The sequence below is a fragment of the Oryctolagus cuniculus genome, chromosome 8, assembly GCF_964237555.1.
Source record: "Oryctolagus cuniculus chromosome 8, mOryCun1.1, whole genome shotgun sequence".
Taxonomy (NCBI): domain Eukaryota; kingdom Metazoa; phylum Chordata; class Mammalia; order Lagomorpha; family Leporidae; genus Oryctolagus; species Oryctolagus cuniculus.
Window position 1 is genome coordinate 58,279,109 of NC_091439.1, and position 144,179 is coordinate 58,423,287.

Below are 144,179 nucleotides of genomic sequence, written 5' to 3' on the forward strand. Positions count from 1 at the left end.
TATAAATTTCCAAAGTACGATTTATGGATTACAATGGCTTCCCCCCCCCCATACCGTCACTCCCACCCACAATCCTCCCCTTTCCCACTCCCTCTCCCCTTCCATTCACTTCAAGATTCATTTTCGATTATCTTAATATACAGAAGATCAGCTTAGTATACATTAAGTAAGGATTTCAACAGTTTGCTCCCACACAGAAACATAAAGTGAAAAATAATAGATGATTTTTTTTAAATGATGATGAAATCAGAGCAGACCTATTGTCATGTTTAATCCCAGTGAGAGTCAAGTTGGGAGTTGAAAATTTTTTTTTTTTTTTTTTTTTTACAGAGGATCAGTTTAGTATGCATTAAGTAAAGATTTCAACCGTTTGCACCCCCATAGAAACACAAAGTGAAATATATTGTTTGAGTACTCGTTATAGCATTAAGCCTCAGTGTACAGCACATTAAGGACAGAGATCCTACATGAGGAGTAAGTGCACAGTGACTCCTGTTGTTGACTTTACCAATTGACACTCCTGTCTATGGCATCAGTAATCTCCCTATGCTCCAGTCATGAGTTTCCAAGGCTATGGAAGCCCTCTGAGTTCTCCGACTCTTATCTTGTTTAGACAAGGTCATAGTCAAAGTGGAGGTTCTCTCCTCCCTTCAGAGAAAGGTACCTCCTTCTTTGATGACCTGTTCTTTCCACTGGGATCTCACTCGCAGAGATCTTTTGCCAGAGTGTCTTGGCTTTCCATGCCTGAAATACTCTCATGAGCTTTTCAGCCAGCTCCGAATGCCTTTAGGGCTGATTCTGAGGCCAGAGTGCTATTTAGGACATCTGCCATTCTATGAGTCTGCTGAGTATCTCACTTCCCATGTTGGATCACTCTCCCCTTTATTTATTCTATTGGTTAGTGTTAGCAGGTACTAGACTTGTTTATGTGCTCCCTTTGACTCTTAGTCCTTTCATTATGATCAATTGTGAACAGAAATTGATCACTTGGAATAGTGAGATGGCATTGGTACATGCCACCTTGATGGGATTGAATTGGAATCCCCTGGTATGTTTCTAACTCTACCATTTGGGGCAAGTCAGCTTGAGCATGTCCCAAATTGCACATCTCTTCCCTCTCTTATTCCCACTCTTATGTTTAACAGGGATCACATTTCAGTTAATTTTCAACACTTAAGAATAACTGTGTATTAATTACAGAATTAAACCAGTCATATTAAGTAGAACAGACAAAAAACTACTAAGAGGGATAATGTATTAAGTTGTTCATTAACAGTCAGGGCTATGCTGATCAAGTCACCGTTTCCCATAGTGTCCATTTCACTTCAACAGGTTTCCTTTTTGGTGTTCAGTCAGTTGTCACCAATCAGGGAGAACATATGGTATTTGTCCCTTTGGGACTGGCTTATTTCACTCAGCATGATGTGTTCCAGATTCCTCCATTTTGTTGCAAATGACTGGATTTCGTTGTTTCTTACTGCGGTATAGTATTCTAAAGAGTACATATCCCATAATTTCTTTATCCAGTCTACCGTTGATGGGCATTTAGGTTGGTTCCAGGTCTTAGCTATTGTGAATTGAGCTGCAATAAACATTAGGGTGCAGACCACTTTTTTGTTTGCCAATTTAAATTCCTTTGGGTAAATTCCAAGGAGTGGGATGACTGGGTTGAATGGTAGGGTTATCTTCAGGTTTCTGAGGAATCTCCAGACTGACTTCCATAGTGGCTTGACCAGTTTGCATTCCCACCAACAGTGGGTTAGTGTCCCTTTTTCCCCACATCCTCGCCAGCATCTGTTGTTGGTAGATTTCTGAATGTGAGCCATTCTAACCGGGGTGAGGTGAAACCTCATTGTGGTTTTGATTTGCATTTCCCTGATTGCTAATGACCTTGAACATTTTTTCATGTGCCTGTTGGCCATTTGGGTTTCCTCTTTTGAAAAATGGCTATTGAGGTCCTTGGCCCATCTCTTAATTGGGTTGTTGGTTTTGTTTTTGTGGAGTTTCTTGATCTCTTTGTAGATTCTGGTTATTAACCCTTTATCTGTTGCATAGTTTGCAAATATTTTTTCCCATTCTTTCGGTTGTCTCTTCATTCTCCTGATTGTTTCTTTTTTAAGATTTATTTATTTGATTGAAAGGAGAGTTTGAGAGAGAAAGCTAGAGAGAGATAAAGAGAGAGAGAGAGAGATCTTCCCATCCGCTGGTTCACTCCCCAGATGGCTACAATAACCAGGAATGAGCCAGGTGGAAGCCAGGAGCCAGGAGTTTCTTCCGGATATCCCATGTATGTACAGGGGCCCAAACACTTGGGCAATCTTCTGCTGCTTTCCCAGGCATATAGACAGGGAGCTGGATCCGAAATGAATATCCAGCAAGGACTCAAACGGGAATCCATATGGGATGCCTGAATTGCAGGTGGCGGCTTAACCCACTGTGTCACAAAGCTGGCCCCTAGAGTTTTCACAAATTAATCACATTTGTTTTATATTTTCTATTTAATAATTCATACATCTGTATAATAGGAGTCTGGTTCTGTAATTTTCTTATCTCTCAACATTCTTTTTTTTTTTTTTTTGCTTCTTTGTGCATCTCATAATTTTTTGGTAAAATCTGATTATCTTCTGTAGAATAGTAGAGAATAAGGGAAATAAATTTATGCCCAGAAATGGGCATTTTCTTTTGTTAGACACTTGGTGACATAGTTGAATCAGTGTAGTCAAAGATGAGGTATGTTTGGGGTGTGTTATAATTGTTATCCTCAGTTCTTGACAGACTTCAAATTAACTTGTGTGTAGGGTAGAAGCTGGCTTGCCAGAGTGTTTTCCTCAGCGTCTGTTCTACCACAATTTTTAGATATTCCCTTTTGCACTGTGCCTCTGCAAGTATCTTTGACTCCTGCCCTTCGCCCAGACTACTGTTCCTTGTTAGTCAGTGGCTGTTGTCCTTCTGGTGTTCACTAGTAGTGGGTGTCTCACAGCTCTTTTGGGTCACCTTCTACACCAGGTAGATGCTGCACCCCTATGCAGGGGAACCGGGAACTTCATAATGATCTTGCTTCTCTTCAGGCAGCAGGAGATTTTGAAGGTTGTGGCCGCGGACCTGTCCCTGTTCTTCCCCCAGAGGTGAGGAGTGTTTTCATTCCCCTGTACCAAATGCAATTGGTCTTCATTTGTGGGCTGAGGTCAACCAATTTTGCTGCTGTTCTTCCTCATGTTAACAGCATTTGCACCCTAGACATAGAAGGAGCTTTGTGATGTTTTCTGGAAAAGCTGTTATTTTCTTTCCCAAATCATGAAGGCACTTTTTGCCTTTTCATGATCTTACTTTGTCTTGTGAACCCTACAAGAATCTGCAGAAAAAAGCCCGTAAGTGCATGCCTATTGTGGCCTGTGGGCAACTCCCAGTGATTCTAGACTCAGCATGGCCCATATCAGCCTTTAACAATTTAATTTAGGGCTGGCGCTAATTAGCGGGAAAGCCGCTGCCTGCAGTGCTAGCATCCCATATAGGCGCTGGTTCCAGTACCGCTGCTCCACATCTGATCCAGCTCTCTGCTATGCCCTGGGAAAGCAGTAGAAGATGGCCCAAATCCTTGGGCTCCTGCACCCGTATGGAAGACCAAGAGGAAGATCCTGGCTCCTAGCATCGGATTGGCGCAGCTCTGGCCATTGCAGCTATTTGGGGAGTGAACCAGCGGATGGAAGACCTCTCTCTATATATATCTGCCTCTCCTCTCTCTCTGTGTAACTCTGACTTTCAAATAAATAAATAAATAAATAAACCTTAAAAATATTTAATTAAAATTGGTTACTTCTTGCCATTGGCTTGTTTGGCGTGCAGTGTCAGCCCAAGTCAAACGAGTGGCAGAGTCCTCTCTGTCTTTGTAGGTCCCTGCTGTTCTTTAGATGTGGAACAGTTTGATTGCCCTGTAATCTCAGCTTTCCGATTAGCTCACGATTATCTCTGTGGTGTTTGGTTGTTGTTTTGCTTTGCTGTCAGAGTAGGTACAATGGTCTTTTCAGCTTTTACATCTGAAATGCAAGCCAAAATCCTTTATTTCTATGAGGAGCTATTATTAAATCAATTGTGCAATTTAAAATAAAAGTTATGGAGAATGAACCGAATAACCACTGGTAGAGTTCTGGAAGACAGCTGAAGCAGCACTTTAAACACATCGATAGCTGTTCCTTCCTGCTGCTGGGGGTTGAGGGAAAAGTTTGTTTAGTTACTGTAGGGCTCAGAACACTCTTCATAGCTGTTTACAAACGGTGGTGATTTTGAGCTGAGGAACTATAGTAAATAAATACGCAATCCTGCTTGATGCTGCCAATTACAAATAAATCCAGAGTTGACTATCATATAAATTGCACGGACAGATACCAACTATAATAGGGTTAAGCTGTCAGAGAAAATTACAACCACTTCATAACTAAATTTTCTATTGTAAGATGTATAATGATTCCTCAAATGTGTTAGGAATTGAGAAATTATAGCTCTTTCCTTTTAGTACTTCAGTAAAATGCCTTGAGTTTCTAGGTACAGCTGAAACAAGCAGACACTGTCAAAGAAATTTCAGAGGATGAAAAATGTGTAGTAAACAAACAAAAAATAGAAATTTTAGCACCTCTCTTTAGTAGCTTTATTTCTGAGAATTCCAAGCCAAATTTAAGGAGTCCTGCTTCAATGACTGGCTTGCTTCTCTCTTTCCTCATGACAGCCCTCATTTAAATACATACCCCTCATGAAGTAAACACTTTGACTTCAAAGTTCAAATAAATGTGTTAATTTTTACTTACATTGTCTATCTGGATTCTTTTGAATGGTTTCACTTGGGTGTGAGGTACTCAACTCTTCCCTAGATTAATAATACTATGGAATTCAAACTTGTGTGCTCCCAGGAAAAGTTATAGAATCTTTCCAGGGCCAGCTCTGTGGCACAGGAGGTTAAGCCTCTGCCTGCAGTGCCAGTTTGAGCCCCAGCTCCACTTTCAATACAGCTTTCTTCCAGGGGCTGGGAAAGCAGTCGAAGATGGCCTAAGTCCTTTGTTCCCCACACCCACATGGGAGATCCAGAGGAAGCTTCTGGTCTCCTGGCTTCAGACTGGCCCAGCTCTGTCTGTTGGGGACATTTGGAGAGTGATCCCGCAGATGGAAGAGTCTCTCTATCTATGCCTCTGCCTCTCTACAACCCTGCCTTTCCAATAAGTAAATCTTTTTTTAAACAGAATATTTCCAAGCTATAACATTGCCATTTATCAAATAAGAATGATAGTACTACTATTATATCTATACTTGTTCCAAGGAGACTCATTTGAAAAAATTAGCAAGGTGCCAGACACAACACAGTATATTTAATTTACTTCTGTTGTCATTAATATCACTGCTGCTATCATTAACAGAAGACCACAATGATTAGCATTTCATTTAAAAACAAAGTGTTTCTACTTTTAAACTCAGTAATATCAGGTAACTTGAAATGCCAAATCATCATTTCTCAGTTGATAAATAATCTCAATAATTTTTAAAAAGTAAGATATAATGAAAAGATAAGCTGTGGATTGAGAGAGAATATTTTAAAAACACAAATGCATTTTTTAAAAAAGCCTTTATCCAGAATACACAGAGAAACTATAAAACTCAACAAAAACAGCAAGAAACAAATCCGTTAAAAATGAGAAAACCACCTGAAAATACACCTTGCTAAGCTTCTGAAAGATGCTCAGTATTTTTTGTAACCAGGGAATTACAAATCAAATAATGAAACACCACTATACACCTACTAGAATGAGTAAAATTTGAAACAGTGACAACACAAAATGCTGATGAGAACGCGCAGCAGCAAGAAATGTCTCTCCTTATAGAAAAAAGTCAAAATGGAATAGCTACTTGGAAGACATTTTGGCAGTTTTTCACAAAGCAAACATTATCATACTACATGGTCTAACAATGTGCTCCTAGGTGTTTACCCAATGTATTGAAAACTTGCGTTCACATAAAAACCTGCACAGGAATGTTTACAGCAGCTTTATCTATAATTGTTAAAATTTGGAAGCAACACCAAGATGTCTTCCTGTAGGTGAATGAATAAACCAAAAATGGTACATTCATACAAAGGAATATTATTTGGCAATACAAAGTTAGTATTGCCACTGAAAGACATGGATGAACACAAAATAGACATTATTAAGTGAAATGAGCCAGTCTGCAAAGGCTGCATTTTGCATGATGATTCCAATCGTTTGACATTTTGGAAAGGGCAAAATTATGGAGACAGTAAAAAGATCAGAGGTTACAAGAGATTGATGAGGGCTGAGGGGATAAATCGGTGAAGCATGGAGGATGTTTAGGGCACTGAAACTATTCTGTGTGATACTACAATAGCAAATACACATTAGTGTACCTTTAAAAAATCCACAGAACTGCACAAAACAAGGAGTGAATCTTATGTTAATTTTAGACTTTAGTTAATAATTATTTATCACTCTTTGTTCATATATAAAATATATTAATAATGGAGAGACTGTGCTGATGGGGTAGCAGGAAGAGCTCTCTCTCTGCTCTATTCTGTAAACCTTAAACAGCTTTACAATTTATTTTTACTTTACAATCTATTTTTTTAGTAAGTGGCCATAGCATTGATAAAAAATAGTCATAATATTCTTACTTTTGGCCGGCGCCGCGGCTCACTAGGCTAATCCTCCGCCTAGCGGCGCCGGCACACCGGGTTCTAGTCCCGGTTGGGGCGCTGGATTCTGTCCCGGTTGCCCCTATTCCAGGCCAGCCCTCTGCTGTGGCCAGGGAGTGCAGTGGAGGATGGCCCAGGTGCTTGGGCCCTGCACCCCATGGGAGACCAGGAGAAGCACCTGGCTCCTGGCTCCTGCCATCGGATCAGCGCGGTGCGCTGGCCGCAGCGCGCCAGCCGTGGCGGCCATTGGAGGGTGAACCAACGGCAAAGGAAGACCTTTCTCTCTGTCTCTCTCTCTCACTGTCCACTCTGCCTGTCAAAAAAAAAAAAATTCTTACTTTTTCTACATACTTAATATTTTGTATTTGTCACTTAAAGTCATTTTTATATTCAAGAAATCTGATACATTTTTTTCTGTGATATCAAGCCAGAATATATGAAATCATGACTGTTTGGAAACTATATTAGAATAATTGATAGAAATTAAGTAGGTTTATTTATATTTAATTTGATATATTTAGTTTCACTTTTCAAATTAGGAGCATATTAGCATTTTAAATTTCTCCTATCAAATATCTAGAAAGCTTAAAACTAATTTTGCATGCAATGCATGTTCTAGATGAAGTTTTAAAATATATATAAACAGTTTAATTAAACTTGTAACTGAATCAGGTGATTTCAGTTTAATCTAATAGAGTCAGATTTGTAAATTGAACTTAATAATCCAAAAAAGGAACTTGAAAAATTTTATAAGCATTTTAAAATGTAATTAGTTATAAAAATCCTTCTATGCAAAAATATATTTTGAGCATTATAAAAGCTTACATTTTCAGCTGATTTAGTAGAAATTAAATGACTTTTTTTATCCAAAATCTAGTACAGCCTTTAATACTATAATGTGAAGCTTGAATGTCCAAAAAATTATTACAGTATTTTGTGTTTAGTTAGCTATCTGTCCATAGGAAACATTTTCATTTGGCATCATTAATATTACAGCCTAGTAAAATTTATATTTGGAAACAAAGATTTAGAAATAATGTAAATGGAAAAAAATCTCTTATTGAGAGGAAAAAATGTGTTGTCAATCATAAAAGTTTAAAGTAATCTAAATACTTAAAAGTATAAAAATTGATAAAGGAAGACTCTATAGTAAGAGGGACTACACAGGCAAAGATAACTGAAAATACTTGACCAAACCCAGATCAATAGTCTGGTAGCTAAAAACAACTACAAAAGCTTTTGCCTTAGCTTTCACGTTAGCACTCTGAAAGCCTCTGCACAATTGATCCAGGAAAACTGACAGAAGATTAAATATCTGGCTGTACCACTCTGTCTTAGCCATATCAGACTTGTGCCTTTTACATGTCCCAGTTGCATACATACTAACTACTTTGAGGTCCTTGCTCTGGTAGGTTCCTGTTTCAGCCTTGTCTTTCCCCTAAACAGCCTAGGAAGAATGCTATTTCATCACCCAACCCTGACCAATGGACTGCAAGCTATGGTCCATTAATCTAATTGGATAACTGACAAAATTCTATTTACATAAACCAATCATAATTGAACAAGCATGAATCCTCTTTTGCATTGGTGGACCGGAATGGAAATCAGGAGTATGGATGTAGGATGGGGTTCTAAACTTTCTTTAGAAGACAAGTCTTTTCTTGTTTTGTAGAAGTTCACCAGAGCTGCTGCTATTATATGTTATACAGATTGCTTTCTTGGAAATAACACTCTCCTCTTTGTCATTTCAGCCCAATATTACCTTTGTGGTCAGAAGTAAAATAAGAAAAATGAAGAAAAAGAAATTAAAAATAAAATGGAGGGGCTGGCACTGTGGCTTAATGGTTAAAGCTGCCACTGGTTCATGTCCTGGCTGCTCTATTTCCGATCCAACTCTCTACTATGGCCTGGGAAGTCAGCAAAAGATAGACAAGTCCTTGAGTCCCCGCACCCAGGTAGGAGACCCAGAGGAAGCTCTTGGCTCCCGGCTTCAGATTGGTGCAGCTCTGGCAGTTGCAGCCAACTGGGGAGTGAGCCAGCGGATGGAACACCTCTCTCTCTCTCTCTCTCTCCTTCTCTATGTAATTCTTTTAAATAAATAAATAAATCAAAAAAAAAAAAACAAAAAACAAAAAACAAAAAGTAAAGCAGAGAATGTGGATGGAAGCTCTTCATTTCTCTTCCTTTTAAGAGAAAATAAAAATAAAAGTAATTAATAACAAAACTTACATGGAAAGCACTAATAGGTCATTATAGCATTTAATATTACTATATATTCTGATACAAATTTGATTGCATCCATTTATGTTAAAAAAATTATGCTTTTTCTGAGAAGCCAACAAGATGACGGCAGTGGTGCAGAAGAAGCAGCGGACCTGCTGCAAGTTTACCTACCCGCACATCAACCTCCACCAGCTGCTGGACACGACCTACTAGCAGCTGGTGCAATGTTGCAGTGCCTGGCAACTGCAGAAGGAGATCCGGGGCCTGTCAGAAATGGCTAGCCTCTGAACTGGCAGCGTGCAAGGCCAGCAAGGTGGCGCCACCATGGAGAAACAGGAGATGGTGAAGACGCACCTGCAGGACAGGAGCATCCTGCCTGAGATGGTGGGCAGCACGGTGGGCGTGCACAATGGCAAGAGCTTCAGCCAGGTGGACGTCAAGCCAGAGATGATCGGCCATTAGCTGGGCGTATTCTCCATCACCTACAAGCCTGAGGAGCACCGCCGGCCAGGCTTCGGGGCCGCCCGCTCATCCTGCTTGTATCCCTCAAATTGCCCCAGGCAACAAAGCACGTGTTTCCAACATAAAGGAAAAAATAAATATATTGTATGATGACATGTTAGCAAATCTGATATACATACATTTTAACATATTTCAGTATTAAAATTTGTACATATTTTAAACAAAAATATTTGTACATCAACTCTTTGAATAAAAAATCCTTGATTTATGAATCTGCATGTCAAGAGTACATACTTTGCTCAGCCTCAATCAGATCAGAAAATATAGTAGAAATCAGAAAATAGAAACTAATTTCTCAGTGTAGCCAGGGATACCCCACATACAGGATACAAGGAAAATTAATGACATAATGAATAAAATTGAATTAATTGTTTTATATATTATACTTTGACTCTTACAAAGAAAACAAATCCTGCAATTTTCATGGAACTTTTAGAACTGATTACATATTAGGCTAGAAAGAAATTCATTCATAATTCCCAGATAGAAATTGCACAAATTTTTTATTCCACAATGGAATAAAATTAGATAATAATAGCAAAAGTTAAAATAAAAACAAGAAACCTGAACATTTATCCATTTGTGTCGCTCCCCGTCTTCGTGGAGGAACGACACAGGACCCTGCGCTGTTCTTTCATCTGCTCGGCCCTCCCCGGGTTTGCTGCTGGTTCTTCCCGGGTTGGCTACTATCCCTTCCACCTCCGTGGAAGGGCAGTTCCCCCCGGCCACATTCCCCACTTCCACAGGGGAGCAGCACACCGCCAGCCGGTTCTCTCGGGGGCTGCACAGGTGTTCCCCTTAGATGTTCTCCTTAGATGTTCCTGGTGCATGCCGTCTCTCTCCTCCTTTATAGTCCTCCTCCGCCTATCCTAACTCGGCTGCCCACACGCCGAGTACGCTGCTCTCCTCCAATCAGGAGCAAGTCCTACTGTTTATTGGTTGAACTGGAGGCAGCTGTGCGGAAGCTGTTTACTTCTCTCCCAGCGCCATATTGTGGGAGAGCAGATGCATAGAATAAGTCTTAATTCCAGTAACTCAGTCTAGTCCGGTTTGCTCCCCACAGATCCCCCTTTCTTTTTATTTTTTTGGCGTTGATACGCGCCTGTCTTCGGTGTCCCGCGGCACACACTCTGCTCTACTTGCTAGAGTTGCCACAGGTTCTTACAAGTCCTATCAATCAGGCAAACCGAATCCGGGTCCTCTCTTCGCCATGTTGTGAGGAGGTTTTTAGGCGCTGATGCGTGCCTGTGTTCGGTGACCTGCGGCTCATACTTTGGTCGAGCCGCCTGCTGGCACTTACCGCCTTAATCAGGCAGACCGAATCCAAGCTTCCTAACTGCTGTATTGTGGGGAGGCCTTACTGATGTTAATTCGTGCCTGTCTTCAGTGACCTGCGGCGCATAAGCTGCTAGCTGCCCGCAGGTGCTCATCGCCTCACTTAATCAGGCAGACCGAATCCAAGCTTTCTCATTGCCATGTTGAGGGGAGGCCTTTCTATTTCTCTATTTCTCTATCTCCGGGCATTCCTATTTCTCCCATTTTACTTCTATCTTCCAGCATTCCTATTTCTCTCACTTTACTTCTAAACTTCTGTTTCTCTTATCCCTGAGGCTTCCCGGCGGCGCTCGCCCCGAGGCTGCTTCTCGGCACCTCGCCCCGCGGCAGCTTCACGGCTCTGCACGGCTTCCCGGAGCCTCGCCCCGCCGGCGGGCTCCCGGCTCTGCGAGCACGCTCCGCGGTCTCCACGCACTTCGCGCCCGCACCACGGCCTCGCGCCAGCCCCGCGCTCCCCATCCATTCACGCCCCGTGCTCTCTCCGCACGCGGCGGCTTCCGCGAATGTCTCCGCCACCACCGGCACACTGGCATTCAGTCCAAGTTCCCCGGACTAACCTGGCGAATTTCAACCTGGCGGCCCACGTCTCCGCCTCTGGTTCCAGACCTTCGCCTCTTGCTCCCCGGGGTGACCCAAAGAATTCCAAGGTGGCTTATGTCTCCGCCTTGGCCTGCACTCGCGGCTTCATCCTCCCTAACATTTTTCTCCACCCGGCATGTTTCCTCAAGTTCTCTTCCTTTTTTTCTTTTTTTTTTCTTTTCTTTTTTTTTTTTTTTTTTTTTTTGACAGGCAGAGTGGACAGAGAGAGAGACAGAGAGAAAGGTCTTCCTTTGCCGTTGGTTCACCCTCCAATGGCCGCCACAGCCGGCGCGCTGCGGCCGGCGCACCGCGCTGATCCGATGGCAGGAGCCAGGTGCTTTTCCTGGTCTCCCATGGGGTGCAGGGCCCAAGCACCTGGGCCATCCTCCACTGCACTCCCTGGCCACAGCAGAGAGCTGGCCTGGAAGAGGGGCAACCGGGACAGAATCCGGCGCCCCGACCGGGACTAGAACCCGGTGTGCCGGCGCCGCTAGGCGGAGGATTAGCCTAGTGAGCCGCAGCGCCGGCCCTCAAGTTCTCTTCCAACAACACTCCTCTCATTTCTCCTGGCTTCTCCCCACAGTCCGCATCCGTGTCCAAGCCTCCTCCAGGTTTCACTTTCGCTCTCAATCTCCTAGCCTCCCCACCATAGTCCGCATCCGAGTCTATGAAAGCTTTCACTTTCGCTTTCAATCCTAACTTCTTTCCCACAGTCTGTATCCGAGTCTATGCCTAGGCTTTCAATAGCTTCTTCCGGCACCTTTCTCGTCCGGCTTTCCCCTAGGCTCTTTGCTAGTCTCTCTCTCTGGTATTTTCCACTTCTTTCCGTTTCTTCCCTCCTAAGTTTCCTATCCGAGTCACGGCACCATTATGTCGCTCCCCCTCTTCGTGGAGGAACGACACTGAACCCTGCCTAGGCTTCATATCCGAGTCACGGCACCATTATGTCGCTCCCCGTCTTCGTGGAGGAGCAACACAGGACCCTGCGCTGTTCTTTCGTCTGCTCGGCCCTCCCCGGGTTTGCTGCTGGTTCTTCCCGGGTTGGCTACTGTCCCTTCCACCTCCGTGGAAGGGCGGTTCCCCCTGGCCGCTTTCCCCACTTCCGCAGGGGAGCAGCACACCGCCAGCCGGTTCTCTCGGGGGCTGCACAGGTGTTCCCCTTAGATGTTCTCCTTAGATGTTCCTGGTGCATGCCGTCTCTCTCCTCCTTTATAGTCCTCCTCCGCCTATCCTAACTCGGCTGCCCACACGCCGAGTACGCTGCTCTCCTCCAATCAGGAGCAAGTCCTACTGTTTATTGGTTGAACTGGAGGCAGCTGTGCGGAAGCTGTTTACTTCTCTCCCAGCGCCATATTGTGGGAGAGCAGATGCATAGAATAAGTCTTAATTCCAGTAACTCAGTCTAGTCCGGTTTGCTCCCCACAATTTGGAATTTGGTAACTCTCTGAAATAACTTTTCTATCACCAAAAAAATAAAACATTCAATTGCAGACCACTTGGATATAGTAATTGCACTGCAAGTTATGGATGCAGTGGAAGAGCAAGAAACAAAAAACTGTAGCCTTTAACACCCTTGGCATTAACCAAGAAAGAATGAAAATAAATATTCTACTCAAGAAATGAATAAAAGCACTCTACAGAAACCAAATTAAAGAAACCCAAGAGGAACCAATAAAAAGAAGCAGAAGCTAACAGACCAAAAAAAAAAAAAAAAAAAAGGAAATATAGTGGAACTGCTAATTGTGTTTAAGGGCTGGTTCTTTGAAAAGACCTAGGACATGACTACTCTCTTCCAAAGCTAGCAAATGAAAAGGCATAACTAAATACATAATTTAAAGGTGAGAACGGCTATATAACCACCAATATGGAGATAGATCAAAATATATAACTAAGATGTAAAAATTGAAATTTTACATTTCTTTAATGCTTTTTTGGAATAGTGGGTGACCACAGCTGAACAAGGAAGGAATATTCTTAAAACTTAACATTAATGAAATCAATAATCTGGCTGAAAATACAGAAATGAACGTTAATGAAATCAATAATCTGGCTGAAAATGCAACTGTCATATAGTATGAATTGCATTAAGAAAAATAACCACAACTATCATATTCATATGTCTCCTATGAATAAGACTTGTTAATACTCACCCCTTCTCCAGGAAAATTTCCTTTATAGACATGCAATTTTTGCAATAATTTCAGCATGTTTTTTCATTATCTCCTAGCCTTTTTAAATGAGAACTTCCCACACACAATCCCATGACACTTAATATAACCTATCTCTTTCTCACATGGTTTTTTCACTTGATTTTAGAATGTTTAACATTTTTTTTGGAAAAGTTAGCTAATTAGTTGAAGTCAATGGAAATAAGTGATAAGGCTTTGGAACAAAATATGGCATCTGCTATCCTTTTTGGTCAAAAGTTTTCTGTAGTCATTTTCCTTTAGCATGCATTTTCTCACTAAATAAAGGGATGCTAAGGACTTGAAGATTGAAATTTCTTGGATATTTTGGGTAATTCATTTTAACTTAAACTAATAACATATGTAACATAAGGCAGGTACAAGGCAATGCAGAATAAAGAGGGAAAGTGATTATTTATGAGAGTCCTTTCTCTTTCTTGTTACACTATGAGTCTTATCCTTGAATCTACCAAATATTTTTCCAACTCCAGTAGTTGGTTCCCTGGCTAATTAAAAAATAATGTCTTTGTGGTTGACTGGTATTCCAATCATGCAGCAGATGCCTGTTATGCACAAACAAGTCAGACATTTCATGGAATAGCAAATATCATGGTTTTGCCTCTCCTACACTCAATGCCATAATCTGACAATTTTACGAGAAACACAGAAGATAACAGGTGTTGAGAGCCCTTCACACTGATGAAAAAGATCTTGGTTGCATATGTTTTACATATTTTAAGTAGTTGTGAAGAAAAGTATTTTGTTTATAAAGATCACTGCACATATGGTCAACAACTGGATTTTACACAGAGGCTTCATCAGTGTAAACAATCATCAAAATAATGAAATTAGCTATTTTGGTCCTCTGTGCTGCTTTGTGAATCAGAACAAGTAATTAATCATTTCCACCATCCTCATTAAGAAAACTTTACTAAAAGCTTGGATTTCTAAGATAAGCACATTGCTATTTTATTCCCTTGCACAGCTGTTATATTTACAGTATGAAAATACACAGCATGTATAATCTCATACACATAGGTAGTCTCGAACATTGCTTAACATAATAAATACATTATTCACAATATACACATTTTAAATTTTTAGGTGTCTGTGGAAAATACTTGTTTTTCTCCTCTAAGGACTTTTATCTTTGAAATACGCCTCCAAGGCTCAGTGGAGTGTCTGCTCCTTCAGTGAATATCCAAGGGTGTGTGCTGGATGGGGCCAGGGAGCGCTGGCCACTGCTCGAGGGTGGAGCAACTGTCCAGAGTGACACCCAACTTGGGCACGGTAGATCTCTACCGTCTCTTGCTCCATGAAGACGGAGTCCCCACCTGCACAGGCTACAGGAGTCAGTTGTCAGTGATACCCTGCATGCTGCTGCATGATTGTACCAGCTCCACTGCTTCACAGCATGTATCTCTTCTTTCTGTCGATTTTCCACTGCAAAAATTTCTCCAACTGTACCCTGGTAATACCGTTTCTTCTGGTATCTTCCCAGGATGAAAATCAGAATGTCTTTTTCCTATTCAGCCATCCATTTACTACTTATTGAATTCATTATTTAGTGCAGGGCTTAGCTTATGATTATAAGTTAAATTGAAAGTATGTCATTGTCAAAATTAAATGGAAAATAAGAAAAGCAATAGGAAGGAAGGTGGAAATGAGGGAGGAAGGGAAGGTAGCCTGAGAAGAAATAATTATACTCTGCTTTTAAAGATTCATTTATTTGTTTATTTCAAAGGCAGAGTTACAGACAGAAGTTAGAGAGAGAGAAAAAGTGAGAGATCATCCTCAAATGGCCCCAACAGCCAGGACTGGGCCAGGTTGAAGCCAGGAGCCAGGAGTTTCTTCCAGGTTTCCCATGTGGGTGTTGGGGGAAGTAACACTTGGGCCATCTTCTGCTGCTTTCCCAGGCATATTAGCAAGAAGCAGGATTTGAAGTGGAGCAGCTGGGACTCTAACAGTTACCCAGAAAGGATGGCAGTGTTGCAGGAGGCAGTTTAACCTGCACTGCACCATAGCACCAGCATCTATTATACTCTTAAAATTGTATATGTGAAATACGTGAAATGTACTCCCTTTAAATAAAAAAAAATCTATTCTTTAGAGAAACTGAAAAACATTTGGAGGTTTTACTGAAATAAAAGAACAATTTGCATTGACAAATTGAAAAATCTGGTCTTGCCAGAATAGACAAAGCACATGATAATCAAGAACACGGGACAACTAAGGAAAATATTAATCTCAGGGGGGAAAATGAGACTATGGAGAAATATGGCCATTTTGAAGAGAAAAATTTACAAAATTAGGAAGCAAAAAAAATCCGAAATTTTATGTCCAAGAAAGTTGACTTTCAGATAAAAAAGTTACCATTTTGAACATGCAAAAATACAGAATTTTAAAAATCTCTTCTTGAAGAAAATTGTCAAAGGTGGATTTCTTTTTTTTGGGGGGGGGCGGGGCCTCTGGCAGGTGCTTCAGGTCAGATGAGGTCAGCAGGGTGGCGCCCCATGGTGGGATCCTGATGGCTGTCATAGGAGTGGTAGAGAGACCACACAGACAGAGGTGCATTTGTGTCCCTGCCACGATGTGGTACAGCCAATGCAGCCCTCGCATGAGCCTTTGCCGTTCTGTTTTGACTTCCAGCTGCCACAACTGAGTGTAACAAACCCATTTTCTTATAAGTAGCCTGCTCAGGTGTTCTGTTATAGTAGTGAAACCCAGTATGGGCCGGCGCCGCGGCTCACTAGGCTAATCCTCCAAAAGGTGGATTTCAACTAATAAATAATTGTAGAAATAAGGCAAAGGACTACAATGGACACTTAATATGCTTAACTGTGCAACCGAAATCTAAGCTTAGTATGATATAAATGTCTTATGTCAAGACACTGTCCAAAGAGTAAAACCAACAAAAATTGGAAGATGAAGGGGTAAAAAGTTGATTGGGAGAGTAAATTTGATGAATTTCTGGGATTCAAAGGATATCACTTAAATGTGACAAATCATGTGAAAGAAATATATTTGACACTACAAAGTAAACATTAAGGAAGAAAATATAATTGACTACTTAGAAAAGAAATGGAGATAGGAAGTTCTCCAAAATATTGTTAAGTAAAAAAATCACAATAGATAAGATATGGATCGATCTACTCATCCATCAAGTGATGACTGGATAAAGAAATTTCATATACAATATGAAATACTACTCAGCCATAAAATGAATGAAATCCTGTCTTTGCAACAAAATGGATTGTCGCTCCCCCTCTTCGTGGAGGAACGACACAGGACCCTGCGCTGTTCTTTCGTCTGCTCGGCCCTCCCCGGGTTTGCTGCTGGTTCTTCCCGGGTTGGCTACTGTCCCTTCCACCTCCGTGGAAGGGCGGTTCCCCCTGCCACTTTCCCCACTTCCGCGGGGGAGCGGCACACCACCGGCCAGCTCTCTTGGGGGCTGCACAGGTGTTCCTTCAGATAGATGTTCCTGGTGCATGTTGTCTCTCTCCTCCTTTATAGTCCTCTTCCACCAATCCCAACTCTGCTACCCACACGCCGAGTATGCTGCTCTCCTCCAATCAGGAGCAGGATCAGCTCCTGCAGGTCATCACTCAAGTTGGTGAGAGGCAGCTGCATAGAAGCTGTTTACTCCTCTCCCAGCGCCATATTGTGGGAGAGCAGATGCATAGAATAAGTCTTAATTCCAGTAACTTAGTCTAGTCTGAGTTGTTCCCCACAATGGATGCAACCAGAAATCAGGATTCATAAAATAATGCAGTATCAAAAGACAAATAGCATGTTTTCCCCGATTGTGGTAACTAATAAAAATGTTACATACATGAGCAAAATTGATATTTTGAGATTTGATTATTGCTTACTGCCCTGTCTATTCTGTTGAGGAATAGTGGTTTTTGTTTCCTTCTTACTATTTGATGGATTATTTAATTAGTGTGGGGGGGTTAAGCTTTTGATTATAAAATAAACTGAAAGTATGCAATTATAAAAATTAAAAGAAAAAATAAGAAAGAGGAGGGAGGGAGGGTAGGAACGTGAATGGAAGGGATGTTAGGGTGGGAAGTGCCACTATGCTCCTGAATCCATATGTATAAAATATGTGAAACCTATTTATTTATACAAATAAAAAATAAAAATAAATAAAAAGGGAAGTTGCAGAATTATTTGTGATATTTACCTTTGTATAAAAAATAAGCTATAATAAAACAGTTTTATGTTTATTTTCATCACAGTTTAAAAATCTTGAGACATATAAGAGAAAATAAAAACAGCAACAAAAAACAGTTACTGATAAAGGAGGAGTTATACCAATCAGATAGGGAACATCTATGGGAGGGGAATTTTATTTAAAAAAACTGTTTGAATAGGCTATTCTTCAGAAAATTAAAGAAAGAAGAAATCTAATTCTTCACATTTACATGTGTTTCTAGGTCTCAGATATTGTTAAAAGCTGTTTCCTTTCTTCTTTATCCAAGATCAATTTCATCACCACCAATTTTGGACCCTGCATTCTGTTTCAAGTTCAACCCATGTCATAGAAATCTTTGTCTTCCCTCTAAATTTCCCTAATAGACCAATCCTATATATTATCTCCTCAACAAAGTCTACTCTCAGTGCCCTTACTCTGACTGATTTATAACTTATTTGAAATATTTTTACATATAGTTATTATAATACATTGCTTAATTTTTTATTTGTCTTTACAATATTTCTAAATATGTTTATTAATTTGTTCGTATGTCCCCAAATATATCAGAAACTATTTTACAATCTCTAAAGTTAAAGGAATACTGGATCCTGTTCCTCGCTGAAATAGTGGCTTCTTGTTATATAATCTTGACCTAGTTTAACTCTCTGAGATAGCTTTCATTGTCTCCTTTATACCTGAAAATATTAGACAATATTTTGACATTGTCCCAAAGCAGTGAGTTAGTATGAATAATATTAGTAAAAGTAGTACCAAAGAAAGAAAGGGATCCCAAACAGCAAATGTACTGAGTTCTTTAGTTCAACACAATTATCTTCATCTTTCTCCTTCCAATCTTCTGAAAACTAATTCATTATTTAATGAATATTGTTTGAGTAAGTGCCACATTCATTAAGTAACTATAATAACTACAAGACTACTGCTAGACTGGGGAATATAAAGATTAAAACACATTGGCCAGCGCCGCGGCTCACTAGGCTAATCCTCCACCTTGCGGCGCCGGCACACCGAGTTCTAGTCCTGGTCGGGGCGCTGATTCTGTCCCGGTTGCCCCTCTTCCAGGCCAGCTCTCTGCTGTGGCCAGGGAGTGCAGTGGAGGATGGCCCAAGTCCTTGGGCCCTGCACCCCATGGGAGACCAGGATAAGTACCTGGCTCCTGCCATCAGATCAGCATGGTGCGCCGGCCGCAGCGCGCCGGCCGCGGCCATTGGAAGGTGAACCAACGGCAAAGGAAGACCTTTCTCTCTGTCTCTCTCTCTCTCACTGTCCACGCTGCCTGTCAAAAAAAATTAAAAAAAAATTAAAAAAAAACATTAGCAACATTTCTGCAGTCTTGTGGCTGTGCATGTGACAGTTTTTATATTTGTGAGTGTATGTGTGTGTGTGTGTGTATGTGTATTTGAAATGTAGTGAGTGATTTAGATTCCATTGTATCTTTACTATTTTGTTTTTAGGTAAGTACATTCACAAAACTGTGTTGGCATTTATGCAATCAAAATCGTATCTTCTTCAAATACTTAACAGATATTTGAAGAAACTTTCATATTTAGCTCTGAGCAATTTCAACATAGAAATTAACATAAACTATGACTATTAACCTGGAAAGGGTTAAGGAAGATACTGTATTATTGATTCATTCTATTAACTGTACAACAGTGAAGCAATACCTGAAACATAAATAATAAATATTTTCTTTAAGAAATTTTCATTCACAATATGTCATTAAAGAAAGATTTGACTTAATGATTGGTAAGCATAAGCTCTCATTGACACCAAGTAATTTTCAAGTCCTTCAAAATTAAAATGCTTGATTTTGGTGGAATGCTCACTGCTTCTGTACAATTGCTATTACTCTGAGGTGGTAACAGAAGAGGTGTTGATGGAGCTGGAACCTTTAAGGGAGGTGTAAATATCACTAAAATACAATATCATGAGTGTAGAACCATGAGGTCAAACATATGCTTCATGTTGACATTTTTATTGCTAAAAAAGAGAAATTTCCCCATAATATTATGTAGGACACTGTATTGTTCAGCTTTTTCACTACTGTAACAAATTCCCAAAAGAAGCCAATAATAAAAGAAGATTTATTTTGGCACATGGTTATGAAGATTCACAGTCCAAGAATAGCTTTCCTCTTAGGCCTGGCATCTGCTGAAGATAGTGGATGGTGAAACATATACAGAGGAAGGGCTATGTAGTGAGCCAAGAAGTTGAGAGACAGAGAATATACTCATCCATACAACCTCTCTTTATAAAGCCATCATGATTCAATCACAGGGCCGCAGCACACTATTCTAATCCAATCACTTACTTTCACACATAGCAGTTAGATGAAGTTTCCATCTTCTTAGTATCATTAAAATAAGACTTTGGGATTTAAATATACACATGATATATGATAAACAGTTCATAAAATGATATGAATGTTCTGACTTGCCCCAAATGGTGTAGTTAGAAACCTACCAGGGGATTCCAATTCAATCCCATCAAGGTAGCATATACCAATGCCATCTCACTAGTCCGAGTGATCAATTTCAGTTCACAACTGACCATAATGATAGGTCTAAGAGTCAAAGGGATCACATAAACAAGACTAGTGTCTGCTAATACTAGCTGATAGAATCAAAAAGGGAGAGAATGATCCAACATGGGAAGTGAGATACACAGCAGACTCATAGAATGGCAGATGTCCTAAACAGCACTCTGGCCTCAGAATCAGCCCTTAAGGCATGCGGATCTGGCTGAAAAGCCCATGATGGTATTTCAGGCATGGAAAGCCAAGACACTCTGGAAAAAAAAAAGACCTCACTCTGTGAGTAAGATCCCAGTGGAAAGAACGGGTCATCAAAGGAGGCACCTTTCTCTGAAGGGAGGAGAGGACTTCCACTTTGACTATGACCTTGTCTAAAAAAGATCAGAGTCAGCGAACTCAAAAGTCTTCCATAGCCTTGGCAACTCATGACAAGAGCCTAGGGTGATTACTGATGCCGCAAACAAGAGTGTCAGTTTGTTAAGTCAACAACAGGAGTCACTGTGCACTTACTCCTCATGTAGAATCTCTGTCCTTAATGTGCTGTACAGTGTGATTTAATGTTATAACTAGTACTCAAACAGTATTTTACACTTTGTGTTTCTGTGTGGGTGCAAACTGTTGAAATCTTTACTTAATCTATACTAAATTGATCTTCTGTATATAAAGATAATTGAAAATGAATCTTGATGTGAATGGAAAGGAAAAGGGAGCAGGAGAGAGGAGGGCTGCGGGTGGGAGGGAAGTTATGGGGGAGAAAAAGCTATTATAATCCATAAGCTGTACTTTGTAAATTTATATTTATTAAATAAAAGTTAAAAAAAGATATGATTGTTAAGAATATTAATAACATAACATTTGTATATGTGTTATATTCTAAATATGAGTATTATTCTTTATTTTTTAGTACATAAACACCTTTATTACATGATGGAGGACGTATTTGCCTTTCCGGGCCTTGATTTTCCCATAATGGACCTCCAGCTCCTTTCCCTCGAGTGCATAGCCATCTGCTTGGCCACACTGGCCAGGTCTTGACGCAGTGCTTGCAAGAAACTTGCCCTGTTGGGACTGCTTCTCCAGAAGACTGCTAACTTTGGCATCTTTTTTCCGTTCATCATATTTCTTCTGAACTTTCTTTGATCAGCTTTTGTTTAACGTCTGTTCCTCTGCAGGAGTCAGATTGACCCCCTTCTTGCAACCCAGGGGCTGTGCTCAGTGGGGCTCTTAGCACTGTCGGTACCATATGCTGTCTATAGAAACGGCGCAGTTCCTCACCAGGGTCTTGGTGTGGACCAGCTCATTATTGGAGGCACTGTAGACAACATCAATGAGCCTTGTTTTGTGAGTAAAACACTCAGCCCCAGGAGAGGGTCCTCATGTTCAACATCCAGGCACGGTACTTCTTGTTGCTTCCGACAACTGCACTGGGTGTATACGTCAGGGCTGATCTTAGCATAGGCAACCAGGCAGCCCAGCTCATACTTCAGCTTATTATGATAGGGTTTTCTTCTGCCTCCAGTCCTGCGTCATGTCGAGCTTGTGCCAGTTGTCCTGAGAGATACCAATTGCTCGGCAGTGCTGTCTGGAAATAGAGTATTATTCTAAATGCTTTGAATGTTCTTGATGTCAACAAATGATTATGGTAGGTGCAATCATTATCTACATTTTATGGTGAAACTAAAAAAAAATAAGATATGTCTTAGGGCACCCATTCAATAATGAAAATGGTATTATGAGAAAGAAAAATGCCATTAATCTTTATATATATTCTACTGTTCTTTCAAAGTCTAAAATAGATGAAGTAGAAATATTTGAAATCCTTTAGCAGAGTGTTGTAGAATGAGACATAAGACTGAAAAAAATGAGTCTACTAGAATAGGGGTTATGGCAGAATGCCAGAATGGATTTGTTGCATACAAGCAAAAAAACTACTGCATGAAAGATCCAGGGCACATTATTTATATTAAGGCAAGGGAATGCACCAGCCATTGTGCCCAGCATCTCAGAAGAGTTCAGAAATCTCAATTTTTCTTCTATAAAGTTAAATATATGATCCCATGTCAAAGAGCAATGTAAAATACTGGATAGCACGGAGGGTAACCGGGTACTTAAGCATTAAACGTGGCACAGTAGACAATTGCTAGACCTGATTACCAGAGTGGCAATTCACGTTCTTGGACCAGCAGAAATTTATGAAGATAGCTAATACAATGTTTTCCTTTAAGAAAATCACTGAAAAATTTAAAAGCACTGGTTTATATAATTAGAAAATAAACCAGCATCTACCCCAATTAAAATTCTTCAAACTCTTTCTAGCCATTTCTCAGATCCAGTACCTTAATAAATAAAAGACCAAGTCTTCTTGCAAAAACGGTCCTGAACCCCAGAGTAGATACAACAGAGGTTTCTTAAGATGTTTCTTCAAATACCTGTAGTCACTTATTAGAATAACATCATGGGAAGAGAAATATTCTGGTCTCTTCAATACAAGTTGGATGCTGGATCTGTTCTAGCATTGATACTGTAAACTCAAAATGCCCTGAAGCTTAAGTGCTATATTGGAACAAGGTGATAAATGATCCAAATATACCACAGAGTGGACCTGAGTTATGTACAAATGAATCTTGTGTATACTTGCTGACTGAATATGTAATTGTAGTGATGTGTGTATATATATATATGTATATATATATACCATATATACCATTATATATCATATAATGGGGTAGGGACTGTTATGGTGGGAAAGGCAATGTGCAAACTATTAAACTGCTCACATCCCCCAGTCTCTACAAACTGGTATCAGTAGCAAAATCATATCTTGCAATAAATTGTAGATACTAGTGCCATCATCAGAGTCTTGGGTTTTAAACCCCATAATATCCTCATTTAATTTATAAATATGGCCCATAGAAAAATGAGACAGATACAATTGAATAACAATGAACTACTGTAATCTTAAACTGTAGTAGTCCAAACCTCAATGGCTGCTTGACTTGGTATATGATTTTGCTAGGGCAGTTATAACAAAGTGCCACAATGATGATTTAAAACAACATAATTTGGTTTTTCAGTTTTGGAATTTAGAAATCTAAAACAGGGAGGAGGCAAGATGGTGGAATAGGAAGGGAGGACACTGATAGTCCAGGGAGAGACAGTTTAATAAAAGTGGAGATACTCCAGGTTCAAGGAAGAGTAGGGGAAGAAACAGCAGATGAAACTCTTCTGGAACTAGTGATTCACAGTGGACCTGCGTGGAGAGTGTGGGAGCCCACAGTTCGGGACACCAGCGGCAGACTCAACACACCAGTGCTGGAACGCGAGGTGAGCCAAACCTCAATAGCCTGAGACACCGGCAGGCAAGCGGAAAGAGGAGACTAGAGGGAACGACCCCGGGGGGAAAAGTTCACCAGGCTAACTGGAAGAGAGAGAGAGAGAAAAAAAAAAAGTGACTGATATGGACACGGGTTTCTCTCTCTCTGCTCACCTCTCAAAGGCGAGCAAGACAAAGAGCAGGTGCCATCTTGGACATACATCATAAGCAGAGCAACCTCAGGTCTGCACCGGCCCTGAGCATAGCAGAAAAACCTGACTCTGGGCAGGGTGAATTAACAGGAGATTAGGACCTAGTGAATTTGTGGTGCTACTGAACTGAGACTGTGAAAAAAGAGACGGTGGGGGAGAGAACTCACGGAATTCACATGAGTACTCTCCAGAGACACTACAATTCTGTAACTTTGGCAACCCAGTGGGAGACTGAAGGAGAATTTGAGCCCACTCTGAGGGAAGGACAGATTCCCTGTGTGGTCCTTGGGAAAGAGCTTCCGATCTCTGGCTCCTGTGGGTATATCATTTGCCTGCTAACTACCTCCAACTTTGTTCAGCTGTGCGGAATTACTTCCCTTTTGGATCAAAAAAAAAAAAGAAAGAGAGAGAGAGAGAGAGAGAGAGAGATCTACCATGCCTAACCTGGGAGTGTCACCTTTGGCACACCAAATAGAGCTTTCAGGCCACACCCATCTCAAGCCTCTAAGGCTCCATCAAAAACAGGCAGTCCACTTAATCTAGAGTCATAGTATAACAAGAAAAAGCACCACAGTGAAGAAACCAAATATCTCCAATATGCCAAATAACAAATGCAAAAACCGAGGTAATAAAAACAAGGAAGTCACTATGAAACCCCAAATGAAAAAGACACCCCAATTCAAGATTATGAAGATGATGAGATAGAAGAAATGCAAGAAGCAGATCTAAAAAAATTGATAAGAACATTACGAAGTTCTCAAAAACAAATTATTGAACTACAGAAATCCTTAATGGACAAGATAGAAAATCTCTCTCGTGAAAATGAAATATTAAGGAGGAATCAAAATGAAATGAAACAACTAGTAGAACAGGAAACTGTGATAGTGATGAGAAATCATAATGAAGTGAAGAATTCAATAGATCAATTGACAAACACATTAGAGAGCCTTACAAACAGAATGGGTGAAGCAGAAGAGAGAATATCGGACTTAGAAGACAGAGAACAGGAAAGGATACAGTCAGACCAAAGAAAAGAAGAGGAAATTAGAAATCTAAAACATATTGTCGGGAATCTTCAGGATACTATTAAAAAACCCAACATTTGGGTTCTAGGAGTTCCTGAAGGCATGGAGAGGGAGAAAGGATTAGAAAGCCTTTTTAGTGAGATATTAGCAGAAAATTTCCCAGGTTTGGAGAAGGACAGAGAAATCCTAGTACAGGAAGCTCACAGAACCGCTAATAAACATGACCAAAAGAGATCCTCACCACGACACGTTGTAATTAAACTCTCCACAGTGAAACATAAAGAAAAGATCCTAAAATGTTCAAGAGAGAAACGTCAGATTACTCTCAGAGGATCTCCAATCAGACTCACAGCTGACTTCTCATCAGAAACCCTACAAGCTAGGAGGGAATGGCGAGATATAGCCCAGGTACTAAGAGAGAAAAACTGCCAGCCCAGAATATTATATCCTGCAAAGCTATCATTTGTGAATGAAGGTGAAATAAAGACTTTTCATAGCAAACAGAAATTGAAAGAATTTGTTGCCACTCGTCCAGCCCTGCAAAAGATGCTTAAAGATGTATTACACACAGAAACACAGAAACACGGTCATCAATATGAAAGAAGGTAAAGGTAGGAAACCTCACAGCAAAAGATCACAGGGAATTCAAAGCATATATTAGAACTTATCTTTGGCAAATGGCAGGGCAAAATTACCATTTATCAATAGTCACATTGAACGTTAATGGCCTGAACTGTCCAGTTAAAAGACATCGATTGGCTGACTGGGTTAAGGAACAAAACCCATCTTATTTTCTGCTTACAAGAAACACATCTTTCCAACAAAGATCCATACAGACTGAAAGTGAAAGGCTGGAAAAAGATATACCATGCCACAGAAATGAAAAAAAGAGTGGGCGTAGCCATCTTAATTTCGGACAACATAAACTTTACCACAAAAACTGTTAAGAGAGACAAAGAGGGACACTATATCATGATCAAGGGATCAATTCAACAGGAAGATATAACAATTATCAATGTATACGCACCTAACTACAGGGCACCGGTTTATCTAAAAGATTTGTTAAGGGACTTAAAGGGAGACCTAGACCCCAATACAATAGTACTGGGGGACTTCAATACTCCACTCTCAGAAATAGACAGATCAATAGGACAGAAGATCAACAAGGAGACAGTAGATTTAAATGACACTATAGCCCAAATGGATCTAACAGATATATACAGAACTTTCAATCCTACAGCTAAAGATTTTACATTCTTCTCAGCAGTACATGGAACCTTCTCTAGGATTGACCACATACTAGGCCATAAAGCAAGTATCAGCAAATTCAAAAGAATTAGAATCATACCATGCAGCTTCTCAGACCATAAAGGAATGAAGTTGGAAATGAACAACTCAGGAATCTCTAGAGCATATGCAAACACATGGAGATTGAACAACATGCTCCTGAATGAACAATGGGTCATAGAAGAAATTAAAAGAGAAATCAAAATTTTTCTGGAAGTAAATGAGGATAACAGTACAACATACCGAACCTTATGGGACACAGCAAAAGCAGTGTTAAGAGGAAAGTTTATATCAATAGGCGCCTACATCAAGATATTGGAAAGACACCAAATAGATGATCTTTTCAATTCACCTCAAGGATTTAGAAAAACTACAGCAAACCAGACTCAAATCTAGTAGGAGAAGAGAAATAATTAAAATCAGAGAAGAAATCAACAGGATTGAATCCAAAAAAACATTACAAAAAATCAGCCAAACGAGGAGCTGGTTTTTTGAAAAAATAAACAAAATTGACACCCCATTGCCCCAACTAAGTAAAAAAAGGAAAGAAAAGACCCAAACCAATAAAATCAGAGATGAAAAATCTTCCATGCTCATGGATTGGAAGAATCAATATCATCAAAATGTCCATTCTCCCAAAAGCAATTAATACATCCAATGCAATACCAATCAAGGTACCGAAGACCTTCTTCTCAGATCTGGAAAAAATGGTGCTGAAATTTATATGGAGACACAGGAGACCTCGAATAGCTAAAGCAATCTTGTACAACAAAAACAAAGCTGGAGGCATCACAATACCAGATTTCAGGACATACTACAGGGCAGTTGTAATCAAAACAGCATGGTACTGGAACAGAAACAGATGGATACACCAATGGAACACTATTGAAACACCAGAAATCAATCCAAATATCTACAGCCAACTCATATTTGATCAAGGATCCAGAACCAATCCCTGGAGTAAGGACAGTCTATTCAATAAATGGTGCTGGGAAAACTGGATTTCCACATGCAGAATCATGAAGCAAGACACCCACTCAACATGGATTAAAGACTTAAATCTACGACCTGACACCATCAAATTATTAGAGAGCATTGGAAAAACCCTGCAAGATATAGGTACCGGCAAAGACTTCTTGAAAAATACCCCAGAAGAACAGGCAGTCAAAGCCAAAATTAACATTTGGGATTGCATCAAATTGAGAAGTTTCTGTACTGCAAAAGAAACAGTCAGGAAAGTGAAGAGACAACCGATAGAATGGGAAAACATATTTGCACACTATGCAACAGATAAAGGGTTGATAACCAGAATCTACAAAGAAATCAAGAAACTCCACAACATCAAAACAAACAACCCACTTAAGAGATGGGCCAAGGACCTCAATAGACATTTTTCAAAAGAGGAAACCCAAATGGCCAACAGACACATGAAAAAATGTTAAAGATCACTAGCAATCAGGGAAATGGAAATCAAAACCACAATGAGGTTTCACCTCACCTCGGTTAGAATGGCTCACATTCAGAAATCTACCAACAATAGATGCTGGAGAGGATGTGGGGAAAAAGGGACACTAACCCACTGTTGGTGGGAATGCAAAGAGGTAAAGCCACTATGGAAGTCAGTCTGGAGATTCCTCAGAAATCTGAATATAGCCCTACCATTCAACCCAGCCATCCCACTCTTTGGATTTTACCCAAACGAAATGAAATTGGCAAACAAACAAGCTGTCTGCACCTTAATGTTTATTGCAGCTCAATTCACAATAGCTAAGACCTGGAACCAACCCAAATGCCCATCAACAGTAGACTGGATAAAGAAATTATGGGACATGTACTCTATAGAATACTATACAGCAGTCAAAAACAACGAAACCCGGTCATTTGCAACAAGATGGGGGAATTTGGAAAACATTATGCTGAGTGAATTAAGCCAGTCCCAAAGGACAAATATCATATGTTCTCCCTGACCAGCGACAACTAACAGAGCACCAAAGGGGAAACTTGTTGAAATGAAATGGACACTATGAGAAACGGTGACTTGATCAGCCCTCACCCTGACTGTTGATGAGCAACTTGATATGTTATCCCTCTTAGTATTTTTTTTTGTTTGTTCTACTCAATACTTTTGGTTGAATACTGTAATCAATACACAATTCTTCTTAAGTGCTGAAACTTAACGAAAAGCGATCACTGTTAAATATAAGAGTGGGAATAAGAGAGGGAAGAGATGTGCAATTCGGGACATGCTCAAGCTGACTTACCTCAAACGGTAGAGTTAGAAACATACCAGGGGATTCGAATTCAATCCCATCGAGGTGGCATGTACCAATGCCATAGAACTAGTCCCAGTGATCAGTTTTGTTCACAATTGATCATAATGATAGGTCTAAGAACCAAAGGGATCACATAAACAAGAATAGTGTCTGCAAATATTAGCTGATAGAATCAAAAAGGGAGAGAATGATCCAACATTGGAAGTGAGATACACAGCAGACTCATAGAATGGCAGATGTCCTAAACAGCACTCTGGCCTCAGAAGCAGCCCTTAAGGCATGCGGGTCCAGCTGAAAAGCCCATGAGAGTATTTCAGGCATGGAAAGCCAAGACACTCTGGGAAAAAAAAAACCTAAATGAAAGATCTCTGCGAGTGAGATCCCAGTGGAAAGAACGGGTCATTAAAGAAGGAGGTACCTTTCTCTGAAGGGAGGAGAGAACTCCCACTTTGACCATGGCCTTGTCTAAATATGATCAGAGTCAGTGAACTCAGGGGGCTTCCATAGCTTTGTCAGCTCATGACAAGAACCTAGGGTGATTACTGATGCCATAAACAAGAGTGTCAGTTTGTTAATTCAACAAGAGGAATCACTGTGCACTTACTGCTCATGTAGGATCTTTGTCCCTAGTGTGCTGTACATTGAGATTTAATGCTATAACTAGTACTCAAACAGTATTTTTCACTTTATGTTTCTGTGTGGGAGCAAACTGTTGAAATCTTTACTTAATGTATGCTAAACTGATCTTCTGTATATAAAGAGAAACGAAAATGTATCTTGATGTGAATGGAAGGGGAGAGGGAGTGGGAAAGGGGAGGGTTGAGGGTGGGAGGGACGTTATGGGGGGGGGGAATCCATTGTAATCCATAAGCTGTACTTTGGAAATTTATATTCATTAAATAAAAGTTTTAAAAAAAAGAAATCTAAAACAAAATGTTTGCAGGTCCATAATCCCTTTGTGATGATGGGTAGAATCCTTGCTTCCTTCTTCCTAGCTTCTGGTGGTAGCCATCAATTCTTCAAGTTCCTTGAAGTACAGCTGCTTCATTCCTATACCTTTCTCTAGGATCACATGGCATTTTCCCTCTGTGTGCCTGAGTAATATTGGATTAGAGTCCATTCCAATGACTTCATCTTAACTTGGCTGCATCTGCAGACACTATACTCAAAGAAGATAGCATTTAGAGGTACTAGTGGTAGGACCTCAACATTTTTTCCTAGGATGCACAATTCAACCCATATCAACCCATCTTCTGTCAAATGATGTGTGTTTATTAAACTTATGAATTTATAGTTTTCCATTTTTGGAATATTGAAATAACATTGCTTTTATATGGAAAGGAGAAGAGTATATATTCACCCTCTTGTCAAAGGACTGTTGACTCCATTATTATTTGTCATCATATATTTAGCAAGAATCTTGTTTGCCTTGAGAGTCCACAGATCTTCACACTGTTTTAATATGTAGATGGTATCATGCTAATTAGACTGAATGTGCAGGAAGTAGCAAGTATTCTAGATCCCCTAGTACTACATGTATTCAGAGAGGAAGGGATAAGCTCTATAAAGATTCATGAGCCTTCCATGTCAATGATGTTTTAGGGATCTGATGTTTTGGAACATGTCAAAACTTCCTTTTAAAATGAGAGATCAATTGTTGTAGCTCATATTTCCCACCATTAAAAAAAGACAAACATTTGGTGTACCTCTTAGCTATTATAGAAGTGTATGTACATTTGAGAATATTCCTTTCTTCATTGAAGGGAGAAGAGAACTTCCACTTTGATTATGGCCTTGTCTAAATAACGTCAGAGTTTGTGGACTCAAGAGGCTTCCATAGCCTTGGTGGCTCATGACAAGAGCCTCAGGTAATCACTGACGTCATAAATAAGAGTGTCAATTGTTAAATCAACAACAGGTGTCACTGTGCACTTGCTCTGCATGTAGGACCTCTGTCCTTAATGTGTTGTACTATGAGAATTAACATTAAAACTAGTTTTCAAAAAGTACTTTATACTTTGTGTGTCTGTGTGGGTGCAAACTGTTAAAATCTTTACTTAGTATAGAGTTGATCTTCTGTGTATAATGATAATAAAAAATGAATCTTATGAAGAATGGCATGAGAGAGGGAGTAGGAGGTGGGATAGTTTGGGGGTGGGAAGGCGGGTATGGGGGTGAAGAATTGCTATAATCCAAAAGTTGTACTTATGAAATTTATATTTATTAAATAAAAGCTTTCTATAAAACAATACACCTAAGAAAGCTACTACTGGTGTGCAGAGTAGAAGAAGGTTCATGTCAGATTGAGGCTGTGGTACAAGCTGTCTGGCTGCTTATACTGCAGGATGCTGTTGATTTAATGGTGCTGAAAATTTTAATCCTGCTAAAAGGTAAACATCTTAGCTGTATTTAGAACTACCTAGTCCACACCACTATTATTTCAGGAAAGTCCATCCTTTTTGCATCAAATAATTTTGGACCATTTGAAAAGCCAACTCTTAGTAGCCACTGAGTGACAGAATAATGAAATATAACTGCCTATCAGTAACTGGATATTCTCAAATCTGCTAAATTGTAATTTTGTAGATGAAACAGCAGGCCATCATATAACTTAAAGATACTTTTGAATTTAGGTCCAAGCAGGTATTGAGGACACATGTAAATTACAGGAAGAGTAATGGTCCCAATCCCCATTTTGCATTTCTGTTGAACCAATACTTCTTCTCCATCTCAGTCTTATGGACTCCTAGGGATTGTTCTATAAAATGCTTATGGAGAAACTGAAATCTGGTTCATAAATGGGTTTATTTGTTATTTGCCAATTCTGCTGATGTGATTTCAGTTCATGGAATGAAAGGAAGTGCCTGCCAGTGGGCAGGGATTTGAATGAATATAATCAAACACTTTGTGCACAAACAGAAGTGTCTAAGGAAATGTTATAAATGAATTGACTTGGCTATTTGGTCTGCTTCCACAAGAAATAGGCACGAGGTGCATGTTTGAAAAAAGGTGCAAAGAAGGCAGGTATTTATGTCTTATATCAGTGCCCACCAGAGAATATCATGGAGAGATTTTTCAATCAAAAACAAAATGAGGGAAGCAGAGAGTGGCATTGTGGAGCACTGAGTTGAGCCACCACCTGTGATGCTGGCATTCTGTATGAATGCTGGTTGGAGCCTGGCTGTTCCACTTCTGACTGAGCTCCCTGCTAATGTGGCTGGGAAGGCAGCGGAAGTTAGCCCAAGTATTTGTACTCCTGCTTTCCACTTGGGAGACTCAGATAGATTTCCAGACTCCTGGCTCCAGTCTGGCCCATCCCCTGCTCATGTGGTCATTTGGGAAGTGAGCCAACAAAGGAAGATCTCTCCCTCATTCTCTGCCTTTCAAATAAATAAAACCTTTAAAAATGCCGAAGGATTTCTTTTTGGTTTATATTTGTATTTTAGATATTATCTGTTTTTAGTGCTTATGGCCAACACACTGTCTTGAAAACCTAATGACTGGTGAATAACACAGGACACATATGTATTAGGGCACAAGAAGACAGAATGTAGCAGATGCTTCTAATAGCATGCATCACAGCCTCTTGACTAACTTCTGATTCACCCACAGATGAGGTCCAGAGTACCATACAAGTGACTTTCTTCTTTAATAGTATACAGTGTTTCTTTCTGTTTCTACTGCTGCCACTCAGGAGAAAGCACTCCAAAATGTGACTGTAGGATGTCATACTAGGCAACCTTAATATGCATACCTTTGGCTTATTTTCGTACTATTAATTTTAGAAACTTCAGACACAGAAGTAGCTTTGAAAAGCTGTACTTATGTAAATAAAATCTATATTAGTAAAAGTATCTGTGTCAGAAAAGATACTCAGGACACTTTTTATCTGCATAGCATCTTCTACTCTGTATGTATTTCCTCTCTCTCCATCACCCCCTCCTCCAAGAAACTTAGACCCCCTATTCCCTCCTGTAGCTCAGATGCAATGTAAGCTTCAATCATCTGGTCTTTCTTTCATTTTCATCTTTTGGTAGGACTCCCATGCCTACATACATAATCAAATGTGATTTTTCTCTTTTTCGTCTTCCTGATGTTAATTTAATAGCCCAGGCAAAGAACCTGTAAGGGTGGGAGGAAGTTTTTTTTTTTTCTCCTCTGTCCTTTTGTCTTCTCTGAAGCTGTAGGAATCCATTTAACTTGCTTGGAAATGGAAGAAACAAGGAGGAGTTAATTTCTCTGTGGACACCCTCAAGAATGGGAAAGAGAAACCAGGATTCAAATGCTTCAGCATCACATCACCCAGATGGAAAATCTCTGAAAACATTCAGATTGATTCTCAGGAGATCCTGAAAGATTTGAGCCAACCATTGCTGACAATGCTGACTTTGATTGCACACTCCTACAGTGACTTTTTCTCCTACAGGAACTTAATCTTCTCACTTCCTCTCTCTATCTTCTGCAAGTGCCCCTCAGATATAATTCTAATACTCTAATCAAATTAAGTCACTTACTATAATTTCAGATTATAAAATGCATTTTTAGATAATTTCAAGATGCATATTGCCATATGACAGATATCAAAATGTCAGTTAGACATACAAAATGAGAATTTAGAAAGACATTTAAACTGAAGGTATAAATTTGTAAGTGGTTGCCAACAAACTATTAAAGCTACACCAATGAATAAGTTCATTCAACTAGTGAACTTTTCTGATATAAAAGAATAACTGGGAGTACTATTTAGTCTAGTGGTTAGGACAACGAGTTCCATATTGGAGTACCTGGGGGTAAGTTCCACCTTTAGCTCCTGATTCCTGCTTGCTGCCAATACAGACCCTGAGAAGTAGCAATGATGTTTCAAATGCTGGATTTCTGTCATGTGGGAAACCTGAATTGAGTTCCCAGGTCCTGCCTTTGGTCTCCGCCCAGGTACAGCCAATGTGAGCATTTAGTTCTCTCTCTTTCTCAAATACATAGATTCATACATTAAAATGAAAGAATGCGTGCCTGTGGGGTAAAGTCAAGTCTTGTCCCTCAAATATTATACTGCATAGTGGCACTTTAGCATAGTGGGTAAAGCTGCTGCCTGCAATGCTGGCATCCCATATGGATGCCGGTTCAAGTCCTGGCCACTCCACTTCCAATCTAGCAATCTGCTATGGCCTGGGAAAGCAATAGAAGATGGCCCAAGTCCTGGGGCCCCTGCATCCATCTGGGAGATGCAGAAGAAGCTCTTGGCTCCTGGATTTGGATTGTCAAAACTCTGGCCATTGTGGTCATCCGGGGAGTGAACCAGTGGATGGAAGACCTCTCTCTGCCTCTGTCTCGCTGTAACTCTGCCTTTCAAATAAATAAATATTTAAATAAATTATATTGCTGCTTTTGAAATATACCTAAATCTCCTGTGAGTTGAGTAAGCTAGTTCCATGCTAATCCAGTGTGTCTTTGATCCAGGGAGGCAGTAATAAGAAGGGACAACAATCAAGCACCTGATAGAGTCCTATGCTCCTGCAGGGACACTTCAACCATAGCATAAACTCATGTATGTAGTATGGAATAGTTCATCTAAGGTTTCATTAAATGGACAGGCAAGGTGACCTAACTGGAGTGCCCAGTGTTACCTCCTCCTCCACAAAGAAGAGCCAGAAAAATAAACAAATAGCTGCATTTCAAGCTGAGAGGCACTGGAACCAGCAGGGGAGAAATAGAACACTTTAGGACAGGGAGATCTGAGACAGTGGTATTGGGGGGTGGTGGTTGTGGTGGAATAAAGTACATGGGCAAACATACTGGATTCCCTACCTGTGTGGGAGGACTTCCCCTCATAGAGGAAAAATAAACCAGAGAGTCCCAGTGGGACCCACTGCTATGACAACAGCATCACTAGCAACAGGAGACTTTCACTTCTCTCAGAGGATTAGAGCCCCATAAGGTAAGTTACCAGGGGTCTGCCCTTTGAAACTTTATTTCAGAGAGCAGACTGTTGCAGCTTGGCACCATGCACCTCACTAGTCACCATTTTTTATTATATATATGAAAACTAAAACAGCTGAAATGAGATCAGTAAACATTCTGTGCAAATCATGTTGAACCTGGGAGTTTTGTATGAAAAACATCATAAGGCAATATATAGTAATAGTACTCTAATAATTATATAACATTAAGGCAGATGCGCATGAATTTTAGGATGATTCATATTAAACATTCTGACCTGAAAAATTCTCAAGATAATGTATTTCCTTGTTAGCAGTAGTTTGTTTTCAGGCTAATCACTTCCTCCTGAAACAGCCATTGCAGCCATTTACAGCATGAGCCAGCAGATGGAAGATCTCTCTGTGTCTTTCTCTCTGTAGCTCTACCTCTCAAACAAACAATAAATAAATAAATAAATTGACATAGAACATAAGAATAAAATAGGTAAAAGCTACTAAGGCTACAAAATGTCTCGGTGACAGAAAAACATGAAATTTTCTAAAATCCTTTAAACATATTAAATAATTGGATTATTTAGTCTTATCTGTTAAGATAATTTAAGAAGCACATATTAAAAATTTTATGACTAACCAAAGTGATGAAATAGAACATCGGCCTTGATTCCAAAATTCTCCCATATTATAAGGACTTCTTGATGACTTTCAATGATCTTTTCTAGAAAGAAATGTGGCAAATTACATATCAGGATTTTGTTTAGATATTAATATTATCACTGAACTGTATGTTAAGTCTATATCATGTTGTAATGTATGAAGTTCTATTTTAAGAGTACTGGTTCCAAATTAATACTGAAATAAACACTGTAGTTTTCATGTACATGGATGTTCTCACAGGCTTTTTTGTGTATATCAGAAAATTTATATGGACACTGGTCCTATTGAATTAGACCCCATTCTTATGAGCCCATTTAGCCCTTACTACCTCATTAAAGATACTGTATCTAGGGGGGCCAGCGCCTTGGCTCACTTGGTTAATCCTCCACCCATGGCACTGGCATCCCATATGGACACCGGGTCCAGTCCCGGTTGCTCCTCTTCCAGTCCAGCTCTCTGCTGTGGCCTGGGAAGGCAGTGTAGGATGGCCCAGGTGTTTGGGCCCTTGCACCAGCATGGGAGACCAGGAGGAGGCACCTGGCTCCTGGCTTCGGATCGGTGAAGTGCCGGCCTTGGTGGCCATTTGGGGGGGTGAACCAACAGAAGGAAGACCTTTCTCTCTGTCTCTCTCTCTTTGCACTGTTTATAACTCTTCCTGTCAAATAAAAAAAAAAAGATACTGTATCCAAATGTAATCCTACTATGTTTGAGTTCAACCCATGAATTTTTGGAGGACACAAGCAAGTCCACAATAAAAGCCTTATGGAAAGACGTCCTATATTTCTAATTTTTGAAACATTGACAAGGGGAGGATCATATGATCCTAAGAGGAAAAATTTGAATTTGGAAAATAAATACTTCATGTGGCCATGAGTAACTTGTTGTTCCAGACATACTCCATAATCTCTTTAACATTTAAAAAATGGAAGTTTCAGAAACTGTTCTATCCTATTCAGAACATATCTGAAGAATGTAGTGACATATTTAGGAAGGAGATAATATGCATTTCTCATGATTCATGGATAGGTATACTCAGAAGTTTGAAGTCTCAGTTTTTCAGATTATAATCTTATACGCTGCCTGAAAATACAATTACTCATGCCTTAGAAGATTGTAAAATTAGGGAAGGCACTGTAATTCAGTGCGTTGTCATCATTTAGAAAGCTAGAATTCTATATCTGAGTGCCTGAGGTGGAGTTCAACCTCCATGTCTGATCCAGCTTCCTGCTAATGCATCTTGGAGACTGCAGACGATGACTCAAGTACTTGAATGGGATACTCAAATGGGGTTCCCATCTCCTGGCTTCAGTCTGGACCAGTCCTAACTGTTGTGGGAATTAGGGGAGTGATTTAGTAGGGGGAGGTCTCTCTCAATCTATTTCTCTCTCTCTCTCTCTCTCTCTCTCTCTCTCTCTCCCCTTTAAATCAGTATAAATGAATCAATAAATTTTTAATAAAGGAAGAAAATTGATATGGCATCTATGAAATTTGATGTTTAAAAAATATTTTCTGAATGAATGTTGATTGAAAATAACTAAAATCCTTAGCTTAACGTTTCTTTTTAAACAAGTTTTAAAAAGATCTGTGCTATCCTTTACCTAAATAAAATGTCTTAAAGTTATATAAGAATTGCTTTTGAGGATGCAAGATGGCTGACTAGACAGTCCCTACACTCACCTCTGCCATAGAGAAGAACCAGAGTGAAAAAGCGAGGGCCCCATTTCCAGAGATTGACTGAGGGAACTCGAATCAGCACAGTAATCCAGAAAGTTAACCTAGAGAGAAGAGCAAAGCACAATATCGCTCCTACCCTGGCTCTCTTGTTGGGTCAGTGGAAAGCTCCATTGTTGGAGTCGGGCAGCCCTTCCTGGAACAGAGTTCCACAGTCCTCGTTGGCTTTAAATCCAGTTCTAGAAAGCTGACTGGGGTTTGAACAACCACTTTCTCCACAAAAAGAACCCACTTTTTCTATTCTGTCTCAAAGTCCCAAACCCAAGGCATTAAGGCATAACCACTGCTAACCTCCATTGTGTTTTAGGGAACAACAAACAGCCCTGTCACTACCAGAAACCCACCCCCAGAGTCAGAGGCATGGCACTTCTAGGGCATAGAGCAGACCTCTCTATGTCCTGTACCTGTAGGATTGAGAGTCACATGCCCCTGAACATCTCACTCTGCACAACCTAGGGAAGTTCCTCTGCTTCTTGGGGCTTAGTGCCAAGCAGCAGCCAACACATAAATACAAACTACCAGACCTAAGGATGCTCCATTCCACATCTCTTAGTACACAGTGCTGTGTGTCCAGGGCACAGGCCCCAGCATTACCTTTGCATGGCCCATGAGAAATAGTGTCAGCTTCTTCTGTGTCCTGTAGCTTTGGGTCTCTGGCTCTATCTGCATCCTTCTGCTTCAGGCTGGGGGCTGACAGTCCACAATCTCAAGCATAATGTACCTTTACCCTGCTTGACCTGAGTAAGCAATCCACTGCATCCTGTAACTCTGGGACTCTGACTGCATGTTCTATGAGTCCCAGGAACACCTGAGCTCATGCTTAAGGTTTGGGGAATGGACATTTTATCTGCATTCTTCTCTTCCAGTCTTACATTTGCTAGCACACAATTCTCAGTATAACCTACAATCACCATGCAAGACCCTCTGAGTCCTTTAGCTATGGGACTGTGACTATTGAAGCTCTATTTCAACTGAGTTAACTCCTGGGACCCAAAATGGACCCTGGCTACATTCCACTGCTCCAGACCACTGGCTGCTAGTGCACAATCCCAAGAATAATCTGTACATAAAATGTGAGAGCTAAGTAAGCTTCCACTGAATCCTATAGCTCTGGCACTGTGATAGATGGATCTATCATTCCTAGAAACACCTGTGCTTGCCAGTGAGATTTGGAGAAGGTCCCATCTCTATTACACAGCTGGAGGTCCATAGTTTTCAGTGCACAGTCGAGATGAAAATCTATATTCTTCTCATGAGAACTGGGTAAGAAACCCTTCCTGACTCTTCAGCTCTATTGGTACTATATTTGTCTTCTTCCTCTTTTTTAAAAGATTTATTTTATTTATTTGAAGTTACAGAGAGAGGTAGAGACAGAGAGAGAGGTCTTCCATCTGCTGGTTCACTCCCCAGATGGCCGCAACAGCCAGAGCTGTGCTGTTCCGCAGCCAGGAACCAGGAGCTTCCTCCTGGTTTCCCATGCGGGTGCAGGGGCCCAAGGACTTGGGCCACCTTCTATTGCTATCCCAGGACATTGCAGAGAGCTGGATCGGAAGAGGAGCAGCCAGGACTAAAACTGGCGCCCATATGAAATGCTGGTGCTTCACGCCAGGGCTTTAACCTGCTGTGCCACAGCACTGGCCCTGGTACTATATTCTTCCAAGTCATCTGAACTTGCCTTTTGGTACCTGGGAAAGACCCTACCTGCATTAACTGCCACAGATCCACTCCTGTCAGTGCAGTCCCCAGCATAAGCTATATTATTACCAGGGGACCTAGGCAGGGCCCTTTGCACTTCCTTCAGTATTAGGACTGGATGCTAAAAGCCTCAGAATCACCGTCGCCCAAAAGCAGGAAGTGGGGAAGTTTCTATACACATCACACAGCTCTAGTGCAACCATTATTGTTGCCGTAATTACCAGCATCACTCAAGTTTGCCTGTGGGACAAGGGGACAGCCTGTTCTTTTCCCCCACAGCACCTGAAATGTACTGCCATCATAAACCCCAGTGTAACTGATTTCAACTCTATGGGGCAGGAAGATACTCATCTTTGGAAGCCCATATCCACTTCTAAGCCATACAGTTATCTCCATGAGCTGTTGTGAATTCGACAACTGAAGCACACCTAGACAATATTGCACTTAGTACAGCTGAAGAAATAATTAAGGGGTTTATACTTTTGTGTTCACCAAAAGCTCATCAAAGTCAAACAGTTATCCAAATGACAGCCCACATTTCATCTGAGAGAGCTTTTTCTTTTCTTTTCTTTTTTTTTTTTTTTGCAATGAAAGCTTCTTACATAATGGAGAAAGGAGTGTTACACCATATATGCAGAAATCAACATAGGGAGAAAGGAGTGTTACACCATATATGCAGAAATCAACATAGGGATGTGGAAAACATGAAAACCAAACAATCATTAAACTTCTAAAAGAGCACAATAGGGGCCAGCATTGTGGCACAGTGGTTTAGGCTGCTGCCTGCAATGCTGACCTCTGATTTGGGCACTGGTTTGAGAACCAGATGACTCACTTCTGATCTAACTATCTCCTAATGTGTCTGGAAAGGCAACAGAAAGTAGACTAAGTACTTGGGTCCTCGGTACCCTTGTAGAAGACCTGTATGGAGTTCCTCATTCTTGACTTCAGCTTAGCCAAGATTTGACTGTTCGGGGGCAATTTGAAGAGTGAAATAGTAGATGGAAGATCTCTATGTGTCTCTTCCTCTCTATTTGTAACTTTCTTTCTTTTTTTTTTTTTTTCACAAGCAGAGTGGAAATTAGAGAGAGAGAGAGAGAGAGAGAGGTCTTCCTTTACCTTTGGTTCACCTTCCAATGGCCGCTGCGGCTGGCGTGCTGCGGCCGGCGCACCGTGCTGATCCGAAGCCAGGAGCCAGGTGTTTCTCCTGGTCTCCCATGTGGGTGCAGGACCCAAGCACTTGGGCCATCCTCCACTGCACTCCCGGGCCACAGCAGAGAGCTGGCCTGGAAGAGGGGCAACTGGGACAGAATCCGGTGGCCCGACAGGGACTAGAACCCGGGGTGCCAGCGCTGCAGACAGAGGATTAGCCTATTGAACCGTGGTGCTGGCCAACATTCTTTCAAATAAATAAGTAAACCTTAAAAAAAATAGGTCTACAGAAATGCATCCTGATTTGAGGGAACATTCTGAAATCCCTGAAAAATGGTTCTAAATAATATCATGAGGAAACACGAAAAGACTCAAGATAATATAGACAGATAGTTCAAAAAAAATGAGGACAGCAATGCATTATATGTTTCAGAATTCAACAAAAACGAGTAGTTTAAAAAATGAATCTAATTTTTTAGCTAAAAACTTCAGTCAATGAAATAAAAAAATACAATTGAGAACTTTAACAATAGAATAGACCAAGCAGGAGAAAGTATTTCTGATCTTGAGAACAAACATTTTGAAATAATCTAGTCAGAAAAAGCACCGAAGAGAGGATTAAATGAAGAAAGCCTATGAGAAATATGGGATAACATTAAGTGCAGAAATATATTAAAGAGGTACATGGAGGGGAAAAAGAAAAAAAATAGAAGCATTGACAATCTATTTAATGAAATAATAGTGGACAAATTCTCAGGTCCTATAAGAAACTCTGAAGGGTGTCTTATGTTATCACTAAAAGATCGTAATTATGATCATGAACACACATGACAGTACATTAATCACCAACAGAGCAGATACACAAAAGAGAAAGAGAATAAAATCTTATATCAGAAAATTATTAAAACACAAATATAAATAATAAGAGAGGCAAAAACAAAGACAATATTAAAAAATCAGGAAGCAATCAACAGAAAGAACATCATTCTTATCTATCAATATCAACCTCGGGTATAAATGGATTAAATATTAAATTCTTCAGTCAAAAGACATATATTGACTTTTTTTTTGACAGGCAGAGTGGACAGTGAGAGAGAGAGAGAGAGAGAGAGAGAGAAAGGTCTTCCTTTTCCGTTGGTTCACCCCCCCTAATGGCCGCTGCGGCCGGTGCACTGCGCTGATCTGAAGCCAGGAGCCAGGTGCTTCCCCTGGTCTCTGATGCGGGTGCAGGACCCAAGCACTTGGGCTATCCTGCACTGCAATCCCAGGCCACAGCAGAGAGCTGGCCTGGAAGAGGGCAACCAAGACAGAATCTGGCGCCCTGACAGGGACTAGAACCCTGGGGTGCTGGCGCCGCAGGCGGAGGATTAGCTTATTGAGCCACGGCACCAACCAGACATATATTGACTTAATAAATAGAATAAAATTCAACTTCATGCTGCATATAAGAAACTCACTTTACAGATTCAGATAGTCATAAACTGAAAGTGAAGGATGGGAAAAAGTTATACCGCACAAAAGAAAACAAAAAATAAGCTGAGTTAGTGTTACGTGTATCAGATAAAATGACTTTAAATTAAAATAAAATTGTAAAAATAGACAAAAAGGACACATATTGATAAGAGAATTAATTAAGCAAAAGATATAAATGTTATAAATATATGTCAAGATCAGACCACCAAACTACATGAAGCAAATATTTCTACACCTAAAGGGAGAGATAAATTCTACTATATTATTAATGGGATATTTCAGTAACTCACTGTCATCAATAGACAGATCATTCAAGGATCTGAAAGACCTAACAATTAAAATTACAAAATATTACAAAATAAATAGGAGAGAACTTCCACTTTGACCATGGCCTTGTCTAAATATGATCAGAGTCAGTGAACTCAGGGGGCTTCCATAGCCTTGGCAGCTCATGACAAGAGCCTATGGTGATTACTGAGGCCATAAACAAGAGTGTCAATTTGTTAAGTCAACAACAGGAGTCACTGTGCACTTACTCCTCATGTAGGATCTTTGTCCTTAGTGTGCTGTACATTGAGATTTAATGCTATGACTAGTACTCAAACAGTATTTTTCATTTTGTGTTTCTGTGTGGGAGCAAACTGTTGAAATCTTTACTTAATGTATACTAAACTGATCTTCTGTATATAAAGAGAATCAAAAATGAATCTTGATGTGAATGGAAGGGGAGAGGGAGCGGGAAAGGGGAGGGTTGCGGGTGGGAAGGAAGTTATGGGGGGGGGAAAGCCATTGTAATCCGTAAGCTGTACTTTGGAAATTTATATTCATTAAATAAAAGTTAAAAAAAAAAGAAATAGAAGATGACCAAAAATAGAAAAGCCTTCCGTGTTCATGGATTAGAATAATTATTATAATCAAAATGTCCAGGGTACCTAAAGAAATTTATGGATTCAATGTGATCCAGTCAAAATACCAAGTACTTTCTTCTTATACCTAGGAAAAATGCTACGAATCATATGGAAACATAAGAGATCATGAATAGCTAAAGCTATTAAACAGAAAAAAGCTGGAGGCATCATGATACATGATTTCAAGACATTACAGGGCAGATATAATCAAAACAGCCTGGTATTGCCTCAAAAATAAACATGTAGACCAATAGAAAAGAATAGAAACTTCAGAAATCAATCCACTCATCTACTACCAACTAATCTTTGAAAAAGGAGCTAAATACAATCCCTGGAGAAAGGACAGTCTATTCAACAAATGATGCTAGGAAAATTGGATCTCTGCATGAAGAAGTATGAAACAAAATGACTACCTTACTTCTTATACAAAAATCTACTCACAATGGATTGAGGACCTAAATTTATAACTTTATACATTGCGAAAACTCTGCAAGACATTGGCACAGGCAAAGATTCCTTGGAAAAGATTCCAGAAGCAAGGCAATCAATGCAAAACTAGACAAATGGGATTACAACAAGCTAGGAAGCATCTGCACTGCAAAGGAAATACTCATCAAAATGAAGAGGTGGCCAATGCCGTGGCTCACTAGGCTAATCCTCTGCCTATGGTGCCGGTACCTCAGGTTCTAGTCCCGGTTGGGGTGCCTGTTCTGTCCCGGTTGCTCCTCTTCCAGTCCAGCTCTCTGCTGTGGCCCGAGAAGGCAGTGAAGGATGGCCCAAGTGCTTGGGCCCTGCACCCACATGGGAGACCAGGAGAAACACTTGGCTCCTGGCTTCGGATTGGAGCAGCACACTGGCTGTAGCGGCCATTAGCAGGGTGAACCAACGGAAGGAAGACCTTTCTCTCTGTCTCTCTCTCTCACTGTCTAACTCTGCCTGTCAAAAAATAATAATAAAATAAAAAATAAAATGAAGAGGCAACCTACAGAATGGGAGAAAATATTTGCAACTATGCAACCCAGAAAGGATTAATATCTAGAATCTATAAAGAGCTCATGAAACTCAAAAACAACAAACAAACAATCCAGTTATACTCATTAAATAAAAGTTTAAAAAAAAAGAAATGGGCAAAGGATGTGAACAGGTATTTTTCAAAGAGGAATATAAATGAATACTACTGGGTATTTACATACATCTATATATTTTTTCAAGGGAAATGTAGTCTCAAAGCAACATTTGAATTCACATTTTAATTGAAGCACTATTCAAAATAACCCAGAAATGCAAATAAACTATGTGTCCACAAATTGATAAATGGATAAAAAATTGTGGTATATATACTCAATGAAACACCACTTAGTCACAGAAATGATTTAATCTTGTCATTTGTAATAACTTGGATGGAACTAGAGGTCATTATGTTAAGTGAAATAAACTGAGCACAGAAAGACATGTATCACATGATCTCACTCATATGTAGAGTCTAAGAAAAAAGGTGATCTTGTACAAATTGCATGTATAAAGATGTTCACCTGAGGTTATGGAGGGAAGAGAGAAGGATGGGATGAGAAAAGTTTGATTAACAGATACTAAGTCATAGCTACATAGGAGTAAGTATTTGTGGGATCCTATTATACAGTATAGTAGTCTAACATTATAAGATAGTACTGTATCTTATAGTAATATACTTTCTTAAAAAAACCAGGATAATAGGATTTTGGATATGTTTGCAATAAAGAATTATTAAGTGTTTGAGGAACTGGATACATTTGCCATAATTGGACATTGTACAATAGGTACATGTATCAAAAGTTCACAGGTACCTCCACAAATGTACACAATTTTTACGTGTCAAAATTTTTAAATGAAAATGTAAAATCAATCAATCAATAAAACCTCTCTGACTTTGGTGATTGTAATTCCATTGTTATGAACAAGGGCCAAATAATGACGCTCCCCCAAAATGTTTACACTCTAATCCCCAGAACTTGTGCCTATGTTAATAAGTTGCTAAGAGAAAAGGAAAGGCCTAGAAATAATTCAGACTTTTCTACAAAATAGAGGTTTTGGTATAACAAATTAGGTTTCTTCAAATAATTAATTTTTTACTACCAAAATCAGAGGTAATGATGGCAGAATGTCATCTGTAAAATCAAAATTCTGTCTCCAACGCTATGCCAACCAATCTAGTTCAAATGAGTGAATGCAATCACCATGCTTATTACAGGACATAGTTTGGATTTTTTACCCTTATTTATTCATTTTTTGTACATTTAATGGAAAATTTCATACATTTCATATATACAGTTTGAAAAGTATAATGATATTTCCCACCCTTTTCTCCCCACTCCCTCCTCCTTCCTTTCTTATTTTTCTTTTAATTTTTGTGATGACATCCTTCCAGTTTGCTTTATAATCATAAGCTTAATCTTCAACTAAATAAAGAATTCAAGTAGCAAGTAGAAAGACCACTGTTCCTCAAAGGTATAGACAGGAGCTACAAACAATAATCAAATCTGAAGGTGGATATCAGAGGACATCCCAGATGTTTTCCTTCTGTAATGGACACATACCTGAATTTAAGTTGTTGGGGTTCCTAATAAATAATACACAGGTAATCTGAAAGCAGTTACCTGGAAGATTAATCTAATTTAATTTATGTTATTGCTGGTTCATGTTTCAATATTCTCCTATCGCCTGTCATATTGAGATAGTATGGTATGGCATAACAAATCCTTATGTCTTCCTTGCTCCTGTTTCTCATGATGCTGGTATCTAACACTGTCCTGAAACTCATCCTCCCAAGCCCATCCTCAGGAACTCTCTGGAGAGACTTCTCAGTTTTTCCCCTGAGTATAGACTCAGCCTCTCAACCACAGGATAACTCATTCTTCTTAGTTTCTAGGCACAAATTTTCCATTTTTACTGTTGGAACTTTGTTAAAGACTAGAAGATTTTGATTTATCCTTCTTATATTTTATGTGTAAATTTTTCCACATAATTTTCTCACATAATTCCAGGCTTGCTTATGACTGCATATGCTTTGCATATGCCTTGGGTTGGAAGAAATAGGGTCAAACTGATTCTTATCTTTATTTTTATAACATGGTTAGATTATTAACCTGGAGTAATATATATTGTTTTGAGAAATAAATGAAAAGTTACCATGTATTTGGTACTATGCTGATTACTAAGGATCAAACCCTAGATGAAATACAACTGAATTCAGCAATAGTTTGTTATTTTCTGATTATAAAAGAAATAAAAAATTACTTGATGTGTACTTCCCTTAGCATAGGAAAAATACTATTAAGCCTGTAAAATGACATACTGTGTTTCCAAAGATTTCAAAATATTTATAGAAAAATTAAATTATACACAGGGAAATAACCAGAGGTAATAAATTCAGCAGAGTTACAGAATACATGATCAAAACATCAAAATCAGTGTTTCTTTGCATTAATAACGAATATAACATGGCAATTAGGAAAACAACTTCATTTACAATAGTATCCAAAGTAATAAAATGTCTAGAGATAAATTTATGCAAAGACATAGATACTTGTGCACTGAAAGTTATAAAACATTGCCTAAAATACCAAAGAAGACCTCAATGAAGGGGAACACAATCTATGGAAGATATAATGTGAGCAAAATGGCACTTCTACCCAAAGCAACCCCCAGATTCTATAAAAATTCTATAAATTATATTTTTATATTCTATGAAAAAGACAATTGAAGGATTGGAGAAGAAATAATAAGGAATGGAGAGGAAGTGATTAATGGTTATGGTTATGGGGTTTTATGTTGGGATGATGTCCTACTCCATTTTCTGTTGCTCTAACTGAATACCACAGACTAAGTACCCATTAAGAAGAGAGGTTTGTTCAGTTCATGCCTTTGGATACCAGAAGCCAAAGAACACATCACCAACATCCAGAGAGGGCCTCCTTGCTACCTCATAATATGGTGAAAGGTATCACATGGTAAGATACAGTAAGCAAGCTAGAGAGAGTTGGCTTTTATAACAAAGCCACTAATGAGATAGCACAATCCACTCATCCATTAATGGATTCCATTTAGGCTGTCATGGCCCAATCACTTCTTAAAGACTCTTCAACTCCACCATAATGCCAACAAAATTTCAACATGAATTTCACAGGGGACAAACTACATTCAAATCATAGCAGGCAGTACAAATGTTTTAGAACTAGATAGAGGTGGCAGTCCATAAAAGCATGATTGTACTAAATGCTATTGAATTGTTCACTTTAAAATACTAAAAAACAAACAAAATCATCTTGTTATGGACTGAATGTTTGCATCCCCCTAAAAATTTATGCTATTAGAGGGTGAGACCAGACCCTGTGATGGAATTAATGCTCTTTAAGAAGCATCCCCTTTTCTAACATATGAGGACCTGATCCAAAGGCAGATTACAAACCAGGAAGAGAGCATTCACTGAAATTCACCCTGCTCTCAGACTTGCACTATGGATTTAGGATAATTTTACGTTAATAGAATGGCTTTGAGTAAGACATGTTCTGTGGAAATTTAGTTCACTTAAATTGCACTTAACAGGTTGAAATAACATTTTACAGTTAATTTTACTTTTTGCTACTGATCTGTTTGGATTTATAATGTTTGCTTAATCTTTAGAAAATCCTATTGAGGAAATACTAAATACAATATTTTGAATTTATCATATTGCCCACCAGAGGGCTCTCATTTTTTCTATTTTGCTTTTTTGGAAAAATGAAAATATATTTTAATAGACTATAGTTTATCTAACATTGAGTAAATCAAATATATTTTCTGAGCACAGATGGTTCCCCATGAATAGTAATATAGTTATTATTAAATGTATTTAGACAAGCTTATGACTGATTATACTAAGTAAGTACATTTAAATAAGCTTAATATGACTGATATACAAATAAAATATACTTTAGATACACACATTTATAATGTTTTTTCCACTTTTCTGTAAACCCTTTGTGCAAAGGGATATATAGAGTAAACCACCAAGATTTCAACAAAGCAAATAAAGAGTAAATTCAAATGCTGAATTTTAAAAGTCAGAGTACAACCTCCAGAATAACTTTCATGTACAATTAATAATTGTATTATTAACTTCCACCAAAATAGAAGAAATATTTCCCAATTATATTTGGAAATGGAGCCTGAATCCAAAAATTAATAAATAAAGTTTATGTTTAAAAATAATACACTTACACCATGAATTAGTATATGTGGGTAACAAAGATAGTTAATTTTCTTGGGAAACCCATCCTACAATGACAGCATGCCTGTGCTAACTGCTGAAAAGAAGTGTGCCCAGCCAAAATATTCTATCATTAAGTCTCAAGGAGAAGTGAAGGCTAGGAATATAGTGAACTGTGAATATCCTCTCTCACCATCCACTGTTGAGACACACTATACAAAGTACATTTGCAAATCAAGGAAGTTTCCAAATTGGAAATTTTAGTTTGTTAGACAAAGTGTAGGAGGAGCAACCCAAGTAAAAGGGAGAGAATGATCCAAGCAATGCAGCTAAAAAAGAAAAAAAAAAAGACAAATCAAATTAAAGGCTATCTGATTTTAGATATCAATGCATGATTTGGTGTCTGGGGGATATATTTGGTCATAGTGAATGGTTAAAGATACCATGGTAGAGAGTTTGGGACCACATTTTGAAAATTCCTGAGTGTACCTAAGAATCTGGTTTTATCTTATAGGAAATTTAGAGGTAGGAGAGTGACTTGAGCATACTAGTACTTTAGCTGACTAATTTTCAGGAGTCTATTGGGTGAACTAATGATATAGAAGAACTGAAGCAACAAAATGTGACAGAGAATTAGATTAAGTAGCATTTGCAAGTATTGAGTAGATGAGGATGTTATTAAGGCCTGAACAAATGTGGAAGGTGAAAAGTAGCCTGAATATAATACATGAATATCATGAAAAGAAAAAAAATCTTACCAGGCTTCAAGCCAATTGTATAACTTTATATGCTCTGTGAACTTGACCTTGCTAGAGCTTGATGCAACTCCTCCCAGGACTCTTTTTAAAAATTAGGCCCATGAGTCTGATGGTAAACCAGAGAAATGACGAATCTCTAATAATACTCTGCTATTTTCACCTCAACAAATCAAATGATATCTGGTATCTGTTTTGCTCAGGGAGCATCTTTATTTTTTCATCTAGTTAATAAGAGTTATGGCATGTTGAGATCTAGAGAAGAGCAGAGGTCTCCCATTATGATGGAAAACATATATCTGGAAGCAGCAGAGAATGAACTTGTAGAATGTAAATGATAATATATTCAATAAAAAGCAGTGCAACTCCTGTACCCTCATCCTAAGATTACAACAAATTTGTTAGGTAATACTGGTTAAGAATTTACTATTTACCATGTACTACTCTAAGTACTTATTTAATTTAGTAAATCCTCACATTATTTTGTTGAAGAAAATTCTATTAAGCTCATTGTACAATCAAGAAAATTAGGCAATGATTAAGTTATCTGGCAAGTATACACAGCAAATGTAGTAAAGCCACAATTTGAATCCAGGCAAGATGGATCTATATGCTTTGCTTTTAGTCACTAGTCTAGCCTGTTTCTTCTTCTGGTAGGAAGCCAGGAGTGACAGGAAGAGTTAGCCACACAGAAGAAAATCTGTACCTCTATCTACTACAACTCCTGCTAAAGATGCTAATGCCAAACTTCTGGAACATTCTTACCCAAAAGATAATTTGTGTACCGTGCGTTTCATCTGCCTATATTGTTTACTATAAATAAATCTCAAACCTTAGAACTTGTTGGAGAATGGAATTAGTCCTGTAACGTTGTTGCTGTTAAATGACTAAGAAGTTCTAAATCTAAATGACTCACTGGTCCAGGCCGCACAACATTAGCGCTTGTTTGTAACTCCTGGTGTGGGAAGAGACAGTCAGGAAGCAGCTTTTGAAGGCTCAATCCCCTTGGGAAAGGAAAGCTACATGTGTGCCTGCTTCTCGCTTGCATCTTTTGAATCATTAGCAGTTTGGTATTGAGTAAGACCTATGATTCATGTGAGTCTCTTTCAACAGTTCTGTCATTTGAAGTACCTCATTATCAGGAGAAAGAAGCACAGTGGTGGGTGTTTTGGTTTCGAATGATTAGCAATTATTTATAATTTAGCCTAATATGGCACAGAATTCAGTGAAATTCCTATTTAAGACTACACACATGCCTACCATGATCAACAATTCCCAAATTTCCTTCTACGAGTCATAGGTCTAGGTCAGATCTTTAGTTTGGCAGAATGGGGAATACAAATTTTGGGCAGTTGAAAATTGTTTGAAGAGTAAAAATAGCTAATATTGAGCAACTACTGTTTGATAATTTATGTTCACTCTTAACTTGTTTCCTTTTCATAACTAACTTTTGAGGCCAGCATCATTATGATTGCGTTCTATAAATGGAGAAACAATATATGCAGCCCAATCATTGTGCACAGCCTGGCCGCTGTCTCTGACAGGGGTGCAAGGAGTAAAGTGAAGCATTCACTCCTTCCCTGAGAGATAATGCAGGTCTCCGGATGCTGTTCCCTGCTTGATCAACCTTTGTGATTGCCCGAGTCTGCTCGAGCTGCTTACCCGAATACTACAGATTGGTGGCTTCAGGAATTCACTCATCACGCTTGTGGAGGCTGGAAGTGCAACATCAAGGTCCAGCAAGATTGAGTTTCTGGTGAGAATTCTCCTCCTGGTTTGTGGACCACCACTGTTCTTTTTCTATTTGTCTGGCTTTGCCCCCTGGCCTGTCGCTTCCCAAACCTTTTGAAACCCTTCCTGTTTGCCTTTTCTTCAGCCCCCAAGACCTCACAGAGGTAAGGCTAGTTTTCTCCTTCTTCCTACTGATAGTGGAGAAATCAAATTCACTTCTGACCGATTTCCTGCCTTCTCACCATCAGTCTGCTGCTCCAGTACATTTTTCATACTGCCATCAGAATTATCCTCTTAAATATCAATTGAATGTCTTTCAACCAGCTAGACATCAAAAATAACAAAAAATCCTCAGCAAGGTGTTTCAACCTTTCCTAGTCCACTTCCTTTGCCTCAGCACTCTATGTTTCAGTCCAGATCTAAATCCCATTCTTGTAGATCTGTCACTTCCTACCATTCCAAGCTTTGCATGTGCCTCTACTAGGAGACTTAAGGTCTTCCATCTTGTTTAAATGCTGATTGTTACATCACCTTTGTTAGATTAGAAACTTCATTAGGGCAGAACAGTATTTATTTTTTCTGTATATGTTGACAGGTTTATGCGGGCCCAAAATAATTAATTTTTAAATCCCACAATTACTTCTTTAATAAAAATTTATTTAATACCTACCCAATACCAAGCCCTCAATGTTAATCTAAAAGCTAAAAAAATTTGCTACTGAACTTTTATCAGCAGGAAACAATTTCTTAGTTTAGGTAGCAGTCCACAGTGCACAAACAAATGTTGTGCAACTTCTCAATCTTTTGGTCAAGTTTTCCAGGAATTCTATCAGGTTTTTTTTGTATCCGTTAGAATTAGGCTTAGCTAAATGCAACTACTTCAAAACAGAGTGCTTTAAATAAAGAACTTTCTTCACACAAAGTTAGTCCAAAAATGGGCAGGGCAGGGGGATGCAGGGACTATGAATCAGCCAGGGACCGACTCCTCCACTTTTGCACCTCACACTCTTGGATTCACGCCTTTCCTCCTTGATACCTCTATGACCACACCTGCTATGCTGGCTGGTAAGTAGATGAAACCTACCGAAATCCAAGAAAACAAAACACCTCCACTAAAATCCAGGTGGGCCAGAAAACAATCATCTGGCTTGACCCAAGGGTAGAGTAAGGATGAGAAATACAATGTTAAGCCAGGAACACTGCCACCCTGAGTAAAATCATTTTTTTTTTTTTTTGGTTAAAGAAAACAAAATGAATCGGCATTTGGATTTGCTACAGGTACATGTAAGCATCTTCAACCAAAATAAACAAATCTGCAGATCTGGCAGCTCTGAAATGCAGCAGGATTGCAAAGTTACTCTAGATATAAATGAGCTGAACTTAAACAGTTTATACCCAATTATATTGCAGTTTAGTCACAAAAGCAGGGCTCATTTGGTTAATCCTCCTCCTGTGGCACTGGCATCCCATATGGACGCCAGGTTTTAGTCCCAGTTACTCCTCTTTCAGTCCAGTTCTCTGCTGTGGCCCAGGAAGGCAGTGGAGGATGGCCCAAGTGCTTGAGTCCTGCACCCAAGTGGGAGACCAGGAAGAAGCACCTGGCTCCTGGTTTCGGATCAGCGTAGCTCTGGCCTAGTGGCCATTTTGGGAGTGAACCAATGGAAGGAAGACCTTTCTCTCTGTGTCTCTCTCACTGTCTAACTCTAGCTGTCAAAAAAAAAAAAAAATTCACAATAGCAAACAAAAGGAAAGAAAAATTGTCAGTTTAAATTCAAAGTGTATTTGGTCAATGGCCCAAATACTTCTCTCTTCTTCAATTGTTATCCCTGTTACAAACTCCAACAATCTGCCTACCTACATCTCTTCCATTTGCTATATGTCCTAAGGACTATTTTCCTAAGTGTTCTTCCCACAACTCATTTCCCAACTCTCCATTGCCTCTTACCATCCTTGAAGTGCTTAGATGTGTGTCAAAGTAGTTTTCCCAGACTTGGGATGAGTAAGATTTATTTGTTGAACAGCAATGGAACTAATGACTTCCTTCTTTTGGCAAGGGCTTGGAATAGCCCTCCTAGAGCACAATGAATCAGTATTATAGTGTTGCCTGGTAGAGAGAGCAGAGCCCAAGCAACTGAGTACAGATCCTTGAAATGATAAGTGTTGTCTTGAGATGGGGGGCAAAAGAAGAGTTCCAAATGGGGCAAAACACAACAGTGTGACTACATTCCATTTTTTTCATTTGAGGGGAAGAGTTATAGACAATGAGAACGAGAGACAGAGAGGAAGGTCTTCCTTCCATTGGTTCAATCCTCAAATGGTTTCTATGTAACTATACCATATATATTTGGGAGATGACTATCAAAGTTCGGCCATCCTCTTTGTCTCTTAATGTTACAATTTCTCCTAGACATGTTAAAAAGGGAAATTCCGGATATCTACTTATAGTGATAATTCTAAACTATAAGCAACTAGTAAATTGTATTGCTAGTAGCAGTTATAGTACAAAAAAGAAAGATTTGAAAATAATTTTTAAAACTTTTTATGAAGCATAGTAGATTGAATATTTGTGTTAATTTCAGAATATCTCTCCAAGCTGCATTAAATTTTACCAAATTGATTTTTAAGGTGTAAATCCACAGGAGAATGAAGGGTAAGAGGAAAGTACCTGTGAGTGAGAAACATCATCAGATGTTTGGTAGCCGTAGGGTGGAATGACGAATGCCTACCAACTTGGGCAGACCACAGAAAGATGAAATCTAGATGCTCACTGAGAGAAATGTCAACAAGACACAAGGCTCAAGATTGGAAGGACCTGGTGTGATAGACAGACATGTCAGAAGAATAGACAAAGATTTTACAGAAGAAGTATTACAGAGACTATTTCAAACTCTGTACCTCTAAAACTGTCCTGAAAGGTGGCAGGAAACTGGAGATTTACTCCCTGGAGAGATTGCAGAAAAAAAAATCTCTGCACGTGGAGGTAAATGACATACTGAACATAAGGTCCCGCTGGGTTCAAACTCAAGGGAATCACCTGGGAAAGTCCTATGGATCAGTATGGGAAAATCAACATGCAACTCTGTTTCCTAATTTTGGTCCTAAGTTCAGGCAGCAGGCTGTATCTCTTGATACAATTATTCACAGAAGAGGCTGGCTAAAGAGTAAGGACAGGGCTTGTGGAACTGCTCATGAAGTACATGGATTTGAATCTGTTGCCCTACTGGAAGCCAGCCAGTTGACAAAAAATGCTTCCACGTACTGTTTCGAGTGAGCTTCTGAAGACCTCCTTCTTTAACATCAAAAGGTAGCCAAGGGACAGTAAGTAAAGCCATCACCTGCAATGCTAGTATCTCCTTGAGTGTCATTTAGAGAATGATCCAGCTGATGAGCGTTTCTTGCTCTCTCTCTCTCTCTCTCCCTCCCTCCCTCCTTCCCCTCATCTCTCTGCTCCCTCCCTCCCTATCTCTGTAACTCTGCCTTTCAAATAAATACATCTTTAAAAAGAGAAAGAAAGCAAGACACATAACCTATGAGGAATACTTCCACATGAGAAATGAAAAAAATAAAGCAATTGCATAGAGGAAAACTTCAAAGAACCATAAAAGGAAAGCGGGGCTTTGGTGGAGAGGATGGGTGTGTTTGTGTGTGTATCTTTTTAATTTCTAAGAATTCTCTGTTGTTTCTGAATTTTTTTAAAAAAATGCATCTCTCAATGGTTGGAATACCTCTTTTTTCCCACCACAATGATTACATTTTTTAACTTTTAATCTTTGTCCTGAAATGAAATTGATAGGGTACCTGATATGTTTGACTATACAAAGGGTTTTGACAGGTCTACAGGAACATATGAGAAGAATTAGTACCAGTTACATACAAAATTAAATAAACAAAAAACAAGGTAATTATTAACTTCAAGCAAAGCAAGTTGCAAAAGAAACGAAACATAATGGTAACGATTAATGTGGCTTAGCTATGAAATCCGCTCACTTAATCATAGTGTAAACAATGAGTACTAATAGAATAAGAAATTGTTGTTTGTTGGAAGGTTAAGGAAGAATAGTGTGTGTTTACTAAGTTCTAATTCACTTTAATAGGCAGAAATCAGATAATATAAACAATTTAAAATTTAAGGAATAGCATTGTAAGCATATTATTTAGAAATGCAGAGGCAAATAGAATAAGAAGTTTAAAAAATTCAAAACAGGGTAAACTTGGGAGAAAGATGAATGGGTAGGAAGTTGCTCTTTTCTTCTAAGATCTGTAGCATATTTATTTTTAAACATATACATATGTATTAATTTAATATAAGGTTTTAATTTAAATCTTGCCTCTATTCCTCTTTCACATGACTTAACAGATAATTTAGTTTCATATGATTTGGTTGCAAGATCAGTTCCTTACAATTTTTTCCATTAAAAACTATTATTTCTACCCAGAAAATACAGATAATTTTATTTGAACAATCACTTTCATTTTTGTACATTTAAGAATTTTATTTACTTAACTTATTTTGAGAGAGAGAGACAGAAACAGAGAGAATTTCTATCCATTGGTTCATTCCTCAAATGTCTAAGAGTCAGAAATTCAGTCTGGGTCTCCCACTGCTGCCTCTCAGGGCCTTCATTAGCAAGGGGCTTGAATCAGGAATAAAGTTGACCCTGAAGCCTAGGCCCTCTGTTATGAATGCTGTGTCCCAAACAGCATCCTCACTACCACACGAAATGCCCACACCTGATTAATATCTACAACATTTTTACTCATGCTAAATATTATCGGCTATCATATTATTTATCTCAAATAGAGAAAAAGGTGGCTTCTCATTGTCAGTTTGGTTTTATTTGATTAACAATAAGAAATATCTGCCTAACACATTTTAAAGTTCTTTGCATATATTAAGTGTTTACATATATATATGCTTTAAATATGCTAATTAGCTTAATTATGAGCAGTGAACATCAATTTGGAATAGTTTTGGTTGCAAGTGAGAGAAAGTCAATATAACAGAGGCCTAAATCTGAAATTCATTACAATCACAGCTAGGAAATATCTGGAGGTAAAGGAGCAGAGGCTGGAGAAGGATTCTATTCTGAAAGTCTTTAAGAACCCAAGGTTCCCCCAGTTCTTTTCTCTGCATGCACATACAGTGACCCTCATATTTATTGTCAAAGACAAACACAGGGACCAGTGCTGTGGATCAGTGGGCTGTCACCTGGAATACTGGCATCCACCTCATATCTGACTGATGATCTGAGTTCCAACCACTCTGCTTTCAATCCAGTTCCTTGCTAATGCAACTGAGAAGGCAGCGAATGATGATACAAGTGCTTGGATCTCGGACACCCAGATGGGAGACCAGGATGGAGTTCCTGGCTCCTGGCTTCACCCTGGTTCCAATCTCATTGATGCCTGGCTTCACCCTGGTTCCAATCTCATTGATGCTACCATTTGGGGAGTAAAACAGAGAGTAGAGGTTATCTCTTTGTCTCACTCTATCGCACCCTCTCTTTTTATTTCTCTGCCTTTCAAATAACTAATTTTTTCTTTTTCTAAAAAAGATGGATACAGACAACTCCCTGGCACAGAGTGGAAAAACAAATGAAGAAGGGAAGCATAAAGGGAGGTTAAACAAAGCTGTCACTTGCCAGTCTTGGTTCATTTCCTTTAGCTATGTTCAAGTAACCCTTGGTAATTTTTACAAAACAATAAAATGCTCTACTTCTCAAAGTTTCCAATGTATTATATTGAAATTCACTAAGCCTAATTTTATGATTTTTTTCATTGTCCCTATTTTTATAACCAACAGTAAGAGATTTTTTTTTGAAATTTAGGTTTTTTTTTTTTTGTTAATGAAACTTCATTGAATAAAACTAAATCAATTACTAGTAGTTATTAGTTGTTTAATGATCCATTGACCACTTGCATCATTTATTCAGTGCTATACTCAACAGTGTACTGGAAGATAAATTAAAGCCTCCAAGCCTCCTAATAATTTAAATAAAAATTGCAAAAAGTTTAAAATGTTGTCTTGGAATGAAAAAATATTTTCAAAGGTCAATGAGAAATATTCATATTTCCCATGATTAAGATAGTTTTGCCTGGCTGTTCTGATACCTTGCAAAATGAAAACTGTCTTTACAAGTAAATAGGCAATGACAAATGACCTGGATGCTTGGCAAGCAGTTTGAAAGGAGAAAAGGAAAACGATTATTAAAGCAGAGATGAAGAGGTTCAGGAAAGGCATGTAGCTGAGCCTATGGAAACAGAGTGTTAGAATCTTTGCATTGCAGTTTGAGGCCCACTAGAGCATCCTCTATAGAACTGAGTGAAACCATCAAGTGAACAGAATGACTCTACCAGTAGATGTCAGCCAGACTCTATCCTTAGTCACTCCAGCGCTCCTACAGTGGGGTCATGGATGAGTAACTATTGGGACAAGGATGGATACTGATGGGGCTCAGAGCATGAGCTCTCTCTCTCATGAAAACATTTAGCTGCTGTCACTGATCAAGGTCTAATCTGACGGGAAAACAACCTAGTGTTGATCCTCTAACATGATAACACTTTTTAGAGACTCAAAGCCATTTGATATTAGTTGTACATGTTTTATAGATGCCCTGTATCATGGTAAGCTCCCTCTTTTTGCTTAGTTATTCATCATGAATGGGTGTTGAATATTGTCTAACATCTTCATCTGTTTTGATAATATGACCTTCTCCATTTAGTCTGGTAATATGGTGAAATGCATTGATTGATTTTCAATGGTCCAATCAACTTTGCATCTTAAGATAAACAACACTTGGTCATAATTTAATATGTTAATTCTTTCAGTAATATTTTTGCCATCTATGTTCTTGAGGAAGAGGTCTTAAGTTTTCTTATGTTGTCTTTGTCTGGTTTTGTTATCAAGGCTATGCCAGTCATATTGAAGAAGTCAGAAATGTTTGATTTTCCCTGTAGGTACAGTTGGTAACTTTTTCCTTATATAATTACTAGAATCTACCAATAATATCATTCGAGCTTGGAATTTTCTTTGTGGGAAAGATATTAGTCACAAACTTTGGTTGGCCTATTCAGATATTTTCCTTTGTGTCAATTTTGTTAAGTCTTTCAAAGCATGTGTTCATTTCTTTCAAGTGAGCAATTCACTGATATAAAATTTCATAATGCTTTTTTATTGTCCTTTGTTACAAGATCTTTGTAATATCCCATTGTTCATTTCTGACATTGGCAATTCATGCCTTCCTCCTTTGTCTCCATCATTTTAGTTACCAGTCAATAATTCAATTGACAGTTGATTTTTTGTCAAGCTTGTCCATTTTCTGTTTAATTGATTTCTAGTACCATATCTACTATTTTCTGTTTTAAAAATATTTGTATTATTTATTTGAAAAAGATAGTTATAGAGAGAGAGGGAGAACTATCTGTTGGATCACTCTCCAAATGGCTGTAAATGGCCAAGGTTTAATTGGGCTGAACCAGGAGCCTGGAGCTCTGTCCCAGTCTCCCGCATGTGTGGTAGAGGCCCAGACATTTGAGTCATCAGGTGCCTTCTCAAGTACATTAACAGGGAGCTGACTAGGAACTGGAGTGACCAGGACTGGAACTGGTATCCATATTGTGTTGCTGACGTTGCAGGTGGTAGCTTACCCTGATGTGCCACAACTCTGGCCCCTATTGTCTTTTTTTCTACTTATACTGATTTTGAGTTATTTTTTTAACTTCTTAAATTGGAAGTTTAAATAACTGATATTAGTTCATTTGCTTTGTTCTGGCACAATTTTTTTTTTCATTTTCAATTATGTTTATATACAGAAGATCAACTTAGTATATACTAAGTAAAGATTCCAACAGACTGTACCCACACAGCCACACAAGATATAGAGTACTGTTCGAGTAGCAGTTTTACTGTTAATTCTCATAGTACAGCACATTAAAGACAGAGATCCTACGTGGAGAGCAGGTGCCCATTGACTCCTGTTGTTGATTAAACAATTGACACTCTTATTCATGACGTCAGTAATCAGCCGAGGCTCTTGTCATGAGCTGCCAAGGCTATGGAAGCCTCTTGAGTTCACCAACTCTGATCTTATTTAGACAAGGCCATATCAAAGTGGAGGTTCCTTCCTCCCTTCAGAGAAAGGTACCTCCTTCTTTGATGGCCCGTTCTTTCCACTGGGATCTCATTCACTGAGATCTTTCATTCATGTCGTTTTTGCCACGGTGTCTTGGCTTTCCATGCCTGCGAGACTCTCATGGGCCTTTTAGCCAGATCTGAGTACCGTAAGTGTTGATTCTGAGGCCAGAGTGCTGTTTAGGGCATTTGCCATTCTACGAGTCTACTGTGTATCCCGCTTCCCCCGTAGGATCATTCTCTCCCTTTTAATTCTATCCTTCATTATTTATAGACACTGGTCTTATTTGTGTAATCTCTTTGAGACTTAGCCTATATTTTTGATCAATTATATACTTAAACTGATCACTTTAACAATTGAAATGGCGTTGGTACAAATATTTAAAACTACAAATGTTCTCTCGGTAATAATTTAGCAATATTTCATACATTTTGATGTATTTGATATAGCATGATTTCATTATAGTAAATTTTGAAGTATTATATAGTTTCTGATAAAATTTCTTCTTTAATCCATGATTAATTTAGAAAAATGTTGTTTGATTTCCTAGTAGTTGGTGATTTCCAGTTATTTTTCTGTAATTCATTCCCAATATCCTTGTGATCTGGAAGCATACTCAGTGAATTCAATTATTTTTAATTTATTACAACTTATTTTATGTCTTAGCTTGTAGAAAGTTTGTGAATGTTCCACATATGCTAGTCATTCTACAAGTTATTGAGAGAGGAATATAATAAACACAGTTGAAAATTTTTCTGGTTCACCATTCAAATCTGTCAGTTTTTGCTTTCTGTGTGGTGCAACTGGTATTATGTAGGGAAAGTTAGGGCTTTTAGGTGCCCTTGTTTAATTGATCCACTTGTTATGAAACATTTTTCTTTATCTATGGTACTGTCTTGTTCTGAAGTATGACAGTAGTATGTTTCTTTTGTTTTCTTTTTATGATTTGTATTTTCCTATCCTTTTAACAAATCTGTTAGATTTTTAATAGATTTATTTATTTATTTGAAAGAGTTAGAGAGAAAGAGAGAGACATAGAGAGAGAGAGACAGAGAGAGAAAGAGAGGGAGAGAGAGAGAGAGAGAGATCTTTTATCTGCTGATTTACTCTCCAAAATTGCCACAACAGCCAGGGCTGGGCCAGGATAAAGCCAAGAGCCAGGAGCTTTTTCCTGGTCTTCAATGTGGGTAGCAGGGGCCCAAGCACTTTGGCCATCTTCCTCTGCTTTTCCCAGGCCATGAGCAGGGAATAGGTTTGAAAGAGAAGCAGCTAGGATATGAACCTGTGCCCTTATTCTATGCCAGTGTCAGGTGTTGGCTTTACCAACTGTACATCAACACTTTATTTAAGGTGGATCTCTTATAGATCATGTATATGTATACAGTCATGCCTCCCTAAACAATGGGGATATACTTCTAAGAAATGCTTATAGCTGATTTCCTCAATGTGAAAACATCATACAGTGTTTTTACACATACCTAGATTGTATGTCCTATCACACAAATTATATAGTATAGTGTATTGACTAAGCTATATATTTTATAGATACATGTAAAATTTGTATTTATAATTTATCTATTATGTGTATGTGTGTGAGGGGGTGGGCAGGTGGGTTTTGTATGTTTGTATACGCATATATAATCTATTGCCCCTAGGGTCATGATGAAACAAACAACATAAGATTAAATCCAAAGCAAGAGAAAATTTTGCGGTCAAGAGGTGAAAAGGGCAGATACTTGGTGAGAAATTAATTTGTCAGTTGGGAAGCCCTAAGTTCATTTCAGCAAGGCTGGTTCAGTTCTTTGCTGTGGTGCTTCCAGTCCTGCTCCCTGCCAGTGAATGTCCTGAGAACCAGTCTTCCTCGATGACCTGGCCAGTCATCCTGCCTCTCCACAGGTCTGCATATGAACATTTACCACCCTGTGAGAGAGCTCCTTTGGCTTGAAGGACATTCATCCTATGCAACCACAGCTTAGTATCCAATGATACTAAGGGAATACAAAAGGCATCAATGCTGCTGGCAATATGCAAATATTAAGTGTGTTAGCATGTACATGGTTTTCCATTTTAGTATTAATCATTATACCTTATAGTCTGTCAGGATTTTTTGTATATGCTTACAGTTGTAAAAACAATACAGCAAAAATAATTTACTGGTGGTATTTTCCATTCTTATGTGATTCAAAATGAATTACAAACATTTCCTTAAATACTATTGAAATATAGAGGAAATCAAAATGCAATTAAAGTTTTTAATGAGAAATAATGGAAATGAAAATAAGACATCAAATTATTAAATTTGGCCAAAGTTAAATACAGACTATTTAGCTTGTGTGCCTCTTTATTGAAAAATTCTGTTGTTATTGAATCAAAGTTCACATAAAACAATAAACTAACATGTAATATATAAAACTGGTCAAAGAAAAGACAGGAAAGGAAATAATAATCCCTAAAATAGAAACGGCAATTTAGAAAACTAAAAATGCAATACTAATGTTATGAATCATTCTGTTTTGAAAAATGAACACTATACCACTGGAATATTTCAGCAAATAAAAGTCATAATAAAGCCATTAGCATGAATATAAAGATAGACTTAGAACATATGAGTATTTGTCATGACATAATGCAAGCAAATATTATTTTATAAAACTTATGATAAGAATATATAAATTAATAAAGTTGATTTAACAAGCACTAAAATTATTTAATAAGCCAGTATAAGAAGGACACCCTGTAAATATTCGGAATATTAAGGACAAAACAGCTTCAACAGTAGATAAGTTTTCATATAAATTTAAATCTAATTAAATTAATTAAATTAAGTTTTATTATGTTAATCATCAGTTAACATTTTATAGATTGCTCTTTTGCAGCTTAAGACTTTGCTATGTGTGGAATTTATTTTTGCATATATGAATTAAGTATCTAATTGTATTAGTTCCCATATACATTAACAATTTTTCCATTTTTTTACTCACGACACCAATGAGGCATTCATATGTGTGTGAGTTTCTTCATTTTATATCTGAGGTCATTTTCATTTACAGTTGTTCCATTCTGATCCATATGTCAATTTTCTGTCTCTGCCAAAAATACGCAGAGGTGTATCAGAGAGAAGTTATAATATTTTATTGAGAATAAAGATGATATTTGAGAACGTGGTGTAGATGTGTAGCAACAAGGGGCTTTCTGGTACTGTATCTCAGCATTTTGCTTTTCTGCTCTGTTAAGTTCTGAAGAAGCACAGTCTTCCATGTCTTCCATTTTGTGTTTGAGGACAGCTGAATTGCAGAGCAGAAAAGTCTTGATCATGCAGACAGACTGTTCTTCAAAAACAAAAAAAGATACAAGTAGAGGTGAAATGTAAAATGTGCCCAAATTTGCTGTCAAACTGGCTAATGACAGTTCACTCCTTATTTCACAGGAAGACTGAAGAAGGAGAGTAGAAAGGAGTAGCACTGTTATTGGACTAGAACTGATTTTACTTGGAAATTTGACCCCAGGAGAAAGAAGTTTTCCTCCTTTTCTATTTTATTAAACCATTGTTTTTCAGGGCTCCCAGCTCCAATTGACTTGTCTGCTTGACTTTTTTCCCAATTAATGAATGAATAAACATAACTGGGAAATTTGAGTGGATAATGCATGAGTTTGAGATTTGGATTTGGCTCTTTTGCCAACATAAAGTTTATTTATTTAGTAACTCCCTGCTTTCAGAAGTCAGTGACGTAAGTCTTTCACTATGTTATGTCAAGTGTTTGATCACTAAAGAATTATAATCTTCAGTAAGACTCAAAGATGAACCCTTAAGCAGTTAGACTTATGCAGAGTAGAATTTTTATTTATATATTGTTAAGGAAAATAGAGTTGGACAAGAAAGTGGTAAAAACAGTTTTTATTTAAGAGCTATTACAATAGGGGCAAAAATACCTCAGTATAAAACAGCTCAGTTATGATGCAAAATTAATAAGTAGGAATTCATAGCCAAGGAACAAGAAATGGATCAGTGGATAAAAAATTAAGAGGAAATATCAGTGGTGGTGCAAAGTGGGAATTCTAATTAAACAGACCTAACAAGGTTCTTGTGAGGCAAGCCCAGGTCATTGGCTACCACCTAGCAGTTTGAGAAAGTTGTCTAATTTGATCTGATACCAACAGTCATTAGACACAGAGAGAGATGTGCTTTTTCCATATTGATTTAACAAGATTCTGGCTACAACCTATTGATCCATGCCTCATAAGGACTGAAACCAAGGTAGAGGCCTGGAGCGCCTGGCCATGGTGAGAGTTTTGTCAATTTTTTCTTGTGGTATCAAAATATCTTTACATCCATTACAATCATGGCTCATGGAGACTTCAACTAGCCCAACATCAATATTGTGATAACCCAGCATCTATAGGAGAATATGACATTATTTCAGCAGTTTTCCTACCAATGTATCCACCATAACAATCTGAAAAAATATGAATTTAGGAGCATTCAATAAGTGGCATGTGTTATTCAAAGGTGTCAAAGTGCAGAAAGATTGAAATAAAAAAAAATGGAGGAACTGTTCCAGACTAAAGAGACATGAAAAAAATACAATAAAAAATACAATGCATGATCCCAGCTTGGGTGCTGGATTGGGAAAAAGCTATAAAGGAGGTCATGGAAAGAATTAATCAGATTTGAAAATGAACTATGATTCTGAAAGTGTACCATGCCTCCCATATGCTTCCAAATATTTCAGAAAAACGAGAGAAAGAGAAAGAGAGAGAGAGAGAGAGAGAGAGAGAGAGAGATGAGCAAGGGCAAAGCAGAGAAATGGGATAAAAACAACCAGCTGGTAAATCTGGGCAAAGTTCATATTTCAATTACTTTCTTGAAGCTTTTTTATTAGTATGAAAGTATAGCGAATAAAATTTACAAATATTTATCATGAAAAAATCTTAAGGAGTTGTAGGGCAATGGTTGTATAGAGAGGCTAATGACAATAGTCATGGCTCTGTTTCCTTTAACTAAATGGTCTATGAATTAATACACTCTGAGAGGCACTAAGTTAACATTCTATTTACAATAAAATAAATGCAGGCGTCCTTTATTAAGGTCTTATTTTTGGTCAAGATTATATTAAGCATTTTTCACACATACACATCAACTCGACAGTAGGAGGCTGTAACAGTGACCATTTTACAGATAGAGATACTGAAATGCTTACCATTCTTAAGGGTTAAGAAATCTGCATAAAATCATATTAGTAAGTGGGAATATCAGGGTTTGAGCTCCAGATTATGTCAACCTTAAATGCATGCTGCTCTTACACTGAGTTCCAAACACATTACACATATTTGGAAGATCAATCCATTAGTTGAAGTTGGTGTTTTGGGGTTTGGGGTTTTATTTTCCAAAAGCAAGACAAATAGTACGTTTGTTTTTCTCTTCAGCAGAGGAACTGCTCAAACTTGTCTAAAACATTGTGGTCTTTGGCTCACACCATCTTAATAAAACCCAGGTGTATTTAGTCAGATTATATGACACATGTTCAGGTTCATGTTTGATTTCAAATTAAGTATCTAGATGATTTATGGTAAAGAGTTTACCTCCTTTGTTCCCCTGTGGATTCTAATTCTAATCTTAACCATCTCTTCCAACACTTCCAGCACTTACAGTTTTCCCATTTAAACCCCTCCTTGTTATTTTTATGATCACAAGAGAATGTCACCTAGCCCAACACCTGTTATTATTTCCTATTTTTTCTTTTAAAAAAGAAATGAACTTGTATTAATGTGACTTCATTATATTTAACTAAATTCCAAGAGTAAATGCATTGCTTTTTTTGTTTTTCTCTAGAAGTATTTCATAACACATATAGAAAACTTTATAATAATGAAGATCACTTAAGCTGTTTAAAATGTAAGTAATTTCCACGTTAAAAGTTGATATATGAAACTATATGTAGTTTATTCTACACCTTTCTCATATTTTGAAAAAAAAGCATAAAAGGAAAGGCAGCTACATTACAGAGACAGATGACTTGAATTCTATTATGGTTTATGAATTAAGATTACATAAAATCTAAACATACTGGAGTTTTCATCACCAAGATGAACCGAAAACCAAATCTACATGAAAGTTCAAAAACACCTCATGACCGACTTTATTGCTCATTCTAGCCTCCCTACAGTTCTTGATTAGTCTAACACTAGAGTCACTATTTCCACAATTGTGTAAGACAAGCTTTTGAGACAACTGAAATTAGGAAGCTGAGAAAAGTCTCCGGCCAAAGGCTGTTTTCCATTGACTTTGTTTTATTGCAGTTTTATGTACTTGAAAAACCAACAAAGAGAAAATCATCTTTCATGAGAGTTCCAGATTTTTTTCCAGATAAAATTTCAGTAAAATATGTAAACATTGGCACTGTTGCGAAACTCTGAGTTAAGTGTCATTTTGATTCATTTAATATGATCTAATAATTTCAGATACAGCATCAGTCAGCAGGTAAAATAATCTACATTGCATAATGTGGTTAGAACAAAGGTTTTGCTGAAACATTTGCCAGTATGCTATATTTTTATGGGCTGTGTCCATCTGTTTTAAAGTTTCTTTCCCTATTGGAAAGGATAGTCACATCTCCAAATGCTTTTCAACGATGAGTAGGATAGCCATTGTTAAGGCCTGGATTAGTCATTGGTACCTTTAGCTATACCACACCTAAGTTATTTTGGAATTTTGGACCCAGAAAAGATGTTAAATATAAATTAAACTGTAATTTTGAATTTGTGTATGAAAAACTGAGGCTCAGATAGATTATTTGATTTGTACAAGGGACATTAATAATCAAGCTAGAACACAGATGTTTTCCTGATTTAGATTTTAATCAATTTTTGTGTTTTTTTTTTTTTGTCAATTAAAGAAAAGCAATTGCTTTTGAAATTTTAACTTATTTTCTCCCTGTGGAAATATAAAATATCTACAAGAATTATCACTATTACCTCTTCCATCCCTTGTCTCTTCAATAATGCCTGCAAGACATGCAAACCAGCAAATACCAGCTCAACAAAAAAATATTTATCCATTTTGCACTCATGATGTTCCAGGTGTTGATGATTTCTTTAGTATCCTACCATAGGAGCTCAACCCTTTAGTTGACAGGACAAAGACAGTCTTAGCAATGACCCAGCTCACATATGTGGCATCAGCAGAGTATGCCTCCATATTTACTCCATTCTAGAGTCTTCCATGTAAGGCTGTGAAACAGTGGCAAAAGACAGGGAAATTTTGTGTTTGTTACAACTCGATTAATTATACTCACCTGAGCAGAGGGAGATAAAAATGAAGGAACTTGCCTATATTTCTTGCCTCACAGGGTACCTCAAAAGTTTGTGGAAAATTGAATCACAAGATAAATTTATTCTGGTGCAAAATCTTTTTGGAATCTACACAAGCTTTTTTCATAATATACACATTTTCCATCAATTTTTCACAGTCTTTTGTATGTTCTAGTGAATAGACCTGAGAATGCCTTCCGTTTCCCACTCACAGACTTCTGGCTCAGATACCCATACCTTTCCTGAAGATGGAGCTAACTCCACCATTAATTACCGTCAGTACTCTGTGACTTACCCTGTTAAGTGCTCATTTAAGTTTTATCAAAATACTATAAGGTAGGTATTATACTTTCCATTTTGTAATGGAAAGAAGTGGTTCATAAAGAGGTTCAGAAACTTCCCATAGTCCTTTTGCTTGTGCATTGTGAAACCAGCAGTTCAAAGACCCAGTTCCTAATCATTATCATTACGCCTTATATCTTCAAACTTGATTTTTAAACTCCCAGGAATGGACATAAAATATTCACCTTAGAATTAAACTCTCTTACAGTTAGGATAATTTCTAGTTAAGATATTGACTTTGAAGTGTAAGGCACATGGTATTTTAAAGTTAAGATTTGGAAACAAAAATAGGAAAGAAACAAGTAAACTAAAACATTCCATGAAAAGATTAAACTAGCTGTTACCTTGTAATCTAATTAAAGAGTGTATTTGGTATCACATAATAGCTAGATTAGGTAGTAATTCATCAAGGACTTCTTTTGAGTTAATAATATAAAAGAGGAAACTATATAGATATTTTCCCAACTCATTTTTCATTTTATCCTGCACCAAGCTGCCTATTAGTCCTGAAACACCCTTTAGACCTCTAGCAGTCTATTTGCCCATTAACTAAAAATTTACTTAACTGAGAGAAAATGTGTGTGTACTGGGGCAGGAGCAGAAAGAATAAAATGCATTTAAGTGTTCTGAGAAAACTCAAGAAGTGTGTCTTACGCAACCAGACTCACAATATATATATCAAAGATTAGACAAAGTAAAAAGGGAGAGATACTGAGGTAAAGAGCAGAAGAGTGAGAGAGGGGGACTGAGGAAGGGAAAAGAGTTGGGAATGGTTGCTATGTATATTTTAGAATAAAGTGCTTTAAAATAATATCAGGATTCTTGTGTTATAAGAGCACCAAAAATAATTTTATTTAAAAAAGAATCAGTTTGCCATAATTTTATGACTGAAGAATTTACCCACTTTTATTGTCCTTTAAAAGGAAAAGCTTTGTAAAAATGGAAAATAGCCAATTCAAAGAAATATAGACAACATTTACCTGTGCATCAAGAAACGTTACACATTTCAATATTCTACCTACAAGCACATACACATCATCTGGATATCTTGCAAAAATCTTATTTTAATGAAACACATTTGGAATCTGATTTTAATGGAACACATTTTTGCCTTTATGTCATACTTTCTGAAATAAAATATGGGTTTAGTTTTTGTGTTTTTTTTTTTTTTAACTGCACTGTGTGCGACTCATCAATAAACTACAGGCAACCATGGTTGTTATCAACCACCTGCACGCCTATCTCCGCCATCAACACTTTCATTTCCTTTGGCTTATTATAAGCCAATTCACATTACTCCAGACCAAAAGTAAGGAGCAAAAGGATTCCTTTAATCTTTTAATAATATGTTCTATATCTACATGGTGCTTTTCTCTCAAATGCAAACTACCTCAACAGTGAATAGTTCTTTTCTTTACTCTAGTATTATTTTCTTTCTTTTAAAAAACTTTATTAAGTTATGCATGTTTCATGTATTTCATATATACAGATTTAGGAACATAGTGATACTTCCCATACTACACTCCTACCTGCCCGCATAGTGATACTTCCCATACTACACTCCTACCTGCCTGCACTCCAACCATTTTTTCCCCTCCCTCTCCCATTCCCACTTGTAATTTTTCGAAAGATCTACAACCCTACACTAAGTAAGAGAGTTCAACAAATAGCATGAATTAAAAAAAAAAAATACTGCTCCTCAACAGAAGAGACTTCTGCAAGCAGAGATCCAGTTTTCCCAGCACCATTTGTTGAAGAGACTGTCCTTGCTCCAGGGATTGATTTTAGTTCCTTTGCCAAAGATAGGTTGGTTATGGATGTGTGGACTGATTTATGAAGTTTGTATACGGTTCCATTTGCCTACATGTCTGTTTTTGTCCCAACTAGGCTGTTTTGATTATAAATGTCTTGTAGTATGTCTTGAAATCAGGTATTATGTTTCATCCAGCTTTGTTTTTGTTGTATAAGATTGCTTTAGCTATTTGGGGTCTTCTGTGTTTCCATATGAATTTTAGCATCATTTTTTCCAGATCTGCAAAGAATGCTGTTGGTATTATGATTAAGATTACATTGAATCTATAAATTTCTTTCAGTAGTATGAATATTTTGATGATGTTGATTCTTCCAATCCATGAACTTGGAAGATTCTTCCAATTTTTAATGCCTTCTTCTATTAGTTTCTTTAATGTTTTGTAATTTTCATCTTAGAAATCTTTGACATCCTTGGTTAAATTTATTCCAAGTTATTTGATTGTTTTTGGAGTTATTGTGAACAGACTGATCTTTTTTTAACTTTTATTTAATGAATATAAATTTCCAAAGTACAGCTTATGGATTACAATGGCTTCCCCCCCATAACGTCCCTCCCACCCGCAACCCTCCCCTTTCCCACTCCCTCTCCCCTTCCATTCACATCAAGATTCATTTTCGATTCTCTTTATATACAGCAGATCAGTTTAGCCTACATTAAGTAAAGATTTCAACAGTTTGCACCCACATAGAAACACAAAGTAACAATACTGTTTGAGTACTAGTTATAGCATTAAATCTCAATGTACAGCACATTGAGGACAGAGATCCTACATGAGGAGTAAGTGCACAGTGATTCCTGTTGTTCACTTGACAAATTGACTCTCTTGTTCATGGCCTCAGTAATCACCCTAGGCTCTTGTCATGAGTTGCCAAGGCTATGGAAGCCTTTTGAGTTCACCGACTCTGATCATATTTAGACAACCTCATAGTCAAAGTGGAAGTTCTCTCCTCCCTTCAGAGAAAGGTACCTCCTTCTTTGATGAGCTGTTCTTTCCACTGGGATCTCACTCATGGAGATCTTTCATTTAGGTTATTTTTTTTTTTTGCCAGAGTGTCTTGGCTTTCCATGCCTGAAATACTCTCATGGGCTTTTCAGTCGGATCCGCATGCCTTAAGGGCTGATTCTGAGGCCAGAGTGCTATTTAGGACATCTGCCATTCTATGAGTCTGCTGTGTATCTCGCTTCCCATGTTTGATCATTCTCTCCCTTTTTTATTGTATCAGTTAGTATTTGCAGACACTAGTCTTGTTTATGTGCTCCCTTTGGCTCTTAGTCCTATCGTTATGATTGTGAACAGAAATTGATAACTGGGACTAGTGATGGCATTGGTACATGCCACCTTGATGGGATTGAATTGGAATCCCCTGGTATGTTTCTAACTCTACTGTTTGAGGTAAGTCAGCTTGAGCATGTCCCGAATTGCACATCTCTTCCCTCTCTTATTCCCACTCTTATATTTAATAGTGATCACTTTTCAGTTAAGTTTCAACACTTAAGAATAACCGTGTATTGATGACAGTATCTTTGTCAGTGATGGAATTATCTATGTACAAAAAAGGCTATTTATTTTTATGTGTTGATTTTATATCTAGCCATTTTACCAAACTCTTTTATAAGATCCAATACTCTCACTGGAGTTTGTTGGATCCCCTATATTTAGAATCATGTCATCTGGTTTTTGTATTTTTTTATTTTTTATTTTTTTACAGGCAGAGTGGACAGTGAGAGAGAGAGACAGAGAGAAAGGTCTTCCTTTGCCATTGGTTCACCCTCCAATGGCCGCCGCGGCTGGCGCGCTGCGGCTGGCGCACTGCGCTGATCCGATAGCAGGAGCCAGGTACTTATCCTGGTCTCCCATGGGGTGCAGGGCCCAAGCACTTGGGCCATCCTCCACTGCACTCCCTGGCCACAGCAGAGAGCTGGCCTGGGAGAGGGGCAATTGGGACAGAATCCGGCGCCCTGACCGGGACTAGAACCCGGTATGCCAGTGACGCAAGGCAGAGGATTAACCTAGTGAGCCACGGCGCCAGCCTGAATCATGTCATCAAGATTTCTTTTTCTTGCCTAATGGCAAACTTCCAGGACTATATTAAATAGTAATGGCAACAGTGGGCATCCTTCTCTGGTTCTAGAGCTTAGTGGGAATGCTTCCAGCATTTCCCTATTCAGTAGGATGCTGGTAGTGGGTTTCTCATAAATTGCCTTGAGTGTGTTGAGGAATGTTCCTTCTATGCATAATCTGATTATGATTTTCATCGTGGAAGAATATTGTATTTTATCAAATTCCTTATCTGCTTCTAATGAGATAACCATATGTGGTTTTATTCTTCAGTTTGTTAATGTGATGTATCACATTGATTGATTTGCAAATGTTCAACCATGCCTGCATACCAGGGATAATCACACTGGGTCTGGACTAGGTGAATGATCTATCTAATGTGTTGTTGGATCTATTAGCTAATATCTTATTGAGGATTTTTGCATCTAGGCTCATCAGGGATATTGGTCTATAGTTCTCTTTATCTGTTATATCTTTTTCTGGTTTCGAAATTAAGTGACAAAGGCTTCATGGAAGGCATTTGGGAATATTCACTCCCTTTCAATTATTTTAAATAGCTTGAGAAGACTTGGAGTTAGTTCTTCTTTAAATGTCTGGTAGAATTCAGCAGTGAAGACGTCTGTCCTGATGGCTTCTTGATTCTATTTTGGTGGATTGCATATGTCCAGGAATCAATCCATTTCTTCTAGGTTTCCCAGGTTGTTGGTATACAGCGCTGTGTAGTAATTCCTAATGAATCGTTTTATTTCTCTGTTATCTGTTGTTACTTTTCTTTTTTCATCTCTGATCTTATTGACTTGGGTCTTTTCCTTTTTTTGTTTTGTTGGGCCAATAGTGTACTAATTTTATTTATTTTTTTCAAAAGACTAGCTCTTCATTTTACTGACCTTCACTAGGTCCTTGAGATGTATTGATAGCTCATTTATTTGGTACTTTTCCAATTTCTTCATGTAGGCACCAATTACTATAAACTTCGCTCTTAACACTGCTTTTGCTGTATCCTATAAGTTTTGATATGATGTATTGTTGTTTTCACTCATTTCCTCAATTTTTTAAATTTCACCTTTGATTTCTTCTATGACCCACTCTTCATTCAGGAGAATTTTGTTCAGTTTCCATGTGTTTGCACATGATCTAGAGATTCTTGAGTTGTTGATTTCCAGCTTCATTCCATTGTGGTCAGAGAAGATGCATGGTATTATTTCATTTTTTTTAATTTGCTGAGACTTGCTTTATGGACTAGCTTATGGTCTATCCTAGAGATAGTTCCATGCATTGATGAGAAGGATATGTATTCTGCAACTGTGGGGTAAAAAGTTCTGTAGATATCAGTTAGGTCCATTTGGTCCATAGGCTCAATTAGCTCTGCTGTTTCTTAGTTGATTGTATGTCTAGTTGATCCATGCATTGATGAAAGTGAGGTGTTGAAGTCTCCCATTCTCATTGTATTGGTGACTATGTCTCCCTTTAGATCCATTAATATTTTCTTTAATAGACAGGTGCCCTGGTGTCATTGGGTGCATATACATTTATTATAGCTATATCTTCCTATTGAATCGATCATTACATAGTGCCCTTATTAATCTTTTTAAACAATTTTTGTGTTAAACTCTATTTTGCCTGATATGAGGATGGCTACCCCTGCCCTTTTTTGCTTTCTGTTAGTTTGAAATATCTTTTTCCATCCTTTTACTTTCAGTTTGCAGTTATATTGGTTGGAGAGATGTGTTTCTTCTAGTCAGCAAATAGATGGGTCTTGTATTTTCATCTATTCAGACAGTCTCTATCTTTTAACTGGAGAGGTGAGGCCATTTACATTCAAGGCAACTATAGATAAGTAAAAACTTGGCCCTGCTATTTTCCATAAATATTCCTATTGTTTACTTTGAACTTCTTTTGTTCTTTTGCTGGGGGATTTTCTGCCTTCACATTCCTTCATAATGATCATTACTTTTTGTGTTTCTATGTGTAGCACATCCTTAAACAACTCTTTTAATTAAGTCTGCATGAGTGGTGACAAATTCAATTTCTATTTGTTATAGAAGGTCTTTATTTCACCTTCATTCATAAGTGAGAGTTTTGCTAGGTACAGTATTGTGGGTTGACTTTTTTTCCTTAAGACTTAGACTATTACTCACCATTCTCTTCTAGCCTTAGGGTTTCTGATGAGCAGTCAGTTGCTGTGAGTCTAATTGGAGATCTTCTGAAAGTAATCTGGCATTTCTCTTGTGCACATTTTAGAATCTTTTCTTTATGTTTTAATATGGAAAATTTGACACAAGATCATTTGTGGTCATGTCTGTTAGGGATTCTATGCACTTGCCATACTTGGACTTCCCTTTCTTTTTTCCAAATTGGGGAAGTTTTCTGTCATCATTCCTCCAAAAAGCCTTCTAGTCCATTTTCTCTTGTCATATCTTCATGAACTCCTAAGAAAATTATATTGGGTTGTTTGATATTATCCCATAAATCTCCAACACTGCTTTTAATTTTTCTAATTTCTTCTTTTTTTTGTCTGAAAGATTTCTAAAGATTTATGTTCTAGATTTGTATTATTTCTTCTGCCTCACCAAGTCTGCTTAAGGCTTTAAACTGCATTTTTAATTGGATCTATTGAATTCTTCATTTATAGTATTTTATTTTGATTTCTCTTTAAAATCTCAATCTCACAGGATAAATTTTCATTCAAGTCATGTATGGTTTTCTTTAGTTTGTGAAGTTCCTTTTGATTGTTTTTGAGTAACCCTATGCTTAATTTTTTGAATTCCATTTCTGGCATTTCACCAATCTCTTCTTCACATTCTAATATTGAAATGCTGTGTTCCTTTGTGTGGATTATGGTTTCTTCATTATGTTTGTTTCTTAAATTTTTGTGTTTTTTTTTAGTCATTTGTGGAGTTATTTGTTGAGTATTTCCTCTGATGGCTTTTATCTTTGAGTTATGCCTCTGTGGCTTAGTGGAATGTCTGCTCTTCCAGTGAACACCAAGAGATGTCTGGTGGGTATGGCCTGGAAGCTCTGGTTAGTGCTCCAGAATGGGGTGAGTATCACAGTAACACTAAAGTTGGGCATTGTAGATCTCTTCTTTTTCAATAGAAGAGGGGATATGGTCACCTCTGTTGATGTGATCATCCCCTCACTTCTTCTCCTCCATGTTAAGCAGTACCCAGATATTAGCCCCCAGTTTGTTCAGCACTCATCTGCTCTGCCATATGAACTGCACAAAGGATCTGTGCAGTCTTCATTGTTAGCACAGTCCCATCTGCAATGACCCACCCCAGTCAACCAAGGAGCGTTGAGTATTTGGAACCACACTCAGTGATTGCCCAGAGACCCAGATACACCCTGCACCCTCTCTTATTACCACTGAGTCTCTCCTCCCAGCTAGGCTCAAAGTCAGTGGGGACTATGGATTTTTCCCTCCACTAGAATCTCTGAATCACATGTGTACACAAAAGTCACTGGCTGAATGTTGCTCTCTCTCTGTCATTGCCACCAGTGCTGCCAAGAAGATGGTGTCTTGTCTCACCCAGTTGCTGTACACACATGCAAAGGCTTCTGCAGGTGCTGATAAAACCTAAAATATCTTGTGCCCATTTTTAACCAGGCAGTAGACACTGTTGTGGTTGTTTGGGCAAGATAAATGTGCCCCCTCTACTTCCACTGGATCTGTGGGCAACCACCAGAAATCTCTAGCCCCCAGGGATCCAGCCAGGACTCATGCCACACTCTCCTTCTGGCTATATCACCATGGGTTGATGCAGTCTGGTCTCACCTCCACCTCCACGTTGCTGCCCACTCTGACTGTCGGCAGCTGCAGTCTTGTGTCATGTCTATGTTTATGTTGTGTATCCATGTCTTCCACACAGATCCATGGTGTTCCCCTTCCTAATGCAGTTTTTCCAGTGCAGTTTTCTCTCCAATTCTCCCCTGAAAGTGCACTTCCTACAATTTTTAAAATATTTTTAGTGTTTATCTCTACTATAGATCAGTATGTTTTTCCCTAATCCACCATCTTGGACTCTCTCCTCTAGCATTATATTCAAGGCTCTATAAAAATTGTTGAAAAGACAGTGTATGTTGGAAAGATCTTGCATAGATGAAATTAGACTGAGAGAAATACCATATGAGTATTCAAGAATCGAGAAAAAAGACATTAGCTTGTACTTGAAGAAATATATGAAGCAGAATTAGCAATATAAATATATATTGTCTCTCCAATTACAATAAACAAGTACATCCTCCTCACTTGTTATTACCTTAATAATATATCGTGTAATAACTGAATTGCAGATTAATCATTGTATATTTGCAAACTGAGACTAAATAATCATGTCCTTTAAAATTTTCCCTTCTTGCAAGTTACATCACAATATATTTAATAAAATGCTTGAATGTAGACCTGAACTCACTTTTGTGTGAAAAGAATACTTGAATTGATGCTAGCAGGTCATTTTTCCTGCTAAAAAATACATCTGCGAACTTCAATTGATAGTAATTAATTGTTACAGGTTCACCTTAACTTTGTGATCTATGTAAGTGACCTGCCAAAAATGTCAGTGGTATGACCTTGATGTATAGTGACAAAGCATTACAATTCAGACACTAGATACCCCATTCCATACTTTTGATAGTGTTTTTGTATTTTGTCCATTTCAGAGGGAATCCAAGTCATGGATAGATAATTTTTTCTCATATGTGGTAGTTAATACAGATAGGATTATATTAAAAATGTGTGAATGTCATATTATTTGATATATAGATATTTACAAAAGTTGTCTTTTGGTGCCAGGACTATTACATAGTGGGTGAAGGCATAACTTTCAGTGCTGGCATCCCATATGGGTGCCAGTTCAAGTCCCAGTTCTTCAACTTCCAATCTAGCTCCCTGCTAATGCAACTGGGAAAGCAACGGGAGATGGTCCAAGTCCTTGAGCCCCTGCACCCAAGTGGGAAATATGGAAGAAGCTCCTGGCTCCTGGCTTCAGCTTGGCCCAGGCCTAGCCATTGGGAATATTTAGGAAGAGAACCAGCAGGTGGAAGACCTGCTTCTGTCTCTCCTTCTCTGTAACTCTGCTTTTCAAATAAATAAATACATTTTTTAAAAGTTGTCTTTTATACTGCTTACATAATAATACAATTTCTTTCCACACTTTATGATCCTTATCATGATTCCCACATTATGTGACATTAATATCCCTTCTTTCAAGAACACATGTAGGCGTGTACAAAATATTTTCATATGAAATAAACATGGCAAATTGTTATGAATTGTTATATTTGTGCTCACTGAATTTTATACTTTTCTGTATTACTTGAAATATGTTAAGATAGTAAAAAAGGCAAAAGAAGCAGAATATTATTTCTGAAAATGTAAGCATTTCCTCAGGCCTTGAAAACATTTTTCATGAAGATGATGTTTGAATATAAAAGAAATCAACTTATCCCACAGATGAAAAAAGATAGATATAACCACTTTTACTAATCAGCATGGCGTGTTCTAATATTAACATGAAACATAGAAACACTTGAACTCTATGTTGGATTTAAAATAATTTTTATTTGTTTTAATTGTGATGAATGCATTATTAGTTATTCAATCTGCAGGGTAGTAATTGGTGCTATAAATCTTAATTTCAGTTCTGTTTCAGAATTTTTATGATACAGTGATATAATTTCCAAAATTGAATGAGTTAACTTTCCATAATGAGGGTTATCATGTTCTTAACACAAAACCAAATAGATTTTTGACAACTGCATCTTTTATGTTATTTATCTTTTATGTAGCTTGTTAACAATGACCTATTCACAGTATTTCAAATATATTCTAGTCTTTTAACTAGCATTTGATGGTGTAAAAGACTATTTAATGCCTCCTGTGAAGTAAAAAAGAAGAGCGAAAACATTTGAAAGCTTGCTGCTGAACATGCTAAATGAGCTAAATCATGAGAAACACACTTACAACATGCTTTAGTGGTAAGCCCATCCAATTTCTGATTTAAGAGGTCAAACTATTGGCTATTTCTGTATTCATAGTAATGTAAGCAGAAGAGAAACAGACTGGGAAATATGCACTCTCATGCCTTATAAAACTGCTGAAGTTATTTTGACTAGGATGCTTATGGACATTGTTCTGTTGGTAGAAAAATAACCTTGTAATGTTGTAAACTAGTAGGAAAACTCAGAGAACCTTAAAGTGTCCATAGCCTCAAATGAGTGAACAAAGCCAAACGAAACTCTAGTGCAACTGAATTTATGCAATGACCTCACAGAAAACCCATTAACAATTTAAGGTTGTCTCTCTTTAGTGGACAGTTGCATGTGCATGGACTAGTATGTGTTTCCAAACTTGTTCTCCGAAATCAACAAACGAGATTCAATCTGTAATCTTTTCTTCCAACCCCTCCCTTCATTCCACATTGTTCTCTATTGGCTAGCAAAATTGCCTTTTCCCCCTTGCATGTGTGCTGCACCATGGCAGAGGCCAAGATTAATACATGCCAAAATTATCATTATTTTTGCTATACTAAATGATTTCCTCAAATAGAAAGTTTCTGTTTTGGTAACATTCCCAGAGAAAATTGTGAACTAGAAATTACAGCTGATGATGAATAGATTCTTAGGTACAGACATATCCATGTTTACCCTAAGGCTTTCACTTGAAGAGTGAAAAAGAGACAAGAAGCAGAACATTAACTTTTCAACAATTGACTAAAATTTGTCATTTCCATCCATACTATTCCCATTCTTAGCCTTTCTGGAGAAAATGTGATTTGTTAGGACCATATGAACATTTTCATCTTACACAAATGTAATTGCTTCCATTTTTTATTAGACATTTTTTCTATATACTGTATTACATCATTTATGTATGCTTGAAATTTCTTTCCAATTTTTTTATAGAATATACTTGATAAAAATAATTTTAATGCCTGCCTAAACTTCAGATACTCATTTAGGGATAGCTGTGAAGAATGCTTCATAAAAAAAAAATGTCATTTTAATTTCTCTCTCCTGGCATTGGCCAGTTTTGTTCTAACGAAGAACATTGATTCTCTACAACTGTGAATGTTGGAGGAGTTCAGAGAATAAAACTCTGAAAATATATCATTTTTCACATACTGAGCAATTTGATATGAAGGAAATTAAAGGCTTTAAAAGAGGCTCAAATGAAGGTCCTCAAACCTTGTCTGCTTCCACTTCCTGTCACCCCACCCACACCACCAAGCACAGTGAGAGGCTTTCAGCAAAATTCCCATGTGTGCCTAAAGTCTGAACTCTGGAAAGAAGAAACAGTCACCTCCGATCTCTTTCCTGAACATTCAGCAAGGACACTCGTATTGTGGGAAGAAAGACTGAACTCCATCAGCACAACCAGGACAGATATGCCTCACAACAATGTCCTCTATTTTGGTCTCATAGAGAAATAGCTACAGTCCACGTCTGTTGTGTGAGCCCAGTGAACTTTGTCCCAGGCTGTTTTGTGTTCTCCACGTCCAAATGTTCCCTTGGAGATCATTTGCTATTTCCCTAAAAAGGTTTTACATTTTCCATTCTCCCTCTCCCCCATGGAGAAATTAATAAATAAGTTTCTAAATCATGCTGGATTAGTGGAAAAGCACACTCCTGTGATTTCCCCCATGTTATGTTTTTTCTCTTTTCACACACTAATATATTTGCATGCCTTTTCACCCAATTAATCTATTGTCAGTTCAGGCAAGCAAACTTTCAGAGGGACGAGAGTTAGTTTCTCTTTACTCTGACATTATTTTTATAGAATATAAGGAATCAAATGCTTTAAAAATCAATAGAATGAGAACGAATAGGAAAAATCTATACATATTATTCAAAAATTTATACAGTTTAAAATTTGGAATGGCATATTTTCAAATCTACAAATAGCATAACTTAAAATTTGAAGAGTACTTATTCCTTGTCAATCTTAATAGATATTAACGTTTTATATTACAATCATCCTATGGCTAGTTGCTATTATAATGGCCAGTTGTATGCACTGAAACTGAACTTTTGAGAGGTGAAGTAACATTTCCAGGGTCATGAACGTGAGGTGGATCTCCCTTCCTCCTAACGTTCCTTCTCTAGATATGCTTTCACCTAAGTCTCCAGAAATAAATATTATGAACAAAGACTTTAATAATCATTGCTGTTTTCAGGTATGAAACACATTATTAATCAATTTATTATATGTAAAATAATACAGATTAACCAAGGTACTTGTGACTACATTTTCCTTAGGAGCACTTTTACTGAGATAAACTTAAAGGTATATTTTGATTCAATAAATTTTTGTTTTCTTCACTTCATTGTGAATGTTATAATTTAATTGGAAAAAAACTTTTTTTCAGTAAGAGAGAGTTTTTGGGTACATACTCAAAGTTGTAATCAATTATTTTTCCTTTCCTTTACTCTTAAGGGAGTACCTTAATAAGAAAAAACCCATGTGGTGCTAGCAGTGGTCTGGACTTTATGAAAAACTACACATTGTTTTAGCATGATAGTCTTCTGCTAATAAACTATAGAATTGTCTGATTAGTGAAAATCCAAATGAAAAACACACTATATTTAAAATATTTTGACTATGAATCCTGTAGTATAATATAAATGTTTTAGCATTGTCTTACAAAGGCACTATATTTTATATTATCATATAACCTTTTTTGAGAGGTGGAAAAGGAGAGAAAGAGAAACAGAGAGGGAGAATGAACTCCTAACTGATGGTTCAATCCTAAATTTCCATGTCCATAGGAAGGGTGCAAATCTTGGATCTATGATCTTAATCCAAATCTTTTCTGTAGATGTCAAGAACCTAACGACTTTAGTCATCACTGCTGCCCCCAAGAGATGGCAGGAAACCGGTGTCAGGATCTGGCTCAGGAAGCAAACCCTTGTACTCCAAAAGGAGTCAAAAGGAGTGTGGGTATCTTTTATTTATTTATTTTTTTTTTTAATTTTTTTTCAGGCAGAGTGGACAGTGAGAGAGAGAGAGACAGAAAGAAAGGTCTTCCTTTGCCGTTGGTTCACCCTCCAATGGCCGCCGCGGCCAGCGCGCTGTGGCCGGCGCACCATGCTGATCCGATGGCAGGAGCCAGGAGCCAGGTGCTTTTCCTGGTCTCCCATGAGGTGCAGGGCCCAAGCACCTGGGCCATCCTCCACTGCACTCCCTGGCCACAGCAGAGAGCTGGCCTGGAAGAGGGGCAACCGGGACAGAATCCGGCGCCCCGACCTGGACTAGAACCCGGTGTGCCGGCGCCGCTAGGCGGAGGATTAGCCTAGTGAGCCGCGGCGCCGGCTTAGGAGTGTGGGTATCTTAACTGGCATTGTAACCCCCGGGCCAGACTCCTATCACGAAATATGAAAAACACAAAATGATTTTAAATTCTGAATTAATAAATTGTTAGTGATAATGCCAGTTGTACTATCTCTTGTTAAACTGCCCAAGGGATAGAAACTAAAGAAGTCTCTTCCTAAATAATTTTTAATACCTATCCCCTACTATGTATAAGACTTTAAGGATTTCTTCAGGAAACTGTAACACATGAATTCTGGAAAGAAGTAACAAGGATTAAACAATAATATCATGGTAAGTCACAGTTCTTTGCTGCAAGTAATAGAAGCCTACTATATGAAGGAAAAGAGATATTTTTGGAAGGAAATTAGATCTATGAGTCTATGTGAATTCTTGAAAAATCAGACTACGCAAATACAAATCCAATGATTTGAAACAAAGAACTCAGGTTTCCCCACTGTTTGCAACTGACTGCATACCTAGAAACTAGATGGAACTCCAATCTCAGCTTTCACTTGGGTTTCTCATGCTCCTTCAAATTTCAAAGTCACTGGAAAGAGGTTGCCATTTCTGAAGCAATCATCGAAGTCTGGTTGCCTCCTTAATAGGACAGAGATGATTTCTCTTCTACTTTTTTGGAAATGGTGTCGAAAGTAGGGATTAGGAGCATGGTTATGCCTCCCACCACTTAACATACGGGAAATTCTATAACACAAGAATGATGAGGCTGAAGCCAGAAGACAAATTTTGATAAGCAAGAAAAAACTATAAAGCACTCATTATAGAAACATTATGTGTCAGATTATTTCTTCCAGCTCACTTTACCCACATGGAACGTGTATTATAACTAGGGGGTAAGGGTGAGTGTCTTGGTCCATTTTCTGTCACTAACAAAATACCTGAGGATGGGTACTTTATGAAGAGAAAATGCTTATTTTTTAGCTCACAGTTCTAAGGTCCAAGAGGTCCAAGAGCATGATGCAATCAAACCCTTGACTCTGGTGAGGGTCTCATGAAGTTTCAACTCAGGGCACAAATGCAGTAAGCGGAAGCAGGCATGTGGTCTTATTATGCAGAAAGACTGAGTGGAAGGATCAGACTTGCTTTATGATAATCCACTCTTGTAGTAACAAATCCAGGCTAATCAGAGTGAGAATTTACTGTCATGAACAAAGCATTAATCCTTTTCCACGGACCCGGCATCTCTGAATAGTATTGTTCTGGGGAACAGTTCTCAATATTAGTTTTGGTGAGGCCAAACAATATCTAATTTGGAGAAGTAGGTATCAATATAAATGTACAGATGATCCTCCCTACTTTCTGTCTATCTATATGTATATTCTGTTTGCTCCATAAGGGTGCAGTATTGTGATTTTTCTACAAAAGTAGGAAATTAAGAACAAGAAATATTTCATAGTCATGGCATAATACTTCTGGTCATCTATCATATTTCATTTTTAATCTTTTGCAAACCAGATTTAAAACTTAACTCTTCCACAGAAAATCTTGTTATTTTGAGTTCAGTGCTGTACTGACTTTAGTAGAATAAGGGTGAACTATTAAACCATTGCATAAACCCAGGCAAAGTGATTGCTTTAGGAAATGGGCATATAATCACTATGGAGAGCAGTAGAACAAATGTCATCCTGAAACCTTCACTCCCCAAATGGTTCACTCCCCAAATGGCCTCAATGACTGGGCTGGGCAAAGCAGAAGCTTGGATCAAGGATCCTATTCTGGGTCTCCCACGTGGGTGCTGGGGTCCAAGGACTTGGGCTGCCTTGCGCTGTTTCCCCAGGGACATTGGCAAGGAGCTGCATTGGAAGTGGAGCAGCGGAGACACGAACTGTTGTCCACTTGGGATACCAGCACTGTAGGCATGGCTTTAACCCACTGTACCACTGTTTCCTCTGAATTTTTAGGAGTCAAAAAACCTGTCAAAAAGTGGCTGTGTTTATGATGAGACTCATTTATGTATTATCTGATTTTTAACTAAATTTTCAACCAAAATGTGAAATTACTTTCATGAATTATGTTTATTTACTGCAGCACTCAATAAAGTGAGCTGTATCTGTCAATTCTGAGAAATCTTAATATATTATTCTTTACTACTCTTCTGTCTTGTCTTGTTCTTGAACCTTGTCAGACAGATAATCGATTAATTGGAATGAAACTCCAAGTCTCATATTTTTCTCTTCTATTTATAAAGATATTGTTTCTTTTGTTTTATTTTCTGGGAATAAATTTAAATTTAAGTATTAAACTTTTATTGAATTTTTAGTTTGCAAATCACATTTTTAACCTCTTAGAACTCATTGTTTTTGTATGATTGCTCCTATTGTCTGCTTTTCAGATGAAATACATGCCTCAACTCTTTTAACATTACTTATAAGAAGTAAGAAATTTATACATGTGTGTTCCCATCAATAGTTTTTCAATAACATTGATTTATTATTTTTACAAACATTTTATTTCAGAATACTTTTAAATTTACAAAAGAAAAAAAATGTGAGGTGATAGTACAAAGAGCTCCGATAAAAATCTCATCCCTTTTTCCTTATTAACTTCTCATATTGGTATCTTGGTCAAAATTAATGAACCACATCCAGCTTCCCTTAAATTTTTTAACCCAAACATTTATCCTTCTCTCCCCTCCCAGCCACTAGTAATCAATGTTCTATGTTCAGATAGGGTTTTTTGTTTTGGTAGTTTTTAATTATAGCTCCCACATATAAGGGAGAACATGTGGTATTTGTTTTTCTGTGGCTGGCTTATTTCACTCAAAATCATGTACTCCAGTTCCATCTATTTTGCTGAAAATGAATTTATTTCAATCGTTTTTACAGCTGAGTAGTTACTTTTTTTTATACATAACACATTTTTTTTTATCCACTCACTTGATAGGGAATACCTTGATTGATTTCATTTTTTTGGCTACAGTGAACAGTGCTGCTATAAACATGGTGGAGTAGAAATCTCTTTGATATAATGAGTTCATGTCTTTTGGGTACATATCCAGTGGCAGGATTGCTGGATCATATGACAGTTCCCGTTTTTAGCATTTCAGAAATCTTAATACTGTTTTCCACAGTGGCTACGCTAATTTACATTTCAACCAACAGTATGTAAATAGTCCCCTTTCTCTCTTTTTGATCATCACAATTCTGATAGGGGTGAGTTGATATTTCATTATGGTTTTGATTTGCATTTCCCTGATGGATAATGATGTTGAGCATTTTTATTTATTTATTTATTTATTTATTTATTTATTTATTTTTGACAGGCAGAGTGGACAGTGAGAGAGAGAGACAGAGAGAAAGGTCTTCCTTTTGCTGTTGGTTCACCCTCCAATGGCCGCCGCGGCCGGCGCACTGCGCTGATCCAATGGCAGGAGCCAGGCACTTATCCTGGTCTCCCATGGGGTGCAGGGCCCAAGCACTTGGGCCATCCTCCACTGCACTCCCTGGCCACAGCAGAGAGCTGGCCTGGAAGAGGGGCAACCGGGACAGAAACCGGCGCCCCGACGGGGACTAGAACCCTGTGTGCCGGCACCGCAGGCGGAGGATTAGCCTAGTGAGCCGCGGCACCCCTGAGCATTTTTATTTTCATGTATTTGTTGGCTGTTTCTGTTTCTTTGGAAAACTATCTGTTATGATCCTTTGACCATTACTTAACTGGATTGATTATTTTTGATTCTTAACTTTTTTGAATTCCTGATATATTCTGGATGTCAATTCTTTCCTGGATAAGCAGCTTGCACGTATTTTCTCCCATTCTGTCAGATGTCTCTTCACTCTATTAACTCCTTTTCAGTGCGGAAGCTTTTGAGTTTGATGTAATCCCATTTGTCTAGTTTTGTTTTTGCTGCCTGTGCTTTTGGACGCTTATCCCAGAAGTCATCACCTTCATCAATGTCTTAAATCATTTCCCGTATGTTTTCGTCTAGTAATTTCATGATTTACAGTCTTAGGTTTATGTGTTTGATTCATCTTGAGTTGAGTTTTGTATATGGTGAGAGGTAGGGATCTAATTTTACTCTTTTACATATACACATCCACTTTTGCTGACACGATTTATGGAAAAGATTATCCTTTCTAAACTGTATATTCATGTCACAATTGTAAAAAAATCAGTTGAATGCACATTTATTTCTGGGCTATCTAGTCTATTCAATTGACTAAATGTCAACTTTCTGCCAGTACCATGCTGCTTACATTAGTTTAATTTGTAGTATGCTTTGAAATCAGACATTGCAATGCTCCAGCTTGATTTTGTTTTTGTTTTTGTTTTTGCCCAGGATGCTTTGGTTATTCTGGATCTTTTGTGATTCCATATGAATTTTAGATTTTTTAAATTCTGTAAAAAATGCCATTGATAGTTCCATAGATATTGCTTTAGGTAGTATAGACATTTTAATGATATTAATTATTCCCAGACATGATCAAGGAATCTTTTTCCATTTTTTTATGTTCTTCATGATTTATATCATCAATGTCGTATAACTTTCATTGTAGAAATCTGCCACTTCATTGGCTAACTTTTTTCCTTAATATTTGATTGTTTTATAGCTGATATGAATGAGATTTCTCTTCTGATTTCTAATTTAGGGAGAGCATTATTGATGTTTCATATTGTTACCGTTTTTCATGTTGGTTTCATATCCTACAATTTTACTGAATTAGCTTTTTGTTGAAGTGTTTAGGATATTTCCATGTACAACAACCTGTCAACTGTAAACACAGATAGTTTAATATTGTTCTTTCCAGTTTTGATGCCCTTTATTTCTTTCTCCTCTATGATTGTTCTTGCTAATACTTTTAATACTATATTGGATAAGACTGGTTAAAGTGGACATTCTTGTCTTGTGCTAGATCTGAGGGAAAATGCTTTCAGATTTTCCCTGTTCAGTGTTATATTCACTGCTGGGTTATCTTATAGAGTGTTTATAATTTTGAATTGCATTCCTTTTATACCTTATTCATAGAGAGTTTTTTTGAATCATGAATGGATGTTGAATCTTATCAAATGCTTTCTGCTCATGTATTGAGATGATAATATGGTTTTTGTTCATTATGTTGATATGATTTATGGCATTTATTGATTTTTCAAATGTTTACATACTCTTGCATCTCTGGGATAAATTCCTCTTGTCCATGATGTATGATTTTTTGATGTAGCATTGGATTCAGCTTGCTAACATTTTGCTGAGAATTTGTGCGCCTATATGTTCATTAAAGATATTGCACTGCAGTGGTTTTGTGTGTGTGTGTTGCATCTGTACAGTTGTGGCATATGAGAGATACTGGCCTGGTATAAGGAATTTGACAGAGAGGCCAACATTGTGGCACAGTGGGTTAAGCCAACGCCTGAGATACCTGCATCCCACATGGGCTCTGGTTAGAATCCTGGCTGCTCCATTCCCAATCCAGCTCTCTAAAGTGCCTGGGAAAGCAGCAGAAATGGCCTGACAGTTGGGGCCCCTGACACCCATATGGGAGATCTGGCTAGCTCCTGGCTTCAGCCTGGGCAGTTGTGGCTGCTGTGGCCATTTAATTGACCAGCAGAAGGATGCTATTCTCTGTGTGTGTGTCTCTGTCTCTCTTTCCCTCTTCTTCTCCCCTTCTTTTCCTCCCACCTTCCCACTCTCTTTCTGTAAACCTACCTTCCAAATAAATAATTAAATAAATCTTATTTTTAAAAAAGAATGCGACAGAGTTCCATCCTTTTCAATACTTTGTATTTGTTGGCAAACATTGGAGTTAGGTTTCTTTAAATATTTGATAAATTCTATAATAAAGTCATCAGTTTCCTGGGCTTTTCTCTGATGGGAAATTTAATTATTGCTTCAATCTCATTACTTGCAATGAGTTGGTTTAAATTTTCTATATCTTCTAGACTTAATCTTGGCAGGTTTCATGTATCCAGGAATTTATCTATTTCTTTTTTTTTTTTTTTTTTTTTTTTTTTTTGACAGACAGAGTTAGACAGTGAGAGAGAGAGAGACAGAGACAGAGAAAAAAGGTTTTCCTTTTTCTGTTGGTTCACCCCCCCAAGTGGCCGCTATGGCCAGCGTGCTGCGCTGATCTGAAGCCAGGAGCCAGGTGCTACCTCCTGGTATCCCATGCAGGTACAGGGCCCAAGGACCTGGGCCATCCTCTCCTGCCTTCCCGGGCCACAGCAGAGAGCTTGACTGGAAGAGGAGCAACCAGGACAGAATCTGGCGCCCCAACTGGGACTAGAACCCGGGATGCCGGCGCCGCAGGTGGAGGATTAGCCTAGTGAGCTGTGGCACCAGCCAGAATTGATCTATTTCTTTGAGGTTTTACAATTTGTTACCATAAAGTTGTTCATGGTATTTTCTTATGATCCTTCTTATTTACATTTATTTTATTAGTTTATTATTACTTTTTAATTACTTTTCATCCAATTTTTCATTTCGATTTCATTTTTTTCTTCTGTTAATCCAGCTTAAGGCTTGTCTATTTTGTTTATATTCTTTAAAAACCAACTTTTTATTGAGTTCATCTTTTGTATTGGTTTTTCAGTTTCAACTTCATTTATTTTTGCTCTTATTATTTCTTGCCTCTTGTTAATTTTGGGATTAGTTTATTCTTATTTTTCTATGTCCTCAAGATACACAATTACATTTTTATTTGAGTTATATTTATTAATATAAACACTTATTGCTATAAAATTCCATTTTAATAGTGATTTTGCCACATCTCACAGATTTTGATATAATGTGTTTTCATTTTCTTTTGTTTCAAGATAGTTTTTTAAATTTTTCTCTTTAATTTCTTCAGTGACCTGTTGGTCATTCAGGAGCAAGTTGCTTAATTTCCATGCATTTGTAAATTTTCTATTGTTCTTTTTGTTGATTTCAAGTTTATTCCTTTGTGGTCTGAGAAGATACATGTCATGATTTCAATTTCTTAAAAGAATTCTGACTTTATTTGTGGCTTAATGTATGGTCTGCTCTAGAAAATATTCTATGTGTTGCTGAGAAGAACGTATACTCTGTAGCTATTGGGAAAATTGTCCTGTAAATGTCTATCAGAATCATTTACTCAATAATATGGCTCAACTGTGGTGTATTTTCAATGATATTTTGTTTGTATGATCTATCTATTGGTGACAGTGGGGTGTCTAAGTTCCCTTGAAGTCTGTCTCTCCTTTTACGTCAAATAATATTTGCTGAATGTATAATGGGTGTTCCTCTGTTATGTATCTATGTATTTATGATTGTTATATCTTCTTGTTGAATCAATCCTTTTATCAGTATTTAATGTTTTTTCTCTCTTTTTACAGTTTTCAATTTAAAGTCTGTTTTACCTTATATAACTATTGCCACTCATTTTTTGTCTTCATTTGCATGGTATACCTTTTTTCCAGCCAATCGGGTTCAGGCTGTATTTATCTTTACCTCTGAAGTGAGTGTCTTGGAGGCAGTGTATGACTGGGTATTGTAGTCTCATCCATTTAGCCAACCAGCATTGTTTGACTAGGAATTTAATCAATTTACATTGAAAGTTAATATTGACAGTTAAGAATAACAAAATGAAAGGAATTAGTTCTTAACTACCAATATAAATAGGACATGCAGGGATAATGCTATGCCTTGTGCTCTGGCCCTCCATTACACTATGGGAAGAAGTGCAGAAGGGGATTCACAGGTCTGGTCATCTGGGATTGTGTAGGGGCTGCTGCTGGTGAAGAGCTCCAAGAAGCCATGGGGAACTTGTAGATGACACAGAGCATTCAAGCATATATTCAGAGCTTGTGCTCAGAACCCTCGTGGCTAGAGGACACATAGAGACCTATTCTCTCCTCTGTCAGATGCCTTCACTGTCTCTAGCATCTTTTGGTAGTGAAGAGGCTATTTCTTTCCTCCTAAGAGAGGTGAAGTTTAGCAACATCTTGGCACCTTGGGTGTGGAGGGAGGCTATGAGGGTTCCCTTTTTGGAAAAAAAGTAGTTGGTAAAACCCCAGTCTACCCTCTAGAGTTGATTTACACTCAGCAAGTATGGTAGAATTCTCCCATAGTTGTGTCTTTCCATCTGCAGCAGTAGCAGTGGTTGTGGTGCTTTCTCCTTAGCTCTTTTCCAGTAACATGGCATCTCTCCAGAGGGGAATGTGGTAGAATGAGAAGGCCATGCCAACACGGTCACTGGCAGTGGAAACTGCCTGGCAATAGGCTGTGATTGGATGGCTTCAGAAACCACATGACAATGGAGCCTGCCTGGCAACAGGCTGTGATTTGTTAGGGCATAGACCACCCCTTGACCAAATTGGCTGCCTTGGCTATTTAAACTGCTGTACCAACTGAAATAAACGAGTCTGTGGAGCCGCTTTCACCTGACTCCTGGGGTCTATGTGGTGACTCCGCGGCTCTTGCCCCCACCACACTCCTCCTCTCGGGGGAGCTAGAGAAAGAGCCATGGGCAGTGGTAGCAGGCAGTGTGCTTTGTTCTCTCCCTTCACTGGCCTTCAGAGTCTACATGTTGTTTACAGATCATGTCACTTCTTTTTTTTAATTAAAGATTTTATTTATTTATTTGAGAGGTAGAGTTACAGACAGTGAGAGAGACAGACAGAAAGGTCTTCCTTCCGTTGGTTCACTCTCCAAATGGCCACCACAGCTAGAGCTATGCCGATCCGGAGCCAGGAGCCAGGAGCCAGGAGCCACCTCCTGGTCTCCCATTTGGGTGCAGGGACCCAAGCATCTGGGCCATCCTCCACTGCTCCCAGGTCATAGCAGAGAGCTGGACTGGCAGAGGGGCAACCAGGACTAGAACCGCACCCTTATGGGATGCCAGCACTGCAGGCGGAGGATTAACTTAGTGTGCCACAGCGTCAGACCTGAGATCATGTCACTTCTTTGCTGAAGTTTTTCCCTCAGTCAGTCTTCTCAATTCTAATATTTTATGTATAAAACTTTTTTCTCAGCAAAATAGTATCCTCTGTTCAGGGAGACAGGGTAGGATTGGTAGGCAATGGCAGCAGGCACTCGCAGTGATGATAGTGTGATCTCTCTCTCTCTCTTTCTCTCCCTCTGCCTATTTTCAGAGTCAATGCCATTTATAGTTCTCATCACTTTACTGAAGTGTTCCTTCAGCCAATATCCTCAGTTCTGATATTTTCTATACAGAATGTTTTTCATGGCAAGATGACCTCCCTCCTCCCATCCAGGGTGTCTGGGTAGGAAAAGCAGCAGTGGAGGTGCAGCAGTGAAGACAAACACATTGACACAGAGTTCTGCAGGCTGAGAAGTCCAAGATAGGGGACTGGTATCTGGCACAGGCCTGTTTGCTGTGTCATAACATGGCAAAGGACATCATACAGTGGAAGAGCAAAGAGAGGATGAGGATATAATCATGAGGGGGACTGAACCTGTCCTTTCATAAGGAACCCGCTTTCATGATAATGGCATTCATTCTTGAGAACAGAGACTTCATGTCCTAGTCATCTCTCATTAGGTCCCACATCACAAGACTGTTACCTTGGGGATGACTTTCTTTTGGGGGAACACACTGAAACCATAGCACTTACCCTGTCTCCTGACCTACATTAACCCAGGCAGTCATCCAGGTCATAGCCTTCCTCATGTACTTTTGAAGAAAAGTATTTAAAATTTAAAATTTATAATATTTTAGAACATACTGCCTCACAATCCTTTTTATCTCTAAAATTGATTGCTATTTATTGTTAAAATATTATCAGTTCTTCTTAATTTTATCTTTATTGACCAGATTCAGTAAGAATTATTTATTATTTCCAGCTCCAAATATAGGATCAAGCTAATGTAATTCTTTCATAGGATTGTTTTGGTATATGGCATATTAGTCTGTCAATGGTTATAAACCAGTTTACAACAACTATATATAGGTGGAATAATGATTCTCCCAAGATGTCCCATACCCTAATCCATGGCATCTATGAATTTGTATGTTATGATTACACAGGTAAATCCTATTGCTTATTTGATTACTTAATGGAGAGATCATCCTAGATAATTTGACAGGCCTGATACAATCTCAAGGGTTTAAAAATAGAAGAGAGAAGTAGATGAGAGAGAACAAGAGAGAGGGCATGAAGAGAAGGACTCAATCAAGCATCACTAGATTTAAAGATGGAGAAAATTGTGCTGTACACAATAAACTGAGGGCATGGCTGGAAAATCTTTTGCTAATATCTCAGAAAGGTCAGAGAGAGCAAAAAGCCAGTATATTTAAGCACTCAAACATTTCTTTTAGGGGCTGGGATTAAATCACCACATGCGGTGCTGGTATACTGTATTGGACAGAGTGCTGGTTTCACTAGGTTACTATGCTTTCCATCTAGCTTCCTGCCAATGCATCTGGGAAGGGAATAGAAAGTGGCCCAAGTGCTTGGACCCCTGCCATCAGAGTGGAGTTCCTGGCTGCCTACTTTGGCCTGCCCCAAATCAGGATGTTGTTACTATTTGGGGAGTGAACTAACAGATGGAAGGTCCCTCTCTGATCTCTGCCCTGTCACTCTGCAGTTCCAAAAATTAAAGCCTTTTATAAACACTTTTTTTTTAAATTATTGAGTTGTAGCACAGATGTTTCCAGCACATCTCAACAGAAGCCAAAGCTAAACATCAGATTATCTAAGAAAGGCCATGTTTATGACCCAATTATAACTGCTATCTGATGGAGCAAGGCTCCCTGACATACACAAGAGAGCCACAAAGTTTTTGGTAATGTTATATAGACAGAAACATTACCAGTTTACCAGTTGGTACTAAAAGGGATTAATGAAATACAGAATGAAAGAATGCCATAATACCACCAAAATTCTAGACATAGGAACTGGACTAAAAGAACTTGGTTAAATAGACAGTGAATGTCATGATTAAGTAAAGACGACTAAGAAGTCCTTGTCAAATTACATCCTCAGAGAATCAAGTATATTCCTTGAAATCAAATAGGGTTTACCTAACTGGATTTTGAAGTTGCATGATTTCTTTTGTACTCCCATTTTCCCCCTTATGAACAATAATGTCATAATTAGTACTCCATCCTTGTCTCTCAGTTGTATTTTGGGAGAAAATCAGTTGTTGCTAGAGTTTCAATTTCACAGGTGGAGAGGAACTGTGATCCAGGAGGACTTATACTTGAAGGCTCACCCCTACCTGATTTAGATAATGAAACTTAAGACCTATGAGTTCATGAGCTGAGATAGAATTTGGGGCTTGAGTTCATGAACTAATTGGTTGAAACACTTGAGATCATAGGAATGGGGCAAATGTATTCTGCATGTGAACCTTTGAAGGCTAAGATCATAATCATGGATCACTGCCCTAATCATTGGACCTTTTGATTATGTTAGGACACTTGGATATGTGACAATTAAATGTTATAGTTACAGACACAATTGAATTAAACCGAGAAACTGTAAGCAAAGAATTTAGCTTAGTTGATAAGATGCTGAATTTCATATTGGAGTGACTGTGTTTGATTTCCAGTTCTTGCTCCTGACTCCAAATTCCTGATAATGCAGACTGTGGGAAACAGTATTGGTGGCTCAAGTAATTCGGTTCCTCCTCCTACCCACCTGAGTATACACACACACACACACACACATTGCTCTGATTCTCTGATTGGTAAAAATATAGGTACCAAGAGATCAAGAAGTGCTGTGCTGCTGTAACAAATACTTAAATAAATGGAAGCAGCTCTGGACCTGGGTGTTGAGTAAGAGGCTGGTAGAGTTGAGATACACACTGCATATCTGCATTTTGGGACAATTTGGATGACATTCTATAAAGAAATGAGGAACAAGTTACTTGGAAACTGAAGGAAAGGTAATCCTTGTTGTAAAGAGGCACAGAACTTGGCTGAAATGTCATCTAGTATTTTTTGAAAAGTAGAATTTGTGAGCTAAGAAACTGGCTTGAAGAGATTGTAAGGCAATGTTTAATGAGTGACTTGGATCCTTCTGTCTGTTTAGTTTTGAATTCAAAAGAGGAGAAGTGAATTAAGCAGGAATTGGTAAACATAACTGAACTAGAACTGGAAGATTTAAAAAATTCTTAACCTATCTATATGGGGAGGGGAGGGAAAGAGGAAGGGAGGGAGGGAGGGAGGGAGGGAAGAAGAGAGAGAGAGAGAGAAATATTTTATGGAGGGAAGACTAAGGGTTTGACTGACAATTATTTGGCAAACAGATCAAAGAGCCAATACATGGACCTAGTCAATCATTTCAGAAGTCAGGAAGAGAGGTAAGGTTATATTAGAAAAAACATTGCCAACTGGTATTAAAGAAGAAAGAGAAAACCAACAAGACTGCACTATAGAAGTATTGGGTTACAAACATGCAACTGTGAAGACAACTCAGGTATTACTGGGGATGCTACTTTGGCTTCAAAAGTAGGACCAATGCCTAGAATTCAGCAAGCCAACCAGATTCTCCAGAAGTCATGGAAAAACACCAATCTATGGAAAAGTCAGGGCAGGCAAACTTTGCAGAGCTGGAAGGTATGATTCCCCACTTGACAGATCATTACGAACAGCACTATAATCTAGTGCATTTAGAAAGTGGAACCATAGCCTCAGTTTCCAAGAAGATAGAGCATCAGTCAGAGGATTATTCTTCACCCTTAAGATTTAGTTGAATATCTTTGCCAAATTTTGGACTTGGAATCTGTCATTCTTTTCTTTTTTCCTATTTCTCTACTTTAGAATGGAAATGTGTATTTATCCCTACTCCATCATTGTACTTTGGAAATGCATAACTTGCCAGTTTCCATAGGTATACAGATGGAAAGAAATTTTGTCTCAGGATGAATTGTACTTTGAGTCTCATCTATATATGATATATTTTTAAAATTTATTTTACAGGTAGAGTTACAGACAGTGAGAGAGAGAAACAGAGAAAAAGGTCTTCCTTCCATTGGTTCACTCCCCAAATGGCTGCTACAACCAGCGCTGCGCCGATCTGAAGCCAGGAGCCAGGTGTCTCCTTCTGGTCTCTCATGCAGGTTGCAGGGGCCCAAGCACTTGGGCCATCCTCCACTGCCCTCCTGGGCCACAGCTGAGAGCTGGACTGGAAGAGGAGCAACCGGGACTAGAACCCGGTGCCCATATGGGATGCGGGCACCACAGGCAAAGGATTAACCAGTGAGCCACAGCACCGGCCAAAATATATGATATACTGATATTTGGGTTAGAATCTGGACTTTAGATTTAGACTTGCTGAAAGGGTTATGGCTTCAAGTGCTGTTTGGATGGAATGAATATATTTTACATATGAGAAGGGCAAGAATTGGAGGATGAGGGAAAAATTTCTATGCACTGAATTCTATTCCTTCAAACTTCATGTTGAATCTCTAATTTCCAATTTAAATATTTTTGGAAGAGGTTTTAGGAAGAAATTCAGGTTGCATGAGGTCATCAGGTTGATGTTCTAATCTAATATGATTGATAAAAGAGAAGAAAGCTCTTGCTACCAAGAGAAAGAGGAAGAGATCTCTTACTATTCACACATACCAAGCAAAGGCTGTATGAGGATACAGTAAGAAGGCAGACATCTTCATGCCCATAAGAGAGCCTTCATGGGAAACCAAACCCTATTACACTTTGATCTGGGACTTTTAAACTTGCAAAATTGTGCTAAAAAATTCTTATTTTTTTAAGCCACCCAGACTGTGGTATTTATTATTGCAGCCCAAACTGACTAAGACAGACCAAATGTAATCTCAAGGGTCATTATAAGTAGAAAGAAGCTGAACAATAGCAGCATAGGAAGGACTCACTCCTAAATTTTCCTTTGAAGATGAGTGAGGGAATGAACTGAAGAAAATGGTAGCTTCATTAGTCAAGGAAAGTGTCAGCCTCCGGAAGCCAAAAAAGGCAAAGGAATAGGTGCTTTCCTAGAATCAAAATAAGTAATCACTTTGATGGTACATTGGTCTTAACCACTGAGACACATGTTGACCTATGAAACTATAAGACAATGCATTTGGTTAAAGCTGCTTAATTGTATTGTTAGAAGCCATTAAATTTGTGCTAATTTGGCACAGCAGTAATAGAAAAGTAATGCAAATACAGTTACATATATTCTCAACAGTTAAAATGCAATTAGACATTCTATTAAAAAGCATTCATTGAGCTTATTACACTTTGTGGAAAGTTCTTTTGGCATTCTGTATCTTTCCATATTTAAAGCTACCACATATTATTTGGTAACTGAATTCATCAAACTTACTTTATTAAATTAATCTGAGTTTTTTTTTCTTTTTTACTTTTAGCTTATTGCTTTTATCTACTATTTGATCTGTCATGTTCCAAATATCTACTTCCTTTTATGTAAAAAGCATGTGAGAGAAAGTATATTAATTCTAACAGGTCTGGATTGGTCTAGAATTGTATTCATCTCCCCAGAACCTCCACTTTACTTTCCACTAAATAGCTATACTTCATTGCATCTATAATTGAGCAGAAAATTGAGGCAATCTGGTTTTTATTTTCCTCTTGCAGATATAGAGCTTCTGCCTGGAGATTTTTAGTATTTATCACTCTAAATGAAAACTTCATCAATACAAGTATCTTTGTGGTAATCATCTGATTTTTTATTCAGAAAAACAACAAATTATTTCAGCTTTCAAATTTGAATATCTTATTGTTTAGGTAATACTTTGTTCTATTACATCTTGATTAATTTTTCTGTTTCTCTGAGAAAGCCAATTCACTACAGTGCTTTCTTTAATCTTATCAATAGATTTTGTCTTATTGTTCCATATTTATTGGGTTTCCTTAACTCACTAAAGCAATAATGAGTGACTTGACTGATTCCTTGCCATTAACAAAAGGATTGTTTTTTTACAAAACAAGACAAATAAAAAAGGAAAATCTAGGGAATTAGAAGTCCACAAGGGACTTATTCCTGGAGAATTGAAGACATATTCCAAAAGGATGAACTCTTCAGCACAAGCTGAGAGATTTATTCATTGCATGTATTCAAGGAAACCTCTGTCCAATGAAACTAATCATAAGTTGACTACTGAGTGCACACTTCCTTGCACTGACATAATATTACAGACTTCATTTACTTAGCACAAGAAATTCACTAAATTAATAAAGAGCAATGATGAAAACAAATTGTGGTATGCTTGTGATGGATCATTTCAGTGGTACCATGTAATATTATAAAAATGTCAACTTTTCTACAAAATTAATGAAATATGCAAAGAAATAAAAAGTATGTTGCACTTTAGGGAACATCAGGGAAAAACCAAGTTCCCAAGGAGGCCTAAATATTGGGTTCACTAGAGAAGACTTTAAAACAGGCATTTAATAATGTGCTCAGAGAATTAAATAACATCCTGTCTGAAGAACAAAAAAGAAATCTTAGAATAATATCCCACTAAATAGAGAAGTTCAAAAAAGAGAGAAATTAAAGAAAGAAACCAAATGAGAACTGGGACATTGAAAACTATATGGGGGGCTGGTGCTGTGGCTTAGTGGGTAAAGCCTCCACCTGCAATGCCAGTATCCCATATGGGCGCCAGTTGGAGTCCCGGCTGCTTCACTTCTGATCCAGCTCGCTGCTATGGCCTGGGAAAGCAGTAGAAGATGGCCCAAGTCCTTGGGTCCCTGCACCCATGTGAGAAGATCCGGAGGAAGCTCCTGGCTCCTTGCTTCAGATTGGCGTTGCTCTAGCTGTTGTGATCAACTTGGGAGTGAAGTAGTGGATAGAAGACCTCTCCCTCTCTGCTTCTCCTCCTCTCTGTATAACTCTGACTTCCAAATAAATAAATAAATCTTAAAAATAAAACAAAGCTATCATTTGTGAATGAAGGTGAAATAAAGACTTTTCATAGCAAACAGAAATTGAAAGAATTTGTCGCCACTCGTCCAGCCCTGCAAAATATGCTTAAAGATGTGTTACACACAGAAACAAAGAAACACGGTCATCAATATGAAAGAAGGTAAAGGAAGGAAACCTCCCAGCAAAAGATCACAGGGAATTCAAAGCATATATTAGAACTTATCTTTGGCAAATGGCAGGGCAAAGTTACCACTTATCATTAGTCACATTGAACGTGAATGGCCTGAACTGTCCAGTTAAAAGACACCGATTGGCTGATTGGGTTAAGGAACAAAACCCATCTATTTGCTGCTTACAAGAAACACATCTTTCCAACAAAGATCCATATAGACTGAAAGGGAAAGGCTGGAAAAAGATATACCATGCCAAGAGAAATGAAAAAAGAGCGGGCGTAGCCATCTTAATATCGGACAACATAAACTTTACCACAAAAACTGTTAGGAGAGACAAAGAGGGGCACTATATAATGATCAAGGGATCAATTCAACAGGAAGATATAACAATTATCAATGTATATGCACCTAACTACATGGCACCAGTTTATCTAAAAGATTTGTTAAGGGACTTAAAGGGAGACTTAGACCCCAATACAATAGTACTGTGGGATTTCAATACTCCACTCTCAGAAATAGACAGATCAACAGGACAGAAGATCAACAAGGAGACAGTAGATTTAAACGACACTCACAACAGATATATACAGAACTTTCAATCCTACAGCTAAAGATTTTACATTCTTCTAAGCAGTACATGGAACCTTCTCTAGGATTGACCACATACTAGGCCATAAAGCAAGTATCAGCAAATTCAAAAGAATTAGAATCATACCATGCAGCTTCTCAGACCATAAAGGAATGAAGTTGGAAATTAGCAACTCAGGAATCCCTAGAGCATATGCAAACACATGGAGATTGAACAACATGCTCCTGAATGAACAATGGGTCATAGAAGAAATCAAAAGAGAAATCAAAAACTTTCTGGAAGTAAATGAGGATAACAGCACAACATACCAAAACTTATGGGATGCAGCAAAAGCAGTGTTAAGAGGAAAGGTTATATCAATAGTTGCCTACAGCAAGAAATTGGAAAGGCACCAAATAGATGAGTTTTCAATTCACCTCAAGGATCTAGAAAACCTACAGCAAACCAGACCCAAATCTAGTAGGAGAAGAGAAATAATTAAAATCAGAGAAGAAATCAACAGGATTGAATAAAAAAAAAAACATTACAAAAAATCAGCCAAACAAGGAGCTGGTTTTTTTGAAAAAATAAACAAAATTGACACCCCATTGGCCCAACTAACTAAAAAAAGAAGAGAAAAGACCCAAATCAATAAAATCAGAGATGCAAAAGGAAACGTAACAACAGACACCACAGAAATAAAAAGAATCATCAGAAATTACTACAAGGACCTGTATGCCAGCAAACAGGGAAATCTATCAGAAATGGATAGATTCCTCGACACATGCAACCTACTTAAATTGAACCAGGAAGACATCGAAAACCTAAACAGACCCATAACTGAGACAGACATCGAAACAGTAACAAAGGCCCTCCCAACAAAGAAAAGCCCAGGACCAGATGGATTCACTGCTGAATTCTACCAGACATTTAAAGAAGAACTGACTCCAATTCTTCTCAAACTATTCAGAACAATCGAAAAAGAGGGAGTCCTCCCAAATTCTTTCTATGAAGCCAGCATCACCTTAATTCCTAAGCCGGAAAAAGATGCAGCATTGAAAGAGAATTACAGACCAATATCCCTGATGAACATAGATGCAAAAATCCTCAATAAAATTCTCGCCAATAGAATGCAACACCACATCAGAAAAATCATCCACCCAGACCAAGTGTGATTTATCCCTGGTATGCAGGGATGGTTTAATGTGCGCAAGACAATCAATGTGATACACCACATTAACAGACTGCAGAAGAAAAACCATATGATTATCTCAATAGACGCAGAGAAAGCATTTGATAAAATACAACACCCGTTCATGATGAAAAATCTAAGCAAACTGGGTATGGAAGGAACATTCCTCAATACAATCAAAGCAATCTATGAAAAACCCACAGCCAACATCCTATTGAATGGGGAAAAGTTGGAAGCATTTCCACTGAGATCTGGTACCAGACAGGGATGCCCACTCTCACCACTGCTATTCAATATAGTTCTGGAAGTTCTGGCCAGAGCTATTAGGCAAGAAAAAGAAGTTAAAGGGATACAAATTGGGAAGGAAGAACTCAAACTATCCCTCTTTGCAGATGTTATGATTCTTTATTTAGGGGACCCAAAGAACTCTACTGAGAGACTATTGGAACTCATAGAAGAGTTTGGCAAAGTAGCAGGGTATAAAATCAATGCACAAAAATCAACAGCCTTTGTATACACAGACAATGCCATGGCTGAGGAAGAACTTCTAAGATCAATCCCATTCACAATAGCTACAAAAACAATCAAATACCTTGGAATGAACTTAACCAAGGACTTTAAAGATCTCTACGATGAAAATTACAAAACCTTAAAGAAAGAAATAGAAGAGGATACCAAAAAAATGGAAAAATCTTCCATGCTTATGGATTGGAAGAATCAATATCATCAAAATGTCCATTCTCCCAAAAGCAATTTATAGATTCAATGCAATACCAATCAAGATACTGAAGACCTTCTTCTCAGATCTAGAAAAAATGGTGCTGAAATTTATATGGAGACAGAGGAGACCTCGAATAGCTAAAGCAATCTTGTACAACAAAAACAAAGCTGGAGGTATCACAATACCAGATTTCAGGATATATTACAGGGCAGTTGTAATCAAAACAGCATGGTACTGGTACAGAAACAGATGGATAGACCAATGGAACAGAATTGAAACACCAGAAATCAATTCAAATATCTACAGCCAACTCATATTTGATCAAGGATACAAAACCAATCCCTGGAGTAAGGACAGTCTATTCAATAAATGGTGCTGGGAAAATTGGATTTCCACGTGCAGAATCATGAAGCAAGACCCCTAACTTTCACCTTACACAAAAATTCACTCAACATGGATTAAAGACTTAAATCTATGACCTGAAACCACCAAATTATTAGAGAGCATTGGAAAAACCCTGCAAGATATAGGTACCGGCAATGACTTCTTGGAAAACACCCCGGAAGCACAGGCAGTCAAAGCCAAAATTAACATTTGGGATTGCATCAGATTGAGAAGTTTCTGTACTGCAAAAGAAACAGTCAGGAAAGTGAAGAGACAACCGATAGAATGGGAAAACATATTTGCAAACTATGCAACTGATAAAGGGTTGATAACCAGAATCTACAATGAGATCAAGAAACTCCACAACATCAAAACAAACAACCCACTTAAGAGATGAGCCAAGGACCTCAATAGACATTTTTCAAAAGAGGAAATCCAAGTGGCCAACAGACACATGAAAAAATGTTCAGGATCACTAGCAATCAGGGAAATGCAAATCAAAACCACAATGAGGTTCCACCTCACCCCAGTTAGAATGGCTCACATTCAGAAATCTACTAACAATAGATGCTGGTTGGATGTGGGGAAAAAGGGACACTAACCCACTGTTGGTGGGAATGCAAACTGGTTAAGCCACTATGGAAGTTAGTCTGGAGATTCCTCAGAAACCTGAAGATAACTCTACCATTCAACCCAGCCATCCCACTCCTTGGAATTTACCCAAAGGAAATTAAATTAGCAAACAAAAAAGCAGTCTGCACATTAATGTTTATTGCAGCTCAATTCACAATAGCTAAGACCTGGAACCAACCCAAATGCCCATCAACAGTAGACTGGATAAAGAAATTATGGGAAATGTACTCTATAGAATACTATACAGCAGTCAAAAACAACGAAACCCAGTCATTTGCAACAAGATGGAGGAATTTGGAAAACATCATGCTGAGTGAATTAAGCCAGTCCCAAAGGGACAAATATCATATGGTCTCCCAGATGGGCGACAACTAACTGAGCACCAAAGGGGAAACTTGTTGAAGTGAAATGGACACTATGAGAAACAGTGACTTGATCAGCTTTTGTCCTGACTGTTGATGTGCAATGTAATACTTTATCCATTTTAGTATTTTTTTTTGTTCTAGTACCGTTGGTTTAACTCTGTAATTAACACACAATTATTCTTAGGTATTTAAATTTTAACTGAAAAGTGATCCCTGTTAGGAATTTGGAAAACATTATGCTGAGTGAAATAAGCCAATCCCAAAGGGACAAATACCACTTGTTCTCCTTGATAGGTGACAACTAACTGAGCACCAAAAAGGAAACCTGTTAAAGTGAAATGAACACTAGGAGAAACGGTGACTTGATCAGCCCTGACTGTTGATGAGCAGCTTAATATGTTATCCCTCTTAGTATTTTTTTTTTGTTTGTTCTACTTAATACTTTTGGTTGAATATTGTAATCAATACACAGTTCTTCTTAAGTGCTGAAACTTAACTGAAAAGTGATCGCTGTTAAATGTAAGAGTGGAATAAGAGAGGGAAGAGATGTGCAATTCGGGACATGCTCAAGCTGACTTACTTCAAACGGTAGACTTAGAAACATACCAGGGGATTTGAATTCATTCCCACCGAGGTGGCATGTACCAATGCCATCTCACTAGTCCCAGTGATCAATTTCTGTTCATAATGGATCATAATGATAGGACTAAGAACCAAAGGGATCACATAAACAAGACTAGTGTCTGCAAATACTAGCTGATAGAATCAAAAAGGGAGAGAATGATCCAACATGGGAAGTGAGATACACAGCAGACCCATAGAATGGCAAATGTCCTAAACAGCACTCTGGCCTCAGAATCAGATCTTAAGGCATGTGGATCCGGCTGAAACGCCCATGAGAGTATTTCAGGCATGGAAAGCCAAGACACTCTGGGGGGGGGAAAAAAAAACCTAAATGAAAGATCTCTGTGAGTGAGATCCCAGTGGAAAGAATGGGTCATCAAAGAAGGAGGTACCTTTCTCTGAAGGGAGGAGAGAACTTCTACTTTGACCATGGCCTTGTCTAAATATGATCAGAGTCAGTGAACTCAGGGGGCTTCCATAGCCTTGGCAGCTCATGACAAGAGCCTAGGGTGATTACTGATGCCATAAACAAGAGTGTCAATTTGTTAAGTCAACAACAGGAGTCACTGTGCACTTACTCCTCATGTAGGATCTTTGTCCTTAGTGTGCTGTACATTGAGATTTAATGTTATAACTAGTACTCAAACAGTATTTTTCACTTTATGTTTCTGTGTGGGAGCAAACTGTTGAAATCTTTACTTAATGTATGCTAAACTGATCTTCTGTATATAAAGAGAATCGAAAATGAATCTTGATGTGAATGGAAGGGGAGAGGGAGTGGATAAGGGGAGGGTTGTGGGTGGGAGGGACGTTATGGGAGGAAGCCATTGTAATCCATATTCTGTACTTTGGAAATTTATATTCATTAAATAAAAGTTAAAAAATAAAACAAATAAAAAAGAAAACTATATGGACTGGAATGAAAATTTCACTGAATGGAATCAATTGGATATTGGAGCAGAAAGAACTATATAGTAAATTTGAACCAAGTTGAGATAATCTCATCATAACAAGAGTAAAACAAATGAAAGGTACATAGACAGTGCCTCAAATACTATGGTATGCTATCGAATACACCAACATAATTGTAATTGAATCTCAGCAGATAAGGAGAAAAAGAAGGGGTCAAATGGGTTTTTGTAACTGAAAACTCAAATGTAAAGAAAATCATTAATTTACTCATCTAAGAAATTTGCGAACTCCAAGAGTGGTACAGTAAAACAAGATCTACACCTTGACATAATATTAACTGTGAAAAGAAAAAAAATCTTGAAAAAAAAAAGAAATAATCAATGAAAAAGAATCTTGAAGCAATCAAAAAAATGACTCATCATATATAAAAGAGGTTCATTAACATTAAGAGCTGATTTCTTCCCGGAAACCATGGTGTATTGAAGAAAATAGGATGACATAGAAATTTAAATGGGATGAAAGGACAAACCTTTCAATCAAGAATTCTGCACTCAGCACAATAATCTTCCAAAATGACAGCAAAATGTAAGACATTTCCAATAAATAGAGGGGTGGGCACTTGTATTTGTTGTTAAGCCACCAATTGGGACACCTGTATTCCATATAGAGTACATGACTTCAAGTTCCAGACTATGCTCCCAATTCCAACTTTTTACTGGTACATACATTAGGAGGCAGAACGTATTGGCTCAATGGTTAGGTCCCTACTGCCCATGTGGGAGATATGGATTAGCTTTCTGGCTCCTGGTTTTCACCTGGCCCAGTCCCATCCTCTGCAGGCACTTGGACTCAGTAAGTTTAACCAGTGGTTGTGAAATCTCCCTCTCTGTCTCTGTCTCTCTCTCTCTTTCTCCTTCTCAAGTTTTTTTTTTTTTAATTGATAGTATTCAACACTAGCATTCTTGTCCAAGGAGTCTTTTGAGCATAAAATAAAGGACATGAAAAATAACTTGGTCACAGATGAAGACTTAATGAGAATAAAGTGTCACCCCAACAGTAGGGACTCCATTTTAGAAACAGATGAGACTCCATCTTGAAAAAGCACTTCCCACCCCTACCGTGAGACCGTGATCTAAAAGTAAGACAAAAGCCACACAACGACGTCTTGCTCGGTAGAACATAGAAATCCCCTAACATGATGGCTCAAGCTTAAAGCAGATGGGCTGCAGCTAGACTAATGTCAGGATAATAATTTGTATATTTCTCACATGTGATTTAGGTCAGTATCTGGACTAATGTCAAGATTGCAATTGGTATTGTCAAGACTGTACTTGGTATTAGTTTCACATATGCTTTATGTCACCTTGACCCTAGTAACTATGTATTCTCCAGACCCAGAAAGCATGTATTTCCCCTCCACTCTTTGTGGTATTTGCCTATATAAACACTGTTGTTTTGAGCTTAGGGGTTGAGAGTTCTTTAGGGCATGAGCCCGCTCTTGACTGCCAACAATAAAGGATTCTAAAGTTTATTAGTGTGTGGTGCTCCTCTGTCAACACTTGCTCAGGTACAATGAACTAATATATAAAGTATTTTTGTTGTATTTGTTCTTGTATATCATTTCATAGACAGCTGCATAAAACAATTATTAGAATTCTGTACTGATGGGTAAATAATACATAAAAATGAAATTTCTATAACACCAATAGCACAAGATGAGGAGAAGTAAAGACTTAAACAGAACCAAAATTTTGTGAATTCTTGAAATTAAGTAGATACAGACCAAACTAGATTTTTATATTAACCTGGAGGATAATTGTAATTTTCAGATAAGACACTGATAAGATAACTAAAAAATATGTAGAAAGAGAATTGTCAAGGATTAAAAATGACATACAATAAAACATTAAATGCTAGAGAAGGATATATCAGGGAATAGTAGATCAAAAACACAAAATTACAGAAAAAAAAATAGAAAACATAAATCCTCTCTTGCCAGCATTACATAAAGGCTGCTATAACAAAAATTCCACAAGCTGCATAGTTTATACACAATATAATTCTATTTCTCACAGTCCTGGTAGCTAGATTCCATTAATAAAGACACTGGCAGATTCAGTGTCTGATACGAACCTATTATTTACAGTAAACTCTCACTATGTCATCACCTGGTAGAAAGGGCAAACAAGATCACTCAAGTCTCTTTAAAAGGGCATTATTGTGATTCAAGAGATTTCTGCCTTATGACCATGGTATCTCCCAAAGGCTCTACCTCCAATATCATCACAGTGGGGAGCAGTGATTTTCAAAATTTATTTTATTTATTTGAAATGCAGTCACAAAGAGAAAAAGGGAGACATACACACACACACACACACACACACACATACACGGGGGTGTAGGGTTCATCTGGTTCACCCCTCAATGTCCACAGCAGCCAGAACTGGTCCAGGCCAAAGTCATGAGCCAGGAGCTTCATCCTGGTAACCTATGTGGATGCCTGGGATCAATACTTGGGCGATTTTATGCTGCTTTCCCAGGCACATTAGCAGGAACCCAGATTTGAAGTAGAGCAGCCAGGACACAATCTGGTGCCCATATGGGATATCCATGGGCAGCTTAACCAACCAAACCACAGTGCCAACTCCTAGGAGAGGATTTTGACATGAATTTGTGAGGGATACAAACAATGAGATCAAAGCATAGTGAATCAATAGGCAGAAAGTGGCAAAGGAAGTTAAAAATATTCAAATGTATGTTGTGTAGCAAAAATGCACTTCAGATTCATAGGCAAAATAGATTGAATATAAGAGAATGAGAAAAAGATGTAACACACAAACTATAACCACAAGAACACTAGAGTGGCTAAATTAACATAATAGAAGTCATCTTTACATCTAAAATTGTAAATAAATGGGCAATTTATATTGATAATTCCATAGACAATATATAACAATTTTAAACATATGTGCATTCATTAGCAGAGCCCCCAAATCCATGAAGAAAAAAACTGACAAAGTTGAAGAAAGAAATAGAGAATTCCGTAATAGTAATTGGCAATTTCAATAGCCCACCTTTTTTATTAGAACAAAAAAAAGACTGATAATTAGCAAAAAAAAAAAAAAAAAAAAAAGACTTGAACAACACTAGAAAAAATAGACATCTATAGGATAGCCCAAATAAGAATAAGAGAGTACACGTTCTTCTGATGTCCATACAGAACATTCCATGATGGACTTTATGTTTGTCTATAAAAAGAAACCTCACATCATCTTCAAAGATTGAAACTACATGTGTTTTCCAAAGGTAACAGAATAAATTTAAAAATCACTAACAGTAGTAACACACTAACACAGTAGCATAGGTGATCCACCCTTCATTGCTTTACAGAAACACCAACTTACCAACTATCCAAGAATGAAAATATCTTTATGAGAGCTCATAATAATAAGGAAGATACTACAGCATAGTATTAGAGTCCAGTAAGGAGAAAGGGCACATTGAAACAGGTAATAATACAGTTTGGTTTTACCCTTATCATTCCTCTCCTACCCAGCCTGTCAAGACACCACTCAGGGAACCTGTTTATGCGATAACTCATCTAGAAAACTGAGGGAATAAGCTTGGGTAGATTGTCTGGGAGTAGCTAAAGACAAAGAAAATGAAGGATCTCAACAGTCATCCTACAGCACCTAAAGCAGACATGCATCCCCACAGCTGCCTACCGTAAGCCTGTCCACACACAATCATTGATACTTGGCATACCCACCCAGAAGCGAGATCTGGATTCACCTGTTTAAGGATCATGCCAAATGGTCTTCCTGCTTACTTCACCAGCTGCTCACTTGTAGTGTCTGGCCATGCTGACTGGCCATTATTTTTTAAAAATTTTATTTATTTGAAAGGTAGAGTTACAGTGAGGCAGAGAGAGAGACAGAGAGAGAGAGAGAGAGAGAGAGAGAATCTTCCATCCACTGGTACACTCCCCAGATGATTGCTGGAGCCAAGCCGATCCGAACCCAGGATTCTGCAGCTTCATTTGGGTCTCTAACACAGGTGCAAAAGTCCAAGGACTTGGGGCATCTTCCATTGATTGCTCAGGCCATAACAGGGAGCTGGATCAGAAATGGAGCAGCCTGAACTTGAACCAGCGCAAATATGGGATGCCAGCACTGCAGGCAGTGGCTTTACCCATTACTGCCACAGTGCAGACCCCTGGCCATTCTTTAAACCAGAAGAGGTAACCCTTTAAAATTCACAACACCAAAGCAAGGCTACCAAATCACAAAGAATTAGGGAAACATAACACTTCCAAAAGAACAAAATAAATTTCTAGTAACTAATCATAAAAAATTTAGAAATAAATTATTTATAATACCATAAGTGTAGAAATAATCCAAATATCCATCAATTGATGAATGGTTAAGAAAAATGTAGCATATTTATACAATTGAATATTAATTTGTCATAAAAAGGAATGAAGTACTGATACATATTATAGTGAGCCAAGAAAGCATTCACTGAGTGGTAAAGATAAGACACAATAGACCACACATTGTATATTGAATTTATATGAAAGTATTGGAATAACCAAATCTCTAGGGATAATAAGTGAATTAGTAATTCTCAGGGGCTAATTACATGGGTGCTAGGATTGTCAATGCATTAGTGTGGGGTTTCTTTTTTATGGTGTATTTGATAATGCTTCCTGCATAATGCTATTACCAAATATATTGAAAAAAGTTAACTGTATTCTTTTGAGGGGATGCTTTTATGTTATAGGAATGAGATCTCAATAAATTCTTTAAAAACAGTAATTTTGCACTGTTTTCAGAAATTAACCAAATGATAAAAAAAGTTGTCCTCATTTCAAAATGTAACTAACTTGGTTTAATTTTCATTTCACTGGGGATATGGAAAGCTCATCTACTATTTCATCAACATTCTCTTTCTTGATTAAATTTCATTCACATATCCTTAAGTATAATTATTCTCATAATTGAGAATTTTTGTATTTGTTTTGGTATGGGTCATCACAATAGCAAATGTAGACTACCAATGTTCTGCTTTAACCAAATATCACTACTGAGCCAAAGTTGGTAATGAAACTGCTGAAATCTGAAGAACTCAATGGGATTTTGAAATAACAATTGAGTAACTCATAATTTTGACATGATCCATAAAAGGAAGAACTGATAAATTGACTCCACTAAAATTAAGTGGCTGTGCTCTGAAAAAAACAATCAAGGGAATGAAATGATAAACCATAAACTTGGAGAGAATGCTTATATAATGTTATATAGCAACCATTATGGTGTGATACGAAATAGTTTTCTTGCTCTAAAAATCCTCTATGCACTACATAATTATCCCTATCTACACCCATCCTGTGGCAACCACATATATAAGTTCTATTGCTTTGAATTTCTAACTTTTCCAGAATTTCATATACTCATAATTGGAATCATACAGTATGTAGTCTTTTTAGAATTGGCTTCTTGCACCTAGTTATAAGCATTTAATTTTCCTTTAAGGCTTTTCATGGCTTGATAATTTCTTTCTTTTAATATTTTTCCTTATTTTATTTGAAAGAGTGGTAGAGAAGGGGAAAGGGAGAGACAGAGAGAAAGAGATCCTCTATCTGCTGGTTCACTCCTCAAATGACTGCAACTGCCAAGGCTGGACCAGGCATATGACAAGAGGCTGAGACTCCATCTGGGTCTTCCACATGGGTGGCAGGAGCCCAAACACTTGGGTCATCTATTGCTGCTTTCCCAGGTGCATCATCAGGGAGTTGGATTCAATCAAAGCAGCCAGGGCTCCAGCCACCCTCCAATATGGGATGTCAGCATCACAAGCGATGACTTAATCTGCTTTGTCACAACTTTGGCCCCAGTAGCTATCTTTTTTTTTTTTTTTTCACTTAGCAGTATTTCAATGCCTGAATTAAGTAATATTTATTTATCCATCTCACTACTGAAGGATATTTTGGGATGTTTCAAGTTTTGACAACTGTGGAAAGCTGCTATAAATATCCATTTGTAAATATTTTGTGTGTGAATGTAACTTTTCAGCTCATTTTGGTAAATATCAGGGAACAAGATGGTTGAATCATATGGTATGAAAATTTTTGCATTCCTACTGGCAATGAATGAGAGTTCCTGTTGCTGTACTCCCTAGCCAGCATTTGGCATTGTCAGTGTTTGGGATTTGGGCTCTGTAAATATCTATTAGATATCTCATTGTATCTTAATTTGTGTTTTTATTATGATATATGATGTAAAGCATCTTTTTGTGTGCTTATTTTCCATCTGTAAATCCTCTTTGATGATATACCTGTTAAAGTCTTTGGCCTATTTATAAAATTTGATATCTAATTTTACTTATTTGGAAAACAGGGAAAAAGTAATGGAGATAGAGATAAGGAGAGAGAGAGAGAGAGAGAGAGAGAGAGAGAGAGAGATCTTCCATTCATGGGTTTACTCCTTAAATGTCCACAATATCTGTGGATGGGCCAGGTTGGAGCCAGGATCTCAGAACTCAAGACAGTTCTCCTTTGTGCTTAGCAGAAACCCAATTGATCCATTACCTGCTGCCTCTCAGGGTGTACATTACTAGAAAGCTGGAATTAGGAGCAGAGTTGGACCTCCAACCCAGGGACTCTGATATGTGATTCAAGTGATCCAAATAGTGTCCTATGTGCTGTGTCAAATACACACACAGATCTTGTTTTCTTTAATTGTTTGCTTGTTTTTGAGTTTTAAGAGTTCTTTTTCAGGTATATTTCTTGGTATTTTTTCTATCCACTTTCGGCTTGTCTTCACTTTCTTGACAGTGTTTAATTATAGAAAATACAGAATTTTTAAATTTTAATTAAGTCTACCTTATGAATTCTTTCTTTCACAGATCATGCTTTTATTCTATTTAAAACATCATTGTCAATCCATAGGTCTTCTACTTTTTCTCCTATTTTATCTTCTAAGAGTTTTGTAGTTTCACATCTTACATGGTATCTATGATCCCCTATAGTTGATTATTGTAAACAGCATAAGGACTGTTTCTAGACCCATGTGTCAAGAGATCATCTTTTCCTCCATGGTATGATTACCTTTGCTCCTTTGCCAAAGATCAATTGACTATACTTATGAGATTTACTTCTGGATACTCTACTCTGTTCCATTAACCTACTTTCTATTTTTTATCAATACCACTTTTTCTGATTACAATAGCTTTACAGTAAGTCTTAAAGTCAGTGTTCCAACTCTGTTTTTCTCCTCTAATAATTATTGACTATTCTGGGTCTTTCAACTCTTTATATAAACATTAGAATCAGCTTTTTAATATCCGCAAAACAGCTTTGCTGAGATTTTGATTGGAACTCCATTGTTATCTATAGATCAACTTGGGAAAAAAACTAACATATGGCCAATGTCGAGTATTCCCATTCATGAACGTGGAATATTTCTACATTTATCAAGTTAAAGGGTGTAACCAGGGGCCGGTGCTGTGGTGTAGTGGGTAAAAGCCGCTGCCTGCAGTGCCAGCATCCCATATGGACGCCAGTTCAAGTCCTGGCTGCTCCACTTACAATCCAGCTCTCTGCTGTGGCCTAGGAGAGCAGTAGAAGTTGGCCCAAAACTTGGGCCACTGTACCCACATGGGAGATCTGGAAGAAGCTCTTGGCTCTTGGCTTCAGATCAGCACAGCTCTAGCCATTGAAGCCATTTGGGGAGTGAACCAGCAGATGGAATACTTTCTCTCTCTGCCTCTGTCTCTGCCTCTCTATAACTCTGCCTTTCAAATAAATAAATAAATCTTTAAAAAATTATAAAAAAGTGTGCACTAATTTGTTTCAAAATTCAATGTAATAACAAATTTAGTTTTCTAATTATGCATCACACTCAATTTAAAAATTAATTTATGGTTGGTAATAATCAAAGAGATAAACTTTCATTAAAAATAAAATATGTTGTTGGTATTGTGATGCCGTAGGTTAAGCTGCTGCTTTGGATGCCTGCATGCAATATTGTAGCTCTGGTTCTAGTACTGGCTACTCTGCTTCCAATCCAGTTGCCTGATAATGCACAATTGCATCCTGGTTAGGCAGAGATGATGTCTTAAGTACCTGGCGAGACCCAGATGGAGTTTTGGGCTCCTGGTTTCAGCCTGGTCAGGCCTCTGGGCCTTTTTAGGCACTTGGGGTTGGGAATGAACCAGCAGATGGAAGCTTTCTCTCTGTCTCTCTCTTTCTCTGTTTCTCTTTCTCTCCCTCCTTCCTTCCCCTCATTGCTCTTTCAAATAAATAGCTTTTAAAATAAATAATACATATTTGTTAATATTAAATCATGTTATTTTGTTTTCTACATACAATTGTATAATAGTAATAATATATTTCTGAATATGAAATTATTATATTCATTATAAAAGGTAGAAAATTCAAATAACTAAAAAAGATGCTAACCATGTATATGCATTTTTTTCTTGAGTTATATGTGTATTCACACCTAACACAAATTAACTCTGTCCATTGTTGACAATGGAGGTGATTTTAGTAGATATTTTCATGAAAATGCATCACTCTTCTATTTTATTTGTTCCTTCTTTTCATACTTCTGTTTTTAGGTTATTTTCTTTCTTGTGATTTACTTCCAGTATAGTCACAGCATATTTTGCAATAAATTATGAGTCACCGAATTATACTCCTTGAAATAAAATAAATTGATCAAACTCATTATTTATCACTTTAAAAATCTTTTCCTAGCACAAGAGAAAAAAAAAAAACTCAAGCAGAACAAGAGAACAAACAATTTAGAAAATATCAAGTATGGTATTTATTTCATTTGTAAAAGAATAAAAGTTAGATATTTGGTGGTTTCCTGAATGAATCCCAATAATAATATGAAGAATCATAAACACATAACACTTAAGCAATTTCTCTGACGCCGTTTGCTTGTTAAACCAAAAAGGAAGTTAATATTTAAAAGAAATGAGTATTTAGACTCAATTCTTCAATTCAACACAAAGAGATATTTTAATAGCCACAAAAAAAGCAGATGCTTGGCAGAGGAGATGTTCGTTTATTTGCTGTTTCTTGATTTTTTAAAAACTTTTTTCTATTTCTTATACTGACTTTATCCTGGCATTTTGGACTGTGCTTTTGATTATTTCCAATAAATAATGACAGGGAAAACAGTAGAAATTGGCTCAAGTCCTTGGGCCCCTGCACCTACATGGGAGACCTCAAAGAAGCTCCTGTCTCCAGGTTTTGGACTGGCCCAGCTCCAGATGTTGCGTCCATTTGGTTTGTGAATCAGCAGACAGAAAATCTCTGCCTCTGCCTCTCCCTCTCTGTAACTCTCTGCCCTTCAAGTAAAATACATAAATTTTTAAAAATTTCAACAGCATAAACCCGGAAAAACAAAAAAAAACCAGGAATCCATTTGTGTGTATGTATGTGTGTGCATATATATATATATATATATATGTTCAGTCCAAGACATATGCAAGAATACTTATAGCAGCATTTTTGTGATGAAATAAAATTAGAAGCATTATGAATAGCCGTTGATGTATACATTGTAGCATACTCATATATTGGAATCATACACAACCAAAACAATAATTAATGTCATATGTAAAAGTTACATGGATTAACATAAATACATTTCATAAATGAAACAAGCTAGCTACAAAAGAACATATAATATATGCTAGTTCTGCTTTGTAGCCTTTAAACTTAAGCAAAACTAATATATGATATTAAAAGTTAGAATAGTTGTTAACTTTGGAATGGCAAAAGGGAGTAATTACAAGGGAAAAACCCCAAAAGAGTGTCGGGCTTCTGTCAATGCTTTATTTTTTTAAAATTTATTCAGAAATTACCTATTTGCTTTTACATCCTGATAATTCTTGAGCTATATACTTAATAAATTGTGTTGTATATCATGCTCCAATAAAAATTATTAAAATGATATTTCAGTATCCTCATGGACTTTCTAATTTCAAAGAATTTATTTTCCTAATATTTATAATATTTCATCCAACATATATTAGACTTATATTCATTCAGTACTTTTAAAATTAAAATAGTTATTTTACAATTTAATATAAATTGATTAATAAAACCATTAAAAAGAACAGAGAGATAGAGAGTTATTTTTATCATTGTTTGGTACTATGTTTTGAAATTACTAACCAGGTGAGCCTTTGTCTCAGTTATCAAAGTTCAAGCTAATTATCTGAGACAACTGCTTAATTAGAGTAGTTGTTAGAAAACATAGACTTTAAGGCCATCAGTGAAAATTTTCATAGTGAAATTTTATGATGGTATAAAACTTCATTACCAAAAACTTCACTAAATGTAATTAATATGGAATATATATAACAAAATAAAACAAAATACATAACTCAAATTAGTAAAGTTAAGAAATCTAGAAGCTAGTAGTAAGTAGAATCATGGTCCATGTTCCTAGTCCAAGATTTCTATACACAAATAAAGCAACAGACCTGAACTGTATAAATTATTTACTAACATACGCTTATTAATGGTAGATTAATGATTCCAATACGCTGACATTTACAGCACTGTTTTTTCCTAATCACCACTGGCCCTGTGAACATTTGTGTATTGCTGTGTATTTGTAATAAGAACAAATATTTAGGCCAAAATTCCAATAAACCTGTGTTTCAACCTCCCCTCCCAACCAAAAATCATGTAAATCATTAGAGTACTGTAAACTTAGTCCAAGATTATACTTCTCTGCAGGACAAATCATCACACTGGGTATGGGTTCTTTTCAAAACAAATCAATAGTTTACCAATTAAGTGACAATTGTCAAGACTCAAATGCATCTTGTCATGGAGATTGGAAATAAATGTCCCGGAACATAGATGTCATGAGAGTACCCACTCTGTAAATTAAAAGAGTAAAAGTAAGTGTAGGTCAAGCTTCTGAAATGAAAAACCAGGAATAATGTTTATATATCTCTAAACTTTTAATTTAAAATATGAAAGCGGCAGGATACATTGCATGTACCAGAGATGAATGGATAGATTTTAGAAGCTACTATTTCTTTGTTTTCAATGATTTCTTTCTATGGCAAAAAATGAATTTAATCATAGGCTTAGACACATCACATCTTCAATCAAGCTATTATTATCCTTACGTCATATAGGTGTTCTACACGTACCTAATTCTTTATTAAATCTTTAATCTTATCAATAAGCAAGTAATTATGATATAAGTCACATTTTATATTTTATATGCTTATTTTTTAAAATAAGCATAGCATAATTATCACAAAAGTGATCTCAGTCACTTTACAGGCTATAAACTTACCCAATCATTCATATACATGGCTTTAAAACATCAGTAAACTATTATTAGGGAGTTAAAATTTACACAAAAATTATATCATGTGACTGATGGAATTTTCCAAAATTTTAGGTTATCCACCTTCTTCATAGCATTGCTCCACATAGAACATAATGGTGTCTAAAATGTAGTTTTCCCATCAATTAACTTTCAAGTTGAATTTCAATACATTTTCATATCAAGTGACTATTGTTTCCAAGGCATTCACATTGACAAGTGAATTAGTCTATTCTTCAGCCTACATTACTCTTGTGAGAATTTTGAATTTATGACCTTATTAAATATCATCTCAAAATGTTGTTACCAGAGTAGTTTTAATTCTTTTTTTTTTTCAATCTAGCAGAAGCATTAAGTATATTCTTTTCTAATATCAGTAAGTTCTGGCTTTTTAATGTGTTCTACTGACATTTTCCATATCTAAAATGGAATCATTGAATTAAAAATGCTCTGAAATATCCTGCAATTAAACTCACTATGGGCAATATATCAAGTCTACAGAGTCCATTATACCCAGGTGACCCAATATTAATGGTATTGAAACATAAAGCAAGACTTTTTCCAACCGCAGTGTACAAACCTCAGTGGTATTTCTTATGTAGGATACTCACTCACCAGGGGAGTTCATACCTAAATTTCAGTCACATACAATGTCCTAGAAATTTAAAGATTTGCTTCCTTTTTTGATTTTTTTTACTTCATCATTTTATTTTTCCAAGGAACAGATTTACAAATGACAAGTACTTGAGAGTGGTTTCTTAAATCAGAAAACTTGTGACTTGAGGATTATTTTAGTTCATCTTCTGAGCATCATAAAGAGCTGCATTCGCATCAGGGTGCTAGTTCTTACAGAGTACTGCAAGTTTACCAGTTTGGTGTTCATATTATTTTTCTAGCAACAATAGATATGCAAATTTGAATAAATGACCTATAACTAATTTAAAGTTGACATGCAAAGCATGAATGTGGCTATTCAAGTTCTGGAACAGATTTTAAACAACTGAAGAAAATTTCAAGTGAAAAAAGTCTTTTATTAAAAACAAGTGTAAAAGATTTAAAATTAAATATTTCAAAGAATCATGGGAAACTCTAGAAGACACACTGATAATTGAAATGATGAAGAATTTATAGCATCTTTATATCTGAGTTTTAGGATTAGCATATATTTTTACTTTTTCAATTTTACTTTCCAAATTTTCAAGAGATTTTTCATAATATTTTTCTGGTCTTTTTAATACATGCATTATAAATTTTCTAAAAATACATTGCATAGATATTGATATTTTAATTATAAGTAAAGAAAAACTCTCATGAACAGTATAATGTAAATATCTTATAAAATGAATTTGGAAAATTATAAAAAGGAATCCATGCTATACTCTTCCAATGGGGGATTATTCCTGTGAAGTCTAAGGTGTCCACATGATATAAAAGCACTTGGTGAATGACAGGAGTACATTAGCCTAAGGCTTGAAGGCATCTGGTTCAATTACACGAGAAAGTCTTCAGCCTATAAAGAAATAAATAGCTAGTGTGTCATCTTCCTTGGCTACAAAATTTCTCTCCAAGGACTCTCCCCATTGGCTCAATTCCAAAACACTGAACAGAAATCTATGGGAAAATGTGGAACCAAATTTGACCTGTTGCAAGGGTAGTGAGAGGCTTTGTGGCCCAGCAGGCTTTGAGAGGAAAGCATGTGTTGGAGACCCGGGTTAGGTAAAGCCGCCATGGAACAATCGAGACTCCTACATGCTTCAGGAAGTTAAGACTGGGGAAGAAATGGTCATCAGCCAGTCCCGGGCTGCAGAGGAGAATACTTACTGCGCTCTTGGTCTGCTTGCTCTCTCAGTTGTTGGGCGTATTAGCACTAATATTTTCCCTCTCAGCACTTTTTTCCTTCACTGTCATTTACTCCAAATGCAGTCAGCTTAGAGAAACTGCAGATGTTAGCCAAAGGACTTACTTCATTTTGGATCTAGGGCTATGGTTTTTAAGTTAATGTTTATTTTGGCCCACATTTTGCTTTTGTTTATATTATTCTCTAACAGTTTAAGTCAGATTTGAAAAGAGTGGTTTACAAAGCAGAATAAAACTTGGCCTGCAAAAACAATGGGAATAAAGCCTGCCTGACATCAGCAATAATCAGATGTGTCGTGTGAAGGCCTCTAGCTCACCCTGCGGTAATCCTGGGGAGCTTCCTGCACACGGGATCATGTGGCTGCCTACAGGTTTTTTCCTTCTTTTCTTACTTCCCCTCTTTTTATTATTAAACTTGATCTTTTTGATCCAGTTGGGTTGTTCCACAAGGAGAACTTTCCAAGACATTTAGAAAGAGGGTTGAAATCTACAAATCATTTACCTACAGAGTTCATCAGCTGAGACCATTCATAACAAAGTATGAATTCATTAAGCAATATTCAGTAGAATGTCACAGATTTGGGAGCTTCAGAATACTGATTTTTGGTGTGGTAGCGGTTGAAGAATATTGATCTTGGGGAAAAAAAGGACATATTCTGGAGATACTCCACCATCAGTATTCTGATTTCAAGGCATATCCTGATCTCAACCCCACTAAGGAAAGGAATAAAAAGATATCAAAATCTCAGTTAACCAAAAGCATTAATCGATTAAGTTATTTTTATATTAACTTTGTACAAAAGACAAAAAAAATTAATTTCCTTGCAGTGATCATAAGAAGTTTCACCTTGTTTTGGAAGCAGTTAAAATAGACCACAATTATAAAAAATTCACATAGTAAGTATTTCAAATGCTCAGTTACACATTGCTATGTGGCTCTAGGAATTTTTCTACGTTTTGAAGCTCTTCCTTTCTGATCATACCTTTCTTTATCTATTTGGACTTTCTCCTCCTTTTCAATGACTTCTTATCAGTCAAATGAAATTTATGCTTCAAACTTACAATCAACCTTGTATTTTTGGATGTATGCCTGCAGTCATCCACAGGATCTCACCAACTGCTGAGCAGAGTTGTAGGTCATTCACATGACCAACTTTCTCTTCATCTCTGCAGATAAAGATATAGGAGTAAATCATACAGATTAAAACATAGCAGTACAAATAAAAAGTTTATAGTTATTATTATCATCTCAATGTTCATTTCATAATTTTCTATAATATGCCATTTATATAAAACATAACACTAAGAGAAAGTGAATGAAGGGTATAAAAGAACACTTTCACTACCTTTGCAACTTTTATCATAGACAACATTAATTCAAATTTTCAAAATTTAAAAAGCTTCATAAATGTATCAGATATTACTATTTGATACATATTTAATATCTATTTTCTAAAAATTCATATATGCTTTTCTATCAATGGACTTATCTTTCACCTCTTCTTTGTGAATTCTAGGATATGTATTCCTGTTCCATAGATTACATTGTCATAATTCATACTGATTTTTTAAATTTTTTACTATTATTCAAAAGACCAAGAGGCTAGGAGACAGGAATCTTACATTCACTGATTCATTCTCAAAAGCCCGCAACAGCCAAGGTTCAGCAAGGGCCAAAACTCAGAGTAGGGAACTAAATCCAGGTTTCCCACATCAATGCAAGAGCCAGATTACTTGAGCTCTAATCACTGCCTCCCATGGTCTGCATTAGCAGGAAGTTGGAATTAGAAGCTGGAGCTGCGAATCAAACCCAAGGAATCTGAAGTGGGACATGAGCACGTTTATTGAAGTCTATAGGCTAAAGAGTTACTTCCATACCAATTCTTACACACATCTCCCTTCACACATTCTGTTTAAACTCTTTTTTTAAAATAGGAATTTTTAAATATATGTTTCCAATATATAGCAAGGAAGTTAAAACCTTAGCAATTAGTATTTGTCCCTCCCACCACCCTTATTCTTACTGATTTTCGCTTGCAAAAACAAACAAACAAAAACCCTTTATCTCAATCCAGTTTCTTAGAGACCCTATTCTCCTATTAAGAATTTAAACCTCTCATTTTCTTTACTACTCAAGCTCTCCAGCAGCAAGTGTTTTAGTGGAACTGAAACTCTTTATAAAAACTTACAATTTCATAGAACCTTCTACTCATCAAGTTTAATCATTCTTTATAAGAGCCTTGTCTAAACTTTAGAGGTTTCTTGTCTAATAAGGTAGGTCTTAACTGCTCTAGCTATAGAGAATTTTAAATGCACCTAGTCCAAATAGACTGGTGATTTAAGTATGAAATGTCTACCAGATGTCAGAGACTTAGTATGAAAAACACCATAATACATATCAAAATAGGGTGCAGCCACACTAGCTTAAGTTGCTTTGGAATGTAAAAAGAACAAAGGAAGGACTATGATTCCAGGGTTCTGAGTGACAGAAGTTTTTTGTGAAAAAGTGGGAAAAAAAAAAAAAAAAACACAACAAACACTCCATGGGACAAGAGGAGTGAAGACAAAGACACCACTGCATGAATGACCATCTTTCAATGTTAAGGTCGGAGGAAATCACCATGCACCCTGCCACCCTGCCACTGGCAGTGTTAGCCTAGAGGGAACTCCAGAATCACACACTGAATTTTACTGCAGCCTGGAGAGCTGTCTGGGGTCTAAGCTAATACTGAGTTTGGACCAGGGAAGCCTCCTTGCGTCCTTCTCCTCCCACACTCCTGCAGAGTGCCATACTTAGCAGTGAAAATTCACACAGCACACCTCTGTTCTCCTACCAGCACAGTAATAAGAATCAGGGTAATGTGTGGGGTAAGACAGATCCTCTGCTTCCTGCAACTGAAGATTCGGGGCATTAGCCCAAGAGCTACATTCTGACACTGTATGTGAGCAAGGGGATTCACCTTGGCTTCTAGGACTAGCACGAGAAGCAGCCCATAAAAAAAAAAAAATACTGCTCCTACCTTGGAAGATCAGGGTGATGATCCCACTGTACTCTGCAACACCAAGACTGTAACAATTCATTCTAAATTTCTCAGCACCACTGGAATCCACTTGGTGGACACAGGCTAGAACCTATCTGCATTCCACCTCTCTAGATGCATATTCTCCAGAGTAAAATCTCCTGTATAGCTTGCAGTCACCCTGTAAGAATGGAACAGGGTCCAGTACTCACGCCCTAGTTTTAGGACTTGGGATGGTGATATTATAAACCACAGCATAGTTGGACTCTCCTAGCAGGACCTGAGGAAGGGTCCATCCCTGTCACACATCCCTGTCACACAGCAGTTGGTGCCACAAGGCTCAGCATCACTCAGGCTTGCCAGTAGCACAAGAGGTCAGCCAATCTTGTCTCCCCCAGCATCAAGAACAAGGTCATTGCTATCACATTCACCAGGGAGACTAACCCTGAACTGTCTGTGGACCAGAGATACACACCCAAGGAAACCCATATTCATCTCAGAGCCACACATCTATATCTACAAATGCAACACACTAGTCCAATGTGTCACTTGTAGACACAGTTGACATTGATTAAGACAAAACAAATCACTCAGCAACTACTCTCTTGGGCTCACTTAGAAACAACAAGCCAAGTGATATCCTGCATACCAGCTAAACCATAAACTCTTTTCCAATAAAACCTACTCCATAAAGAAGAAGGGATGAATACACCAATGGACAAACATCAGTGCAGGGACACAGGGGACAGGAAGTACCTAGGTAGCATGATGCCTCCAAAATAATACAGTACTCTTCGAGAATTAGATCTCAAACTGAAAGAAATCTATGAAATGACAGATATAGAATTCAAAATGATTGTCAGGAAATTCCGCAAGGTGTAAGCTTATACGGATAGATTAAGGAAATGAAGAAATCAATGAAAGAAATGAATTACGGCTGGCTCACTAGGCTAATCCTCTGCCTGCGGCGCCAGCACTCCGGGTTCTAGTCCAGGTTGGGGCACCAGTTCTGTCCCAGTTGCTCCTCTTCCAGTCCAGCTATCTGCTGTGGCCCAGGAAGGCAGTGGAGGATGGCCCAAGTGCTTGGGCCCTGCACCTGCATGGGAGACCAGGAGGAAGCACCTGGCTACTGGCTTCGGACTGGTGCAGCATGCGGCCATAGTGGCCATTTGGGGGGTAAACCAATGGAAGGAAGACCTTTCTCTCTGTCTCTCTCACTATCTAACTCTGCCTGTCAAAAAAAATGAATTAAAATTAACAACCAAAAAGAAATTTTGGAGATAAAATCATCAATCAGTGAAATTAAAAAAATGTGATTGAGAGCTTTAACAGTAGAATAGGGGCCAGTGCTGTGGTGTAGTGGGTTAAAAAAGAATGAAGAAAGTCTACACAAAATGCAAGATACTTAAATAGCCAAACATCTGTATTTTAGGTATTCCTGAAGGAGAAGAAAAGAAAAAAAGCCATTGAGTTAAATGGAATAATAGCTGAAAATTTCTCAGGTCTTGGAAGAGACATGGGCATCCAGATACAAAAAGCTTAAAACACCCCAAGCAGACTCAACCAAAAAAGCTCTTCTCCAAGGCATACTGTCATCAAATTTTCAAAAATTAAAGTCAAGGAGAGAATCCAAAGTACAGTAAAAGAAAAATGTCAAGTTACATATAAAGGAAAACCAATTAGATTAGCATCAGTCCTCTCAGCGGAAATCCTGCAGGACAGAATAGAGTGGAATGATATATTCAAGGCCTCAAAAGAAGAAATGTTTAAACAAGAATATTATATCCAGCCAATCCACCCTTTAAAAGTGAAGAAGTAAATTATTTTCAAGAGAAGCAAAAACAGAGAGAATTCACCACCACCAGACCAGCCTTACAAGAAATTCTGAAGGGTGTCCTGCATTAGAAGTAAACACCATGAAAACACATGACACAACCAAATTCACTACCAGAGTAGGTAGTTACTATCCAATCAACAAAATGCTAGGTCTTAGTTCTTATCTATCAATTCTAACTTTGAATGTAAATGGATTAAATTCACCAACCACAAAGACTTAGGTTGGCTGAATGGTTCAAAAGCCATGAAACAACCAAATACTGCGTACAAGAAACTCATTTCACAAAGATACAAATAGACTGAAAGTGAAGGGTTGGAAAAAGATATATTGGCAAATGGAAACCAAAAGTGAGCAGGCATCGCTATCCTGATATCAGATAAATATATATGCATCCAATATAAGACCACCCAGATATACACAGAAAATACTATTAGACTTAAAGGGACAGATAGATTCCAATGCAATAATAGTGGGTGACTTCAACATCCTACTCTCATCATTGAGTTGAAACATATTATTGAGCAAATGGACCTAGCTGACATTTACAAGACATTTAACCTTACAGCCATGGAGAAAACATTCTTATCATCAGCACATGGAAAATTTTCTAGGGTAGATGACATGTTAGGCCACAAATCAAGTCTCAGTGAATTTAAAAAAATTGAAATCATGCCATGTGTCTTCTCAAGCCATAAAGGAATAAAACTAGAACACAACAAGAAGAACAATAGAACACTCTTAAATATTTGGAAATTAAACAACATACTACAGAATAATCAATGGGTCATTGTAAAAATTAAAAAGAAAATCAAAAACTTTCTTGAAATAAATGAAAATGAAAACACAGCATAACAAAACCTGTGGGATACAGAAAATATGGTATTAAGAGGGAAGTTTAGCCCGGCACCACTGCTCAATAGGCTAATCCTCCACCTGCGGCGCTGGCACTCCGGGTTCTAGTACCAGTAGGGGCGCCAGATTCTGTCCTGGTTGCTCCTCTCCCAATCCAGCTCTCTTCTGTGGCCCAGGAAGGCAGTGGAGGATGGCCCAAGTGCTTGGGCCCTGCACCCACATGGGAAACCAGGAGGAAGCACCTTGCTTCTGGCTTCGGATTGGTGCATTGTGCTGGCCGCAGTGTGCTGCCCATAGAGGCCATTTGGGGAGTGAACCAACAGAAAAGGAAGACCTTTCTCTCTGTCTCTCTCACTGTCTAACTCTGCCTGTCAAAAAAGAAAGAAAGAAAGAAAGAAAGAAAGAAAGAAAGAAAGAAAGAAAGAAAGAAAGGAAAAAGAAAAAAAAGAGGGCAGCTTATAGCATTAAATGCTTACATTAAAAAAAGAGAAATTTCTCAAATTAAAGATCTAATGATGCATCTTTAAGATTTAGAAAAACAAGAACAAACCAAACCCAACATCAGCAGATGAGAAGTAACAAGAATCAGAGCATAAATAAATGAAATCGAAACTACAAAAATTACAAAGATCAACAAAACCAAAAGTTGTTTTTTGAGAAAATGAACAAAATAGATTACCCTCTAGACAGACTAGCAAAGAAAAAAAGTGAAAAAACTCAAATAAATAACATTATCGATGAAAAAGTTGACTTCACAACCAACACCACTGAAATACAAAGGATCATAAGAGAGTGATATGAAGAACTATATGCTAATAAACTGGAAAACATCACAGAAATGTATAAATTCCTGGATTCATATATCCTACAAAGATTACACCAAGAAGAAATAGACAATCTAAATAAACCCATAACAAACAATAAAATTGAAGCAGTAATCAAAATCTTCCACAAAGGAAAAGTTCCAGACCTGATGGCTTTACTAATGAATTCTACAAGGCATACAAAGAGAAATAAACCCTAAAATTCTTCAAACTATTCCAAAATTTTGAACAGGATGGAATTCTGCCAAACTCTTTTTATGAAAACAGCATTACTTTGATACCAAAACCAAAGACAGAACATGAAAAGAAAACTACAAACCTAGAACTTTAGTGAGCACAGATGACAAGTTTCTTAGCAAATACTAGCAAACAAATCCAAAACCGCATGAAAAAGATCATATATCATGATCAAGTGTGAGTTATCCCAGAAGTGGCTCAATATTCACAAATCAATAAATGTCATAAATCACTTCAGCAGAATGAAGAACAAAAACAATAAGGCCATCTCAATAGGCATAAAGAATGAATTTGATAAGACTCAACATCTCTTCATGATGAAATGCTTCCACAAATTAGATATTCAATGAACATTCCTCAAAATTAATATCACAGTCCAATAGCCAATTTCATAATGTATAAGGAAAATATGAAAGCATTTTCCCTCAGATCTGGAATAAACAAAGATGTTCACTTTGAACACTCTTATTCAACATAGTACTGGAAGTTTTAGCAAGAGCAATTAGTGAGGATAAGGAAATAAAGGACATCAAAACTGGAAAACAGGAAGTCAAATTATCCATGTTTGCAGATGACATGGTTTTGTACATGGAAAAACCTAAATGCTCCACAAAAAATAACCTGTTATAATTTAGGCTCTTGTCATGAGCTGCCAAGGCTATGGAAGCCCCCTGAGTTCACTGACTCTGATAATATTTAGACAAGGCCATGGTCAAAGTGGGAGTTCTCTCCTCCCTTCAGAGAAAGGTACCTCCTTCTTTGATGACCCGTTCTTTCCACTGGGATCTCACTCGCAGAGATCTTTCATTTAGCTTTTTTTCTGTGATGAACTCACAGAAAGAGAAATCAAGAAAGAAATCCCATTCACAATAGCCACAAACAGAATCAAATATTTAGGAACACATTTAACCAAAGAAGTGAAAGATCTGTGCAATAAAAATTATCAAACATTGATAAAAGAGATCATCAGTTACACACACAAAAAAAGGAAAGATATCCCTTGACCATGAGTTGGAAGAATCAATATCATCCACCGTCAGGACAAGAGAGAGCCTAGGGTGATTACTGATGCCATAAACGAGAGTGTCAATTTGTTAAGTCAACAACAGGAGTCACTGTGCACTTACTCCTCATGTAGGATCTCTGTCCTTAGTGTGCTGTACATTGAGATTTAATGCTATAACTAGTACTCAAACAGTATTTTTCACTTTATGTTTCTGTGTGGGAGCAAACTGTTGAAATCTTTGCTTAATGTATGCTAAACTGATCTTCTGTATATAAAGAGAATCAAAAATGAATCTTGATGTGAATGGAAGGGGAGAGGGAGTGGGAAAGGTGAGGGTTGCGGATGGGAGGGACGTTATGAGGGGGAAGCCATTGTAATCCATATTCTGTACTTTGGAAATTTATATTCATTAAATAAAAGTTAAAAAAATAAAAAATAAAATAAAATAAAAAATGTTCATAAAAAAGAATCAATATCATTAAAATATCTATACTACATAAAGCAATTTATAAATTCAATGAAATACCTATCAAAATACCAATGGTATTCCTTAAAGAGTTATAAAAAAATCCCCAAATTCCTATGGAATCACAAAAAAACTCAAATAGCCAAAGAGATCCTGAGCAAGAAAAACCAAGCTGGAGCCATCACAATACCTGGTTCAAAGCATAATACAAATATATAGTAATTGAACCAGCTTGATACTGGCATTAAAACCGGTATGTAAAACAATGGAACAGAATAGAGAGCCCAGAAATTAATTCATGTACATAAAGCCAACTTCTTTTTGACAAAAGTTCTCAAGCCTAAGGAGGAGTAAAGATAATCTCTTCAACAAATGGTGCTGGTAAAACTGGATGCACATATGTATAACAATGAAATTAGATGCATATTTCTTATCATATACAAATGTCAACTTGAGATACATCAGAGATCTAGATTTAAAACTTTAGACTGTGAAGTTGTTGGAAGAAAATGTAGGGGAAATACTGCATAACATTGGTGTAGGGGACTTCTTGGACAAGACCCCCAAAGCACAGGCAACAAAAGAAAAATGAAGCAAAAAAAATGAGGCAAATGAGACTGTATCAAATGCAAAAGCTTTTGCACAGCATAGGAAACAATCAGTAACGTGGAGAGACAGCCAACAAAATGGGAAAAAATATTGCAAGTCACTTATCTGACAAAGAATTAAAATACTGAATACATCAACAATTTTAAAACCTTAACAAAACCCACCAATTTGGTTGATAAATGGGGAAAAGACTGAAGTAGACAGTTCTCAAAAGAAGAAATACTAATAAAAGCCAACAAATATATGAAAAAATGCCCAATATCACTAGCCATCAGGATAATGCAATTTGAACTTAGTTTCACATGTTTCTTATTAGATTTTAATGTTGCTTCTGAAATATACAAAATCACAAATATTGCTTGCATTTTATTTTGATGGGACAGTACTCTAAATGTTTAGTTCCCTCCTCACTCCCTAACCATTTTAAACAGAATTAACCATTTTCCTCCCATCATTACAGATATTGGCTGTGGATGTTCTAAAGGCCCTTGATTCTTTCCTTACTTCTTTCCTTCCTCCTCTTCTCCGTTGTCAACCTCTGACTATTCTCTCAAAGACTAACTGTCAGAACCAACAGCCTTAGGCTTTCCACACTGCAATTCTCATGAGTATCTGCTTCTCTAAGGTGGTTTGGTTTGGTTTTGCTTTCTTTCAACTTTCTTAGCAGTGGCCACGTAAAGATAGCTCCCAAAACTCTCTGCTGTAATTTCAGTCAATTTTCACAGGATAACTTCATCTCTCAGGGATTTTCCTTACTTCTCTATTAGCAAATTCTCTATGTAAACCAAATTCACAAGTACAGAATTCTAAACTTGTTCACCTTCCTGGCAAGTTCTGAAGTCACCAATTGCTATTTTATAAGGCATTGTTCTAAGAATTATCTTCCTAAGCTATTTCTCCCCTTCCACCAGAATCCATTCTTGAGTTTTTAGCATATAACCAGAACTGACAACTTCTTGCATAACCCGTTGTATAGAGAGTGGTCACTACATGCTTTTTAAAATGAATTTAACTGGTTCTGGTGTCAATGGTGAGGATATGTTTTACTTAAGGAAAAAGACTGCCTTTTTTATTGTTGCTTTTTCCTGGCTGCACAAAGATTAGAATTATCTTCTTAAAGAATTACATATTCTAATTCTTCAGTCGATCAAATTTGAATTTACAAGTATATCTTTTTGTCCAAGCTGCTTACTTCTTCAGTTTTCTTTTTATTTTCTTTTCCTTTTTTTTTTTGACAGAGTTAAACAGTGAGAGAGAGAGAGAGAGAGACAGAGAGAAAGGTCTTCCTTCCGTTGGTTCACCCCCCAAATCGCCGCTATGGCTGGCGCACTGCGCTGATCTGAAGCCAGGAGCCAGGAGCCAGGTGCTTCCTCCTGATCTCCCAGGCAGGTGCAGCGCCCAATCACTTGGGCCATCCTCCACTGCCTTCCCGGGCCACAGCAGAGAACTGGACTGGAAGAGGAGCAACTGAGAATCCGGCGCCCCGACCAGACTAGAAACCGGGGTGCTGGCACTGCAGGAGGAGGATTAGCCTAGTGAGCCGTGGCGCCAGCCATTTCTTCAGTTTTTCTAATAGTCATTTTGCATCTAAGTGATGCTGTACATGAAACTCAATATTTTATTGTATATTTCACATAAATATCATTGCTACTTATCACTTCTCCATTATGCTAGTTGGGTCTACATCTATCATTATTCCTTCTTATTTTTCTCCATTAGCTCTTCCATACTTGTAGTCATCTGGTTGGTGTCCAGAATTATGCAGGATATGACAATTTGGGCAGCATATATTTTGCCCTAGTTAATAATGCTTCATGGATACTGGTAGAATACACTGTATTCCTGCATCAGGTGTAAGAGACCTTAGTATTCCATGCTTAATTTTCATTCATGTTGGTTTTTCATATTCTGCAAGTCCCAAAGGGAAGGATTGTGCTGGTTGACCTAAATGATATTTGCATGCTCAATGGCTTGTATTACAGGAGAGGAACTCAAATATTGGAGGATTTTCTGCTTTTAAACTGAGCAGAAGTAAGTTAACTCTTTCTGCAGACGGAGATGTTACCTTGTCTTTCAAGGAAATAGCTTGGTAAAGTGGGTTAGTGTCTGTCATTCTTGAGAAACAGCAGGACAGTGTAGGGATGCTCAGTGACTGTGGCACATGGCTTCTCCCAACAACTGACCAGATGTTACTAATCTCCTATGTGTGTCTGCCATGATACTAGCTGAATGTGATGAGAGATAGAAACCAATTCAATCTACTTAAAAAAAAAATCTCTGCTAAGTTTGGGCTTAGTTTGTTCTCATTTTTCTAGTTCCTTGACATTGTTTGTTTGGATTCTTCCTTCTTTTCAACTATAAACTTCCCTTTCAGGACAAGTTTTTTGCACATACCATAAGTTTTGGTACATGGTGTTTCCATTTTCATTTGTCTCACAGTATCTGTAAGTTTCCCTTTCCATTTCTTCCTTGGCACACTGGTTATTCTTGACTATGTTGTTTAATTTCCACATATTTGTGAATTTTCCAAGATTCCTCTGTTATTGATTTCTAGTTTCATGCTATTGTGGTTAGAAAATATGCTTAGAAAGATTTCAATCTTCTTAAATTTGTTAAGACTTGTTTTTGGCCTAACATATGTCTTAGAGAACATTCTATGTGCACATGAAAACAATGTGAATTCTGTTGATGTTAGATGAACTGTTCTGTAACTATTAGTTTTCTGTTGTTATAACAGAATACATGATTTCAGACACTTTATGAATTTATAATCTCATAGTTTTAAAGGTTAAACGTTCAAAAAAGGAAGTTTCATATACTCACCTCTGGTTAGGGCCGCACAGTGGTAGATGGCATCACAATGATGGGAATGCATTTGGAAGAAATCACAGCCTAAGAAAGGAAGACAGAGAGATTCAGAAGCCAGATTTGTTCTGTTTACAACAACTTCCTCTTATTGCACCTAACTGGGTTCCTTGAAAATTACATGAATCCTTTCCAAGGGTGGTGCCTCCAATGACGAATCAGTATGCATTGATCCCCACTTTTGAAAATTCCTCCACAGAAAGACCATTACATGGGGGACCAAGTATTTATTACATGAACTCTTGAAGAGTACACTCAAATCCTATCCAAATCATAGCAACATCTGTTAGCTCCATTTGGTCTAAATGTGTAGTTCAATTGCAGTGTTTCCTTATTGATTTTGTTTCCAGATAAATGTTCAATACTGAAGATGATGTACTGAAATCTTCTGCTGTTGTATTGCAGTCTATCTCTCCTTTCAGATCTATAGATGTTGGTTTATATATTTAGGTGCTCTGATGTTTGCTGCAAAAATATTTACAACTGTTATAACTTCATAATGTATTGATCCTTTTATTACCGTAACTATATAATGATATGTGCTGTCTCTTTTTCTTACAGTTTTTACCTAAGGTCTCTTTTTCTTGCATAAGTACAGCTACTTCTACACTCCTTTGGTTTTCATTTATGTGGAATATCTTTTTTTTCTGTCTTTTAACTTTAAATCTATCCATGTCCTTAGAATTGAAGTGAATTTATTGTAAGCAACAGACAATTGGGTTTGTTTATTGGAGAATTTGATCCATTTATTCTCAAAATAATTTATCTTCATGTGTTGATATGTACAGTCTTGTTATTGGCATTTTGTTCATTGCTTTCTGGTTAATTGTAGATCCTTGGTTTCCTTATTCCTCCTTGTCTTTATTTTTGATTTGATGAATTTCTGTAGTGGTATGCTTCGAATCCTTTCTTTTTGTCTTTTGTGTAGGTACTAAGGATTTTTGCTATCTGATTTCTATGAGGCTTACATGATTCATACTTAAAAACAAGTATTTAAGTTGTGAATGTGTTAACTTTCATCAATTGTAAAATTATACAATTTGACTTTCTGTTCAAATATTTATTAGATGTTTTAATCTTTTATAGTTAAATTATTTTATAGTTGTTAAAAATTTGTTTTTTAATTTTCATGATAGATACATAATTGTTTTTTTAATTAATTAATTAATTTATTTGAAAGTCAGAGTTACACAGAGAGAGGAGAGGCAGAGAGGTCTTCTATCCGATGGTTCACTCCCTAATTGGCCGCAATGGCCGGAACTGCGCCGATACGAAGCCAGGAGCCAGGAGCTTCTTCCAGGTTTCCCACATGGGTGCAGAGGCCCAAGGACTTGGGCCATCTTCTACTGCATTCCCAGGCCACAGCAGAGAACTGGATTGAAAGTGGAGCAGCCAGGACTTGAACCAGCGCCCATGTGGGATGCTGGCGCTTCAGGCCAGGGCGTTAACCCACTGTGCAAAAGTGCAGGCCCCCTACATAATTGGTTTTTAAAACAGCTATTGTAATATAGAAGTAACATGATTTTGTCTTTTACCAGTGAATTTTACCTTTTCATGGTGCTACATGTGTACATTTCCATCAGCCTATGAACTCCTTTTAGTATTTATTGTAATCTCTTTCTACTGGTTATAAACTTCTTAGCCATTGTTTGCCCGAAAAATATTTAATCTTTCCTTTATGTTTAATGGGCAACATTGATGAGTATCATATTCGTCAAATAAAATATAAAGATCAGAGAGAAATAAACAAAACTGAAAATAGATCAACAATACAAAACCTCAACATAATTAAAGATGGGCTTTCTGAAAAGTTAGACAAAATTTGCAAAATGTTAGATTAACAAGAATAAAGAGAGTTCAAGTAAAACATACAAAAGTGAAGAAGTCTTAAAAATGGTAGCATGGAAATTCAAGGAATTTAAGAGACTACTATGAACAATATATATCAACAACTTGGATGACATAAAAGAAAAATTGAGGATGAAACACTATTTCTCAACTCATTTTTTGAGGCCAGCTGTACCTTTATACCAAGCCCAAAGAAGGATACTACGAGAAAAGATAACTACAAGATGATATCCATGATGAAATAGACAAAAATATCCTCAGCAAAATATTCATGAAACAAATCCAATAGCTTATCTAAAATTTCATTTGCTATAATCAAATTGGATTCCTTCAGCAATACAAAGATGATTCAACACACATCAACCAAAACATGGAACCTCACACATAAAAGGAATGAAGGTCAAAAAAATAATGGTTCTGTCAATATTTGCAGAAAAGCATTTGTGAAAATGCAAGATTCATTTATGATAAGAAAAATCTCCACAAAGCAGGTACAGAAGAAACCTGCAACACTACCGAAGCCATGTGTGACAAGCCCATAGCTAACATTTCACTTAATAGTGAAAAGCAGATAGCTTTTCCTCTGAGATCAGGAACAATACATGGATGCTCACTTTTGCTACAACAAATCACCACATTACTGAAAATCCTACCTAGAATAAATACAGGAAAAAGAAACAAAAGGTAACTACATAGGCATGAAAGAAGTGAGATAGTCTTTGTTGTTGACATTCTTTATTACAGAGGAACACTAAATACTACACACACACACACATACACACACAAACTTTTGGAAATGATAAATTGATTCAGCAAAGTTACATGTTTTACATCAGCATACATAACTATACACTATCCGAAAAAAAAAATGAGAAGAAAATTCTATGCGTATAACATCAAGAGATAAAATACTCAGAAGTAAACTTAACCAAAGATGTAAACTATCTGTACATTAAAAAATTACAAAACATTGAAGAAACACAAAGACACAAATACATGGAAAGATATCCCTTGTTTATAGATTTGAATGATTAATATTTTTTAAATGTCCATAGTACCCAAAATGATCTACAAATTCAATGCAATACCTATTGGATTCCAATGCCTTTTTGCAAACTTAAAAGCTCCTGTACAACAAAGGAAACAAGTAATGAGTGAAAAGACCATGCACACGTTAGGAGAAAATGTCTGCAAACCATACATCTGAGAAAGGGTTAAATATATAAAACATGTAAACCACTAAAGTCATATAAAATATATAAGCAACTCCAACATTTTAATAACAAGAAAACAAACAAATAAAATAAGAATGTGTAATGGATGTGAAGCCATTTTTTGAGAGAAGAGAGATGAATGGCAAACAACCTTATGCAAAAAAAAAAAAAGACACTCAACCTTTCTCTAATCATTAGGAAAATGCAAATTAAAACTTCTATGGAATATCACCTTTCACATGTTTGAGTCTCTATTTCAAAAAAAGGAATGATAATAAGTGCTGGCAAAGATGTGGGAGAAAAGGAACTTTTGCTTGTTATTGGGAGGAATGTAAATGAACACATTTTGCCATTGTGGAAAACATGATGGATGGTCTTCAAAAACCTAAAAATAGAAGTTCCATATGACCCTTCAATCTCACATCTTTGTATATAATTAAAAGGAATTGAAATCCTGATCACTTGCAAATGAAACCCTTAAGTAACCCTTCCCCATTTAAAAATCCCAAACTGGAATTTTTGCCTTTCCAGTATTGTGATATAGTAGAAAACAAAACACACACACACACACACACACACACACGAAACAAACAAAAACCCAGCTCTGTTTTTCAGCTATTTTCTACTTGACTTTTTACCCTGATTTTCTATAGAGCTCAAAATTCAGCAAATGCCTGGAGGGAAAAGCTAAGGTTGAGTGGACTCCAGATTCCCAGTCCTTTGGCTGCCTTAGCAGTCTCATTCCAGTGTTAGTGTGTCCAGTACTATGCAATTGCTGAAAATTCTTCAGAATTTTCTCCCGCTGAACAGCCATCTTCTGCCCAGTTTCTTGGCATCTCTCTTAGTCCTTGAATTGACAAATGACCTGGGGGAAAGCCCACGGAGAATACTGGGCTCGCTTCAGTGCAATTCCAGAATCTCTTTAACTCAACTGCCTACGTCATTTTTCTGATATATAGGAAATAACATGTAAAATACATATTTTCAATATATGTTCTTCACAAAGTTTATTGAAAATTTGCTTTATGAAAAAACTATGCTGTTTTCAAATATTGTTGCACCAAAACAATCTTGTACTAACCTGCTATAACATGTTGAAACAGGGTCTAGTTTGAAGCATAGAAGACAAGACATCAGTTTGAAAAGAGCCTCTTACAAAGCAATGTGAATTTTGCTAAGGTTAAGGCGAGAACAAACATTAAATTTAGGGTAAAACTTAAGTGGAAGAATGGTGAAATTGTTGATTCTTTATGAAAAGTTTACAGGGACAGATAAATATCCCAAAGAAGATCATCAGTTCACAAATATAAATTTCTTAGCATAGAGGATTAGTGTCATCAATGTCAATGTGTGAGAAAAATAATTAATCATGTTATATCCTGATTAAAGAGAACAGATTTTTATTTATTTGAAAGTCAAGAGAGGTCAAGAGACAGAGATCTCTCAACCTCTGATTGACTTTCCCAAATGTCTGCGGCAGCTGAGGTTCGGCAGCTGAGATCAGGAGCAAGGAACTCAGTCTCGGTTTCCCACATGAGTGACAGGGACCCATAATCTACTGTTTAAAAGTACATATGCTGGCCGACGCTGGGGCTCACTAGGCTAATCCTCCGCCTTGCGGCGCCAGCACACCGGGTTCTAGTCCCCGTCGGGGCGCCGGATTCTGTCCCGGTTGCCCCTCTTCCAGTCTAGCTCTCTGCTGTGGCCCAAGTGCTTGAGCCCTGCACCCCATGGGAGACCAGGAGAAGCACCTGGCTCCTGCCTTCGGTTCAGCGCGGTTGCAGTGCACTGGCCCTGGTGGCCATTGGAGGGTGAACCAATGGCAAAGGAAGACCTTTCTCTCTGTCTCTCTCTCTCACTGTCCACTCTGCCTTTCAAAAAAAATAAAAAAATAAAAAGTGCATATTCCTGGGGGCCAGTGTTGTGCTCTCACAGTTTAAGCTACCACATATGGGCATTGGTTCATGTCCCAGCGGCTTCACTTCTGATCCAGCTCCAGGCTAATGTGCCTGAGAAAGCAGTGGAAGACTAAAAAAATGGAGTAAATATGCTTGATTATTTCCAAAATTGTACGTATATCTTGCAATACAAAATTTTTAAAGATTGGGATCAAAATCCTGAGGCATTTCTTCCAAGAATTTAATTGCAGGTGAAATATGACATTAACAGTATGATCCTGAAAATAGAGCACAATCAAAGCAATGGCTACCAAGAGTTGAAAGTGGTCTAGTTAAAGCAGAAGGGGACCATTCAGGAGCAAAAATAAAGGCAATAGGTTTTTAAATTGTTTATTTACTCACTTATCCACATTATTTGAAAAGAAGACAGATGGAGACAGAGATAGAAAGAGTGTGCTCTTCCATCAGCTGGTTCACTCCTCATAAACCTGCAACTGTGAGAGCCGGGCCAAGAAGCCAGATATATGGAATTCAACCTCATTCTCTCACATGGGTGTCAGTGACTCAAGTACCTGTGCCTTCACCTGCTGCTGAGTGTGTGTTAGAAGTAAGTTTAGGAGCCCAGTGCTGTGGCGTAGTGGTAGAGCCACTGCCTGCAATGCGGGCATCCCATATGGGCACCAGTTCTAGTCCCAGCTGCTCCCCTTCCAATCCAGCTCTCTGCTATGCCTGGGAAAGCAATAGAAAATGGCCCAAGTGCTTGGGACCCTGTCCCCACATGGGAGACCAGGAAAAAGCTCCTGGCTCCTGGCTTTGGATCAGCCCAGTTCCAGCCATTGCTGCCAACTGGGGAGTGAACCATCGGATGGAAGATCTCTCTCTCTCTCTATCTCTCTCTGTCTCTCCTCTCTCTGTGTAACTCTGACTTTCAAGCAAATAAATAATTTTTTATCTTTTTTTAACTTTAATGAATATAAATTTCCAAAGTACAGCTTATGGATTACAATGGCTCCCCCCCCCCATAACTTCCCTCCCACCTGCAACCCTCCCCTTTCCCACTCCCTCTCCTCTTCCATTCACATCAAGATTCATTTTCAATTCTCTTTATATACAGAAGATCAGTTTAGCATATATTAAGTAAAGGTTTCAACAGTTTGCACCCACATAGAAACACAAAGTGAAAAATACTGTTTGAGTACTCGTTATAGCATTAATTCACAATGTACAGCACATTAAGGACAGAGATCCTACATGAGGAGTAAGTGCACAGTGACTCCTGTTGTTGACTTAACAAATTGACACTCTTGTTTATGGTATCAGTAATCACCTGAGGCTCTTGTCAGGAGCTGCCAAGGCTATGGAAATAAATAATTTTTTTAAAGAAAAGAGTAAGCTTAAAATCAGAACTGGAGCAGCACTCAAACTGAGAAACTCCAACCACAGTTTAACCACTGTGCCAATTGCACATAATAATAGCAACAGTTTATTGGTCTTGGAGCTTGGAAAATAAAGAAATGAAGAAGACCAAGTCTGTGCTTTCAATAGGATCTTATAATGTCCTGGGTTCATTTGCAAGATTCAACACTTCCCTGTAAAATGCCCTTATATTCTCCTTAGCTAACCACAGCTTTCCCTCCTATTCCTCTAACCGCAAATTATTTCACAGCAATTATTTATACAGGTTAATACGGGAAATTAACCTATTGCTTTCTATATATTATCTCTCATTGATGTTTAGAAGTTTATACTTAATATATAAATGAGTCTATTGAGACAAAAATGTAAATAAACAGCACAATAAAGGTTACAGAAGACAAGTGTAAGAAATGTTAGTCATGCTTAGGTACAGCTGACTCCAAGGCCCATATATTTCTGTTCCTAAGCATTTTTTCTACATAATGGGTAATGTAGCAGTAATTAATCTACAAGCACATAGCTCTTAAAAATTTTGAGAGCTAGAAAGATATTCCTAAAAGCATATTATTAATTTTTTAATATTCACTTCTTCTGTACCTAATAGGTATCTAATAGGTATTAGATTTAATCTTCAGTTTTTATATGGTCCTTTACTATTTCATCTAATTTCCAGTTTAGAAATCTCTATTTCTTCTTTACTATCTTTAAATGTCAGTATTAGTGAATAACTATAAAATATTTCCCTGGCTTACCATTCTTCTTGCATAATAAGTGCTTTGAGAGTGAAGACTGAACTTATATCAAACATGATGCTTGAATGAAATAAGCTCTCAAAAAACAATCAGATATGAACTCATAAGATCATATTTGCCTTCTTTAAAAAAATTACTTCCTTACTATTCTTCTGCCATATGATCAAGAGCATTGTAATTTATATGAGAATATGGAGACTATAGGTGGGCAGTTATCTCTAATAACTTCTTTTTGGGTGCCTCTGATGGCTTGTGTGGTCTTTTTAACAAGCAAACAGGTGTATTAAAGTATTTCTCCAGGCTCTTTCCAGACTTCCTCAGGAGTCTATGCTATCCTGTTTGTCACATTAGCACCTTTAACAGGTTCCTAGCTTAGCTATGAGAACAATTATAGGACCGTAGCCAAAGATAATAACTAACATTGGACACAGGCTTAGTTCCTCCAAAGCTAAAATGAAATATTTCTGTTCATCCTGGATAGTTTCTGATACAATCTCAGTCCTCTTTTAACCAGAAATGTGAAAGCCATGAGCAGAGTGTTAGGAAATAAAATGGATATGCTGACTCATAGTATAAGCACAACATGAGTTTATCAGTTTTCTTGGAAATACTTACACTCCTAGGAAAATTACCTAGGATGGCTTGTTTACAAATGATATTTAAATAGTCTTTTGCATTTTTATCCACTGGGAGGATCACTGATTTTGTCTGATATACAAGCCTAAAAATGAGAGAGTAAAACTATTTCTTATAGATGAAGCAATGCTGTTCTTAGGGAATTATTTAAAAATCTTTTATGATGTGATATTGGTCTTATTATATTCAGAAAAAAGTCATAATTTTTAAAAATATACATAATACAGTATGAATAGTATGTTTCCAGTGTTTGCTTTAAAATAGTTAAGAATGAAAACAACACGTAATATAGTCAATTCATTGAATAAAAATGGCAGAAAAGTTATGATAACTGAAAGTAAGAAAGGATGAATGCTTGTCTGTTGTACCACCTTATCTACTTTTGTATCTGAAATATTCCATATAAAAAGTTTAAAAATCTTTTCTCTCTCCCACAATGAAAAAAAAAAATTATTTTCTTAGTTAAAAGTCAGCATATATAATATGCAATAATATAAATATAATAATAAATAATAATAATATAATAATAATAAATAATAAATATAATAAAGCAATAATATAAACCCCAAGTACAACTGACAGGCTTGTTTCATTTTTAAAAAGATTTATTTATTTGACAGGCAAAGTGACAGAGAGAGGGAGAGACAGGGAAAGAGATTCTTATCCCCTTACTTACTCAATGTTCACAATGGCTGGGGCTGGCCCAGGCTGATGCCAGGAGTGCAGAGCTCCAGCTGGATCTCTCACAGGGGTGGCAGGGCCCCAAACGCTCGGGCCATCTCTCGTGCTTTCCTAGGAGCTTTACAGGGAGCAGGATCAGAAGCTGAGCAGCTAGGACTAGAAACAGCTCTCTGATACACTATGCCACGCTGGAGGAAGCAAGTTTACCACTATACCACAATGCCAGCCCCAAAGTTTTGGTTTAAATATTTTCCTTAAACAGCAGGTTAAGCAGGCTAAATTTTTTATTAACTTAGCTGAATGTTAAATCACATTTACACTCTAGGCACTATATGCAAGGGATGAAAGAATGTAAATTAATCTAACTAGATTATTCTGCAACATTTTATTACTAAAGGAGCTCTTTCTAACCCCACATTGTTTTTCCTTCAAAGTATTATTGATTTTCCATTCTTTTCTGTTCAATCTTTGTCTTCAATCATGTTCTCTTGTTTGTCTCATGAGGGTGGATCTTAGCAAGAGATACTTCTACATAAGCTGCTTACTTCCCCTAAGTAGGCATTTCCTGTGCTTGGTTTCTGTTTACTACTTCATAATTCCCCCACTAATTGACTGCTTCTCAGTTCCTTGTACAGTTTTGCTTTCTTCTTTGGTAGTAATTGTCTCTTCCTCAATCACTTTTTAAACTTGTTATTGAATTTAATTTATTTGAGAAATGAGGAGGAATGGAGGGAGGAAGAGAGACATGCAGACAGAGACAGACAAATAGACACACACACACACACACAGAGAGAGAGAGAGAGAGAGAGAGAGAGAGAGCGAGCGAGCAGAATTTCTCATCCACTGGTTTACTTCCCAAATGCCTGTGACAGTGGAGTCTGGGACAAGCTTAAGCCTGGATCAGAAACTCTGTCCAGCTCTCCCAACTGTCTGACAGGGAATCAGCCACTTGACCCTTTCCCTTCTCCTCCCAGGGTGCACTTTAGCAGGAACCCAGAATCAAACAGGAATGGAGCTAGAATTTGAATCCAGGCACTCAGATGTGGAACCCTGGCAGCCTCTCATCCACCAGGTCAAACACTCACCTCTCTACTAGGTTTGAATTCCCTCTTTAGCCTTCTGCTCATGTTTCAAGTCTAGACAAATTGCTTGGCTTGAGACTGCTTCCCAGCGTCGTTTCCCATGTTCCTGGCATTTAGCTCTGTCTGCTCATTTTGGTGCCTAACAGTATGCGGCCACTTTGGTAGCTGTGCTCATTGTCTTTGCTCCTCTCTTTGATTGTGTCTCTCTCTCAAGATGTATTTTCAGACAGCAGTGGCAGCGCTTCAGAGAAAGGCAAATCATGAATTGTGGTCATTTGATCTCATGTCGGTTTTTTTACATAAAATGATCACACATACACATAGCCCACATACATGACCACAATTAAAATTCTATATTGTATCATTTGATAACAGTGAAATTATATTATCAAACATTGATCCTAAAGATACCTTCATAGTACACTGGATTGCTTCTGTCTCAAATGCATGTCACTACTAAGCCAATTGAAACAAATGCTTAATACTTTAAGTATTTTCCAAAATGAGTTCAAGAAAATACTCATTTCATATTGAGTGCCTCTAAGACTATAGGCAGTATAAAGGAAACTTGATTAGAGTTATTTATCATAAGAACAAAACAAAGAATTTACACAGTAATTTCTTTTTTTTTTTCTTTATTTTATTTTATTTTATTTATTTTTTTTTAATCTTTTATTTAATGAATATAAATTTCCAAAGTACGACTCATGTGTTACAATGGCTTCCCCCCCATACCGTCCCTCCCACCCACAACCCTCCCCTTTCCCACTCCCTCTCCCCTTCCATTCACATCAAGATTCATTTTCGATTATCTTAATATACAGAAGATCAGCTTAGCATACCTTAAGTAAGTATTTCAACAGTTTGCTCCCACACAGAAACATAAAGTGAAAAATAATAGATGATTTTTTTTAAATGATGATGAAATCAGATCAGACCTATTGTCATGTTTAATCCCAGTGAGAGTCAAGTTGGGAATTGATAATTTCTTTCTTTCTTTTTTTTTTTTTTTTTTACAGAAGATCAGTTTAGTGTACATTAAGTAAAGATTTCAGTCGTTTGCACCCCCATAGAAACACAAAGTGAAATATACTGTTTGAGTACTCGTTATAGCATTAAGCCTCATACACAGTAATTTCTAAAAGTGCTTCTAGAGCATACCTTAAAATCATTTTAAATAGTACATTTCATATGGTGACTGTTAAAAATAGAAAATATTTTTCTATTATGAAAAAGTTCATTTTTATATATATTTATACTTTATACTTGTGTATATAACTTTATTTTTTACTTTCATGTGTAATCTTTTAAGTTATAAACTTTTCAGTGAAGGGAGTGCAAGGGAACACACGCACCAGTGCACATAAAACGAAACAATCAAAGCAAAGTGATTTGACCATTTTGATTTGGCTAAAGCTCATCTACTGAAGTATTTCAAAACACAAAAACAAAGTATTATTCCTATTTTCAAAAAAAAATACCTACATGAAAGATCTCTGTGAGTGAGATCCCAGTGGAAAGAACGGACCATCAAAGAAGGAGGTACCTTTCTCTGAAGAGAGGAGAGAACTTCCACTTTGACTATGACCTTGTCTAAATAAGATCGGAGTCGGCGAACTCAAAAGGCTTCCATAGCCTTGGCAACTCATGACTAGAGCCTAGGGTGATTACTGATGCCATAAACAAGAGTGTCAATTGTTAAGCCAACAACAGGAGTCACTGTGTACTTACTCCCCATGTAGGATCTCTGTCCTTAATGTGTTGTACTATATGAATTAATGCTATAACTAGTACTCAAACAGTATGTTACACTTTGTGTTTCTGTGTGGGTGCAAACTGTTGAAATCTTTACTTAATATATACTAAATCGATCTTCTGTATATAAAGTTAATTGAAAATGAATCTTGATGTGAATGGAAGGGGAGAGGGAGCAGGAGAGGGGAGGGTTGCAGGTGGGAGGGAAGTTAAGAGGGGGAAAAAGCCACTGTAATCCAAAAGTTGTACTTTGGAAATTTATATTTATTAAATAAAAATTTTAAAAAAGACATCAAAAAAAGTGATATTGATTCATAATTCCCCGTGTATAGATGTAACTTTTCAGTTTTGGCCATCTAGCCTCCATTTTCATCTTCAAACAGAATCACATATCTTTCCTTACTACCCTGTAAGAGATGGGAACTTAACTATTGGATTCTAACTCCCTTTTTCTCCAGCCTTTCAATAATTGTATAAATTCTCAGTGTTTTAATTCTACAATTATCTTCTGTTTTCAACAAATTGACTTATTACTTAGTTGTCCAAAATCAGTTTCAATTGTCTGCAAATACCCCAACTAATACAGATAGAGGTACAAAAATGAGAACTGATATTAGACACCTAGGAAAATACAAGGTGTTTGGGACTGTGCTGTTGAGAGGAGGTAAAATAAAAATAATGTCCCACTCATATTTATGGATTTATACTTTGTATGTATAAAGACTCCAGGTTTAGAAATTTGGGGGCCTTATTAAAAAAATGGCCAATTAAGAATTCATTTACTATCATCTAAAATGATCTATCACCAAGAGCGTGTTTTAGGAGGACAGAGTTATCGCACCATAAAATATTTTGAAGAGCATGAGCAGTTTATACACTCATATGATAGGATGGATGATTTTCACAACATTGCAAAAGAATGACAAGCTTAAAACCCCAATTTTCCCTTTAGAGAAGGAACATCAGCTCACAAATGAGTAGGAATTCAGCTGATTCTGTAATTAGCCACATACAGTCTAACTCTATTTTCTTTTTATTTGTTGCCATAAGGCAGGATTCTGGCTACTTAAAAAGGGAAATAAAGAAGGAAAGACTGACTCATTGCCCTCTTTCCTATGCAGCCCTCTCCACTGACTGACATTCCTAAGGAAGAAGTTCCTTTCATTCTTTGGAAATTGTCCTTCCTCTCTGGCTTAAAAAAACATTTCTTAAAGTCATTGTTCCCTTGCTCAAGGAAGTTCTCATGCCTTAGCCAATTGTCATAAGACCAGTAACTAGAACCAGACTCCAGAATGCCCCAGATGTCATAAGTAGGACCAAACTTGTGTAGAGAAGACTAATAAGCCAAAGGAATGGCAAGAAATGTTGATTCATACTGTCAAATATGTTATTTTGGACTTTGAGATTCTTTTGCATGACTAAAGAAAGCATAGTAAAATTCAGGTTGGTCTGAATTTTTCAAAATTCATGCACTTATCAGAAAATGTATTTATAATGAGCTATCTGAAATAGCTAGTATGTTCCTAAACTTTATTAGTATGTCCAATGAACATGGATTCAAGGTTGACACTTTCTAAAGGAATTTGCAAAACAAAAATTCCTTTAACGTATTATAGGGGACAAAATTCAAAGGCTTTCAGACACAGGGCAAATGGAACTTTGTTTTTACTGGTCATGCACTTCTCATCATTTTCTCTTGAATGTTGATTCTAAAGAGGGTTAAAAAGGTTTTTTGCTAAAATATTGGAGCATGTACTGCTACAGGAAGCATCAATATCTGTAAGATAAATTTTGACTATTCTCCCCACTGATCAGGAAAGACACTACAATTACATTACTCTGCTTCCCACCCTTCTTCCTGCTAATGTGCCTGAGAATGTAGCAGAAAAGGGTATTAAACGTGGGCCCTTGCTATCCATGTGGGAAACTAAGACGGCTCCTAGCTTTGGCCTGGCCAATACTGAGCTGTTAGAACTATCCAGAGTGTGAACCAGTGGACGGAAGATTCTTTTTCTTTGACTCTCCCTTTCTCTCTGACACTCTTCCTTCTCATAAATAAATCTTAAAAGTGAAAACAAAAACAAAACACAAACAACAACAACAAAAAACAGCTCCACAATCTTGTTATAGGATCTCTGTCTACTGCCCCTAATCACACACTGTGAGGCCAGTTTTGAGGGAGAGAAAGGCTTGAGAGCCTGCATGCAGGAGACTATGGTTCAAATCTGCCTCCCTGACTAAGACATTAGGAAAAGCATTATGGGTCAGGTGGGAGAAAGCTTTTCCCTTGGAATGCCCACCGAGGTCACAATTTAGCTGGAGAGCCTTGGAATCAGGCCCATATAATAAAATGCCTTTTGATGGGGCCGGCATATGGCGCAGCGGGTTAACGCCCTGGCATGAAGTGCTAGCATCCCATATAGGTGCTGCTTCGAGATCCGGCTGCTCCACTTCCAATCCAGCTCCCTCCAATGGCCTGGGAAAGCAGTAGAAGATGGCCCAAGTCCTTGGGCCCTTGCACTCGTGTGGGAGACCTGGAAGAAGCTCCTGGCTCCTGGCCAGTTGGAGAGTGAATCAGCAGATGGAAGACCTCTCTCTCTCTCTTTCTCTTTCTGTCTCTCCTCTCCCTGTGTGACTCTTACAAATAAATGAATCTTTAAAGAACTGCCTTTTGATGCTGAATTTCTGTGTATAAGGGCCCCCTCATTTCTGAACTGGCTTTTGTGTGCTCAAGCTATAGTATTACTTTGGTGTCCTTGGTTCCACTAGTTGAATTTCCCTTTTATGTCTGCATTGGTTGCCTAATTTGTGGTTCTCTGCTCTGGGATCCCTCTGGTCATGCCTGGCCTTGTCCTAAAAATCAGGGACTTTAAGATCATGGAAATCAGGAAAAGAATGGGGAAGCATAAAGTTTTTGTATTTGAGGCATCAAGGAGAACAGGGCAGTCTGATATCAGGCACAGGGGGAATGAAAAGCCCTTTATAGGGACAATACAAGAAGGAAACTGCTGATATAAATATAATAGCTGGTAGTAATCTAAATAGTTGGATTTGCACAGGTATCTGCTGGGGTTAATTGATTATGAGGTTCCTAAGAATGAATTAGATCTGCAAAATTTTAAGACTTCACTTATTCTTATGATAAATATATTTCAAACATTTAATTAAAAAAGAAAAATTAATCCAGATAGTGGACTAATATTAACCCCCACAAAGAGAAAGCTAAAAACAAAAATAAAAGTGATAAATTGCCAGTGACCTTTTCTTTTCCTTTCTTTTAAAGATTTATTTATTTACTTTAAGGCAGAGTTATAGCAAGCGAGCGAGCGAGTGAGAGAGAGAGAGATCTATTGGCAAGTTCACTCCCCAAATGGCTACAACAGCCAGAGCTAGACCAGTCTGAATTCAGGAGCTTCTTCTGGGTCTCCCACATGGGTGCAGGGGCCCAAGCAATTGGGACATCCCCCTCTGTTTCCAAAGCACATTAGCAAAGAGTTGGATCAGAAATGGAGCAGTCGGGACTCGAACTGGTGCCTATATAGGCAACTGTATATGGTGCCTATATAGGTTTTACCTGCTATACCAGAGCACTGGCTCCTGGCCTTTTCTTTCCTATGTGAAAATCTGCGACTATTGATATCTAAGAAACTTAACCTTTAAGAATTTTAAGTCACAAAAATGAAACTCTGAATGCCAAAAATATTTCAGAGATACGTAATCTTCCTTGTACGCGAAAATGCAAACAAACAAACAAACAAACAAAAAAACAAAAAAACTGAGGCAGCTTTCCCCATAGCAGAAAATCTGACAATGCAGTAAGGATCATATAACCTCTTGTGATTCTAGATATACAAACAGTAGAGAACTATCAATATTGTCTAATAAAGCTAATGATGGGTTTTCCTTAACAGCTAGAAATTCTACTTCTAGATACACAAAGAATTTTGTGTACAAAAGACAGACCAGGATTACATTATAATATTGATTATGGCCTGTGCCGTGGCTCAATAGGCTAATCCTCTGCCTGTGGCGCTGGCACACCGGGTTCTAGTCCCGGTCGGAGCGCCAGATTCTGTCCCAGTTGCCCCTCTTCCAGGCCAGCTCTCTGCTGTGGCCAGGGAAGACAGTGGAGGATGGCCCAAGTGCTTGGGCCCTGCACCCCATGGGAGACCAGGAGAAGCACCTGGCTCCTGCCATCGGATCAGCGTGGTGCGCCGGCCGCAGCGGCCATTGGAGGGTGAACCAACGGCAAAGGAAGACCTTTCTCTCTGTCTCTCTCTCTCACTGTCCACTCTGCCTGTCAAAAAAAATATTGATTATAATACCAAAAAAGTAAAAGCTGGAAATTATGAAGATATATTATGGTACATTCATACAATGAACTAATGAGTAATAGTTAAAAATAAAAATGTTTATTATTGCTAATTTATAGGAAAATTATGAAAGATCCGTAAGGAAATAATAAACTCCTAATTCAAGAATTGGCTATTTATTAATAATTTGTTTGAGTATTTTAGGCATGGAAAACCAAGACACTGTGGCAAAAAAAAAAAGAAGACCTAAAGGAAAGATCTCTATGGGTGCGATCCCAGTGGAGAGAACGGGGCCATCAAAGAAGGAGGTACCTTTCTCTGAAGGGAGGAGAGAACTTCCACTTTGACTATGACCCTATCTGAATAAGATCGAAGTCGGCGAACTCAAAAGGCTTCCATAGCCTTGGCAACTCATGACTAGAGCCTAGGGAGGTTACTGACGCCATAAACAAGAGTGTCAAATTGTTAAGTCAACAACAGGAGTCACTGTGTACTTACTCCTCATGTGGGATCTGTCCTTAATGTGTTGTTCAATGTGAAGTAATGCTATAACTAGTACTGAAACAGTATTTTACACTTTGTGTTTCTGTGTGGGTGCAAACTGATGAAATATTTACTTAATATATACTGAATCGATCTTGTGTATATAAACATAATTAAAAATGAATCTTGATATGAATAGAATGGGAGAGGGAGTGGGAGATGGGAGGGGTGCGAGTGGGAGGGAAGTTATGGGGGGTGGAAAGCCATTGTAATCCATAAACTGTACTTTGGAAATTTATATTTACTAAATAAAAGTTAAAAAAAAAAGAAAAAAAAGAAAAGCCACAATCCCCTTGAAGGATCATTGCAAGTGGTCCCAAAGGGAATCATTTCAAAGAATCTCTAGTGTTCCGGCCATTCTTGACCTTCATTTCTCCTAGATAATCCAATTCAATTTCTCTCAGTGATAGGCAATCATTTTGTTTGTATATAATGATCCCACTATTGTTATGTGGAACTATTAGAGTTTAAATTAGTGGGCATAAGTGAACTGAATCCCTTGGATCCAGGGTCTAGACCATTAGCTCAAGAGTTTCACAAATACAAGGTCCTGTGTTGTGTCACAGTAAATTAAGCTGCTACCTGCAATGCTGAGATCCTATAAGAGCACAAGTTCAAGTCCTTGGCTGCTCTACTTCTCATCCAACTCCCTGCTAATGTGCATGGGAGAGCAGCTGAAGATGGCCTAAGTAATACGCCCCTTGCCACCCGTATGTGAGACCCAATTGGAGTTCCAGGCTTCTGAGTTCAACCGAGCCTGGTCCTGGTGGCTGTTGTAGCTATTTGAGGAGTGAAGCAGTGAATGGAAGACCTATTTCTTTTTCTCTCTCTCCCTCTCACTCTCACTCTCTCTCTCTCTCCCTCTTTCCTCTTTCTCTTTCCCTTTCTCCTGCTCTATCTCCCTTAGCTCTGTCTTTCAAAGAAATAAATCTTTAAAAGCTAAAACAGTTTCACAAGTGATTCTGTGGGAGACAAGAATAAGCCTCACCAAAATACAGATTTCTGAGCAGAAGGAGATTAAGAAGCAGAGGGAGGAAATCTCTCTTCCTTCCCCTTATTTGCCTCAAGGAACATCGACTTACAAAGATAAATGATATTCCACTTTCCAATGGAAACAAAGGTTAACCACTGAAGACAACTTTGGAAGCTTGGAGACCTGGAAATGATACAAGAAGGATCCACGTTAACAAGTGTCACTAACTAGCCTTTTCAGTCATTGTTTATTTTCCCCCAAGTTGCTGCCTCTAGAGACTTCAAGTCTTTTTCCTTTGTCTAGTCACTTCCCTAAAAATTTGCTGTTCTTTGTTGATGCCAAATATAAACTGGAATTCAAAGTGACCTCTTTGAGAACTTTCATTCCTTGTGTGTCTCCTGTGTACATACAAAAAATACATGTCAATGAATTAAATTTGCTATACTCTTGTTAATCTGCATTTTGTAACAGGGATCCATTCCTATGGGGTTTATTCTCCTGAATTTGCTATACTCTTGTTAATCTGCATTTTGTAACAGGGATCCATTCCTATGGGGTTTATTCTCCTGTACATTTCAAATGTTTTTATGAGTCTGCCAAAAGTGTTTAATGAAGAGAAAAAATTACCCACTTCTATATTTGATTTGCAAGTCCACAGGTATGAGAAAAATATCATTGCATGTGTTGGTCACCAAATCTGCATGCTCTTCTATACTGCATTTTGGGCTTTAATCATCAAACTGGTGTTGGCACTGTGGCACAGTGGGCTAAGCCTCCGCCTGTGGCACCAGCATCCCATATGGGCACTGGTTGTAGCCCCAGTTGCTCCTCTTCTGATCCAGCTCTCTGCTATAGCCTGGGAAAGCTGTGGAAGATAGTCCGAGTGCTGGGGCCCATGCACCTGTGAAGGAGACCTGGAAGAAGCTCCTGGCTCCTGGCTTCAGACTGGCCCAGCTCCAGCCATTGTGGCCTTTTGGGGAGTGAACCAGCGGATGGAAGACCTTTCTGTCTACCTCTCCCTCTCTATCTATAACTCTTCCTCTAAAGTAAATAAATAAAATCTTTTAAAAAATCATAGAACTGAGTATTTGGTATAATATTTTTTAAATTCTCTAAATCTAGGTGACTTACAGTGTTATTTAATGAAGTCAGGCAACTGAAAGCTGACCTCAAGACACAGTACCAAGTGTGACCACAAAAATGAACAATTCTACACTCGTTTCCTTGTCACTCTTGCTAGATTAGTGTCCTGCTATATATATATACTGTATATAAATTTATGTATATAAATATATATTTATATATATATACACATTTAATATCTAATAGTTTCCATATCATGGTATTTATCACACTTCATTATAACTTTTTTAATGGCTATTGTTACTATTAGACTAACTAATAACTTTGCCTATTTTGTATGCTGTTGAACTCTCTTCTGAGGATAATATCTGGCATGTAGTAGTTATTTGGGAAATACTGTTAAAATACTGTTACTTGAGAATTGACAGTTATCAATCAATGAAGTATTTTATTTTTTTGTGTCAATGTAATGAATTACAAATATTGTATTTCCAATGATCAAAAGAAGGCATATTATTTTATAAGAATAGGTGGCATCATAGTGTCCTTACTATTTGCTAGGAATTGTTTTAAGTACTTTTTAATATATTATACAATAGTAATCTCAAGGATTCATATTATTTTTGTACTTAGAATGGTGAGGTACTTCAGCATTTGAAACAAGTTTTTGCCGCATACATATTTTGAGGGACTAAACAATACATTGATAAATTTTTGGATGTATTAAATGGAATGTATGGCAGAAATTTGCAATGCACCCTCACCACCACATCTTGCACTTCATTTGCCAGCTTCTGTGTTTTGTTTATTACCTACATTTTCCCTGAAGGCTTTGAACTCATCAACCAGGCCATACAAGTAAATGTAATTACTACATTTTTCTACTCACATGGCAATTTTTTCCATTTCCTTCAAGTGACTACAAATAGAGTTTCTCAGTACATTAGAGGCAGAGGATCTACCTTATTTTTAATGTGTCCCTGAATAAAATTGTGGTTGAGGTTTTTTTTTTTTTTTTTTTGAGCATAGTTTAGACAAGGAGAGAGAGAGAGAGAAAGTTC

The 144,179-nt window shown here is 37.6% G+C and overlaps 1 pseudogene; it reads right to left on the reverse strand.

Moving 5' to 3' along the window:
* Positions 1 to 21,185: 21,185 nt before the first annotated feature.
* LOC138843311 (small ribosomal subunit protein eS8-like) lies at positions 21,186 to 73,164 on the reverse strand (annotated as a pseudogene).
* Positions 73,165 to 144,179: the final 71,015 nt, after the last annotated feature.